This window comes from Petaurus breviceps, unplaced genomic scaffold (genome assembly GCF_028583685.1).
Source record: "Petaurus breviceps papuanus isolate PSGF00001 unplaced genomic scaffold, PetGlider_PUasm1.0 77, whole genome shotgun sequence".
In the NCBI taxonomy this organism is placed as follows: domain Eukaryota; kingdom Metazoa; phylum Chordata; class Mammalia; order Diprotodontia; family Petauridae; genus Petaurus; species Petaurus breviceps.
Window position 1 is genome coordinate 8447086 of NW_027186492.1, and position 144179 is coordinate 8591264.

Here is a 144179-nt window from a genome sequence, read left to right on the forward strand (position 1 = left end):
CCCAACATTCCTTTCTTACCTTCTTATATCTCACGACTCCTCCCCATACTGTGCTTTGTGATCCAGCAACAATGGTGTTCTTGCTGTTCCAACAAGACACTCATCTCCCAACAACAGGTATTTTCACTTACTGTCACTCATGCCTAGCATCCTCTCCTTCCTCATCCTCTATCTCCTGCCTTGTTTGGGTGCCTTCAAGTCCTAGCTGATATTTCACCTTCTTCCTAGTTCCTTCCCTCTTTAGGCAGATAGGTGGCTTAGAGCATAGAGTGTTAGATGAGGAGTCATGAAGACCTAAGTTCACATCTGGTCTCAGGCAGCTGTGTGACCCTTGGCAAGTCACTTAACCTCTGTTTGCCTCAGATTTCTAATTTGTAAAACAGGGACAATAATAGTACCTACCTCCCAGGCTTGTTGTGAAGATATGAGAAATTTGTAAAGCATTTTTCCAAGTCAAAATGCTATATAAATGCTAGCTCTCTAGTTCTGTGTGATTATCTCTAATTTATCCTGTATACATGTTTGTATATTGTACTTGGCATGTTATATCTCTAATTAGACTGGGAGTTTCTTGAGGGCAGGAACTGATTTTTTTTGCCTCTCTTTGGAACCCCAATGCTTAGCATACTACCTAGCACATAGTAGTTGCTTAATAAATGCTTGTTGATTTGACTTGATGAGTCAGTGACTGTAATTGGGGAAGAGTTTCTATCTACAAATAGGTTGTTCAACCCAATCTTTAGTCTCATATTTTTTTTAGCTTAAAAAAAATAACAAAGATGGAGAAAGAAAAAGAGAAAGAATCTATTTTGCTCTCCCCATGAGAGAGCTATACGGACAACCAGGGACCAAATATCATGTTAATTCTGTTTCTTCTTATATAAAAATATGTGTTGGCCTCAACATCATGTCTAAACCATTGCTCTTCTCTGTGACTTACATAAACTTTGTGCATATTTGTAGGGGGAAGAAGCAGACATTCTAGAGAAAACAAGGAATGAAGATAAAGGCATCAACATGGGGAATGGATCAGAGCTTTCCACTTTCCAAAGGTGCAGTATGCAGTTTCATGGGGATGAATGTAAAGTCCTACGAGAATTCATAAAAATCACTATGTGTGTAGTTTTCACTGGCTATTCCCTTCTCTCTCTTTATCCCCACCTTTCCTGGCTTCCTTCCCAGCTAAAGTCCAACCTTCTGCAAGAAGCCTTTCATGATCTGCCATAATTTTAGTGCTTTCCTTATGAGACTCTCCACCATCTATCCTGTATATAGTTTGTTCATACCAGTTGTGTCTTCATTATACTGTGAACTTCTTGAGAACAGAGACTGTCTTTTGACTTTCTTTGTATTCCTAGTACTCAACACAGTGCTTGACACATAGTAGGTGATACGAGACAGATTGACAAGTAAAGCATAGAGGGTAGTTTTGATGAGACAAGTTTGTGGGAAACTGGGGATTCTGGGAGGTTTTAGTGGCCCACATGTTCAATATGAGTCAATAGTATGATGCAGTAAACAATATAGAGTGTCCAAACCAAGGGAAATGGAGACCACATTTCACTCTGTCATGGTCAGAGCATGGTGAGGGCTATTGAGCTCAGTTCTGGTCACTGTATGTTAGAAAGAACATTGGCAATATGTAAAGAGTCTATAGAAAGCTGATGAGAGGATAGTAAGGGGGGAATGAGGTGAGCATCAATTTAGAGCTGGAAAGTACCTCAGATAAAGGATCAAAGACCAAATGTGAACAATGACCGTTTTCTATTACTCCCCCAAACAGGAATTACTGTGTGGGACGGCCCCTTTGTACTTTAAACACAAATGCTAAATTATCTTCTCTCTCTCTTTCTTCTCCTCTTGTTCCTCTTCCTCCTCTTCCTCTCTCTCTCTCTCTGTCTCCCCTCTGTACTTATGTTTATATCTGTTGCTCTTTTCTGTTTCTCTATCTCATATTTATCTCTCCTTTCTATTCCTTTTTCTTTCTCTGGCATTGCTTCTATTTCTGTCTCTTTCCTGTCTGTCCTTCTATTAGATTGTGGGTTCCTTGAGAATTAGGACTGTCTTTTCCTTCTTTTTGCATCCCTAGTGCTTAAAACAGTACCCGTCATGCAGTTGCGATTGATAAATATTTATTGACTCTCTGGAACCTTTGGTTTCACCCCTATTCAACGTCAGCTTGTTATAGTGGAATGAGCATCTAGGTTCAAATTCTACCTCGGATGCTTCTCTATATCACCTTACATATAGTCCAACTTCAGGTTAAGTAACTTAACTTCAGTTTATTCAATGTAACATGACGGAACTGTTGAGGTCCCTTTTTGTTCTTTTTCTGTGATTCTATGATTTCTCCCTTTTCCAATCGCCTAGGCACAGTGAGAAATTAAGTGACACCCTCTTTTTCTCCACAACAAAACTCTCCCTGGAAAAACTACCATCCTCAAAGAGCGAGCAATTGGGCTCAGAGAAACAGAGGTCTGCTTTTTGGGTTGCAGGTCTAAAGGGATCTCAAAGATATCAGAGATAGGTGAAGAGGGACAAATGAGGAGGTAGGATTGTTCTGAAGCTCTCATACTATTAGGTACCTTCTAACAGCCAATTAGGGAAGGCCCCCCCACTGGAGTTTTCTAGTTTGTAAATATATTCCTGATGAATTGTTCAAGGGTGTATCTCTTGGGGGGAAAAAGCCCAGAAGGGCTTCTTAGGAGACCATCACCTTCCTCCACTTCAGAATGTGATTACTGTACATTCAATGACCTTAAGGGAGAGCAATGAATGAAAACTTTCTTTGAAAAGGGCAGAAAAGGGGGAGGAGCCAAGATGACCATGTAGAAGCAGGAGAACTCCCTGTGCTCGCTCCATAACCACCTCAAATACCTATTTAAAAGACTCTAAACAAACTTTAGGACTACATAACCCACAAAGTGACAGAGAAACAACCCTCCCACTGAAAACAGTCTTGCAGGCTCCATTGCAGTGCACTAAGAGCAGAGTCCAGCCCCGAGTGAGTCCACAGTTTTAGCCCCAGAGAGGCCCGACCAGCCCTGGCTGGAGGGACTTGGGGAAAGTGGATCACCAGCCACTGTGGCAGTTTCCAGAATTATCAACCCATAGATGCTAAGGACAAAATGAGAGGTCAGTGGACTTTGGGAACAGGGGGTCCCGGAGTGTGGTCTGGCCTCTGCCCTCCAGAGGGAGAAGCAGCAGAGGGGCAGTGGCTGCCAGGGCATGGCTGCTTCAGAGCTCCTGGACTGCAGATTGTAGGGGGACCAAGCAACCGTTCTGAGGGGTAATCGCTCTTGCTTTAACCTGCTTGGATCTGGATTGCTGTCTAGGGTGGAGGTCCTGGGGTGGGTGACCAGGTGCCAGAGCCAGTGATGGCTTCAGAGAGGAGCCAACTAATAGCTCCAGCAGCTGTGAAAACCTCAGTGATTTTGGACAAAGCTCTCCTCTCTGGAAGGAGAGTTCTACTGTGGCAAAAGCTCAAAAGTCAAGTAATTGAGTGGCAACATGAGCAAGAAAAGGAAGCAAAGCAAGCACAGCAATCCAACTTTGGATTCCTTTTTTTGGGGGACAAAAAGGATCAAAACATGGAACAGAAGGAAGAAATTGAAGTCAGAACTCCTGCACCAAAAGCTTCCAAGAAAAATATGAATTGGTTACAGACCATAGAGGAGCTTAAGAAGGATTTTGAAAACCATTTAAGAGAAGTGGAGGAAAAATTGGGAAGAGAAATGAGAATGATGCAAGAAAATTATGAAATGAGAGTCAACAACCTGACTGAAGAAAATAATACCTTAAAAAATAGACTAACTCAAATGGCAAAAGAGGCTCAAAAAGCCAATGAGAAGAAGAATGACTTAAACAGTCAAATTTGCCAGATGGAAAACAATCTCAAAAGCTGATTCTCTGAAGAGAATTATTCTTTCAGAATTAGTTTGGAGCAAATGGAAGCTACTGATTTTATGAGAAATCAAGATACTATTAAACAGATCTAAACACATAAAAAAATAGAAGGCAAAGTGAAATTCTCATTGGAAAAACCACTGACCTGGAAAATAGATCCAGAAGAGATAATTTAAAAATTATTGGACTACCTGAAAGCCATGATCAAAAAAAGAACCTAGAAATAATTCTTCACGAAATTCTCAAGGAAAATTGCCCTGGGGGTGGCCAGGTAGCACAGCGAGTAAGAGCACTGCTCCAGTGTTGGGATGACCTGGAGATCGAATCCCAGGCCCAGACACTCAGCACCACACCCAGAAATAATTGGTCGTGTAACCTTGAGCGAGTTACTTAACCCCGATTGCTTAAAAAACAAAAAAATTGCCCTGATGTTTTAGAACCAGAGGGCAAAATAGAGGTTGAAAGGATCCACCAATAGCCTCCTGAAAAATATCCCAAAAAGAAAACTCCTAGGAATATTACAGCCAGGTTCCAGAGTTCCCAGATCAAGGAGAAAATATTACAAACAGCCAGGAAGAAACAATTTGAATATTGTGGAAACACAATCAGGATAACACAGAATGTGGCAGCTTCTACACTGAGGGCTTGGAATATGATATTCCAGAGGTCAAAGGAGCTGGGATTAAAACCAAGAATCACCTACCCAGCAAAACTGAGTATCATGTTTCAGGGGAAAATATGGGCACATGAATACTTTGTTAGTGTGTGTATATATATATATATATATATATATATGTACAGGTATACATAGACAGAGGGCACAGGACCAGTTGAATAGGAAGGGATGATACATAAAAGATGAAATTGAGTGGTGAGAGAGGAATATAATGAGAGGAGATGGGGAGAGACAGAATAAGGTAAATTATCCCATATAGAAGAGGCAAGGGAAACCTGTTACAATGGAGGGGAAGAACAGGAAGACACAGGGGAATGAGTCAACCTTACTCTCATTGAATTTGGCTTAGGGAGGGAATGACATACACACTAAATAGGGTATCTCACTGTACGGGAGAGTAGGGGGGAAAGGGATGAAAATGGGGATGATGGAAGGGAGGGCAGGTTGGGGGGGGAGGTTGGAAGCACACACTTTTGAAAAGACAGAATCAAAGAAGAGAATAGAAAAGTGGGGGGTGGGATAGGATGGAGGGAAATATAGTCAGTCTTTCACAATATATCCACTATGGAAATGTTTTGCGTAGCTACACATGTACAACCTAAATTGAATTGCTTATCTTCCTCGTAATTGTGGGTGACAAGGGAGGAAGGGAAAGAATCTGGAATTTGAAGTTTTAAAATCAAATGTTTAAAATATATATATATATATATATATATATATATATATATATATAAAATTATTATTTTACATGCAACTGGGAAATAAAATATACAGGCACTGGGGCATAGAGATCCAATGTGCCCTAATGGAAAGTAGGAGGGGAAATGGGGGAGGATATAGGACAAAGCAGATTGGGGTAGGGGGTATTCAGTGGTATCACTGTTTTGGGGTGGTGGGTAGGGGGAAAATGGGGAGAAAATTTGTAACTCTAATTCTTGTGGAAATGAATGATGTAAACTAAAAAATAAACATAAAATTTAACTTAAAAAAAGAATGTGAGCTGCTTGAGGGCAAGGGTCATGTTTTTGACTTTCTCCTGTGCATAGCACAGTGCCTGATACATTGTAGGTGTTTAATAAATGCTTGTTGACTGATTGACTTAAAAAAAAAGTAAAATTGGTGAACTAGGATGGGAGATCTAACTGGAGAATATACCTCCCCCAAAATGAAAAGTGAAATATGGAAAAAGAGCTTCAAAAACTAACCAAGGAAAATAATTCACTAAAAATTAGAATCAGTCAAATTGAAGCTAAGGACTTTATTATGCATCAAGAGTCAGTCAAACAAAACATAATGATTGAAAAATTAGAAGAAAGTGTAAAATATCTCACTGGAAAAGCAACTGACGTGGAGAAAAGATCCAGGAGAGGTCACCTAAGAATTATTGGTCTACTGGAAAGCCATGATGAAAAAAGCAGCCTGGACAACATCCTCCAAGAGACTGTCAAATAGAACTGTCCTGAGGTCCTAGAATCAGAGGGTAAAATAATTATTGAAAGAATTCACTGGACTCTTCCTGAAAGAGATCCCAAATTGAAAACTCCAAGAAATATAGTAGCCAAATTCCAGAATTGTAAGGTCAAGGAGAAAATACTGCAAGCAGCCAAAAAGAAACAATTTAAATATTGTGGAACTACAGTCAGGATTACACAGAACCTAGCAGCTTCTACATTAAAAGATCGTAGGAATCGGAATTTGATTTTTCGTAAGGTAAAAAGAGCTAGGACTGCAACCAAGGATCAACTACCCAGCAAAACAGCATAATCTTTCAGGTAAGGAGATGGTCATTTAATGAAATAAGGGACTTCCAGACTTTCCTGATGAAAAAGCCAGAGCTCAATGGAAAATTTGATCTCCAATTACTAGACTCAAGAAAGACATAAAAAAGTAAACAAGGAAAACACATACTCACGCACACATATATGCACACACACACATACACGCACATAAGTTGGGATTCAATTAGAGCAAAGTTTTTACATCCCTATATGAGAAGTGGATACCTGTCAATATTGAAATTTATATAATTATCGTGACATTTAAAAGGGATATACATAGAGGGTGTGGGTATAAATAAACTAATATGATGATAAAAAAACCTTATTAAGGGATACAAAGGGATTGTAATGGGAGAAAAGGAAAGGATGAGGCAGAAAAAGGTAAACTGTGCCACACTAAGAAGCATAAAAACATACTGTAGTAGAGGGGAAGGAGGGAGTGAGATGAACATCATATGAACTTCATTCTCATTTGGTTCTGGTTCAAAGAAGGATCACATAGTTAAGTTTAGGATTCTAATGTGAAAAGACACAAAAACTCGTTATAATAGAGGGAAACGAAGGAGGGAGAGGAGCGCTGTATGACATTTACCCTCCTTGGTTTGGGTTCAAGGAGGGAATAACATACTCCTTTAAGTATAATAATCCATTGTGCCCTACAGGCAGTAGGAGGGGTAAGAAAGGGAGGTATAAACGGGGGAGTGGTTAGAAGGGAGGGAAATAGTACTAAGAGGAAAGGGTAGGTAAAGAGGGGGAGGCACAGGGAGGGAATACTGAGGGAGGCAGTGGTCAAAAGGAAAACTATTAAGGAGGGTAAAGAAGAAGGAAGAAAGAGAAACATAAACAGGGGAGGGAATAGGATGGAGGGAAAGACAGATAGTGTTCATAACTGTGAATGTGAATGAGATGAGCTCTGTATAGAGGAGTGCCCTCATGGATGTCTTACCTTTCTCTTGTAATGAGATAAGATAATAAGTTGATACTTGACCTGATTATTGGCTCATCTGGACTGAAGAACTCTGGTCAACAGTCTCTGCTAACTCACCATACAGGTAGTGTGTGGAAAGCCTGCTGGATTAGGAGTCAGAATTCCCAGATTACACTCTCGCCTCTGTTTCTTACTATCTGTGTGACTCAGTTTTCTCATTTGTAAGATGAGCAGGTTAGATTCCCAGCTCTCAATCTATGATGTGTTGATACTGTGTCAGAGGAAAGCACTTGAAAGAGAAGCATTTATTCCCAAGTAGTTGTTTTTTTTTTTTTTGCTTTTTGGGGGGCAGTTGGGGTTGTGACTAAGTAAATAGATTTTGAAGCTGAGAAAGTAACCTTTGGACTTCTTCCCCCTGGAGTAGAGACAGAGGCAAGGAATAAAGTTTTAATTGGGGAGTGGGGATAGAGGAGGGAGAAGTGGAGTAAGGGGTTTTGGTATTTAGCCAGGGGTTGCAAGAGGTCTGAATAGCAGGCTAGGTACTGGCTACTTCTTCCTAAGGTGAGGAATGACCTGGGAGAGGAAATCCAAATTTGGAGTTAGGTTGTCCTCTTGTCCGATACCTAGGAGGGTGGAGCTGGTAATAAGAGAGCAGTCTCTCCTCCTCCTTAAAGACTCAATCTCTGCCAAAGCTGTGGGGAACCAATCCCACAGTTTCTTGTGGGACTTTTACAAGCCATCTGAGTGATGCAATTACTTCCTCTCTTTCTTAATTTTTGTGTGTTCAAGGAAAGTAAAGTTTCTTTCATAATAAACTTTTTAGGGGAAATTGGTGCAAGAAAAGGAGACTGCAAGGACAGAAATGGCACACCCATTCGTCATTATTCATCTTGTCTTGACATCAGGAGTTACACATTTTTTTTCAGTTCAGCTCTGGGTCAGGAACTGGAAGGTATGGCTTTATATAGATTTTTAAAGGAGAATGAGGAAGAGGAGAAAAGGGAGGGGTCATAATCAAAAGGAGAGAAAGAGGAAGGAGAGTGAGGTCAGGAGAGACCACAAGATCATTTTGAGGTGACACACAGTCATCCAGTGGAGATGCTTAGAAGCAGTTACTCGTATTCACATTCAAGAATCCTCTATCTGAACTCCTATAATTCTAATTTTTGCAACCTCATTGTCTCCCTGAGTCCTTTAGACATAATACTGTGCAGTATTGCTTTCTCTTTTAACTATCTCATAAAGAGTTTGTATTGTCTCTCCAAAGATATTATATGCTTCTTCTGAACAGAGACTATGTTTTATTTTATTTATTATCCCCCAGTACATCCCACAGTGCCAGATAAGGTACTCAACTAAACTGTTATCCTGGCTTGAAGACACCAGGCAAGAGAAAAAGAGGGGTCAACTATTTGGTTTGTCCATTCATAGTAGACAGGACCAACCTTGGACAAAGTTGTGAAGCTGTTAAAGTTTGTCATTAGTGTCTTCAGACTCAGTTGTTGTCTTGAATCTCAGCTGTTCTCCTGTTTTCCATTGTGAGCCCCTTGGGTGCAATACTCTCATGTTGATTGTAGTTTTCTTGGGGATTTTTTGATTTTGATTTTATATTTTGATACCTTTTTAATGTTTTATTTTTCTTTGACTTTTTTTTCATGAACAAACATTTATTTTATACCCTTCCCAACTCCCCATCCCAACAAAAGATAACAAAACAGAAGTCATATAAATAGGTAAAAAGAAAAATACCCACATTGGCTAAGTTTAAAAATGCATTTTTAATTCTGCATCTTGAATCCTTCATCGCTCTGACAGGAGGTGGGTGGTATGCTTCATCATTGGTCCTCTGGAATGATGCTGACCCCTTAATTTTACATACGAGGAAGCTGGTTAAGGTTATCACAGGAGGGACTCAATAGCAGAGGTAGAGTTACAAATTCCATTCCTTACTTTTCCTCCATACTCACTTCCCATGGATTCTCCTCCTCAGAGCCACATGACATTCTGATCCCATCCCTTTCCTCTACTGGGTCTTTAGACACAACTTCACTCTCAGTCCCTCAGAAGCATTCTCCCACTCCTTTCCCTAGGGTGTCCAGGACATCCAGCAGACACTCAGGGTAAGTAAGAGTCCTAATTGATGATTAAATTCAGTTGATTACTGTTCAAGTGAACCTCATTTTTTTGCAATGTGTTCCTGATTCCTATCCTTGCTTCTGCTGTCTCTTCATGTCTTTTAAAAATCTAAAGTGATTTCTAAGTTACCAACCTTGCTTTTGTTGTTGATTCATGGATTTTTTCAAATTTAGGGTGATTTATAGAGCTAAGGTAGACATTTACATGCATCTTTTTAGATAGTGTCCCACAGTGATTTACCACAAAGCTTTCTTTAGATATGGTAGGATGGCTTGGTTGCTTTTGAAAGGTAACTAGATTCCAAACCCTAAGACAGAGAGCTGCTTCATAGCTGTTGTATGAGAAAGGATCTCAAGCAGAAATGAACAATCAGCCAATATTGTACTGTCATCCTCAGGATATCTGCTTCAACCTTGGAAGTCTTCCCAAATTTGACTTTTACTCAACTTCATATCTTTCACACTAACATACTTGCACATACTCTTTAGTTCATACTGAAAGAGGGAAACCGTATAAAACAAGAATTCATACTCATTGCATAATTTGATTGATTCATCATGCATACCTGTTTCTGCTACTCTAAGTAGGCACATATGATAGATTTTAACATATGAATAGTAAACTGTTATGCCTTGTTGGCACTTTTGTTCCCTTATTCCCTTAACCATCTCAGTCCCTTGGTTTCCTTAATCCCTTGACTTCATTCACTCCGTTTTTTCAGTGACTGCCCCCTGGCTTCCTCTGCCTCTCCTATTTCCCCTAACATTCCTTTCTTGCCTTCTTACCCCCCATGTCTGCCTCCTCCCCTTCCTGTACTTTGTGATCCAGTGACACTGGTGTCCTTGCTCTTCCAACAAGATGCTCATCTCCCAACTGAAGGGATTTTCACTGGCTGTCTCCCATAACTGGGATCCACTTCCTCCTCATCCTCTGTCTCCTGCATTCCTCGCCTGACTTCAAGTCCTAGCTGATATTTCAGCTTCTTCCTAGCTCCTTCCCTCTTTAGGCAAATAGGTAGCTTAGAGCACAGAGTGTTATATGTGGAGTCATGAAGACCTAAATTCACATCTGGTCGCAGGTAGCTATGTGACCCTTAGCAAGTCACTAAACCCTCTTTGGCTCTGACTTCTCATTTGTAAACCTGAGATACTAATATTACCCACCTCCCAGGCTGCTCATGAGGATAATATGAGAAATTTGTAAAGCATTTTTCCAAGTTAAAATGCTATATAAATGCTAGTTCTCTAACTCTGTGTGATTATCTCCAATTTATTCTGCATACATGTTGTTCGTATGTTATACTTTGCATGTTATCTCTCCCATTAGACTGGGAATCTCATGAGGGCAGGAACTGATTTTTTTTTGCCTCTCTTTGGAACTCCAGTGCTTAGCACTGTGCCTGGCTCATAGTGGGTGCTTAATAAATGCTTCTTGACTTGACTTGATGGGTCTGTGGCCTTAATTCAGAGAAAGTTTCTATCTCCACATTATGTTGTTTAACTCAACCTTTAGTCTCATATATTTTTTTTAGCCTGAAAAAAAGTATCAAAGATGGAGAAAGAAAAAGAGAATCTATTTCGCTTTCTCCACAAGAGAGCTATATGGATAACCAGGGACTCGATATCGTGGTAATTATTTCTTCTTATATAGAAATATGTGCTGGCCTCAACATCGTATCTAAACCATAACTCTTCTCTGTGACTTACACGCACTTTGTGCATGTTTGAAGGGGGAAGAAGCAGACGTTCTAGAGAAAACAAGGAGTGAAGATACAGGCATCAGCTTGGGGAATGGAGCAGAGCTTTCCCCTTTCCAAAGGTGCAGTATGCAACTTCATGGGGATGAGTGTGAAGTCCTACAAGAATTCAGAAAAAACCACTATGTGTGTAGTTTTCACTGGCTACCTCCCATATCTGGAGCTCTCTCACTCCTTATCCCCACCTTCCCTGGCTTCCTTCCCAGCTAAAGTCCAACCTTCTGCAAGGAGCCTTTTCAGGTCTGCCTTAATTTTAGTGCTTTCCTTATGAGACTCTCCACCATTTATCCTGCATATAATTTGTTCATAATGGTTTTGTCTTGTCTCTATTCAACTGTGAGCTCCTTGAGAACAGAGACTGTTTTTTGACTTTCTTTGTATTCCTAGCACTCAGCAAAGTGCCTGGCAAATAGTAGGTGATAATAGATAGACTGTTGACAAGTGTGGTATAGAGGGTAGGTTTGGTGAGATAAGTTTGTGGGAAACTGGGGATTCTGGGGTTTTTAGTAGCCGACAGGTTCAAAATGAGTCAACAGTACAATACAGTAGAGTGTCCAGGCCAAGGGAAGTGGAGGCCACATTTTTCTCTGTCCTGGTCAGAGCACAACCAGGGCTATTGAGCTCAGTTCTAGTCATTGCCTTTTAGAAAGAACATTTATGCCATGTAATGAGTCCATAGAAAGCTGTTGAGAGGATAGTAAGGGGGGAATCAGGTAAGCATCAATTTAGAGCTGGAAGGTATCTCAGATAAAGTAAGAGAGCAAATGTGAACAATGACCATTCACCATTAAGGTGTTGGAGGGCAGATCTAGAATTCCACATGTGTCCTCTTAGCAGGTATCATTTTCCCCACCTATCCCAAGTATTTACTGTTTTCAAGAGTTATGCTCTTCAAGGCATACTTTTATTCTGCCCAGAGGCTCACTTCCCCTGTCTAGATTCTAGTATAACCCTCTGGGCTCCAATTTCCTGAATGTTCCTTTATACTTTCACCATAAATGCTAGATTATCTTCTCTCTCTCTCTCTCTTTCTCTCTCTCTCTCTTTCTTTCTCTCTTTATCTCTATCTCTGTGAGTTCTTTGAGAATAAGGACTGTCTTTTGCCTCTTTCTACATCACCAACAATTCACACAGTGCCTGTCAAGTAGTGGTGATTGATAAATATTGATTGACTGACTGAACGTCTCTTTCTCTCTCTGGAACCTTTGGTTTCACCCCTATTCAAAGGCAGTTTGTTATAGTGGAATGAGGATCTAGGTTCAAATTCCACTTCTGATGCTTCCCTGTATCACCTTACACATAGTCCAAGTTAAGGTATTAATGTCAGTTTATTCAATATAAGATGAGGGAAGTAATGTCCCTTCTAGTTCTATTTGTATGATATTATGATTCCTATCTCTTCGCATTCATCCCCTTTACCCTCAGCTCTTGCAGTCTTTGTTGCCCAGGTACACTGAGAAAGCAAATGACACCTTCCTATTCTGCACAACAAAAACTATTCCTGGAAAAACCATCATCCTCAAAGAGGGAGCAATTGAGCTCAGAGAAACAAGGAGGTCTGCTTTTTGTGTTGCAGGTCTAAAGGAAACTCAGAGGTATCAAAGATAAATGAGGCAGGATCATTCTAAAGCCTTCATGATCCTTACAACCCAACCAATTAGGTAAGGCTCCCCCACCGGACTTTTCTAGTCTGTAAACATATTTCTGATGGACTGTTCAGGGCCATGTCTCTGGGGGGAAGAGAGCCCAGAAGGGCTTTTTAGGAGAACATCACCTTCCTCCACTCCAGAATGTAATTAGTGTGCATTCAGTGACCTTAGGGGACAGCAATGAGTGAAAACCTTCTTTGAAAGAGGTAGGAAAGGGATGGCCAGGTAGCACAGTGAGTAAGAGCACTGACCCCAGTGTTGGGATGACCTGGGGATCAAATCAGGGCTCAGACACTTAGCACCCATCCAGAAACACCTGGCCGTGTAACCTTGAGCAAGTTACTTAACCCCAATTGCTTAGGGGTGGCCAGATGGCTCAGTGAGTAAGAGCACTGGCCCCAGTGTCGGGATGACCTTGGGGATTGAATCCGGGATCAGATACTTAGCACCACACCCAGAAATAATTGGCCGTGTAACCTTGAGCAAGTTACTTAACCCCAATTGCTTTAAAAAAAAAAAAGAGGTAGGAAAAAGCTATTCTTTTTTCTGAAGCATGTGGGATAATCAGGGATACCTCTGGTTCAAGAGTAGGATTGAGTTTGCTGTGATTTTGGGCCCAGAAAGGGTAGATTTGACATGACCAGAATTGGTTTTCTTCATACTGAAGACCATCACCTGCTGGGTGCTTCCATTGAGCAAAGACACGTTCTGCCTGGAACCAAGGTGTCCCTCTTTGGTTGAGATTGTAGGAGCTGGTGAGAAGGAGCTTAGGTGATTCTAACTTCTTGCTATTTGGTCTTCAGTAAGGCAGAGCTAGCACCCTTTCTCCAAGGCAAGACAGTTCTACACAGCTCACGCCCAGTTGTTCTGGCAAATCCTGTTGGGCCTCCTGTGTACAGGTGAGACATTCTGAGTGCAGTTTTTCTTCAGATCTTGAGAAGTGAGAGATTAAATCACAGTGGAATTGGTGCTGTATCACTATAAAATACCCTGCTAAGTGGTATAGTGGACAGAGTGCTGGGCCTGGAGTCAACAATACCTGATTTAAAATTCTCCTTGGAAACTTAGTAGCTGTGTGATCCTGGGCAAGTGACTTAACTGCTCAGTGTCTCTTTATGGGGATAATATCCCTACAACACACAGAGCTGTTGTGAGATTCAAATCAATTAAAATACATAAATTCTCTTAATTTTTTTTTTACCGTTTATTGGAATTTCTTTAGTCTCAGTTGAAAGTAGTAATGTTGGAAAACATTAGTTCTCCATAGGTATGTGGGCAAGTCACTTAACACTGTTACTCTTAATTCCTCATCTATAAAATTAGCTGGAGAAGGAAGGGATAAGTCAGTTCAGTATCCTTGCCAAGAAATCCGCAAATGGGATCAGAAACAGTCAGATTTGAAGATAACAATTCAACAATAACAAGAAGATGTATAGAAACCATTTCCAAAAGCAATTTTTTTCACATGAGAAAAATTATGCATTTTGTAATCACCAGCTGAGTGGTTGCCATCCCTTTTTACATAACTTTTCATCTCTCTACATATGCTTCTTACCTCCTACCTTTTCTCTGAACTTGATTCAATAAATCCTTACCGCTTTTATTTACAGTAGAAAATTGTGTTAAATTATAAATTTCATCCCCAAAGATTAACTATGTAAGTAAATATTTGTAAATGTGTAGTTTTAAATCAGGATCATAGAACTTGGTGAAGTATATGTTTCTGCTTCTAAAATAAATTAATATAAGTATATTTTGTTGATTGGGAGACTAATTAGAAACTTGTCTAGACTGATTCACAAATCCACTAATAATTCTTCTATATGTGTCTTTCTTTCCATAAGTCATTTTGGAATATTTCCATATTTTATCATTTTCCTCAATTTCCTGATACTTTCTGATTATAATATCTGATAACTAGATTATATTTGGTCTTTATCTTTGTAAGGACTGTTCAAATGCTTGATAATAGCCATACAGCTCTAAGATTCAATGTTTCCCAATTTTTTTCCTCTCCAAGTCCTTTTAAATATTCCATGTAGATGAGTTTAAAGGAGACAAAACAAAGAAGATAAACCCAGAGGGCAAAGTTATTATCATTATCATCCATAGGTATGGAGATATAGTAAGAAAAGCTTGAAAACCTGAGTTCACCCTTACAACTGCTTAACACTTGGTGGTTGAAGTCAATGAATTCATAGAGTTATCTCACCCAAAGTTGCATGAAAATCCAAATAGCAGGCTAAGTGCTCCCTACTAGTCATAATTTTCCATAAATGGAAAGAATACCCAAGAAAGGAAATCCAAATCTGGCTTCAGGATGTCCCACTTTATCCTATGCTGAGTATGGTGAGGAACCCAAGAGGAAATTCTGCTTTCAAGCCTTTACTTGGACTTGAAACCCCATTTAGACCTTCGGACTTTACTGACTTTTTTAACAACTGGCCCATTCTGCCCACTCGACATGGCAAGAAAACTTATTTCCTTTTCTTTTTTGTAGGACCACAGGTTTTGAGGTAGAAGGGAGCTCAGAGATCATCTAGTTTAACTGATAGAGTGTAGGGTCTGTGAATTCCCTTGAACTCGCCTTAAATCTTTGCCCCTGAACCTGAGGCTATAAGCTTTTCATTATAGTTAGGTCCACATCTCTGTTACCTCTGGATTCTTTCTCTCTACTTCCCACCCTTGATCCTATCAAAAAAAATCATTCTCTTGCTTCCTGTCCCCTGATCTCTTGTCACCCCAGCCTACTGGCCACTCCCATCAAGATCCTCCCTGGACCCTTCCTCCAGTCACCCCAGACTACTTGGTAATCTCTAGATGCCCCCCTCAGTCTTCATGTATGTAAGATCCATCTTGCCTCCATGAAGGTGCTCAGATTCAATCTGGCTTTCTGGCATCAGTGATAACAAATGCTCAAGAGTCTACCCAAATATGGCAGGTCTTTAATAAACTTTGTTTTACTTTAGCTGAAAGAAGGCTTGAGTCAAATTCATTCAGTCAGGATCTGGTGTGTTGCTATTTCAGGGTCCCAGAACCCCTAAACCTCCATATTTTGGTTTCCTGAAACCGAGAAAACTGCTCAACTCAAGTTCTTCTCCAATCAAGACTAGAAGGTATGTAAACCTCCCCCTCTCTCTGTGCCCTTCTTGTCCAGCAGTTGGGGTCACTCTCCAAGCACCTTGGAGGTAGTTTTTAGGTCTGACCTCTCAGGTCCCATTAGGTCAGACAGCAATGAGGTTGGCTTGAACTCAGCCTGACACTCTCAGGTTCTCAGTCTAGTGGTTATGTTTGAGGTCATTTACCTGGGCTCACATTCCAAAGCATGGAGGACAAGGACAGATGCCCTGTCTGGAAGCTTTTGCCCAATTCTCTCCATTCTCTCAGCAGTAGGGAATTGGGAAAACTTCAGGTACTTGTTTCTCCTTTGTTTGTTGATATCTGGAGGTTTACTCCCAGATCCTCCTTTAGGGAGGGAGAGATTTCCAGCCCCCAGGCATGTAATGGGTCAGTCCTTTTCAATTCCTCATAATTCGCCTTTGGGCTGTCTTTTACAAAATTGGCAAAAAAATTTACTTTCTCTAAAGAACTTAAAATGAAAACACTGGTATTCTTTTGCAGCACTGTTTGACTTCAGTATCAACTGGAGGACCAGGAAGCATGGCACATTTTTGAGACTTTACAATATGATACTCTCTTGCGTTTAGAATTATACTGTCACTGCAAAGGAAAATCAGTAGTAATACCATACATGATGGTCTTTATTGAGCTCTCTCAGAGCCCCATTCTCAGAAAAGATTGTAAGATGTTCATAGCTAGAGCTGCCCCACAAAGTGGCAGTGGGGGCCAATTAAGCCATCCCCTTCTTGTGGCTCCCAGGGCTTCTGCCCCTTCCTCTTCTTTGCCTCTGTTTCACCACCCTCCAAGCTCCTATCCCCAGCCCCTTCTGCTGCTCCCTAACCCCGTTAGCCCCCTTCTTCTTTCCCATGTCACCCCCTCCCTGGCCAGCCTTGGTTTTTTCTTTTCCCCTTTGTTTCCCTTCCCTTTTTCCTCTAGCCCAACCTCCCTTGTTTCAGACCTCATTCACCTTCCACATCTCCTGTCCTGCATGTCCGCAACTGTTTCCTCCTCCTGAGGAGACCTCTACTCATGTTCTCATCCTCCCCCACTGTCCCAGGCTGTCCCTGCAGCATCTCCCCCCCATGGACCCTCCCTCTGAGGTGACTCCCACTCAGACATCAGCCTCAGGCCTGTCCCCCAAGGCAGTCTCTGGGATATCTCCACCTCTGACTCCTCCCCAACCTCAGGTACCAGCTGACCTTTTCCTTTGCCAGCAGGATCCCCAGGACCTTGTAGTCTGGTGCAATTCAGTCAATACTCCCTGGACCCTCCCTCATAAGAAGTGGGACTTCCTATCTCTCTCCCCAAGTCCCTGTCCCCACAGGGCCTTCAGGCCTTTTTCCTCTGAGGGAAGTGCCTGCAGTCATCTAGTGAGACAGTTAGAGGGCATGTTCCATTCTCCATTTCTTATCTCATTCAAGTTAAAGAGAAAGAGGGCCAATACCCAGAAGACCCCACTAAGTTTACTGAGGGTTTTAGGGACATGGCCCTACACTTCCAGCTTTCGTGGGGGTGATTTGCATATCCTCTTCTCCAGCTGTTGTACCATTGAGGAAAAGAGGAGAATTTGGGAACAATTCCCAAAATTTGGGGATCATTTGGCTATTATGAGTCTACAAAATACCCCCCCCCCGGAATAGCTGCTATTCCCACTAGTGATCTGAAATGGGATTACGAGAAGAGTGAGGATAGGGGAAAGAGAGACCAGATGGTACTTTGCCTCTTAGAAAACCTAAGAACTACATTTTGAAAACAAATACATTTTCGAAGATTTAGAGAAATTGCTCAGAGAGAAGAGGAAAACCCTGCTCTTTTCCAAGACTTGCTGGTAGAAGCTATTAAGAAGTATATGAGTGGTGGTCAGGTAACACAGCCAGCAAGAGCACCAGCTCCAGTGTTGGGATGGCCTGGGGATTGAATCCAGGCTCAGACACTTAGCACCCACCCAGAAACACCTGGCCATGTAACTTTGAGCAAGTTATTTAACCCCAATTGCTTAGGGGTGGCCAGGTGGCTCAGTGTATAAGAGCACCAGCTCCAGTGTCGGGATGACCTGGGGATCAAATCTGGGCTAAGATACTTAGCACCACACCCAGAAATAACTGGTTGTGTAACCTTGAGCAAGTTACTTAACCCCAATTGCTTAAAAAAAAAAGAAGTATATGAATTTAGATTCTGATTCTATAGAAGGGCCAGCAATCCATGGCATATATTTCATTTATCAGTCTGTCCCAGATATTAGGAGGAAACTGCAGAAATTGACAATGGGACCCCAAAAACTTCAGGCACAATTACTGGAGATGGCCTTTGGAGTTTTCAACAACACAGACTTAGTCAATACAGGAGAGAGAACTTAGGGAAAGGGCTAGAGACAGAGAATATGCTCAATTTTTGGATGCTGCCATGGCCAGGAAAAGACCCAAGAAAAAGTGCCCCCCCAGGGCACCCCCTTGGAGGAAGCCCTGTGACTTGGGTAGTGAGGAAATTTGTTTCTGATGCCACAAGGAGGGTCACTGGTCCAAGAAGTGCCCTTCCAGGACTCCTCCCACCCAGTCCTGGGAGCCCTCAGCTTTTTCTTCAGTATGGTGCCCAACATGTGACCAGGAGGGACCTTGGAAGAAGGATTTTCCCCCAAAGTTGGAAAAGTGGTGAACCCTCCCCCCAGTAGCCTGTCTTCTAGTCTTCTCAAGACTGGGAATGACAGGGGATCCCCGGGGTTTGGCAGCATTCCCACTTTCCCCACCTCTCTTGTTGAGCCCTAGACAAAAATCAAGATTGAAAGTAAGGTTACCCACTTTGCCATGGCTATGTTCTCTGTTTTAACTAGTTACTCTGGTCTTATGCGTCTCTCCACACATCAGGTCCTGGGCATTGAAGGGAAAATTAATGAATGTCTTGAAACATACCCACTCCCCTGCCTACTTGAGGATCTGTTGTTTGAACACTCCTTCCTTATGCTTTCCTCTTGCCCTGCTTCCTTGTTGGGAAGGGGCCTGATAGCAAAATTAGGGAGCTAATTTTTTCTAGTTAAACTTCCCCTCTACTTTTTCCTTCTGTTCACCAGACCTCTCCATGCTGCCCTGGAAGTATGAGAGACAGTTGAGCCAGTTGTTTGGGATCAGGGAATTCCTGGGGGAGCTACTTCTGCCACCTCAGTCAAAGTTCTCCTCAGAGACCCTAAAGTGTTCCCCCTTCAGCATCAGTATCCAATTAAACTCGAGGTCTGGGAGGGACTGCAACCATTAATTACTATTCAGGACCCTGACTCACTTCCTCTAGAGTAGGTCCCTGAGCAGGCTAAGGCTTTTGAGCTTTGTAAACTAAATTGACCTCCTCTTCAGCATTAGCTCTACCTAATATAGGAAAACTTTTCACTCTGTATGTTGATGAAAGGAGAGCACAGGCTTTGGGAGTCCTAAACCAGTCCTTAGGACTTGACCCCAGGCCTGTTGCCTATTTTTCAAAACAATTAAACTCCCTGTCTGCTACAGGGAGTTATTATTATTTTATTTTATTTATTCATTTTTTGTTAGCATTATTATTAATTTTTGATTTTTTGTAGGGCAATTGGGGTTAAATGACTTGCCCAAAGTCACAGGGCTAATAAGTGTGTCAATTGGCTGAGGTCAAATTTGAACTCGGGTCCTTCTGACTCCAGGGCCGGTCCTGTACTCACTATACCACCTAGCTGTCCCTGAAATCTTTTTTAATAAACTAAGTTGATACTTGACCTGATTATATTCTCATCTGGACTGAAGCACTCTGGTCAACATTCTCTGCTAACTCACCATAGATGTAGGAACCAGAACTCCCAGATTATATTCTCGCCTCTGTTTCTTAATATCTGTGTGACTCAATTTTCTCATTATTAAAATGAGCAGGTTAGACTCCCAGCTCTCAATCTATGATGTGTTGATACAGAGGAAAGCACTTGAAAGAGAAGCATTTACTCCCAAGTAAATAGATTTTGAAGCTGAGAAAGTGACCTTTGGACTTCCCCTGTGGTGGGGACAGAGGCAAGGCATAAGGTTTTTATTGGGGAGTGGGGATGGAGGAGGGAGGAGTGGAGTGAGGGGTTTGAGTGTTTACCCAGGGGTTGCAAGAGTTCTGAATAGCAGGCTGGGTACTGGCTAGTTCTTCCTAAGGTGAGGAATGACCTGGGAGAGGAAATCCAAATTTGGATTTTGGATCCACCCCTAGGAGGGTGGAGCTGGTAATTTGAGAGCAGTCTCTCCTGCTTATAGACTCAACCTATGCAAAAACTGCCCACAGCGAGTTTTACTGAGAAGTGGTTGAAGTTACTTCCTTTCTTTCACAATTTTTGTGTGTTCAAGGAAAGTAAAGTTTATTTCATAATAAACTTTTTAGGGGAAATTGGTGCAAGAAATGAGACTGGCAAGGACAGGAATGGCACACCCATTTGACATTATTCATCTTGTCTGGACATCAGGAGTTGCCCATTTTTTCTCTACCCACTCCAGGCCAGGAACTACAAGGTATGGATGTATGTAGACTTCTAAAGGGGAATGAGGAAAGGGAGAAAAAGCAGGGATAATAATCAAAAAGAGAGAAAGGAGAGCAATGTCAGGAAGGACGCCAGGATCATTTTGAGGTGACACCCAGTCATCCAGTGGAGATACCTAAAGGCAGTTACTCTTACTCACATTCAAGTATCCTCCATCTGAACTTCTACAATTGTAATTTTTGTAACCCCATTGTTTCCCTGAGTCCTTTAGACATAGTACTGTGCAGTATTGCTTTCTCTTTTAACTATCTCATAAAGAGTTTGTATTTTTTTCTCCAAAGATATCACATGCCACTTCTGAACAATGACTTATGTTTTGTTTTATTTATTATACCCCAGTACATCCCACAGTGCCAGACAAGGTACCCAACTTAACTGTCATCCTGGCTTGAAGACACCAGGCAAGAGAAAAAGAGGGGTCAACTATTTGGTTTGTCCATTCATAGTAGACAGGACTAACCTTGGACAAAGTTGTGAAGCTGTTAAAGTTTGTCATTAGTGTCTCCAGACTCAGTTGTTGTCTTGAATCTCAGTTGTTCTCCTGTTTTTCATTGTGAGCCCCTTGGGTGCAATACTCTAATTTTGATTGTAGTTTTCTTGGGGATTTTTTGATTTTTCATTGTATCACTTTAGTGTTTTATTTTTTTTTTTACTTTCTTTTTTTTGAACAAATATTTATTCTATACCCTTCCCAACTCCCCATCCCAACAAAAGAAAACAAAACAGAAGTCATATGAATAGGTAATAAGAAAAATACCCACATTGGCCAAGTTCAAAAATGCATTTCTCATTCTGCATCTTGAATCCTTCATCGCTCTGACAGGAGGTGGGTGGTATGCTTCATTGTTGGTCCTCTGGAATGATGCCAACCCCTTAATTTTACATATGAGGAAGCTGATTTAGGTTATCACAGGAGTGACTCAATAGCAGAGGCAGAGTTACAAATCCATTCTTTACTTTTCCCCCATACTCACTTCCTATGGATTCTCCTCCCAAGAGCCACATGACATTCTGATCCCACCCCTTTTGTATGCTGAGTCCTCAGATGCAAGTTCATACTCACTTCCTCAGAAGCGTTTTCCCACTACTTTCCCTAGGGTGTCCAGGACATCCAGCAGAAACTCAGGGTAAGCAAGAGTCCTAATTGATGATTAAATTCAGTTAATTCTATTACTGTTCAGGTGAACCTCATTTTTTGCAATGTGTTCCTGATGCCTATCCTTGCTTCTGCTGTCTCTTCATGTCTTTTAAAAATCTAAAGTGATTTCTAAGTTACCAACCCTTGCTTTTGTTGTCGATTCATGGATTTTTTCAAATCTGAGGTGGTTTATAGAACTAAGGTGGACATTTACATGCATCTTTTTACATAGTGTCCCACAGTGATTTACCACAAAGCTTTCTTTAGATATGGTAGGATGGCTTGGTTGCTCTTGAAGGATAAATAGATTCCAAACCCTAAGACAAAGAGAGCTGCCTCATACCTGTTGTATGAGAAAGGATCTCAAGCAGAAATGAACAATCAGCCAATATTATACTGTCATCCTCAGGATATCTACTTCAACCTTGGAAGTCTTCCCAAATTTGACTTTTACTCAACTTCATATCTTTCACACTAACATACTTGCACATACCCTTTAGTTCACACTGAAAGAGGGAAACCGTATAAAACAAGAATTCATACTCATTGCATAATTTGATTGATTCATCATGCATGCTTGTTTGTGCTACTCTAAATAGGCACATATGATAGATTTTATCATATGAATAGCAAACTGTTATGCCTTCTTGGCATTTTTGTTCCCTCATTCCCTTAACCATTTCAGTCCCTTGATTTCCTTAATCCCTTGACTTCATTCACTCACTTTTCTCAGTTACTGTCCCCTGGCTTTCTGTGCCTCTCCTATTTCCCCTAACATTCCTTTCTTGCCTTCTTACCCCCCATTCCTGCGTCCTCGTCTTCCTGTACTTTGTGATCCAGTGACACTGGTGTCCTTACCATTCCAACAAGATTCTCATCTCCCAACTGGAGGCATTTTCACTGGCTGTCCCCCATACCTGGGATCCACTTCCTCCTCATCCTCTGTCTCCTGCATTCCTTGCCTGACTTCAAGTCCTAGCTGATATTTCAGCTTCTTCCTAGTTCCTTCCCTCTTTAGGCAAATAGGTAGCTTAGAGCACAGAGTGTTATATGTGGAGTCATGAAGAACTAAGTTCACATCTGGTCGCAGGTAGCTATGTGACCCTTAGCAAGTCACTTAACCTCTTTGGCTCTGACTTCTCATTTGTAAACCTGAGATACTAATATTACCCACCTCCCAGGCTGCTCGTGAGGATAATATGAGAAATGTGTAAAACATTTTTCCAAGTTAAAATGCTATATAAATGCTAGCCCTCTAGCTCTGTGTGATTATCTCCAATTTATCCTATATACATGTTGTTTGGATGTTGTATTTTGCATGTTTCTCTCCCACTAAACGGGGAGTTTCTTGACAGCCTGATTTTTTTGCCTCTCTTTGGAACTCCAGTGCTTAGCACTGTGCCTGGCTCATAGTGGGTGCTTAATAAATGCTTCTTGACTTGACTTGATGGGTGTGTGGCCCTAATTCAGAGAAAGTTTCCATCTCCACATTATGTTGTTCAACTCAATCTTTAGTGTTGTATTTTTATTTTTTAGACTGAAAAAAAAATAACAAAGATGGAGAAAGAAAAAGAGAAAGAATCTATTTCGCTGTCTCCACGAGAGAGCTATATGGATAACCAGGGACTCGATATCGTGGTAATTGTTTCTTCTTATATAGAAATATGTGCTGGCCTCAACATCGTATCTAAACCATAACTCTTCCTGTGACTTACACGCACTTTGTGCATGTTTGAAGGGGGAAGAAGCAGACGTTCTAGAGAAAACAAGGAGTGAAGATACAGGCATCAGCTTGGGGAATGGAGCAGAGCTTTCCCCTTTCCAAAGGTGCAGTATGCAACTTCATGGGGATGAGTGTGAAGTCCTACAAGAATTCAGAAAAAACCACTATGTGTGTAGTTTTCACTGGCTACCTCCCATATCTGGAGCTCTCTCACTCCTTATCCCCACCTTCCCTGGCTTCCTTCCCAGCTAAAGTCCATCCTTCTGCAAGGAGCCTTTTCAGGTCTGCCTTCATTTTAGTGCTATGAGACTTTCCTTATGAGACTCTCCACCATTTAACCTGCATATAGTTTGTTCATACTGGTTGTGACTTGTCTCTATTTAACTGTGAGCTCCTTGAGAACAGAGACTGTCTTTTGACTTTCTTTTGTATCCCTAGCACTCAGCAAAGTGCCTGGCAAATAGTAGGTGATAATTGATAGACTGTTGACAAGTAAAGCATAGAGGGTAGGTTTGGTGAGATAAGTTTGTGGAAAACTGGAGATTCTGGGAGTTGTAGTGGCCCACAGGTTCAGTATGAGTCAGCAGTGTGATGCAGGAAACAATAGAGAGTGTCCAGACCAAGGTAAATGGGAACCACATTTCACTCTGTCCTGGTCAGAGCACAGCGAGGGCTACTGAGCTCAGTTCTGCTCATTGCCTTTTAGAAAGAACATTGATAATGTGTAATGAGTCCATAGAAATCTGATGAGATGATAGTAAGGGGGGAATGAGCTGGAAGGTACCTCAGATAAAGGATGAGAGACCAAATGTGAACAATGACCATTCACCATTAATGTGTGGGAGGGCAGATCTAGAACCCCACATGTGTTCTCTTAGCAGGTACCATTTTTCCCAGCTATCCCAAGTATTTACTGTTTTCATCCATAACCCTTCAAGGCATACCTTTATTCTGCCCAGAGGCTCACTTCCCCTGTCTAGATTCTAGTATAATCCTCTGGACTCCAGTTTCCTGAATGGTCCTTTATTCATTCACCACAAATGCTAGATTATCTCTCTCTCTCTCTCTCTCTCTCTCTCTCTCTCTCTCTCTCTCTCTCTCTCTCTCTATCTCTCTCTCTCTCTCTCTCTCTCTCGGTTTCTCTGTCTCCCTCTCTCCTCTCCTCTCTGTTCTTCTTTCTGTTTCTCCATTACTCTCTTCTGTTTCTCTGTCTCCCATGTCTGTCTCTCCTTTCTATTGCTTTTTCTTTCTCTAGCATTGCCTCTCACTCTGTCTCTTGCCTGTCTGTCCATCCATTAGATTGTTTGTTTTTTGATAATAAGGACTCTCTTTTGCCTCTTTCTACATCTCCAGCACTTCACACAGTGCCTGTCATATAGGGGTGACTGATAAATATTTATTAACTGACTCACCCTCTCTTTTTCTCTCTGGAACCTTTGGTTTTACCCCCATTCAAAGGCAGTTTTTTATAGTGGAATGAGGATCTAGGTTCAAATTCCAGCTCTGATGCTTCCCTGTATCACCTTATACATAGTCCAAGTCCAAGTTAAGTCATTTAATGTGTTTATTCAATGTAAAATTAGGGAGCTTTTAATGTCCCTTTTAGTTCTATTTGTATGATCCTGTGATTCCTATCTCTTTGCATGCATCCCCTTCCCCCTCAGCTCCTGCAGTCTTATTTCCCCAGGTACACTGAGAAAGTAAATGATACCCTCCTATTCTCCACAACAAAAACTGTCCCTGGAAAAGCCATCATCCTCAAAGAGGGAGCAATTGAGCTCAGATAAACAAGGAGGTCTGCTTTTTGGGCTGCAGGTCTAAAGGAAACTCAGAGATATCAAAGACTAATGAGGAGGCAGGGTCTTGAAGCCCTCATGCTCCTTACAACCCAGCCAATTAGGGAAGCCCGCCCCCCCAACTGGACTTTATAGTCTGTAAACACATTTCTGATGGACTGTTCAGGGCCATATCTCTGAGGAGAAGAGAGTCCAGAAGGGATATTTAGGAGACCATCACCTTTCCCCACTCCAGAATATATTTACTTTGCATTCAGTGACCTTAGGGGACAGCAATGAGTGAAAACCTTCTTTGAAAGAGGCAGGAAAAAGCTATTCCTTTTTCTGAAGCATGTGAGATAATCAGGGATACTTCTGGTCGAGAGTGGGATTGGGTTTGCTGTGATTTGGGGCCCAGAAAGGGTAGATTTGACATGACCAGTGTTTGTTTACTTCATGCTGAATACCATCACCTTCTGGGTGCTTCCTTTGAACCAAGACAAGTTCTACTTGGAACCAAGGTGTCCCTCCTTGGTTGGGAGTGTAGGAGCTGGTGAGAAGGAGCTGAGGTGATTCTGACTTCTTGCTATTTGGTCTTCAATAAGGGAGAGCCAGCACCCTTTCTCCAAGGCAAGACAGTTCTACACAGCTCATGCCCAGTTGTTCCGGCAAATCCTGTTGGGCCTCCTGTGTACAGGTGAGACATTATGAGTGCAGTTTTTCTTCAGATCTGAGAAGTGAGAGATTAAATCACTGTGGAATTGGTGCTGTATCACTATAAAATACCCTGCTAAGTGGTATAGTGGACAGAGTGCTGGGCCTAGAGTCAAGAAGACCTGATTTAAAATTCTCCTTGGAAACTTAGTAGCTGTGTGATCCTGGGCCAGTGACTTTAACTGGTCAGTGTCTGCTTATGGGGATAATATCCCCTACAATTCTCAGGGCTGTTGTGAGACTCAAATCAATTAAAATGCATAAAGTACTCTGAAATTTTTTTTAAGGTTTATTGGAATTTTTTTAGTCACAGTTGAAAGTACTGATATTGGAAAACAGTTCACCATAAATACATGGGCAAAACACTTAGTTCTGTTTGCCGTAGTTCCTTATTTATAAATTGATCTGGAGAAGGAAGTAATATGCCCCACCAGTATCCTTGCCATGAAAACTCCAAAAGGGATCATGAAGACTCAGACATGACTGAAACACTTCAATGACAACAAGAAAATGTACGGAAACCATTTCCAAAAGCTAACTTTTTTTACATGAGGAAAATTATACATTTTGTAATCATAAACTGAATGGTTACCATCCTTTTTATATAACATTTCATGTCTTTATTTATGCTTCTCACCTCCCTCCCTGTTGCTGATGTTAATGCAATTAATCCTTATCTCTTTAGTTTAGAGTAGAAAATTTTGTTAAATTATAAATATCATCACCCAAGTTTAGCTATAGAGATAAATATTGTATTAGCAAATATCTAGCTTTAAATTAAGTTCCTAGAATTGGGAAAGTAGATGCTTCTGTTTTTCAAATAAACTAATAAAAGCATATTTTGTTGAATGAGAGGAGACCAATTAGAAACTTGTTAACACTCCAATATGAACTGGACACTTGCCTTTTTTTTACGTTTTTGAGTAAAAAGCTTTTGAAAATTGAATACATATTACATTAAATAATGGAGCAGTCTTTTTTTAAATTGTCCCAGAATTGTTTTATTGAAGGTATCTGGTCACCTAATCAAACCTGATATTTTAGGACAACAGTTAATGATAATCAGCAGCCAAAATTACATGTTAGCTAGAACCAAAATGGCCTTCATTTTGTATCCACACCACCACATTTGTCTTTAGAACTGTTTAGCTCTGTTACTAAAGACCATTGCATCATCTTTTAAGCTTTCTGATTATTCTTGTAGCTAGCTTATCCAATCTTTCTTTTCGATTACTTTTATAGTAGTTTTTTGCATGACACCAATTACTTCCACCTGATTTTATACATGCCTAATTTTGTTATTTTGAAGTCCAATCTTGGTCCAGATGGCCCCTTAGGAAAAGGAAAAAGTCCTTTTCTTCATCCTAATCTTCTTCCAAAGTATTTTTCATTTACTTTTCATGGAACTAGTGAAATTATCATAATTTAGGTGGTACTTGAATTTAGGAGGCATCTTTGTTATTCAAAAAGTTGCTTTCCCCCCCCAACTTTAACAGGGAGATATGAGCCACCTAGTAATCCCTGGCAAGCCTCTGGTTGTCCCTCAGAGTCATTGTGGGGTGGGTTGGCCTAGACAAGGGTAAGTTGGACTGGGTGAAGGGGAATTAAGGAAGAAGGAAGTAGAAGATGGGGAGGAGTTGGAGGAGAAAATGGCCATGGGCCTGGACCCAGCTTTGGCCACTCTGCTGCTCTTCCAGAGCAGTAACCATCCATCCCTTTGCAAATCTCTTTTTTCCCCAATAATATTTTTTTTTAAGCAATCGGGGTTAAGTAACTTGCTCAAGGTTACACGGCCAGTTATTTCTGGGTGTGGTGCTGAGTGTCTGAGCCCAGGATTCGATCTCCAGGTCGTCCCATCCCCAATAATATTTTACATGTCAAGACAATAAACATTCATTTTAAAAAATTTTGATTTCCACATTTTTCTCTCCCTCTCTTATATCATGCTTCCTTGAGACGGTAAGCAATTTGATACGGGTTATACATGTTCAGTTATGCAAAACAAGTGATCTTATTAGTCATGTTTAAGACACAGACCCAAGAAAAAAACCAGTTATGAAATAAAAATACAGAAAATGAAAAATAGTATGCTTCTCTCTGCATTCAGACTCCATCAGTTCTTTCTCTGGAGGTGAATAATGTATTGCTGAGAACAGCTAAGTCATTCACAGTTTATTCATCATGTAGCATTGCTGTCACTGTGTACAATGTTCTGCTCACTTCACTTTGCATCAGTTCATATGAGTCTTTCCCAATGTTTCTGAAATCAGCCTGCTCATCATTAGTTATAGCACAGTAATGTTCTATTACAGTCATATACGTAGCATATATAATCACAACTTGTTTAGCTATTCCCTAATTGATGGGCATCTTCTCAATTTCTCATTCTTTGCCACTACAAAAAGAACTGCTACAAATATTTTTGATACAAATAGGCCCTTTACCCTCTTTGTGGTTCTTGTCCAGTTGTTTTGGTCACATCTGACTCTTTGTGACCCCATTTGGGGTGTTTTTGGCAGAGATACTGAAGTGGTTTGCCATTTCCTTCTCCAGCCTATTATATATATGAGGAAACTGAGGTAAACAGGGTGAAATGAGTTGCTCAGGGTCATATAGCTAATAAGTATCTGAGGCCAGATTTGAACCTAGGTCTTCCTGACTCCAGGCTTAGCACTTTTATTTACTTCACAACTTAACTGTCCCTGCAAATCTCAAAATCCTATATAAACACTAGCTGTTATTATGGTTACATTGGTGGATGGTAGAATTTTAGTTTTTTTGTTTTTGTTTTTACTAAATAGACCTACTATGATATGTTGTAATCATGCCTCATTTGCTTAAGGGAGCAAAATTTGAAAGAAAGAAGAAAAAAGAGAAAGAAAAATCAAAGAATCATAGGCTTGATCAAGGAAGGGTGGGCTTAAAAGAAGAACTTGTTTGGGCCTCAGTTTTTCTTCTGTAAAATAGATAACCTTCAGTGTTGAGAGGCAGCATGTCATAGGGGACAGGCACTGGAGTTGAGGTCAAGGCCCATCTCAGTTACTTAGTAGTGATGTGACCCTGGGAAAGTCACTGAACTTTGTCCATCACTTAGGGAATAAATGATCCAGTGATGGGGATGGTTTCAGAGAAACACAAAGACTTGTGTGAAGTGATGCAGAGTGAAGTGAGCAGATCCAGGAGATCAGTTCATACAATGACAACAATAATACAGTAAAGCCCAACAACTTTGAAAGATTTAAGAATTCTGATCAGTGTAACGTTCAAACATGATTTCAGAGGATTTACAATGAAATATGTTACCGACCTCTTGCTAGAGGAAACTTAGAGTGCAGAATAAAACATATATGCATAAACATATGTATTTATATATTTTTTCTTTTAGACGTGATCAATGCAGAAGTTTGGTTGTTGATACTTGTTTGTAATGAGTTTTTTAAATTTCTCATTTGGGGCAAGGGATGAGGTAAGAGGGAGAAATGGCAGATTTTTGCTGATTGGAAATAAAACACTTTGAAAAAAAAGAAAATGACCGATCTGTGCGGAATTCAGTTTAGGTCAAATGCTTTCTGATGCCAAGGGCTAGGCAGGGCTTGGGAGATTCACTGCAAGTCTTTCTTGCTCAAATCCTTCAGATTCTTCACAGATGTTCTATATGCCCCCTTACAAGTCTTCTCCCTGACCTTTATCCTTTTTACCTTCTCTTTAGCTTATGCTGCCTACCTTCTGGCAGCTTGTATCCTGAATTTCCAGAGAGCCCTGGCTTTGTTTGTCCTCACCTGTTTGGGCCTCTTCATCTTGACTTACAGTCTCATTAAAAGGCATTTTGGGAAGAAACTGTTGATCTATGGAAAGCCCTTTGGAAATTCTCAAGTGTGGTTTTGGCTAAAATGGTGAGTGGGAAGAGAGCTTCAATGACCAATTGCCCCATAGTTTTATTATCTTTGAGATAGGTACCACCATTACTCCAAATTATCTCTGTCTCTTTCTCTCTCTCTCTGTCTCTCTGTCTCTTTTTCTCTGTTTCTGTTTCTCTCTGTCTCTCTCTCTGTCTTTCCCTCTGTCTGTCTCTCTGTCTGTCTCTCTGTCTCTGTCTCTCTTTCTGTCTCTCTCTCTCTCATTCTCTCTCTCTCTCTCTCTCTTGTTCTCTCTCCCTCTCCCCTATGAGAGTTTATTGCTGAAGTCACTAGGGCCATTCGGTTTAGCTCTGCCCCTTGCATCTATGCAGTATAACATGCCTGAAGGTTATGATGATATTTAAGGGAAGGGAATCAATTGACTCACCATTCAGATGTCCATGTCAGGAACAAGGGAAATGATAATCCAGTTCAATGAAATAATTGGATGACCAATAGAAAAGCTTTGGATGGGATATTATTCTGTCTTACTGTGTTGATTTCATCCTGTTCTAGAAATTACATACCTTCTCCAGCCACCCGGACACTCCCATATTCCTGCATCATATCCCCAGACTTCCTAGGACTATTGGTAGAGCTGACAGAGCTGCCCTTTACAATTCTAGGATTTCTAGCAGCAGACTTATTGCTTAGCCTGTGAGGAATGGGATATCATTTCCAACAATATATTTGTGGTCTTTTGCACAGGGTAACATGCAAAACTCTGAGACTCCTCCTGGTTTTGGATATTCCCTGTTCTCTTAGAGTTGTTCAATGGAAAGCCCAGGTATAAAGAGCCAGTGGGAATTTATATTAACCTGAATCTACATAAATCCATCATTGGGAGACAATGTGGTACGGTGGAAAGGGCAATGATTTGAAATCAGAATGTCTGGGTTTGAATCCTGGCCCTGGAAATTATAACCTGTGTGATCCTGGGCAAGGCACTTGCATTTCTCTTGACCTCATACTCCTCATCTGTAAAACGAATAGGTTAGACTAGATGATATCAAAGACCCTTCTACTTCTAAATCAATGATCCTTTCAACTCCACTCTGAGTCACTGAGACATGTGGCACTATAGCATATACAGGCAAAGAAAGTATTTTTCCATTAGGTTAAATAAGATAATGTGCATCAAGGGTTTTGTAAACCTGAAAGCATCATATATGTCAGCTAGTATTATTATTTTAAAAAATAGTAATAATAATGATATAACTTTCATTTATGTTTGTGTTTTAAAGTTTGTTGAGTGTTTTTTTTTACACGTGTTATCCCATTGGAATAAGAAGTATAGGAGGGGGATTGCCGTGGAATCAAGAAGACCTGAGTTCAAGTCTTGCCTGTGCAACATACTGATTTGTATGACCATGGGCAAATTATTCTCTCCATCTCCAAGGCAACTCTCTAAGACTCTAAATTACAGACATGTAACCAGGTTGCATTGATAGAGGGAGTTTGCACACTCAGATTTCCCTATACCAATGAAATCACAGACCCCTTCAAATTGTTATTCATAATTGTGAGGAAGTTTATAAACCTCTAAATTGTGTCAAACCAACAAGGATTCTGGAAAAGGTTTTTATTTGCTCATTGTAGTGAGTTTTTGTTGAGAGTAATTCTGTTTAAGACTTCACTGCTCTACCTGTAACACCTTTTAATCTCTGAGTTATTCCAGTGAATAATATCCTGTCTTTTCTTCTCTTTTTAGGGTTCTGATGGCAGTGGCCATGGTCAGCCTCATCCTGTGGCTGGTCCTCGACACTGCTCAAAGGCCAAAGCAGCTCATTTCTTTTGCTGGAATCTGTATGTTTGTTATCATCCTCTTTGCCTGTTCCAAACATCACTTTGCAGTAAGTCTTGGGTTTATACATAAGGCTAAGGAAGCTACCCCAATGGCCTCCTACTTAATCACTGAGAGACCCATCAGGTGACTACCATGGAAGTGATGTCAACTCTGACTTCTTGGTCATAGAACCAATGCTGAACCAAGAAATAAGTTGCTGTCAGGTGGGGAGTGGGGAGAATAACAAAGTCAGAAGGGAGATAAGAAATGCCAGGGATCCTTATGAAATCCAGTCTGGTTCCTCTTGATTAGGAGGAGCCAGGCAAGGCTAAAGTATTTGGAAATGGCTTAGCAATTTTGAAAACAAATCAGACAAGCCAGATGCATAGACCAGAAAATCTATGTTAAAAAAAAAGTATATGGCATAAGCAGAATCTTTCTGGCTAGATTCCTGAAGGACAGCAGATTTTCATAGTGATTATCTGAAAGTACAATTGGAGCGTACTTGTGAAATATCAGAAGTGTAATTTTATTATGCAAACTTTTCAAAGTTGTGCTATAGTCTCTTAGAAAGCCTGGTTCTGGTATGGCCCCAATTCAAGCTCAAATAATAGTTCCAAGGGGTCCAGAGGCTCTGGATGGGTGTCACCGAACCATTTACCATTATTTCCAAAATTATTCAGGTTAGTTACCCCAGTGCTTTTTCTACATGGCATTAGTCTGCTAGAGGTCCCTCAGGCCTGTACCTAAAATCTCAGGTTGCCTCCAGTAAATGGGTCAGCTATGACATTTGAAATGAGATACAGGTATGATGGGCTCCCTTAAACGGTAATGGGTTTCCCTTCTTTGGAAGTCCTCAGGTAGAGGCAGCATGACCACTGTTGGGTATGTTGTAGTGAAGATTCCTTTTGTGTATGAGTTAGACTAGATTCCTGTTGGAGTCCTCTCCAGCTCTCACATTCTGTGATTCTGGAAGAGGGACCTAGGTAATATGGGGAAAAAAATTTATATAGTGCTTTAAGGTTTGAAAAGAACTTTATATATGTTTTAAAAATAATTATACATTAACATTAATTTTTAAAAAATATTGAGCTTCCAATTATCTCCCTCCCTGCTGCCCTTTCCCCACCCATTGCCAAGGTAAGAAATATGGTATCAATTATACATATGAAGTCATGCAAAACATTTTCATATTAACCATGTTGGAAAAAAAAAGCAAGAAAAATAAAGTGAGTGAAAAAAATTATGCTTCAATCTGCAGTCAGAATTTTGGTTCTTCCTTTGGCTATAGATAGCATTTTTCTTTGGAATTGTCTTTGATAATTATACTGATTAAAGTAGCTAAGGCTCCCACATTCTCTTGATCCTGACAACCACTCTGTAAGGTAGGTGCTATTATTATCTCCATTTTATAGATGGGGAGACTGAGACAGGGAGGTATTGCCCAGGGTCATATAGCTAATAAGTATCTCAGAAAAGATTTATACTCTTCCTGACTCCAAGTCCCATCTCTACTCACTGTGACATCTAGCTACCTCTTCTTACACCCAGGTATCCTGGAGGGCTGTGTTTTGGGGTCTTATGCTGGAATTTGCTCTGGGCATCTTGGTCATCCGAACTGATCCTGGATTTGCTGCATTTCAGTGGCTTGGTGAGCAGATTCAGGTATGGGAAGCTGGGCTCTAGGTTCTATTCTGCTTCAGGATCCTGGAAAGAGAAGGTTTGGGAGAAGGGAGGAAGGGAAATTAAGATCCTTTCCTGAGTACTAGGGAAAGATCTCAGGGGAGGAGTTTATACATATAATACAAATACATAAGGAGATTGCAAATGAAGTATGAATAAGGCCATGAGACAGACAAGGAGGCAGGCAGAGTCAAGATGGTGGAGCAAGAGCCAACATTTTTGGTTAGATATCCCAACACACCCACTTCACAACAACCAAAAAACACACCAAACAATCCTGATCAGGAAAGTCAAGATAGGGAGTGTTTTTTCACTACTTCCCTATGCCAAGGATAGAGTTTATTGGCTCAGATCTAGAAATGGCAGGACCACTTAGCAGTCAATGGCATCTATTTTACTGTATCAGTGTGGATTGTTCTGCCAAGGAACCTTATGCTTCACCAAAGGCCCTGAAAATCTTCCCATATGCAGAGGCTAGAAAGGAAAGCCCACTGTACTTGGTAGATAGTCAGGTGACTTGCAACATCTGTATTCTGGCCAGAGAGCATGAGTCCACAACATCAGACTGATAAATCACTGGACATATCCTTGAAAGGCAGCTGACCATATACCAGACTCTTAACAGTCTCAGATGTGACCCCATCACAAGGAAGTCCAGCAGCGATGTTTTATATGGTGTGTGCATAATACGGAAAAATGTTAGCATTTTCACAGGCCTTGACTAGGTTCTGCTTTGAATCACCTCAATAGGACCTCCCAATTGTGTAGCCTGTGAGCATAAGCAGACTTGAATGATGAGTATAATTAATCTTTTGCCTCATCTTTGCCTTGTTTTTTTTCCCTTTAGATTTTCCTCAATTATACAGTGGCTGGTTCCAGTTTCGTCTTTGGGGATGCTCTCATCAATGATGTTTTTGCCTTTCAGGTCTTTGTGCCACCTGTCTTTGTGGGTGGATGTGGGGAGTAGGTGGATAGAGGCTGAGCCAGAATATGTGGCTCTTTATAAGGGCCAGGGTCTCCCATTGCATCCTGGGTCATCTCCAGTCATCATGATGAATATCTGGTCACTGGATCCAGATGGCTCTGGAAGAGAAAGTGAGACTGGTGACCTTGCATAACTTTCCCTCACTCATATCAAAGTCAATTGCTAGTCATGTCATCATTTCCCTCATACCATGGTCCTCTTTGAAAATGAAGGAGAAACATAACAACCTGTGAGGGAAACTAGGCATTCAAAGAGATGGGTCAACCTGTGCAAAGGCCAATAGAATGCTATGTAGTGGGAACAACAATTTGGCTAGTTTGACTGGACTGGATTGTAAAGTAAGTGAAGGGGAGGTATCAGTGTGAGAGTGTAGGAATGAGATCTAAACGCCACATCTCTTCTCCTAAATGCTTTTTGCCATTCTCCTTCTAGTCTTTACCAATCATCGTCTTCTTCAGTTGTGTGATGTCTATCCTCTATTACTTGGGACTCATGCAATGGGTGATTGTGAAGGTGGGTTCTGTTCCCAATCAGGTCATTCATTGTGAACTTTGGAATTCAAACAGATGGAGTCTCAGGGCTGAAATATAATATTAAGTACCCAAGTCTAGGGCACAGTATAGCTGACCTAGAATTCGGTGATGTATGCTTCCGAATTGCATTGGCACCAATTTGAGTAAATTAGGCCGTTCTTTTTAATTGATTTTTAAAAAGAAATAAGTTACTTTATTCAATTGACTTTTTCTGTTTGAAACATTTGATACTCCCAATAAAGAAAGTGACTGATTCATCTTAATTGAACAAATCTCTCCTCCCCACCCCATCACACACCCTCAATAATAGCTCACAATCATGGCACTTAAAAGTTTTAAAAGTAGTTTACATGGGTTATCTTTTTTAGTTTTCATTAACAACCTTTGACCTTTCTGGGCCCCAATTTCCTTATCTGTGAAATGAAGAGGTATGACTGATCTATTTATAATCTTTATATTATATTTATTTTACATATAATTTATAATCTTTCTAGATTGCCTGGCTTTTGCAAATTACCCTGGGCACCACAGCCACAGAGACCTTGAGTGTGGCAGGGAACATCTTTGTGGGTATGGTAAGCAACATACAGCCTCTTGGTCTCTTTATAGTCATAGTTTGGTTTGATGTGCTTCAGCCAGACCCTTTACTTCCTCAGGGATTATGGCTAGAGAATCCCTTGGCCACTGATAGAGCTCCATTTTATCCCAGGAATCTCAAACACTTCCTGGCTTGGGTATCATTTCTATATCTTTAGCCACAGGGGCAGAGGGATGGATAATGGGAAGAAAGAAAAGACTGGCCCCCATATTGATCTGCCATTAATAGAGTTAATCCTCAACTTTCATGGGGGTAACATTCCTAGAAAATGGTATGAAAGTTAAGAACGTGAATGATGATACATTGAACCTATGAGAAATAAGGCGTTAGGTTTTTGTAACCACCAAAAAGTGTGATCTTCTCTAGAGATAGCTGAAAATACACTTTTCTGCATTTAGTTAGTTCTTAATAACAAAACATTAATTCTGATAATATGCACTTTTCATGTATAAAATGTAATACACAAAATAAAATTGGTAACATGCAAAACAGGGACAGCTAGGTGGGATGGTAGATAGAGTGTTGGACCTGGAGTCAGAAGGACCTGAGTTCAAATCGACACTTACAAGCTGTGAGACCTTGGGCAACTCACTTAACTTTCTTTGCTTCAGTTTCCTTATCTGCAAAATGAACTGGAGAAGGATATGGCAAACCACTCTAGTATCTTTGCCAAGAAAACTCCAAAAGGGGTCACAAAGAGGTAATTATCCAAAAAACCCAACAAAAAAATGCAAACATTTTTCTTATAGTAATTCCTGTGACCTTTTATGCTAACATCTCAATAAAAAAAATGGTTCCAGACAATATTCACTTTTGTATAACGAATGGAAAATCGACAGTACCATAAATACTGTCCAGCCAATAAAATTCTTAAGACCAAAACCTGAATCTTACCTTCCACTGTGTCAGATGGTAGTATGAGGGCATTATATTGTATGCTATACCGGTATATCTATATCTAACTTGGACACCCTCTGAAAAAACAAGGGAGAGGTTGGTGGGAATTTAGTCACTGCTGTCAGAAGACACAGTTCTCGACATCACCTCTGACCTCCCATTTTTTATGGCTGGTAGATGGCACTGGAGATCGTGAAGGACTCACCAAGTTAAAATCATTCATTAGGTACGTCTGCTTCAGGGGCTCTTTGAGATCCTTAAGGATTTCAGAGTATGGCAGCAGAGCCGAGGTGAGTTCATGTTGAACCTTGAGGCTGCAGTCAGTGTTGGGATCAGCAGTCTCTATGTCTCTAGCCAGCTGGCCGATCATGCCAACCTGCCATTTAAGCTTGGAAACTGTGAGTGACACAGTCTTGGAAGCTAGTTCAGTTACTGATAAAAATCACCCAAATGCTTGAAGTAGCAAAAGTTAAATTGTAAATGTTTTTTTTTTAAAGCAATTGGGGTTAAGTAACTTGCTCAAGGTTACATGGCCAGTTATTTCTGGGTGTGGTGCTAAGTATCTGAGCCCAGATTTGATCCCCAGGTCATCCCGACACTGGAGCCGGTGCTCTTACTCACTGTGCTACCTGGCTGCCCCAGTAAATGTTTTTTTTTTTTATTTTTTGGAGGGGGGGGGAAGGCAAGGCAATAGTGTTAAGTGACTTGCCCAAGGTCACACAGCTAGTAGGGTGTATCAAGTGTCTTAGGCCAGATTTTAACTCAAGTCCTCCTGACTCCAGGATCCATTCTTTATTCTCCATGCCACCTACCTACCCCTTAAATTGTAAATATTGAGGATTAAGTGTACCAGATAGGGCTCGGAGTTCCTGTAGTTTATGGTTTGAGTACCCTTGAAAGTCCTTAGTAAAAAGTTAATGATAGCTACGCACTATTATTCCAGTTTTTCTGTAGCACAGGCATAAGAATATACAAGGGTTCAAGTCTCTCTCAGATAGGCAGTTATAGATTCAAAGAATGGGTGTAGAAATTCAGTCTTAAGAGATTCCCTTGGCTCTGGATACTACTGTCTTCCTGACTGGTTTTGTAAGAAGTTCTGCCTTGAACAGAAAGGCACTCTGTGCCTAACTCTCATAGACTTTGAAGGAAGTAGTAGAAATCATTGGATTAACCAGTTTTTTATCTTGGCTTTGAAACAGTTCAGACCTGAGTGAGTTACTCTGGTTTTTCAAATAAAAGATCACTCCTAGTCCCAACACCTACAGAAAAGTAGATCTTACTAATCTTGACTAATTCATTCTTTTTTTTTTTTAAGCAATCCGGGTTAAGTAACTTGCTCAAGGTTACACGGCCAGTTATTTCTGGGTGTGCTGCTGAGTATCTGAGCCCGGATTTGATCCCCAGGTCATCCCGACACTGGAGCCGGTGCTCTTACTCACTGAGCCACCTGGCTGCCCCAACTAATTCATTCTCATTGACAGGCTAGGTGGGGACAGTAGATAGAATGCTGGACCTGAAGTCAAGAAGACACCTTCTAGCTATGTGACCCTGGGCAAGTCACTTAACTGCTCTTTGTCTTAGTTTGTTCATCTGTATTATGGGGATAATAAGTATCTACCTCCCAGGGTTGATGTGAGTATCAAATGAGACAGTATTTGCAAACCTTAAAGCAGTATATAAAGTATATAAATAATAATAATATATTATTGCTATTATTTTCAATAAGATATCATTCTCCTTTTTTGTTTAACTCTTAAGAAATCAGCTTAACCTTCCAAGTATTGAATAAATACTGCAAGTACAAAGGCTGAGAGTGGACGGACATTCTGTTCTTAATGGAAAATGCCTATAATGCAATTCTTAGTTTCAAATAAATATTTTTAAATTATGTTAAGGGAAAAATATCACTCCATTCTCATGCTTTTAAGAATTTTTAATAAAGGGGTGGCTAGGTGGCGCAGTGAATAGAGTAGCAGCCCTGGAGTCAGGAGGACCTAAGTTCAAATTTGACCTCAGTCACTTAACACAAAAACTAGCCGTGTGACCTTAGACAAGTCGCTTAACCCCAATTGCCCTCTAAAAAGCAAAAAAAAAAAAAATTTAATTTTTTTTATTATAAATGGATATTGTTTTAAAATTAAAGTCATTTTCTACATCTTATTTTAAAATAAAATTATAAAATTTCTCCATCACTGTTATAAAATAACATGACTTTAGTGTCTTTTCTTATCAATATGTTCTGTTATACTAATATAGCCTTATAAGCTTTTTGCTATGCTGCCTAAGCTCTCTGACCATTGTTTTCATCTCCTTCCATAACAACCTTGGATTTTGCCCTTGGGTTTCCTGGCTCAGATAGGTAAGCATTTGCTTTATATTATGGGGAAACAAGCCTCTAAGCTACTTCCTGGCTTTTAAAAAAAATCTGTTTTTAAAAATCTTTTTATGATAGGTGTCCTAAGATAACAACTAATCCTTCTTAACAGATAAAAGCACTTAGATTGATGATCTGTTTATTGCCCAGGTCCTGCCCTTTGTTGTAAAATTCATTTCAGGATTTGGATGCTCTTTCTAATTTCGGATCAATAATTTCTTTGAGGTTGGATTTTTCTCAATGAATTGTTCAAAATAGGCCTTGATTTTTATTTGTACATCTTTCAATTTTTAAAAAGAATGCTTAGCTTTGCTGGGAAATTGATTTTAGTATGAATTCTAATGCTTTCTAGCTTTCTACATAGTACAGGTTAGTTTCTTCTGTTATTTGCTAATTTTATAGAAAAACCTTTTGAAATTTAAAATGGTATTTTTTTATATGTGATGACATTTTTCTTGATTGCTTGCAGGATTATTCCTTTATTGTAGTAGTTTTGAAGCTTGGCAATGATATGCCAGAGTGCATTTAATTATGGGTTTTTCCTTACTAATATCTTATGAATTTTATTTATTTTCAATCTTGACCTAGGTTTCTACATTTTTTGAACATTTTCTTATATAACTTCCTGAAATATAATGGTCAGATTCATTTCTTCTTCATATTTTCCATGGAGTTCAGTGATTCTTGTTGTTGTTGTTGTTGTTTGCTTTTTTGGAGAGGGGAAAGCAGGGCAATTGGGGTTAAGTGACTTGCCCAAGGTCACATGGCTAGTAAGTATTAAGTGTCTGAGGCTGAATTTGAACTCAGGTCCTCCTGGCTCCAGGGCTGGTGCTCTATTCATTGTGCCATCTAGCTGCCCCGAGTTAAGTGATTCTTAAATTTTCTCTACTTGATCCGTTTTCCAGATCCATCACCTTCTCCAGCAGTGCTTTCAAATCTTTTTTCCAGCTTGGGGATTTTCAGGGTTTGCTTTTTCTATTTTCTGTTCCTCCTATTAGTCTGTCTTTTAGTAAAAATAATGCAATTTTTCAGCAATTTTATTTTCACATACATAATCTCTAGGCATGCTTCTAAACTATCCAGTCTTGTCCTGACATTCCTTGGCTACATCTAGTCCTATCTTTATTTCTTTTCATAATTTTTTCTTTTACTAATTCTATTTCTTCCCTAATTCCTTCAGTGTGTCTTTTACCTACTTATTGTAGTCCAGTTTTGTTTCTGATCATCCTGTCAATGGTATTTCAATATATTTTTCTTTTGATCTTTTTGCCTGTTTCTTTTAATTAATAATACAGGACATCCCAAAAGTCTTAGAGAAGTTTTAAGCCTGCTTTAATTTTAAGAGAACTTAACTTATAGGACACCCTGTATTTTGTCATTGTGTTAGAGTTTTTCTTTGGTTCATCAATTTTTTGGTGGAGTTTTACATTTTATTTTGAAGATTCTGGTTGTTTTCTTTTTCTTGTGTTTCTATTGCTGTTTTTACAGGGGATATTGATGAAGCAGGCTTCTTTGTGACCTCAATCATGTTTTTCTGTCAGTCTTCATGTCCCTATATTCATGAATATCTCTGTTTAATTTTAGTTTCCACCCACCCTCAGTCCAGTTCTCTCATGTACAACAAAAAGGATATGTGGATTTTCATCAGTTTTTTTTTCCATGTTCATTTATTAATTTACAAACATTTATATTTGTCCAAACTTTCTAATTCATGACTAGGTCTTCCCTCTTTCTGTTTGTCCTTCCTTTTCTTTCACAAGGATTTAATGATCATCTTTGATGTGCTTCATTCATCATAGGAACTGTGTTTTCTTTCCCACATGCCAGGATATGTCAGTATACAGTTGGTGTTCAACACATGCTTCTGACAATAACTAGATAGTAGGAGTAGTGTCTCATCAAATGACATTGAGTTAATCATAAGATAGACCTTGAGTATAGGTTCTATATTACATCCATTCCTTCAACATCCAGTGAACATTTATTAAGTGCCTAGTATGTCTTTAGATGTGGTATGCTTAGAAGGCACAAAAGAAATATGAAAAATAGTCTCTTCATCTAGCAGCTTATAACTTAGCAGTATAGAAATAAATGTTTGTTGACTGATTGATTGGTCCTGTAGCAGTTATTTCTGATACTTGTTTAGAGTCAGCTTCACTGAGAAGGGCTCTGAGTGTCCCCTGGCAATCTAAGGCAGCATAAGATCATGGTTTCATAGAATCATAGATTTAGAGGTAGAAAGTACCTTAGGGGCTATCTGGTGCCACTCCCTTATTTTACAGATTGAAGTCTGAGGAGGTTAAATGCCTTGTCTCAGGTCACACAGGTAGTAAATGGTGAAAGGGGGATTTGAAACAAGGTTCAAACTCTTAGTCCAATTATTTGCTCTTTTTACTAAATCATGCTGATTAAATGCTACAATGAATGAGATAGACACAGAGAGCTAGGAGACTGCTCAGAGAAGGGTAAAGGGATTCCTAGATTTGCATGTGTCTCCATATTCCCTTACTCTCCTGTGTTGTTTATCTTCTCAGTATAGTAAGCCAATGAAGGAGAACCTAATAAATAAACCTATTAAAAATAAATAAATAAATAGGAGATTTTCCTCCTTTCATCCCAAATATTACCCTCTCAATATACCATTGTTTCTGTTTCTAAGTCAGTGGGTATAGTAATACTTGGAATACCTACCTCATAGGGAAGTTGGGAGGAAAGTGCTTTATAAACCTTAAAGACATTCCTCCTTGGGAGAATATGCACTCCTGAATCTTGGGCTGTGCCTTGGGCACAGTAATGAAGATGATGGTGTTTGAAGCCACTTGTCTCTCCAAGCCCAAATGACTTTTTCTTCTTTCCAGACGGAAGCACCTCTGCTGATTCGGCCATACCTGCCAGACATGACATCCTCAGAAGTCCATGCTGTTATGACTGGAGGTTTTGCTACCATTTCAGGCACTGTGTTGGGAGCCTACATCTCTTTTGGGGTAGGCATTGATCTCTTAGCCCCTATGTAAATCAGAGTGTCATACTGTTTTCACAGAGGCAGTAGCCATTCTCTAGAGAAAGTCTTCAAGGATCTTTTCTGGTTTGGGGGCTCCTCCTGCTCTTTTCATTTATAATGTAGGCCTGGGACCTAGGGAGCTTCAGCTAAAGTGCTTCAAGGTCCTAAGATATTCCTGTGTGAGAGTAATCAGCTAGCAGGAAGTCAGGAATGAACACGTGTTACAAAACTAGGAATTCAGATTTGAGTCTTAATGTGCTGGGAGAACTTCGACTTTCTCCTGAGTATAATAACCCAACAAACATCTAATCATGAACAAGAGATTATCCTCTTGTCATCCCAGATACTCCCCTCTCAATATACCACTGTTTCTATTTCTAGGACAGTGGGTATAATAATACCTTCAATACCTACCTCATAAGGTTTGGGGAGGCAAGTGCTTTCCAAACCTTAAAAAGTTTTATAAATGTGAGCTCTTATTATTATTGCTTTGTTAGTATTATTGTCATTATTATTGTGCTGTGTTCCCTTCTGCCATGTTTCTTGGTTGTGTCCAGTTTATTTGTAGATAACAGAATGCTCTGGCACTCAGGGCAGTCCTTGGCACCAGTTGGCAGGCAATCTTGGGTTCTGATCAGGCACTCACCTTGAGATCTGACCTTCTAGATTGATCCTGCATCCCTGGTTTCTGCTTCTGTGATGGCTGCTCCTTGTGCTCTTGCCCTGTCCAAGCTGGTCTACCCAGAAGTGGAAGAATCCAAGTTCAAGAATAAGGAAGGGGTAAAACTGCCCCGTGGGTGAGTCCAGTGAAACATATCACTCAGGAGATTGTGGGGAGGCAGGAGACAGCGGTAGAATGAGGTTTCATGTTTTATCTAGCTGAGGGGCCATGGTAAGAAGAGTCTGCCCTCTCCATCCTCATCATTGTATCCAAATAATCCTTTGTTTCCTTCCCTAACCTGGGCATGTTCTCCGGCCTGTTTTCTCTGTAGCTCAGCATCACAGAGAAGGTGCTTCATAAATATTTGTTGATTGATTGATTGGTTCTGTAACACTTTTTTCTGATACTAGTTCCGAGTCAGTTTCACTGAGGAGGGCTCTGAGTGCCCCCATCCTCCATGGAGCAAATTAGAGACCTGAGTGTTAACCCAACCCCCACCCCCCCCAGACACATATGTACACACACAGAGTTGCCAATACTGGAACAACTACAGCTCCTCTTTCTTTTTTACCTGTTATCTTTGATGGCAATCACAGTGATCAGAAGAATATTCTAGAAGCTGCCAGCAGTGGCGCTGCAGATTCTATAGGACTCATTGCTAACATTGCTGCCAACCTCATTGCCTTCTTGGCTGTGTTAGCCTTTATCAATGCTGCACTTTCCTGGCTGGGGGAGATGGTGAACATAGAGGGACTCAGCTTCCAGGTAATGTATGTCACATGACCCATCATTTCCCTGGGATGTGGTCAGCCTGGTACCAATATTGTGCCTGTTCCCTTTATCCTATATAACCTAAAGGGAACATTGGAAGGATGGGAGAGATTGAGTCCTGGCTACAGGGGATAGATGTTCTTTCTTTCTTTTGAAGGCAGTTGGGGTTAAGTGACTCACCCAGGGTCACATAGCTAGTAAGTGTCTGAGATCAGGTTTGAACTTAGGCTCTCTTGACTCAAGGGGCCAGTGCTCTATCCACTGTGCCACCTACTTGTCACTTGGATAGATATTCTTACCTGGCCTTTGCCATTTATTTTTCCTTATCCTGGATAGACTCAAATTCTCATTCTTTCTCTCTCTCAGGTCATCTGTTCCTACATTCTACGTCCCATCGTTTTCATGATGGGTGTGGACTGGGAAGACTGTCCAATGGTAGCTGAGATGCTGGGGATCAAGTTCTTCCTGAATGAGTTTGTGGCCTATGAACGGTTGTCTCAGTACCAGAACAAGCGTCTCTCTGGAATTGAGGAGTGGGTCGGGGGTGAGAAGCAGTGGATGTCTGTAAGTGGTACACCCAGAGAAATATGGAACACTATACGGTCTCAACCAAAGCTACCCATGTACAGAACAAAACTGCTGTGGAAAATTCTGGAGCAGGGTCCAGGTCCCCCTTCCAGGCTCTTAGGATGAGCCCTGAAATAAACCATAAGATTATGCTTGGCCAGCAAGGCAGACCCAGTAGTAGCCTTCTGTTTTAGGCTCTTTAACTTCCTTGAGCCTTGTATTGTTTCTCCTTCATCTTTTATCATTTTTTCCTCTCCAGTCTAGCACTGGATCTTGATAGAGTGGTTGACTGCTCAGAGGAGTAATTCTTCACTTAGAGTCTTAAATTAACTCTTTTGGGTTTCCTTGATTTGTAATTTAATGATCTCTGTCTTTCTCTCTCCCTTCTCTCACTCTTTTTCTCCTTCCTTCCTCTCCCTTTCATTCTCTCTCTCTCTATCCCTGTCTCTGCTTCTCTCTCCTCTTTTTCCCTCCCTTCTTTCTTTCTCTCTCTCTCCCCCTTCCTTCTCTCTTTTCCCCTTCCTTATTTCTTTCTTCTCTATCTCTGTCTCTGTCTCTCTCTGTCTCTATCTCTCTGTGTCTCTCTCTATCTGTCTCTCTCTCTCTCCCTCTCCCCAAACATCTCTAGTATCAGTGTATATGTATATGTGTGTTGCTAACATTTATATAGCACCTACTATGTGCCAGACACTGTGCTTTACAAACATTATCTCATTTGATCCTCACCACAAGTTAGGTGCTATTAAATATCCTTATTTTACAGATGAAGAAACAAAGGCAAACAGAGGTTAAGTGACTTGCCCAGGGTCACACAACTAATAAGTGTCTGACACTGGATTTGAACTCAAGTCTTCCTGACTCCAGACCTAGTACTCTATCCATTAGGCCATAAAGACACACATGTGTCTATGTATATATGTATATAGGCAGTTTGTATATGCCACATATACAGACTATATGTATGTATATACATATATACATGCACCATTAGATGACCTGTGTATGTTTACCTAATACATACACAAATTGTATATACATACACACGTTCTTAAACATGTATCTAAAGTCCTTTTTTCTTCCAGGTGAGAGCAGAAATCATCACAACTTTTTCACTATGTGGATTTGCTAATCTCAGTTCGATGGGGATCACTTTAGGAGGCTTAAGTGAGTTATAGAAAATCTCTGTGTGTCTTGAAGGCAGGACACTGAAAGTATTGTCATTTACAACCCTGATACTAGAGAGCCAGTTACACCTAGGCAGAGAAATTGGAGCTAGGATAGACCCACCCAGTTGGAAATACCAGAGCAGTAGTTAATTAAGGGGAGAGAAAAATGGGCAGGGGAGATTTCTGTTTATCTTCAGAGATGTCAACATGGAGTCAAAAGTCACATGAATTCTGGACCAGATTAAAATGTAACTGGGAAATAGTTAACAAAATAAATAAAAATATCATAAAATATAGATGATAATATATTTTTAAAACTAAGTCAATATGCTGCTTGCAGGAACCATGGTGTAAGGATTAATAGCCCCCACTTCTATTTGAGTTTGACTCCTTTGGTCTAGATTCACCATCATGTTGTGGATGAGATGCTTTTAAATTAAAAGGGATTCACCCCTCCTGAATTCCCCCTTCCCCCATTCTTGAGTAACCATTTTCCTTTAGATAGATTGGTTCTAAGATAGATCTGCCTTATAATAAATTCTGATCTATAATGAAAAGTATTATAGTGACATTAATATCTTTGACACTTAATAAGTAAAATGCTAATTGCATGCAAATTTGCCTGCTTTATTTGTGATCTGACAGCTAAAGTGCTTTCTGTGTTTAGAGTGCAGCCATGGCTATTCCTATCTGAGCACAAGTTCACTGAGAATCTGTGTCAAAGGCACATGGAAGGAAAACTACCTATCCATTTTTACCTCGTTTATTTTCAGGGACAGAATCATTAGCTTTATTGATCTGGCTGCTTATTGAGTTGTGTTCATTAGAGATTGCATCATTTCTTTTCAATGCATCTTTTCCTCCCAGTCCCCTCCTGGTCAGTACTCCTTTGCCTTGCACTAATTCTGAAAGCTAGTTATTGATTAAATGTGAGACAGCCTCTGAGAGGAAGACAAATACATTACGATCAGGACTGAATGAATGGGGCCTTATTCCTCTCTCTCCAGAGGTTAATCTGACTCTGGCCAAACCTTGGAAATTCTGACTGGGAAAGGTCCAGGGGGTTTGTTCCAATCTGGAGCAACCCCAAATCATGCTTGATCCATAGGACTCTTGGGATGTTGGAACAATTAAGGTACCATTGCTAAGGCTTGGTCTTTGTATAGGCTGACCCTGGAATTAACTAGATCAGCCAGTCCTGCCTGAAAACTTTTGCATCTTGATACATTTCACATCTGGAGGTTTCCAGACCAGTAATCACTTAGAGCAGATACATAGCCACTCATGGAACCACTCTGGGTCACTTTTATATCTGGCCTCTTAATGGTGAGGGTGGTAGGAGATAAAGATGGTTTTGATGCATATATTTTATTCTTTTGAATTATTGTCAGTGGGGGCTCATAGTTGATTGATTTTCTGGAATACTAAATTCCTTTCCTCTCCCATTCCCTGAAGCTTCAATGGCACCCGAACGGAAGAGTGACTTTGCCAAACTGGTAACAAGGGCCCTCTTGACAGGGGCCTGTGTATCCCTGGTCAACGCCTGTGTGGCAGGTAGGTGTCTCTGTCAACTTTTCTCATAGCTACTTTTTGGTTTGGAGTGGGACATATCCAAGAATGATTGATTCTGTCTAATTATCCAAGCATCTTGGTAGAGAGAATGCATCCCAATCCTGTAGGATAAAGGATATTTTCCAGGGTTCTGAGTTCATATTCCAAAGGAAGGAGAAGCCTCAGGACCATGTTTAGGGCCTGCTTCATCTCTGATATTTTTATCTCCTTTATCCAGGAATCCTCTATGTCCCCAGGGGGGCTGAGGCCAATTGTGCCACTTTCCTGGACTCAGCAAATTTCACCAGCCCTAGCTATGAGATCTATGTGTGCTGCAGAGAACTCTTCCAGAGGTGAGGACCCTGTGATTCCTGGCTCCTTCTGCATCTCCTTCAAAGGAGCCTCTTTGTGGCAGGGGTCAGGTACTAACCATGGAAGCAGTGTATATAATCTGAGTACCATGTGGAATGGAAAGAGTATTGTTCTTATGTAGCAAGGAAGTAGGAAGGAATTGATTGTAATTGTGGATAGGTAGGTAAAAGGAAAAGGATGTTAGAGCTTGACTTTTTGGTCATGAGTGGTAAAGGTGAGGGGAAGGGGGACATCATGGTTGAAGATTATATAGTCAAGTTCACCCACCTCTCTTCCCATAAGAAAGGGATATTCCATGAAGCTTGAAAAAGGTTGTTTTAGGATGCAGAGAAGTATTATATTACATTTATGTAATCCATTAATCTCAAGGAGTAGTAAGACTGGAAATACATGAACATAGGTTAGGTTTAAGAAGCAAGATCTAGGGGCAGCTAGGTGGCGCAGTGAATAGAGCAACGGCCCTGGAGTAAGGAGGACCTGGGTTCAGATTCAGCCTTAGACACTTAACACAACAAATAGCTGTGTGACCTTGATCAAGTCACTTAACCCCAATTGCCCTCCAAAAGAGAAAAAAGAAGCAAGATCTATACCAAGATATTAATGGAAGTTGGTCCTTGAGTCCCATGATGGGTTTTCACCAAAATACCTTCTACAGTTGTCAAAGGCAGACTTCTAAGCTGCATAGACTGCTAATCTTACATGTTGTCATAGTTTGTTATGGTAATCTAGTAAAAACAGCATTTCTTTCTTTTTTTAAAAAAAGCAGAATTTCTTAACCTGGGCTCTATGAATTTTTATTTTTATAGTAATTTTGATGTAATTGGTTTTCTTTGTATTCCTATGTATTGAAATTTATGTATTTAAAAACATTATTCCAAGAAAGGAGATAGATTTCCAAGGCTCCTACAGTGTTACAATGTCCATGATACAACTAAGATTAAAAATCCCCAAGTCATAAAGATCACTCCAAAAGTAAAATAGGCAGGCAGATGACTTTGTTTTGAGTTAAATTCTCACTGATGAACAACATCCAAATGAAGTATTTTTCCCCTGTTCTTTTTTGCTCACCCAAGGCTCTATTGACATTGTACCTAGAGCCTGTATCCTGGGAGTGATTTGGAAGTAGAACAAAACACAGATCCCTGCCTCGCTGATTTACACTACTCCTTGAGCCTGATTCTCCTTCCTTTGTCACCCAAGGGGAAAGAAGGTTGTGTGTCCAATGAGTAATGCCAAAATCAAGCAGAGCTATTAGATACAGGAGGCCAGAGAAAACAGGACAAATAACTGATGGACCCAGAATCCCTGTTTTCAAAGATTTATTAGCTAGCTAAGAACTTTTAACTAGGAAGCTTCATCATCTCTGTCAAAGATATATGCAAAACACAAATGTATACCCAGGAATACTCATAGACCCTCATCCATCTCTGAATGCATTCTCTTTCAGTGCAGACTAAGCACTTGGAAACATCATGGAGAAAGGTTGCATTTCCAATGGAACAACTTTGTAAAGGTTCCCTTCCCTTGTGTCTTTATGAAGTTAAAAAGGGTTTGCAAAACCTCTGCAAGTCACAGTTCTTTTTGCATTTGTTTATTTTTTTGTTTTTCCCAATGAATGTGGCTAATATTTTTGGCCTCTGCTTTGCTCCATATATCTTCTTTGCTTATTGTCCCAGTTTCCAGAACGTGTGTTCTGGTTCTGGGTCTGTCATTTACTACTTGCGTGAACAAAAAAGGGGTGTATGGGTATTCAAGAAGATTAGTACTTCTGGTATGAGGGCTGCTTAGTATTTTCAGAGTTGTTTTCCACCTTTGGTGCCTACCTGTCACCCAGCTCTCACCTGTAGCTCTAAGAAGCTGTAGCATGTACAGCAGTTACAAAAACGATCTAGGCAGAGGGGCTAAACCAGGTTGAGGGAATCTGATGGGCCTTAAATCTATCAATGAGTTAGAAGGGTGTCTAACCCCAAGCATGTGAAGACTTCCCTGGAAAATGAGTGGATAAGAAAAATTTGTTCCAAAGGGCCATGAAGCAGGAGAAGCAGGCACTTGTGGAGTGCTTAGACCTTGGTTGGACATAGAAGATGCCAAGATCATCCACTGTATCCTGAACCATCACCAGTCATCTTGACTTTTTTGCCACTAAACTTTGATGACTCTGGAAGAAAGTGAGACTGACAATTTTATGCAACTCTGCCTCACTTAAATCCAATTTATGCACGAGTCAAAAGGCATAACCCATACTATTTTACCATTTTTACCTACTTTGAAGTCTTATGGCAATGGGCAAGTAATGAAGTAGCAGGTACAGATACACTGGGAGCTATTGTCACAGCCATGCACAAAGGTGACTCAGGCCATAGGGTCATCTTCACACTGGACTGAAGCTGCAGTGAGATTTGGCAGCCCCCTGAGTTTCTAATCATCTTTTTTTTTTAGCACTGCACTACTCACCTTCTATTATGAGGAAGGGGCTAGAAAAGATGCCTTAAAGGCTAACTAAATGAATCCTGGCCTGCTTACTTCAGTAGGTGAGGATCCTATCCTGGACTGTAGAAACACAAAAAAGTAAAGAAAATTTGGCAGAGATTATTCCACTCACCATCAGTAGGTGGAACATGCACATGCTTATGGACAACAAGAAATCCAGTAGATCTGAAAGATGAATAGCTTTTATTATGAGAAAACTCAGCTGGTATCACATCCAAATAGCAGCCCTGAGTGAGACAAGCCTGGAAAACGAAGGCCAGGTTACTGAAGTCAGAGCTAAACAAACATTTTTCTGGAGTGACTGAAGTGATGGGGAACACCATGAGGCTGGTGTAGGTTTTGAAATCAAAAATAATCAAGTCAACAAGCTTGTATTCCTCTCAAAAGTGTGAATGACAGACTCACGACACCTGTGATTGCTACTTTCAGGAAAGCACTCCATCTCCATCATCAGTGCATATGCATACCATGATGAATCCTGATGAGGTCAAAGAAAGATTTGATGAAGAACTGGAGACCATCATCATCAATGTGCCAAAAGAAGAAAAGTTTATAATTCTGGGTGACTTTTACACCAGAATAGGAACAGATTATCAGACACAGCAGTGAGTCCTTGGGAAGGATGGAGTCAGAAACAGCAACAGTAATGGTCAGTTACTACTGAAGACTTGTGTGTCTCATGACCTTCTCAACACCAACGTTGTCTTCTGTTTACTAAACACAATAAAACTTCCTAGGTGCACCCTCACAGCATTGGCATGGCATTTAATTGACAATATAATTGTAAGGAGAAGGAACAAGATGTGAGAGTAATGAAGATGGTGTGTGGTGCACAGTACTGGACTGATCACAGACATCCATTCCAAGCTAAACATTCTCATTCAACAAAAGCAAGACCTCAAGAAAACTTAATGTCAACATATTAGAGCACTTCTCCAAGTGTGAACAGTTTGTTCCTAACTTGGAGGGAGCTGAACCAACACATAGTTGGTAACTGGAGCAGAAAAAGGAGCAGGCAGCTTTTAGAGATGTGATATACAGCACTGCATTTGCTCACCTGTACCAAAACACTCACAAACATCAAGATTCATTTGACAAAAATGATGGGGGAAATTCAGAAGTTGCTAAATGAAAAATGTGAACTCCACAGGATTTACTAGCAGGATAGTTCATCTGTCTCTAAGAAGGCAGCATTTAACTCCATCAAAAGTAAAGTGCAAGCAAAGCTTAGAGAATTGCAGGATTCTTGGTTCAGTAAGAAGGCAGGTGAAATTCAGTTTAAAATTGATAGTAACAATCCAAAGTACTTTTATGGTGCCCTGAAGGCTACTTATGGGTCAAAGACCTGTGGTGTATCTCAGTTACTCAGAGCTGATGGAGTCACACTGTTAAGGACACTTCCATGGCATTCTCAACAGACATCATCAACCACTGATATAGCCATTGACCATTTACCTCGTGTTGAAATCAATCCCTCTCTAACTGAACTTCCAACTGAAGAAGAGGTTTTGAATGCCATTAGGCTCCTCTGATGTAGCAAAGCTCCTGGTGCTGATTCTATTGCAGCTGAGATTTACATAGCAGGGAGTCTACTGCTACTATAAAAGCTGACTGAAATCTTCTGGGTTATATGGCAAGACAAGGTTATTGCCCAGGAGTTCAAGGATAATTCTATTGTTCATCTATATAAAGGAAAAGGAAACAGGTTGTCCTGTGACAATTACAGGTGAGTCTCTCTCTTAGCTATTTTAGCTAAATTCTTGCCAGAGTCCTCCTTAATAAGATGATACTTCACCTGGAGAATGGTGATCTACCTGAGAGTCAGTGTGACTGCAGAAAAGGCTGAGGAATGGTTGATTTGGTGCTTGCTGCCTAACAACTTCAGGAGAAATGCCAGGAATAGAACAGAGGTCTGTGCACAATGTTGTTCTGACCAAAGCTTTTGATTCTGTCAGATGTGAGAGCTTGTGGAAGATCAGGGAAGAAATGGCTGAGTGGACAAGTTCTTCAGTATTGTACATCAGTTTCATGACAGCATGCTCGCCCAGGTTCTGGATTATAGACAATGCTCTTGTGCTTTCTTAGTCACCAGTAGAATGAAACAGGGCTGTGTGCTTGTTGCCATGATCAGATTTGCCATTTGATGTTTTCGGTGATGTTGTCTGACACCTTCAACAAGGACAAAAACAGCATCAAGGTCAACTACTGCATTGATGGTAAATTATTTAACTTGAAAAGGCTACAAGCCAAAACTAAAGTGGAGGGAGAGTTGGTGTGTGACTTTTTGTTCACAGATGATTGTGCACTCAATGCAGCCTCTGAGGCTGAGATGCAACAGAATGTGGATTGATTGCTTCTTGTGTTAGTTGGGGCCTTACAACACCAAGAAAACAGAGGTTGTCCACCAGTCAACACTACACCATTCATTCATGGAACCATCGGTTACAGTAAATGGATAAATTTTGAATGCTATGGATAAGTTCATTATCTTGGCAGTATGCTTTCTAGGTATGTCCACACAGATGATGAAGTTGATGCACATATTGCCAGTAACAGTGTTTGGGAGACTCAGAAGGAAAGTGTGGGAGAGAAGAGATATTAGGATGCCTACCAAAATGAAGATTCACAGAGCCTTTGTGGTGATCTTGTTGTTTTATACCTGCGAAACCTGGACAGTCAGTCTATCAGTGCCATGCGAGGAGACTGAATTACTTCCATATTAATTTTCTTAGGAAGATTCTGAAGATCACCTAGTAAGATAAGGTCCTAAACCTTGAGGTCCTTTCTTAAGCTGAGCTGCCAGTTATTTGAACTCTACTGCAGAAAGTGCAATTCTGATGGGCTGGTTATATCACCTGAATGTATTTGCCTAAAAGACTATTTTATGAGGAACTCACACAAGGCAATGAAGGTCTAACATGAAGGTCAGAAGAACTGATACGTTCAAGGTCTCTCTTGAGAACTTTGGAATCAGAGAGGATTCTGGGAAGATGGTGGAGTAGGTCAGAAAATTCCAAGGTCTCCAGATTTCCTCCACAAATAAGACTAAATAGTGCCTCAGGGTAAACATAGAGAGGTAAAAATAAAGAAGAGTAGGGCAGAACAGTGATCCTCCTGAGACTATGGGAGAAGATCCGAGGTTTGGTCCCTGTGAAGTTTACATACATCCAGGATAGTTCCACTGAAACAGTAAGCAGTAAACCCCAAGGCTAGCTGGGTTAGAAGGTAATTGGCCAAAGAAATTTTTACCTCCTGGACATTGTGGGGAGGTGGGCATCTGTGCAGGGGAAGATTGAGGGAACCTCTGTTGATAAGGAATGCCAGACCCAGCTGTGCTGCCTAAAAGTTGGCATGGGTGAAAAATAATCAGCACACACCCAGTGAGTGCGGAAGCAGTGGGGTGGAACACCACTGGCTGTGGGCACTTACAAGAGGGCAGAGTTCTTGGTTTTGGGTCCAGGTCAGAAGGGAGGACTGAAGGAGGATCTGAGACCAAAGACACCATTCCCATACCCCAGGACTAAAGATGATTACAATAACAAGATGCTATAATTTTTTTAAATGATCAGCAAAGGAGAAAGAACCCAATCATAGAAAGTTATTAAGGGAATAGAGAAGACTGAGGGTTCATCTTCAGAGGAGGATATTGAAGCAAAAAATGTCTCTCCTACTCCAAAGAGAAATGTCAGTTGGTCACCTTCTCAAAAAGAATTTATAGAAGAACTTAAACAAGACCTCAAAAACCAAATGAGAGAGATTGAGGCAATTTTTTTTTTTTGCTTTTTGGAGGGCAATGGGGTTAAGTGACTTGCCCAAGGTCACATGGCTAGTTATTTTTGTGTTAAGTGTCTGAGGCTGGATTTGAACTCAGGTCCTCCTGACTCCAGGGTCAGAACTCTATTCACTGCACCACCTAGCCACCCCGAGGTATTTTTTTTAAAGAGAAACAATTTTTAAAAACCTGCGAAGATTATGAAAAGAAAGTCAACCACCTAGAAAAGGAGATCCAGGGGCAGAGTCAAGATGGCAGAGTAGAAACAGGACTTCCATGGTTTCGGCTTCCACCTCCCCCAATTCATATAAAATTCATGTAAAAAGGGGACTCTGAACAAACTTTGGAGATATAGAACCTACAAAATGACACAGAGAAATGAACCTCCTGCTGAGGACAGTCCAGCAGGCCAGCAGGAATTGGCCAGTGCAGCGCTCTGGGAGCTGAACCCAGCCCCACACGAGCCAGAGGTTTTAGCACCAGGGTGAGCCTGACCAACCACTGGCTGGAGGGACTTCAGATCACCAGCAGCAATAGCGGTTTCCAGAATTATCAACACATAGATGCTAAGGACAAAGTGAGAGGTCAGTGCAGTGTGGACTTTGGGATCCAGTAGTTGGGAGTGTGTAGGCTTTTGCCCCCAGGGCAAGAAGCTGCTGAGGAGCCCTGGCTGCACAGCCACCTCCACATGGCAGCTTCAGCTCCTGGCCTACAGAGTGTAGGCAGACCAAGCGACCAGTTTGAGGGGTAATCGCTCTTGCTTTAACCTTCTTTGATCTGGATTGAGGTCTAGGGTGGAGGTCCTGGGGTGTGTGACCAGCTTGCCAGAGCATGTGGAGGCTTCAGAGAGGGCACCCAACTAATACCTTCAGCAGCTGAGAAAACCCCAGCATTTTGTACGAAGCTCCCCTGTCTGGTGGCAGAATCCTACTGTGGCAAAAAGCCCAAGGGTCAAGTTACTTAGTAGTGACATAAGCAGGCAAAGGAAACAAAATAAACAGGGCACCCAATTTACACTCCTATTTTGGTGACAAAAAGGATCAAAGCATGGAACAGGAGGAAGACAGTGAAGTCAGAACTCCTGCACCAAAAGCTTCAAAGAAAAATGCGAGCTGGTTACAGGCCATAGAGGACCTTAATAAGCATATAAGAGAAGTGGAGGAAAAATTGGGAAAAGAAATGAGAACAATGCAAGAAAATTATGAAATGAGAGTCAACAGCCTGACTGAGGAAAATCACACCTTAAAAAATAGACTAACTCAAATGGCAAAAAAGGCTCAAAAAGGCAATGAGGAGAAGAATGCTTTAAAAAGCCAAATTTGCCAGATGGAAAAAGAATCTCAAAAGCTCACTGAGGAGAATCATTCTTCAAGAATTAGATTGGAGCAAATGGAAGCTAGTGACTTTATGAAAAATCAAGATGGTGTTAAACAGATCCAAACAAATGAAAGAATAGAAGGCAATGTGAAATATCTCATGGGAAAAACCATTGACCTCGAAAATAGATCCAGGAGAGATAATTTAAAAAATTATTGGACTACCTGAAAGCCATGATCAAAGAAAGAACCTAGAAATCATCCTCCAAGAAATTCTCAAGGAAAACTGCCCTGATGTTTTAGAACCAGAAGGCAAAATAGATGTTGAAAGAATCCATTGATCACCTCCTGAAAAAGATCCCCAAAAGAAAACTTCTAGGAACATTATAGCCCTGTTCCAAAATTCCCAGATCAAGAAGAGAATATTACAAGCAGCCAGGAAGAAACAATTTGAATACTGTGGAAACACAATCAGGATAACACAGGAGCTGGCAGCTTCTACATTGAGGGATCAAAGGGCTTGGAATATGATATTCCAGAGGTCAAAGGAGCTGGGATTAAAACCAAGAATCACCTACCCAGAAAAACTGAGTATCATGTTTCAGGGGAAAATGTGGTCATTCATAGAGGACTTTCAAGTATTCTTGATGAAAAAACCAGAGTTGAATAGGAAATTTGACATTCAGATACAAGAAGCAAGAGAAGCATGAGAAGATAAACAGGGAAAAGAAATCATAAGGAACTTATCAAAGTTAAACTATTTACATTCCTACATGGAAAAATGATAATTGTAACTGATGAAACTTTTCTCAGTATGAAAATAGTTGAAGGGAATAGAAAAAAATATATATGTCTATATAGGAGGGATATGGGCATATAAATACATATGTGAATATGTATATATATGTTTACAGGTATACATCGATAGAGGGCACAGGACCAATTTGACCAATTGAATAGGAAGGGATGATACTTAAAAGGTGAAATTAAGAGGTGAGAGAGGAATATAATGAGAGGAGATGGGGAGAGACAGAATGGGGTAAACTATCTCATATAGAAGAGGCAAGGGAAAATAGTTATAACGGAGGGGAAGAACAGGAAGGCAAAAAGGCAAAACCTTATTCTCATTGAATTTGGCTCAGGGAAGGAATGACATACATGCTAAATAGGGTAGCTCACCCTACAGGAGAGTAGGGGGGAAGGGGATGAGAGGGGGGATGATGGAAGGGAGGGCAGGCTGGGGGCAGGGAGGAAAGTTGGAAGCACCCACTTTTGAAAAGGGACAGGATTAAAGTAGAGAATAGAACAAGTGGGAGGTGGGATAGGAGGGAGGGAAATATAGTCAGTCTTTTACAATATATCTACTATGGTAATGTTTTGCATAGCTACACATGTACAACCTATTTTGAATTGCTTATCTTCCCAGTAAGGGCGGGTGACAAGGGAGGAAGGGAACGAATCTGGAATTCAAAGTTTTAAAATCAAATGTTTAAAACATATACATATATACACTATTATTAATACTATTTTACATGTAATTGGGAAATAAGATATACAGGCACTGGGGCATAGAGATCCACCATGCCCTACTGGAAAAGTCAAAGGGGGTATCGGAGAAGACATGGGAGAGAGCAGATTGGAGGAGGGGATATCCAGTGGGACCACTATTTTGGGGAGGTGGGTAGGGGAAAAATTTATAACTCAAAATCTGGCAGAAATTAATGATGTAAACCAGAAGTTAATAAAGCATTTGAAAAAAAGAAAGAAAGAAAAGGAGATCGAGAATCTTAAAGAAGAAAACGACTCCTTGAAAATTAGAATTGGGCAAGGGGAAGCCAGTGAAGTTATGAGAGATTAAGAAATAACAAAATAAAAGAATGAAAAAAGAGAAAAGAAAGTGAAACATCTCACAAGAAAAACAACTTATCTGGAGAACAGATCAAAAAGAGAAAACATAAGGATGATCAGACTACCTGAAAGCTATGATCAAAAAAAGAATCTTGATACAATAATACAAGATATAATTAGAGAAAATTATCCTGGAATGTTAGAACTAGAGTGGAAAGTAGAAATAGAAAAAAATCAATCGATTACCACCCAAAAGACATCTTATGAGGGAATCCTAGAGGAAAATCATAGCTAGATTCTGAAACCCCAGCTCAAGGAGAAATTAGTATTAACAACAAGAAAAAAACAATTCAATTCAAATATGGCAGAGCCACAATTAGAATCACCTAACACCTAACAGCAGCTACATTAAAAGACCACAGGTCTTGGAACAGTATTTATAGAAGAGCAATAGAACTGAAATTGTGGCCAAAAAATACCATACCCAACAAAGTTAAGCATACTACTGAATGGGGAAAAAAAGAATATTCAAAGACTTTCAGGATTTTGTTGCAAAAAGACCTGAAATAAATAGAAAATATGACATACAAGATCCAAGAGAAATATGAAGTAAACATCAAAGACTAATTACAAGGGACTCAGTAAGGACAGACTTTTTTTATATGAGGAAATGTAAATCATATGTCTAAGATTGTTATAAGTGATTGGGTAGGTTGAAAGAAAGATGGGGGTAAAGTTGAGTATGATGTGATGCTAAAAAGTAAACCATCTAGGAAAATGTAAAAAGTAATTATAATATACAAATGGGGTGTGAGAGGAAGAATTTATATAGAGGAATTAGATGGGGGATGAGGGCTGGTAGTTTTGGAACCCTGCTCACTTTGGGAGTGGGTTAAAGAGAGAACAATACATATAAATCTAGAAGGATATAAAATTCTTCTAAATTCAGAAAGAAATAAAAGGCTAAGGGGATAGGGAGGGGGGAGAGGAGAAGGGAGAGATCTTTGGTGGGGGGGGTAGGTTAAGTAATAGGAGGGCAAGGTAGCAGGTAGAAGTAAAGTAGAGGAGTCAGGAGGGATGGGGAATGAGAGATACACACAAACATAAAATAAAAATCAGGAGTAGACTTTATCAGGGAAAAAAAGGCAGGGGTAGTAATCACGATCTCAGACAAAGTTAAAGCTAAAATAGATCTAATTAAAAGAGAAAAATAGGGAAACTACGCCATATGTCAGCCATATCAATCAGTATTATTTTAGACTTTTAAAATAACTAGACAGTATAAGGTTGGAATATTGCTATGGTATAGGAAACAACGAATTGTTAGACATAGGAAAATATGGAGGGTGGCTAGGTGGTGCAGTGAATAGAGCACCAGCCCTGGAGTCAGGAGGACCTGGGTTTGGATCCAGCCTTGTGACCTTGGGCAAGTCACTTAACCCCAATTACCCTCCAAAAAAAAAAAGGAAAAATATGGAAAGACTTGGACTTATGAAGGAAGATATCATCCAGAGAAAAAGAGGACAGGCATATATACTATGGTCTTACATAGATGTGTATGAATGTATATGTCTATATATAAATATGATTATAGATATCTAAGTATATATATGTATAAGTGTAGGTATGTATTTCATATATACATATGTTTTTATATATGTATATATGTGTGTGTCCACACATGTGCGTGTCAATGCAATTTGTAGCCTTCTTGGGGGAGAGGGGAGGAAGGGGGAAGAAAAGAACAAAGTAAACAGTGCACAGCAAAAAATAAATGAAAATTTACAAGGAAGCAAAGAAAAAATGGACAGTTCTGAACACAATGTGTAGTATTTATTATATAGGCTTTCTTGAAATGAAAATATATAGCTATATATTTTGAATCCTCTCTTACATTCTGATGTGCACATGGCAATGTTTTTTTTTTGTCTTTTCTTATTTTATAATTAAAATTTAGTATTTAAGTTTAAAATTAATAAAAATTTTGAATAAAAAAAGAACATTGGAATAGATTGTGGGACATGGGAGACACTGGCACAGTACTGTCCATCATGGTTGCCCGAATCAAAGAATGCACTATGCTCTGTGATCAAAGCAGAATTGCAGTAGCTCAAAAGAAACATGAGATGCACAAATTTAGAGATATCTCCACTTCAAATGTTTGTATGGACTATTTGTGCTTGATCTGTGGTAGTAGTGTCTTCTGAATTCTGATCAAGCACCGTCAGACACACTGTGCCTTGACTCAACATAATGATGTCATTTTGGTCCTCTTTAAGCATGAAGGACAACAACCACCTGTGTGAAATTAGGCAAGTCACTTAAATTTCCCATGGGCTCACTTTCATCATCTGTAAAATGAGGGGGGTGGACTGGGTGACCCCTGAGAGCTCTTCAGTGTTAAATCTATGTTGCTAGGATAATACTTCAGCCTTCATATAGTTGTTGCTGTTAAGCTGTTTTTCAGTCACATCTGGCACTCCGTAACCCCATTGAGGTTTTCTTGGTAAAGATACTGCAGTGGTTTGACATTTCCTTCTCCAGCTCATTTTACACATGAGGAACTGAGGCAAACAGGGTTAAGTGACCTGCCCAGGGTCACACAACAAGTAAATGTCTGAGGCTGGATTTGATGAACTCAGGAAGATGAGTCTTCCTGACTCCAGGTTCTGCAGACTCACTTATTATTATGAGGGCAGGTGAATGGTGCAGTGGATAGAGTCTGCTGATCTGAGCCTGGAGTCAGGAAGACTCATCTTCACGAATTCAAATCTAGCATCAGACACTTAGTGATCATGTGGCCCTAGGTAAGTCACTTAACTCTGTTTACCTCAGTTTCCTCATCTGTAAAATGAGTTGGAGAAGGAAATGGCAAATCACTCCAATATCTTTGCCAAGAAAACTCAAAAGGGGTCACAAAAAGTCAACCATGACTGAATGACTGAACAACACAATTATTATTATAGGACTTTTAAAATTTAGATAGATTTCTGCCCTCATGGAGTTTAGAGTCTATCAGGGGAAATAAAACATCAACACAGATATTGTAATGCATAAAAGGACATGATAAGTCATCAGAGTTGTAAAAAAATATTCTGTGAGTCCAAAGGGGATTTGGGAAGACTTCATGGAGAAAATCATATTTGTATTACATTTTAAAAGAGAATTAAAATGTCATTCATTTGAAATTTGCTCTTAAATTATTAACTTATTAATAGGAAATCCCATTTACTTCACTGTTAAAATTACAGTTAATTATCTCATGTAGCTGTGATTTCACTAGTGTGACTGTTCCCTTCACTTAGACAAATTATAATACCTTCCCAACCCTCCATGCCTTAAGAGGTAGTTGTGGGGCAGCTAGGTGGGGCAGTGAATAGAGGAGCGGCCCTGGAGTCAGGAGGACCTGAGTTCAGATGTGACCTCAGACACTTGACATACTTACTAGCTGTGTGACTTTGGGCAAGTCACTTAACCCCAATTGCCCTCCAAAAAGCAAAACAACAACAACAACAACAAAAGAGGTAGTTGCATGTGTTCTGTGACCAAAAATACTTACAGCCTGATGGTCATCTTCTGGTGATGAACCTCTCTAAATCCAGCTGGGCTAGTACTTGACCATAAGATGTATGTAATCTGTCCTCAGGTCATACTGTAAGCCTCTCCAACTTAGTAGGACCTGTCAGACTCTACTATATCTTCCAGATCTACCAGCCTAGCCTTGATTTATACAGGGTCATCTCAGTGCCATCATGAAGCACCGGAGAAGGCCTTTTGTGGAAAAAAATCTTCCTAACATGATAATGATTTATATATCTGTATTTAGCTCATAGCATCCTAAAGCTGTAAAGGTGCATTAGGATACCTAAACCATCTTTTCAGGAAAGGAAGACTCCTGCTTTCAGGAATCTGGACCTCTAGGTTATGGTTTTAAAGTTGATTTTCACTCAGTTGTTGTAGAACTGAATTCTCAAAGAAAGCACAGCTTGATCATGGTGTGTGTATGCATGGTGAGTCTCACCTACCTGTTCTCTGGGGATGAATGCGTGCTCTGTGACATAGCCAAAAACTTTCCTGTGGGCAGTGGCCCAAATTAGCAGCAGGTAGAGCTCTATTTTCTCTACTTCACATGTAATTCTGGAGGGAGGGGGAGAAGACAGGAAAAGACGATAAATCTTGAGCTGGAAGTGATGCTAGAGTTCATCTAGTCTAACACTATCATTTTACAGATGAGGAAACTGAGGCCCAGGTAACACAAGTGACTTGTCTAAAGTTATACATGGAGTATCAGAGGTGAGATTTGAACTCAGGTCCGCTAATTCCAAATTCAGGAAACTCTTCTTGAAAAAGGAGATCATAAATTTCACTAAGCAACTTGATTACTTCTGATTGCTCAATGTTTCCTTCCTTTTTCAGCTACTTGTCTTATTTTTCCCCAATAGAAATTCAATTCTGATCAATTGACACAGTTCTCTGGCTTTCCATTTCAGCATCACACTCAACAACACTGGCCAGCTCCCTTTTTCACAACTGTGGACAAGCCCAAAATTCGGTGCTGAGACCCTTGCCAACTGCTGTGGACTCTACAACCATACCAACTGTATCAAAAACAGCTTCTTTGTGTAACAATATTTGATCATAGATCATAGAATCTAGTTCAGTGGTAATCCCTGCAATTCTATATGAATTTAGAAAACCACAAATTAACATTATCTATGTTGTTTTATATTTTTAATTCTTTCGTTAAATATTTTGCAATTAATTTTGACAGGATTACTTTGAGAGTTCCCAGGGACCAGAGCTATAAGTTTGGTACTTCTGACATAGTCATGCCTCTCATTTTACAATGAAAATAAAATGGTTTCAAATTCCTTATTAATGTCCAGACTGATTTAATACGTTAATTGTCCGACCTACAATAAAAGAAACTGAGGCAGAGCTCTGAGCCATTGGTATTTTATTAAAGGTTCTACAGTCCCCTCTAATGAAGTGGACCTCAGCTCTTCCTCAAAATGTGAGATGCTCTCTGCCTCAGGGCCTTATTTTTATAAGGTTTGATACCAGGTTTAATTTTTGAACACTCTAGAGAAACTACACAAAATACAGAATCCCATTGATTGATAGCTCTTGCTTTGAGGGCCCAAAATGGTTTCTCAACCACAAAATGGTAAAGCAGTGGGGTTGAGGGGGAGGGAGTGTCTTGGGTTGGGTGAAGCATGAGGTATCTCCACTGACTAAGTGGTCATCTTATGATGGTCACCTGATCATGTTGGACAAGAAAGACTGGTTTGGAGGTACACAAATACGTTGGGGGGCTTTCCATGTAATTGAGTCACCTCTGCCATGCTGGATTTGGTCACCATAACAAGGAACAACAGGGGTATAGGGTCTCTAGTTAGCTTCCCATCATTAAGCAAGTGAACTTACAATCTTCAGTTTACAGCTCTGTGGCCTAATATACAGAACTTATAATCACTACCACTATCAGATTAATACTAATTGGCATAGAGTAGGGGTCCACATGAATCATTTCTCACAGTTCCTACCATACAGTTAACCCACTAACATGTTTAAACAATCATGTAAAATTCAAAAATTTCATTTTGGTTCACAGTTCCCTGAAGAAAGTGAATACCCATGTGAGACCAGACAGATTTCCCCCCTGTGCCAAATTAAAGCTTGTCCTAAGAATGAGCTTGGGTTTGAAGGAATGGAAGCATTTCCCACAGAACATTATGATCTTAATACCAGAAGCTACCGTGGAAATTGTTTGGCAGGGTACAAAGTGGGAATATGATTTATCTGTGAGATTTGGTGCAAGTGAAAGAAAGAAATGCTTCTCTGAGTTTTGTGGTCAAGGTGGGGCTTGTGAATTTCTGTAGTTACCTTTGAAAGGTACATGCATATTTATTGAGAGGGCTAAAGTTTCCTTTAAAACATTCTCCAGGCCACAGTGTTCCCCATTTCACCAAGTAGATAACAGTTAAAGCCCTTTACAATCTTGGCCCAACCCTCTTTCCTTTTTTTCCATTATTTTTCATTTTTCCTATTATATCCTTATCCTCTCCTTCATGAAATCCCTGTTCCAAACTAACTGAACCTATGTTCCAGTCATTCCCCAAACTGGAACTCCATCTCCTACCACTCTGGCTCCCATACTCTACCTTCCAGAATCTTTGCCTTCCCTTCCACTCTCACTCGGCTCAGGGCACACTTCTTTCTTGAAGCATTATGTGAACTCCCCCTTCCACAGGTTATCAGTGCCATCTCCTTCCTAAAATCGCTTTATAACGTGTTTATCTGTGCTTATGTTGTATTGTATCCCCAGTAGAAGAAAAGTTCAGTGGGGAGAAGACTATTTCTTTTGTTTGTTCGTTTTTGGAGACACCTGGCAAAATATCTTGAACATAGGCGGACCTTAATAAATGTTTGTTCGACAGAATTCAGTTGCTACACATCCAGCAAGGAGAGATGTGTGAAGTCCAGGATTTAAGGTCTAGACCACCGACCCTGGTCTGGGTGCGTGAGGGGGAATGGCCACAGCATCCGCCCAGCTGAGATTGAGGAACTTTGCTCTGGTGAAGTAAGAAGGGCCTGATGGCCAGCGGATGGACCGATTCTACAAGGAAGAGGTACCTTGTAGGGCTGAAGAAGAGGTGGAAGGAGAGAGGGAAGAGAGGGACTAGATGGAGGGTGGGGCGTAAAGGGGGAGGGGAGGAGTCGTGAATCCCTAGCGAAGCTCTGGGGTCTCCGCCCATGGCCACCTCCTCCTCCCCCAGTGAGCTGCTGTACTGGCTGGTGAGAGGAGGGGGTATTGGGGCGGGGGTGGAGGGAATGGATGATACCTAAAGGGAGGTCGAGGAAGAAAGAGAAAGAATGAGAACAATAAGGGACGGAAAGAAGGAATCAGGTCGGGTGAAGGAGGTAGAGGGGTCGAGGAGCTCTGGGAGCCCTGACTTGAACACCCCAAACACCTGACAGCAACACGTCCTCCAGGCCAGGTGATGTCCTGTCTGCGGGGACTCCACTCACTCAGATCGCACCTCCTCCATAGGCTCACGGGGCTTAGAGCTAGAAGGGACTGGACCAGTCCCTTCAGGGGTGGGGAACCTGCCCCCCCCCCGAGGCTACGTGTGGCCCTCTAGATCCTCAGGTGCGGCCCTTTGACTGAATCCAAACTTTACAGAACGAATCTCCTCAGTAAAAGGATTTGTTCTGTAAAACTTGGACTCAGTCAAAAGGCCGCACCGGAGGACCTAGAGGACCACAAGCTCCCCACCCCGAGTCGATTTATATTTATTAAGCCTGTACTAAGCACCAGACACTGAGCAAAGCAATGGGGATATAAAAAGAGGAAAGTGACAGCTCCTGGCCTCAAGGAGCTTACAGAATGATGGGGGAAGATGACATGCAAACAAATGTAGACAAAGCATAGGGGATAAATAGGAAATAATTAAATGAGGGAAGCACAGATTGTAAGCACTTCCATTAGATTATAAACCCCTTGAGGACTGGCTGTCTTTTGCCTCTTTTTGTAATCCCTAGCACTAGCACAGGGCCTGGCACTTACTAAATGGTGATTGATTGATGTGGATGATGGCAGCCAGGTTAGTGCATAAAATCGGGAACAGCCATAAAATCTGAGCCAAGTTTGAATGCTGGCTCAGACATTTAGTGTGACCCTGGGCAAGTCACTTGTGTCACAGTTTTCTCATATGTAAGATAAAGAGTTTCTAAAGGCTCTTCTAGCTCTAAATCTATGATCCTTTGAAACTAAGGCTGTAGAGAAATTAAGTATCTTATTTAAAGTCATAACAGTAAGGGAATCAGAGTTCAAAACCAGTTATTTCAACTCCAGATCCTCGCCTTTGTTGCCAGGGTTGGAAAGAAAAAAAAAATCACTTCATAGATAAACCTCTCCAATTTTTTGTTGTCATTTCAGTCATGTGTAATTATTCGTGCCCCCATGGACCATAGCATGCCAGGCCCTTCTATACTCCACCATCTCTCAGAGTCTGTTCATCGTTGTTTCCATGAAATTATCTATCTCATCCTCTGTCATCCTTTTTTCCTTTTGCCTTCAGTCGTTCCCAAAATCAAGGTCTTTTCCAATGAGTGCTATTTTCTCGTGTGGCCAATGTATTTGATCTTCAGCTTCAATATTTGACCTTCCAGTGAATACCCTTAATTAATTTCTTTAAGTACTGACTAATTTAATTCCCTTGCTATCCAAAGGACTCTCAAAAGTCTTCTTTAAGCACACAATTCAAAAATGTCCATTCTGTGGCACTCAGCTTTCCTTATTGTCCAGTTCTCACAGCCTTACATTGCTACTAGAAAAACCATAGCTTGGACCATATGGACCTTTGTCAGCAAGGTGATTTCTCTGCTTCTTGGTATTCTGTCCAGATATGGCATAGCTTGCTTTCCAAGGAAAAGATTAGTCACTTTCTGGAGTGATCTTTGAGCCCAAGAAGATAAAATCTGACACTGCTTCTCCCTCTATTTGTTAGGAAGTGATGGGACCAGTTGCCAACAACTTAGTGTTTTGGATGTTAAGCTTCAAGTCAGCTTTTACACTCTCCTTTTTCACCCTCAACAAGAAGCTTCTTAATTCTTCACTTTCTGCTATCAGAGTGGTGTCATTGAGGTTGTTGATATCTGAGGTTGTTGATATTTCTTAATTCCGGCTTTTGATTCATTTAACCTGGCATTTCACATGATGTACTCTGCAATTCAACTCAAAGGAAAGACTAATAATCCACTGTCTGACCACACTTGAAATCTTTCAGTTTGGTAAGACCTATCAGAGCTTATACTCTATTGGCATGGCCTCCAAGAACCCAGGAGCCTCCCCCTCCATATCACAATGTGGCACATAAATAGGGGTTTGTGGGAAAATAGTTACATTAATAGAGAACTCTGGGGAGTAGGGAAAAGTGAATGCCTCAAGTCAGCATTGAAAAGATAGGGATAGGAAAGGGAGGAAAAGGAAGGGAGGCTGATAAGGGAATACTGAGGGAGGTGGTGGTCAAAAGAAAAACTATTAAGGAGGGGAAGGGAGAAGGGGAGAAAAAAATATATAAGTATTAACAGGGAAGGGAATAGGATGGAGGGAAAGAAACAGATAATAATCATAACCGTGAATGTGAATGGAATGAACTCTCCCATAAAACGGAAGCAGATAGCAGAATGGATTAAAAATCATAATCCTACAATATGCTGTTTACAAGAAACACATCCAAAACAGAGGGATACACACAGCATAAAGGTAAAAGGCTGGAGTAAAATATATCATGCCTCAGCTAAAGTAAAAAAAGCAGGGGTAGCAATCCTTATCTCAGATAAAGTATAAACAAAAATTGATCTAATTAAAAGAGATAAGGGAGGAAACTATATCCTGCTAAAAGGCACCATTGAGAATGAAGCAATATCATTACTTAACATATATGCACCAAGTGGTATAGCATCCAAATTCCTAGAGGAGAAGGTAAGGGAATTAGAGGAAGAAATAGATAGCAAAACTATACTAATGGGAGACCTTAATCTCCCCCTCTCTGAACTCGATAAATCCAACCTCAAAATAAACAAAAAAGAAGTTAAGGAGGTGAATAGAATCTTAGGGTAGGTATGACAGATCTCTGGAGAAAACTAAATGGGGATAAAAAGGAATATACCTTCTTCTCAGTGGTACATGGCACATACACAAAAATTGACCATGTACTAAGACATAAAAACCTCACAATTCAGTGCAGAAAGGCAGAAATAATAAAGGCATCATTCTCAGATCATGATGCAATAAAAATCATATGCAATAAAGAGCCATGGAAAGACAGACTAAAAACTAATTGGAAACTAAACAATACTAAAGAATGAGTGGATCAAACAAGAAATCATAGAAACAATCAGTAACTTTATTCAAGAGAATGACAATAATGAGACAACATACCAAAATTTGTGGGATGCAGCAAAGGCAGTTCTTAGGGGAAGTTTTATATCCCTGAGTGCATACATGAATAAATTAGAGAAAAGAGAGGTAAATGAATTGGGCATGCAATTGAAAAAGCTAGAAAAAAAACACATTGAAAATCCCCAATTAAACACTAAATTAGAAATACTGAAAACCAAAGGAGAGATTAATAAAATTGAAATTAAGAAAACTATTGAATTAATAAATAAAACTAAGAGCTGGTTTTATGAAAAAAAAAACCCAACAATAAAATTGATAGACCCTTAGTCAATATGATAAAAAAAAAGAAAGAAGAAAACCAAATTATGAGTATCAAAAATGAAAAGGGTGAACCTACTACCAATGAAGAGGAAATTAAAACAATAATTGGGAATTATTTTGCCCAGTTGTATGCACATAAATTTGACAATCTTAGTGAAATGGATGAATATTTACAAAAATATAGGTTTCCCAAATTAACTGAAGAGGAAGTAAATTACTTAACCCCATCTTAGAAAAAGAAATCAAACAAGTCATCAGGGAACTCCCTAGGAAAAAATCTCCAGGGCCAGACAGATTTACTAGTGAATTCTATCAAACATTTAAAGAACAATTGATTCCAAAACTCTGCAAACTATTCAGGAAAATTAGTGAAGAAGGAGTCCTACCAAATTCTTTTTTTGACATAAATATGGTACTGATACCTAAATCAGGAAGAGATAAAACAGAGAAAGAAAATTATAGACCAATCTCCCTCATGAATATAGATGCAAAAAACTTAAATAAAATATTAGCAAAAAGACTACAGCAACTTATCACAAGAATAATACACTTTGATGAGGTAGGATTTGTTCCAGGAATGCAAGCATGGTTTAATATTAGGAAAACCATCAATATAATTGATCATATCAACAATAAAACTAGCAAAAACCACATGATTATCTCAATAGATGCAGAAAAGGCTTTTGACAAAATACAACCTCTATTCCTATTAAAAACACTAGAAAGTATAGGAATAAATGGAACCTTGCTTAAAATAATAGGTAGCATCTATTTAAAGCTATCAGCAAGTATTTTATGTAATGGGGAGAAGCTAGAAGCATTTCCAATAAGATTAGGGGTGAAACAAGGATGTTCACTATCACCCCTCTTATTCAATCTGGTACTAGAAATGTTAGCAGTAGCAATTAGAGAAGAAAAATAAATCAAAGGAATCAAATTAGGCAAAGAAGAGACCAAGCTATCACTCTTTGCAGATGATACACTTAGAGAATCCTAGAGAATCAAGTAAAAAACTACTTGAGACAAATAAATTTGGTAAAGTTTCAGGATATAAAATAAATCCACATAAATCCTTGGCATTCCTGTATATTTCTAATGAAATTCAACAGCAAAAGATAGAAAGAGAAAACCCATTTAAAGTTACTGCAGACATTATAAAATACTTGGGAATCTACCTGCCAAAACAAACCCAAGACCTATATGTACACAACTACAAAACACTTTTCACACAAATAAAGTCATATCTAACTAATTGGAAAAATATCAATTGCTCATTGCTGGGTTGAGCTAATATAATAAAAATGACAATTTTACCTAAATTAAATTATATATTTAGTGCCATGCCAATCAGTTTACCAAAAAGCTACCTTATAGAGCTAGAAAAAATAGTAACAAAATTCATTTGGAAGAACAAAAGGTCCAGAATACAAGGGAATTAATGAAAAGAAATGCTAGGGATGGTGGACTGGCTATACCAGATTTTAATCTGTAGTATAAAGCAGCAGTTCTCAAAACTACTTGGTACTGACTGAGGAATAGAATAGTGGATCAATGGAATAGATTGGGTACATGAGACTCAGCAGTCAATGACTATAGTAATCTACTGTTTGATAAACCCAAAGACCCCAGTTTTGGGGATAAGAACTCACTGTTTGACAAAAACTGCTAGGAAAACTGGAATATAATATGGCAGAAACTGGGCATAGACCAATATCTAACACCATATACCAAAATCAAGTCTAAATGGGTGCATGATCTAGGTATAAAGGTTGATACTCTAAGCAATCTGGGAAAGCAAGGAATAGTTTACCTGTCAGATTTGTGGAGAGGGGAAGACTTTATGACCAAACAAGAATTAGAGGGCATTATAAAATGCAAAATGGATAATTTTGATTACATTAAATTGAAAAGCTTCACAAACAAAGCCAATGTCACCAGGATTAAGAGGGAAGTAGAAAATTGGGAAAGAATTTTTACAACCTATGTCACTGATAAAGGACTCATTTCTAAAATATACAGAGAATTGAGTCAAATCTATAAGAAAACAAGTCATTCCCCAATTGATAAATGGCCAAAGGATATGAACAGGCAGTTTACAGAGGAAGAAATTAAAGATATTTATAAGCATATTAAAAAATGCTCTAAATCACTATTGATTAGAGAAATGCAAATCAAAACAACTCTAAGGTACCACATCTCACCAGTCAGATTGGCTAAGATGACAAAACAGGAAAATGACAAATGCTGGAGAGGATGTGGGCAAATTGGAACACTAATGCATTGCTGGTGGAGTTGTGAACTGATCCAACCTTTCTGGAAAGCAATCTGGAATTATGCCCAAAGGGCTATAAATAATTTCATACCCTTTGACCCAGCAATACTACTTCTAGGGTTGTATCCCAAAGAGATCATAGAAGTGGGAAAAAGACCCATATGTACAAAAATATTTATAGCAGCTCTTTTTGTGGTAGCAAAGAATTGGAAATTAAGGGAGTGCCCATCAATTGGGGAATGGCTGAACAAGTTGTGGTATATGCATGTTATGGAATACTATTGTGCTATAAGAAACAAGGAGCAGACGGTCTTCATATTTACCTGGAGAGGCTTATATGAACTGATGCTGAGTGAGAACAGTAGAGTCAGGAGGAATTTGTACACAATTACAGACACAACATATGTGTGATGACCAACTTTGATAAATTGGACTCTTTTCAGCAATCCAGAGACATAGGTCAATCCCAAAAGACTCATGATGGAGAGAGATGTTTACATCCAGAGAAGGAACTGAGATTGAACCCAGATTGAAGCAAACTACCTGCCCTTTTTCATTTTCTTGTTTGGTTTTGTTTCCTCTTTCCCATTCTTCATTCCATCTGTTACAATCCTTCTTTATAACCTGACTAATGTGAAAGTATTTTCAGATACTATACTTGATTGTATGCCACCATGGGGGGGGGGGGGGGAGAAAAGGGAAGGGAGAGAAAATTTGAAACTCAAGGAATTGTGGTAATGAATCTTGTAAACTGAAAGTAAACAAATTAATAAAGACCAAAAAGAAAGAAAGAAAGAAAAGATAGGGATAGGAATTTGTTGTGTGATGTTGATTGGGATTTATACTACCTGCTTTATAGGGCTGTTGAGGGGAAAGCATTTTAGCATTATATAAATGTGACTTTTGACAGGCAACACTGAAGGTTTGGATTCCAGTGACTACTGATGTAAGGATTAATTTCCATATTTGTGAAATTGGGCATAATACTGGTAGTACCACCTCACAGAATTGTGAGAAAGGCAATTTGTAAATCTTAAAGTACTATATAAACTTGAGGTCTTTTACTGAGTAGGGCATGGGAATAGGACTAAACCTTAAGAACAGGGCAGAATGATTAGATCATAACTCTGTAATCTTACTCTGCCAGATAATCAGTGACTTTGAGTGTATCTCTTTTCCTTGACTCTCACTTGTAAAATTTATCCATGAGAATGATACTGATGTTATAGGGTTTCCCTAGGTCTCCCATCTTAAAAAAGAAATAGTTTTATTCCCATCTTTCCCTTCATAGGATGCTTAAGAGCTTCATGTTTAAGCCCCTTTCAGTACCCTCTCCAACATGGGACTCCAGAATACAATCCCCATCTAATTTACCTACCGCTGTTCTAGACTATCTTTTTGGTGTTTACTTCAGTAACTGTTAGATTCTCTCCTATGGTAGAACAACCTGTCACTCCTACCTCAGTACTCCAGCCTTCATCCTTCAGTTCACTTTTTTTGCTACATCTAGGCCCTAGGCATTGTCACCTGCTTCCACTGATTCAATCATCTCTCCCCCGTCTCTAGCTCTTTTATGTGTGTATCATATCTTATGTTGTGGTTATTGTTCAGTTATTTTTCAGTCACGTCCAACTTTTCATGAGCCCATTCAGGATTTTCTTGGCAGAAATACTGGAGTAGTTTGCCATTTCCTTCTCCAGCTAATTTTACAGATGAGGAAACTGAGGCACACAGGATTACATGACTTGCTCAGGGTCACACAGCTACTAAGTGTCTGAAGTCTCATTTGAACTCAGGGAAATGAGTCTTCCTGACTCCAGGCCCAGTGCTCCATGCACCATGGCGCCACCTAGCGGCCTCCATTTTGCAAGTTACCAATTTTATTTTGTATACTGTATTTTATGGGTAATTTCATGGTTACTGTGTTAGGAAAAGTGCATATTATCAGAATGAATGTTTTATTGTAAAGAATTGTATGCCCAAAAGTGCATATGGACAGGAAGAGTATGCAGTAAGACTAGAAAGGGAGGATGGCACCGAGCTCTGGAGAGTTTTATATGGAGTTAGAACTTGACATGATAGTCAAAAGAGAAACATTAAAAAATTTTGAGCAGAGTAGTAATGTGATTATATGTATTTGGGAGAGTAATCTGGCAGTACTATATAGGATAGTTTGGAGGAGGGAGACATTAGTGACCCAAAGACCTGTTATGAGACTGTTACAATAATAAGGGTGGTGATGAGCTCTAGTCTCTCTCCTAAACTCCAGTTCTGCATTAACAGTGGAGTATTGGGCATTTTAAAGTGAATGTCACATAGGCATCGCAATTTCAACATGTCCCAAACTGAACTCATTATCTTCTCACTCCCAAAACCTTTGTCTCTTGAATGAATGAATGAACTGAAAAAAAAAAAAAAAGCCAAACATTTTTAAGCTCTTTTTTATGAAAGCACTGTGCTAAGTGCTGGGGAAAAATAGAAAATGAGATCATCTTTGCTCTCAAGGAGCTTATAATCTAATAGTGGGAGAAATGTATAGGAGAGTTCAGCTGCAGGGTAAATAGAAAGGGTAAATTCAGCTGCAGGGTAAATTGATGATCCTTAGCCTCTGGACAGAGAGTAAATTCCTGGTGGTCTACATGACAAGTAATCCAGTTCGACAGGATTATGGAAGAGAGATAAGGCTAATGAACAAACATCTTTAATGTCATTTGGATAGTCCAAGCCATATTTGTTTCTGATATTGAGCTATTTAATAGCACCAAGTACTTTGATATTGATAATCTTTCCCCCCCCCGAGTCTTCAGTAGTTGTAGTTAGGACAGGGTAGCTGTACTTCCTTAGGAAAATCACTTTGGTAGCTGTGTGGAAGTTGGATTATAGAAGAGAGAGACTTGTTGCAAAGGAGACCAATTAGAAGGCTTTTTTCCCCCCAAAAAACTAGAGTCATAGGGGCGGCCAGGTGGCTCAGCGAGTAAGAGTACTGGCTCCAGTGTTGGGACGACCTGGAGATCGAATCCCGGGGTCAGACACTCAGCACCACACCCAGAAATAACTGGCCGTGTAACCTTGAGCAAGTTACTTAACCCCGATTGCTTAAAAATAAAAATAAAAAAAATTAAAATAAAAAAATTAAAACTAGAGTCATTCCCAAGGGACTGGGCTTTTGAACTTTCCCCCTTTCTACTGAGACTCCCTCTGCTCTGGACAGGTGAACTTGGTAGATCAATCAGGTTTGGTCCTGCAGGATCCTGACCCCACCAAAGAAGGGTCAGACTCCTTTCCTTGCATTCTGCCTTATTATTCCCTCATCCAAGTACCCCACAGAAAAATTACTTATATTTTAGGTTGGACTTATGTCCAGATTCTCCCCAAGTGGGTAATAGAAAGGTACTCTATACACAATTATAAATTAGGTATGAGATAAGTATTTCCTAAACACTAAAGAAATGCTTGACAAACTCCGCCCCCCAAACTTAAAACAGGATAATGACTTAGAACTACTATTATACTCAGCTAGGAAGTTGAGACTTAAACATTGGAATAAAAAGCTTTCATGATTATACAATGCTGAATAGGCATCTTTGTATTTCATCTGGTCTCTGCATTGTCAGTCTCAAAGTATGAGTATCTATGTCTTACAGCAAGCCAGGGGCTAAATCCGTCCTCTAGCTAGTAGTCATCTTCAAGAGTTCTGGAGGAGTTGTTGGGGACACCTCCTGAAATGTAGCAGCCCTGGCGGAGGGACTCAGGATCACACACAAGGCTGCATCCAAACTGGACACCTCAGGATTGCTTTTCAGTCATCTATATTTAGGAAAGGGCAAACAAAAAGCCCAGTCATAGCTTGCCTAGTCAGGAAGCCGCTCTAGCTCCCCAATAGAAGCAGCCACCATTTTTGACAGGTTAGAAGGAAAGCTGACCCCCCTTCCCTGCCCCTCCAGGATAGACTTTAATAGACCTGACATGATCTGCAGCTTGGAAGAGAAGAGAAAAGATGATTGACTCTTGGAAGGTCACTCATTTTAGAGAATCCATGAAATCATTGCCTCTACCTGCTCAGTGACAGGTAAACAGATTTGTAACCCTCAGAGCAACCTTCAGTGCTGAATCCCACATGGCCTGCTAGAAATATCCAGAGACTGTTATCCCCAAAATTCTCAGACTCTGAACTAACATGCATGGTCATCCAGAAGCAGATGGAGTAGTTTTGCATATGGCTTGATACAAGAACCTAAAATAGAATGGTAGCCCTAGTAGAAAGAAGGCCACAGATATGAGAGAGGTTGTGGGGTAGAATCAATGTCTTAGCAAGTGATTAGATATGTGGGGTGAATAAGGATAAATAATGGAAGATGAATCAAAAGTTGTGACCTTGGGTGACTGGAAAAATAGTGATGCCCTCAATAGAAATAAAAAAGTTCTAAAGAAGAATGGGTTTGGATGTAAATAATGAATTTCATTCTGGACATGTTGAATTTGAGGTATACACTGGGCATTTTAGAATCCTTAGCTTCCCTCAAAGGTCAGTTCAAGTGCTACTTTCTACACAAGGCATTTACTGCTCCCCCTTAGCTATGAGTACTGACCCCGCTTCCTCAAATTGCCTTGTATTTAGTTTCTTTTTGGTGTGTGTTTATATGTATATGCATATATTCATATATATGTATATTTATACATGTATGTGTGTATATATGCATATACACATGCACATACATATACATATTTCACTTGTATGGACATATTTAATTTTTTTTCAGTAGAATGTAAGCTCATTTAGGAGGATTGTTTGGTTTTTGTCTTCATATACTTTCTATGTGCCTGGGTCATAGAAGGTGCTTGATAAATACTTGTTTACTGACCTTAAACTGTAGTTTCTTTGAGGATAGAAGCATTTTTTTAGAGTTACTTGTATAATATACTTGATTTGCTGCTTAATAACTTTTTTTGATTATCATTCAACCTTGGATTTTTAAAAATTTTATTTTTAGCTGGAAGAGGTAGAAGATGGAAGAGAAGAAGAGAGAAAGAGAGCCTATTTCTTTCATTTTCATGGAGAATGGTGTAGAGAATCTACACTTGGAGCTTATGGTAACTTTGCATTTATTGCTCATGTGGCTCTATGTACTGGTCCCAATGCTGTCCAGAAGCATCATTTTCCTTCTAGATTTTCAGTCCTGTTATTATTACATTATCTTTCATTTAAAGCTATATAGAAAAAATTCAGAAATAACCCAATGGGCACATAAAATAACAGAGGGGCAGAAATAAAGGGGGAGGAGGCAGGAAGTTCCATTTGGGGACAAAGCATCCCCAAATAGAATAATGGTATTCTCTCCTCAAATCTCTCAGTAATCTCTTTCAAATTACTATACTAATTTAGCATCTTTTTCTTGGAAAGCCTAACAACAGTAATTTTGCCTGTCATTATAGGAAGAAAAACAAAATACAGAGGGAACTACATTGACTAACGTACAAGGGAATCATCTGAAAGATGAGGAGATTTGGCCTCTTCTTTCTTTGATGTGTAAGATTTCTTTAAGATTTCATTTCTTCTCTTTGATAAAAGGGAAAATAAAGGAAGAAGAGTCATTAGAGAAAAGTTCTGGTTTCTGGCAGGCTTAGAATCAGGGAGATTATTTCCACCAGATGGCGGCAAAGCTTCAGAGGCTCTGTTTGAAAGAGATTGCCTCCAAAATCCCGCATTGAAATATTTTTCCATTAAAAAAATTATGCATTTCCCCCAGAAAAGCTTTAGGTGAGAATTAAGATCAGTTTGGACTACATTCTCTACACTCAGGTATCTTAGCTTTGAGCTCTGCCTCTGTCTTCCTCCAATAAAGCTCAATCTTAAGCTTTTCTCACACAAGTAACAATCTGGAAAAGAAAGTAAGAAATGTGAGCAATATACCTATTGAAGGTTATGAGGTGGCTCGGAAAAAAGAGACTATACTAGCCCTTCATGGCAACCCACATGTGTAATTCCAGTAGCTCCTGAGGAGGCTGAGTTTAGCAAATCTGTTGATCAAGGCAGTTCTGAGCTGCAATGGGCTGTGCCAATCCAGAGTCCACATTAAATTCAGAAACAATGGTAACCACATTGTCTAAGGAGGGGCAAACTAGCCCAGATCAGAAACAGAAAAGGTCAAGTTCCCATAGTGGGACTGGCTTGTGAGCACCCCCTATACTTCCAGCTTGGGCAAGATGGAGACACTCAATCTTAAAAAAAAAAAAAAAGAATAAAATGATACCTTTCAGAAAGTGGGAGTTGTCTATTTGGTACCTTTAACTGACAGAAGGATAAACAAAAACAGTTGTTTTTCCAAAACAATCAACCCTTAATTGTACCTTTTAATGTACCTGGATTAGCTGGGATTCTATTGGGTCCAGGCTCAGATGGAGAATCCTCTGATGGGGTGCTTAATGAGTATGGTCTTTTTGGCTTACTCAGGGCCAGGGTTGTTTTTATGTTATGCATTTTACATTTGTCTTAGGAGAAGCCTGAAGTCTCTCTCCAAGGTAAAACATTTCTGCAGAGTTTGTGTCTAGTTTTGATGGATTCTGCTGGGATTGATGTGTATAGGTGAGACACTGAATGTAGTACTTCCAAAATGCAGAAAAATTAGAGATTGAAAACACCGGCAGTTTTAGCTTTCCTCAGTGGCAAGGGTCATTTCTCACAGATTACTCCTTCCAGCTTTGTTCTGCCTTGAGATCCCTTTGCTGAAGTTTCCATGACCTTCTCCTACAGGCCTACCTTGATGGATTCATGATTGATGAGGGAAAAAAACGCTACTGAGGTCTCCCAATTCTAACCTGTCTTTCTGAAAAGCCACTGAAATTTTATATTCTCTGCTCTTAGACTCACTCTAAGGCATTCTTCTGGCCTTTTCTGGAGATCTCTATTATTTTTGGCCCTAACCACTCACAAAGAAGGCTTAAACAAACAAAAGAACCAAACAACCAACATTTATTGAATACCTGCTATAAGCAAAGCAGTACCAGTGAAGTGTGTCATGTACTGGCAGAATTAGCTCTCCAAAGCACCTCTTACTGCCACCACTGTCTTTTGATTCTGAGTGTTTTGTCCAGGATTTTGGAAGGCAAAGCCATAGTTAGCTGTTTTTAAACTATCTGTTCAAACAAGGGATTGTGACAATGACCAGAAATCATGGGTTTTGTCTTACTCAGGATTGGCACCTCCTGTACATTTGGGATTCCCCTATGATTTTCCTTTCTTATTGCCATTGTTGTTTAACTTGAAAAATCTCTGCATTAGCTCTCTTCCTCCACTGTCCTCAGAAAGAAGTCAGTTAGCATCTTGCATATAACCCTGATGTGATAGGGGTTCAAGAACTGACTGGCATTCTGGAAATTGTACTTCAGAGGAGACCTTTTATTCAAATTCCCTTAAAGAAGTACATGGCTATCTCTCCCATTGTTTTGTTGAAGCATATGCATTTGGTAATAAATTAACTACTCCAAACCTTCAGGTAAGTTCTCTTGAAGTCCTCTTCAAGAGGCATTAGCTTCTGTTCCCTAAAAGTTAAGGTCCCTTGATATATTACTGTCACACATCATCTTCTAAACTGTTGCTTCAAATAAAATAACCGAAGAGAAGTAAATTAATTGACTCTTTACAAACATTTCGTGTTTCTTCTAATGTAAGAATTACTTTTTTAATGTATTCCCTGTTTTTATTCTGTTTAATTCTTGCGTAAATCTGCAGAAGGTTTCTTTGTGCTTGTCTCCTTGTTGAACCGGAGGAGTCTCCTGGGAGGGTAATGGCTATTCTGGCATCCGCCTGGGCAGTTGCGTCTTTCAGAGACTAGTTATACCAGACAGTGAATTAGTCTTTTTCTCCACACATATTCATTGTCTTCCAGCAAGTAGGTGGCCTCTGTAGCATAAAAGAAGACCAATCAGGGCAGAGGTTATAGCTGCCTTCTTTGAGTTGCCTTCCCTAACTCTTCCATTTCCTCTCTTATTGGCTCATGCTGCCTTCTTGTTGGCTGCTTGTGTCCTGGATTTCCAGAGGGCCCTGGCCTTGTTCATCTTTACCTGTGTGATGTTCTTCTTCCTGTCTCACAGCCTGTTATTTAATAGGTTCTTTGGAAAGAAGCCAATAAGTATCTCAAGTTCTCTGGAAAATCTTGCCTGAAGTCCTGCCTGTCTGAAATGGTGAGTTAAAAAGTTGGGCTTCTTCTCTCAACATTATGTTCTACCCTGGTAGTGGAATAAATGGAGAGCATTTGAGCAAATTCCGTTTGTGTGTATGTGAAAATTCTCTGGCCAGTCCTTTTTTGGAGAGAAGTTGGAAAATATTTGTTGGGTTTTGTTACAACCTCCAACCAACAAAAATGCTTAAAACAATGGGTTTACAATTAGCTTAGCTGGAGGATTAAGCTGGGGGAGTCTAATGTCATTTTCAACTATTAACATAACATTGTCATTTCAATGTATATAGACAAATATAAATAATAATCTATTCTACCACCTACCTTGTAGCTGAAATCCTTAGTTCTAGGCTGATTTTCTTCCTGCTACTCAGCATGTCTTTGAGCCATCAAAACATTTGATATCTACTCAACAAACCTATTGCAGTGATGGTGACTGAACTAATTTCTAATTTAAGTCTAAGCGTGACTATTTAGGAAGGTAATTCTGCTATTAAAACCATATCATTAACTTCAAAGCTAAATAAAAATTGTTTTTGGACTATTTGTTGTTTTTTATAACAAGAACTCACTACATAACTTTTATTCCTGGTTAAATTTTAGATCGTATGAAAGGATGATTTGTGAACATTTAGAAATGAAAGTAGTGATTTCTAAAAGCTCATAAGAAAATAGGTCAAGACAGACCAACCTAATTTCTTTTTATGACAGGGTCGCTGGATTAGGGACTGCTATAGAGAGCGTTTACCTAGATTTTAGCAAAGCATTTGACATCGTTTTTTGTGCTATGGATAAGATGGAATGATATGGTCTAGACAAGAGTATGTTTAGATGGCTACAAAACTGGTTAAATATCTGAAGAGGATTCATTAGTAGCTAAATGTCAACCTGGAAGGAGATCTCTATTAAAGTGCCCAGGGATTTTTGTCCTAGGCCTCCTGCTATTTAAAATTTTTATCAGTGACTTGCAAAAGCACATGTTTGGATACCAGGTTTTACTTTTGTATAGAATCAATAAAACAATAAATAATAACCATAAATATCATAAATGAATATATACACATATAGATGTATATGTATGTATACAGGTACATGTGTGTGTAGATAGACAAATACAGACAGACAGACAGAGACACAGACACACATATATGTATGTCATGAAATGAAGACCCTCAGATGGTGTATTGGCTGCTTTGAACTGAGGCCTTCCAGGTCAGTTTGCTTATCTGCTGCTGCTTCTACTGCAAATAGGCAAAGAAATGTAGACAGTACAAGCCAGCCCATTCTTAACTCAACTTCCAGTAGGGCTAGTCATTAGGTGAAAACTTGGAAACTCTGGGCCCAAGACTTGGGTCTTCCTTCACAGCTAGCTAGGGACAGGGACTTGGAATCTGGTGGGAACTAAAGCTTTTGTAGTTTAGTGTCTTGTCATTGGCAGGGACCTCACCCTGCTTGTCATTTCTTATAGCACAATAATATTCCATTATAATCACATACCACAGCTTGTTAATCATTCCCCAATTGATGGGCATATCTTTGGTTTCCAATTCTTAGCCACCACAAAAAGAGCTGCTATAAATATTTTTGTACAAATAGGTCCTTTCCCCTTTTTTTGTTTATTTTTAGAATATAGACCTACCAGTGTTATTGCTGGATCAAAGGATATGCATTGTTTTATAGTTCTAAATTGCTCTCCAGAAGGGCTGAATCATTTCACAACTCCACCAACAATGCATTAGTGTTGCCATTTTCCCCCATACTCTCCAACATCCAACATTTTCCTTTTTTGTTATATTAGCTACTCTGATAGGTGTGAGATGGTACCACAGAGTTGTTTTAATTTGTATTTCTCTGATCAATAGAGATTTAGAACATTTTTTCATATGACTATAGATTCTTTGACTATTTATCAATAAATAAATTTGACTCAGTTCTCTATATATTTGAGAAATGAGGCCTGATAATTTATCAGAAATACTTGTTGCAAAAAATTTTCCCCTAATTTTGTTTTCCTTATAATTTTGTTTGCGTAAAAACTTTAAAATGGAGAGGGTGAGGAGAGGGAGGGGGAGAAAATTTGAAACTCAAGGAATTGTGGAAACTGAATCTTGTAAACTAAAACTAAACAAAAAAATTAATAAAGACCAAAAAGTAAAAAAAAAACTTTAAAATTTTATATAATTAAAATGATTTATTTTACATTTTGTAATGCTCTCTTTATCTTCTTTGGTTCAAAATTCTTCCCTTATCCATAAGCCTGACAGATAAACTATTCCATGCTTTCTTAATTTGATTATGGTGTCACTCTTACCCATTTTGACCTAATCTTGGTATACAGTGTGAGATGTTGGTCTATATCTGGTTTCTGCCATGCTGTTTTCAGTTTTCCCAGCAGTTTTTGTCAAATAATGAGTTTTGTTCCCAAATCTTGGATCTTTAGGCTTATCATATGCTAGATTATTATGTTTATTTACTATAATATAATTTGTACCTAATCTATTCCAGTGATCTACCACTCTATTTCTTAGCCAGTAACAATTGTTTTTGATAATTACCACTTTTTAATACTGTTTGAGATTTTGTATGGCTAGACCACCTTCTTTTGCATATTTTTTTCACCAATTCCCTTGATATCCTTGAGCTTTTGCTCTTCTAGATGAATTTAATTATTTTTTCTAGCTCTATAAAATAATTTTTGATAGTTTGATTGGTACCGCACTGAATAAGTAGATTAATTTCTGTAGAACTGTAACTTTTATTATATCAGCTTGACCTACCCATGAGCAATGAACATTTTCTAATTGTTTGGATCTGACTTTATTTGTGTGAAAAGTGTTTTATACTTGTGTTCATATAGTTCCTGGGTTTGTCTGGGGAGGTAGACTCCCAAGTATTTTATATTGTCTACAATTAACTGGAATTTCTCTTTCTATCTTTCGCTGATGTACTTTGTTGATAATATACACATGCTGATGATTTATATAGATTTATTTTTCATCCAGCAACTTTGCTAAAGTTAATAATTTCAAGTAGTTTTTTTAGTTGATTCTCTAGGATTTTCTAAGTATAAGATCATAAAATTTGCAAAGAGTGATCATTATGTTTCCTCATTGCCTATTCTAATTTCTTTAATTTCTTCTTGTCTTATTGCTCTAGCTAACATATCTAGTACAATATTAAACAATAGAGGTGATAATGGGCATCCTTGCTTCATCCTTGATTGTATTGGGAAGGCTTCTAGTTTATCCCTATTACAGATAATACTTGCTGATGGTTTTAGATAAATATTACGTATTTAAGTATTTCAATGGCAGAGCTAGAAATAAAAGTCAGAAATTTTGACTCCTGAAGAATACTTTGTTATCATTTATAGTTGACATTTCTATAAAATAGCTGATTTTTTTTTTTAGCATTAACTGATGGCTCATTGGCAGGCCTCCTTATTTTTGGAACAAAAGATGTTTTTAAAAAATCTTCTTGGTGATTAGTGTCATGAAACGTTTGTATCCATTGCCAAAAAAGAGGCTATAGAATTATAGAAACTCTCTTGAAATTCTATGAAACCATCAGACTATTAAACTACACTGTAACATTTTAGCTGTCTCCCATGTAATTCAAGGTTAAGGGAGATATTAAAGGTTTTTTTATTTGTCGTTTAAAAAATAAAAATAGGTTAAAGGTTCCTACTATGGACATCAAAATTATTTTAAGATCAGCTGATGAAAAGTAATGTTCTACATCATTCTATCTGGATGTTTTACTAAAGCCAAAGTTAGAACAATAAAATGCCATATAAATTGTGTATAATTTTCTATGCTGCATGCAGTTTTAAATTTACATTTTGAAGTTTAAACGGTTTTCTGAGAACATGATCTGTTTGGTAATGATAGTTTTTTTTTTATTAGCCTCAAACTTATTTTTAAACTTCAAGAAATTCTCACTGCCTAACTTTTAATGGTGAGCAAAGAAATCATTTTAATTGAAAGCACAGGCAGGGATTAGTTACTTGTAACAGCAAGGTGATTCAAGAGCCCAGACAGTTTATAATCCTATCTAGAGTCAGGGGGATTGATTAGGTGATTATTGAATTATTTGAAAGCCTGTTCTTTCTTTAACTAGTCTTTAACTAGTTGGGCACCTATGGGTTCAGTTATATAAGTGAATAATAAGTTCCTTCTACAGAGGCATGGGGGCAGACATTCTGATCAGCTTGGTTTCATGACTAATTCTGGACACTTCACGAAGTCCAAAGCAACTGATTTCTTTTGCTGGTTTCTGTCCATTCATCACCATCCTTTTTGTATGCTCCAAACATCATCATGCAGTAAGTTTCTAGCTGGAGGTACACTCCCTCTGGCTGGTAGAAGGCAGTTGATAGGTTCTCAAAGATTAGTAAAGTTCCTGTCATTTTAGGTACATGTGACTATGAAAGTATTCTAGAGGGCTAGTGGGATAAAGGCATTTCCCAACTAGGGCAGGAATCCTTTAAGTGGAAGGTAGGTATCTGTACTACTTAGGCTGGTCATATGTGGGCAAGGGCTGGAAAGTATGGCCATAACAGTAACTTTCTTGGGTTACTTCCAACCAAATCTTGAGCCTTGAATTAGCACAGAGTGATACAAACATTTGTTAAGTGCAGAGAAAGAGAAAAGTAGTCCCAATGCTTATGAGTTTACACAGAGGTATTAGAAAGAAAGTACTGAATGTTTTGGGGTGTTTTTTTTGGAGGGGGGAAGGTGGAGCAATTGGGGTTAAGTGACTTGCCCAAAGTCACATGGCTAGTTTTTTGTGTTAAGTGTCTGAGGCCAGATTTGAATTCAAGTCCTCCTGACTCCAGGACCGGTGCTCTATTCACTGCACCACCCAGCCACCCCCGAAAGAACTGAATATTATGAGACTGTAAACCATTTGAATGACTTTATTTTAGGTAACATCTTCACTAGTCTCTCTGACTTCTTTTCTGTTTCCTCTCTTCTCTTCTGTTTCCTAAAAGTTATAGAAAATGATTTCTTAGAGTTGATGAAATAATTGGTGAAATAAGTTGGTAATAAGACTTGATTCATTTAGGAGAAGTTCAGGGAAGGTAATTGTTGGAAAATATTCCTCCCCCAAAGGCTAGTAAATGACTATTTAGTGCCATGATAACAAAATTTGCTTGTCATAGTAGAATCCAAGTTGAATATAATAGCAACATATTGCTTTTGAAAAAATTAGTGCTTTTCAGTGACCTTAAAAGTATTATACACAAGAATTATGGAGGAATACTCAGCCTTGATAAATAAAAAAATGTATTAGAATATACTAAAGTGGTATATATGTGACATCCCAGGTATCCTCTAGGACAGCACTATGGAGCCTTGGACTCCAGTTTTCTCTTGGAATCTTTGTAATCAGAACTAATCCTGAATTTGCTGCATTTCAGTGGCTGGATATTCAGATTAAGGTACCAAGAGCCTGTACTTTTGGGTCCCTAAGGATTGAGGTTTGGGAGGAAGCTCAGATTTTTGTCCTCTCAATATATAAGGGAATTGATTGGATAGTTATGTGTTCTTTTAAAGTTCATTTAGTTCTCTTAATAGTATAGTATGGAGAGACTGGGGAGACCTGGTAGTAGAACATATGGAAGAGAGAGAGCCAAAGATAGAAGATGAGACCCAACACAAAAAGAGATTATTTTTTGCTATTTCAATACAAAGAACTAGTTCCCTGTGATGATCCATGTGGATTAAACTGTTCTACCACCATAATGAACATGTATAGACAGGCATAATCTAAGAAAATGCAATGTGAAAAGGGGCTGTTAACCAGGGACCAGAGTTTCCCTTCTTGGTCTTCTGTTTTCAAATGTCAGAAGAGAAGAATTCCACTTCCTAGGGGAAAAAAAGAAGGTTTGGAAGCAGAGATATGTGCAAGATCCAAGAGTGGATGGTGTCGTTGTAGATACTAGCAACTGGCCAGTCCTGATGTTTCCAGGTCTCAGTTATAATGTCCTTTAATTCAAAGAGCTATGTTATCAAATACTGATTGGGACTTGGACCCAGGAACCCTTCTCTATCTGTTAGGCTCCCAGAGTTTTTGCAATATCACAAGCAAAGGAACAGGAAACTTGTAAAAAAAAATATTTTCTCAGGAGAGTGGAAAGGGAAAAGACTTAGATGTTTCCTCAGAAAGTGGCACCTTAATTTGGGTGGTGATAGTTGACTAATATTGCTTTTTAAAATAAATTTTTCTGGAGTAGAAACAGGATTTCCAAGGGGCTCCTGCTCCGACTTCCTCCAATTCATGTAAAAAATGACTCTAAACAAATTTTGGAGCTACAGAACCCACAAAATGACACAGAAGCTAACTGAAGATTGAGTCTAGCAGGCTGCAGGAAGGAACCAGCACAGCTCTCTGGGAGCCTAGCCCATCCCTGCCCAAGCCCAAGGTTTTAACCTCAGGGGGGCCACAACCAGCAGCCAGCTGGAGGGATTTCAGATCACCAGCAGCTGTGGTGGTTTCCAGAATTATCAACCCATAGATGCTAAGGACAAAGTGAGAGGTGAGTGCAGTGTGGACTTTGGGACCTGGGAATGTGGTCTGCCCTTTGCCCCTGGAGGGAGAAGTGGCTGAGGTGTGGTGGCTGTCCAGCCACTGCCATGTGGCTGCTTCAGAACTCCGCCTGCAGATTGTAATGGGATCAAGTGTCCAGTCTGAGGGGTAATCATTCTTGCTTTAACCTTCTTGGATCTGGATCACTGTCTGGGGTGGAGGTCCTGGGGTGCGTGACCAGTGTGCCAGAGCATGTGGAGGATTCAGAGAGGACAGCCAACTAATAGCTCCAGCAGCTGAGAAAACCCCAGCAATTTGGGATGAAGCTCCCCCCTCTGGTAGCAGAGTTCTACTGTGGCAAAAAGCTCAAAAGTCAAGTAATTGAGTAGCAACATGAGCAGGCAAAGGAAGCACAGTGGTCTGACTTTGGATTCCTTTTTTGGGGACAAAAAGGATCAAAGCATGGAACAGGAGGAAGACAGCAAAGTCAGAACTCCTGCACTAAAAGCTTCCATCAAAAGAATAAGCTGCTTACAGGCCATAGAGGCACTTGAGAAGGATATAAGATTAGTGAAGGAAAAATTGGGAAGAGAAACGAGAATGATGCAAGAAAATTATAAAATGAGAGTCACAACCTGACTGAAGAAAATAACACTTTAAAAAATAGACTAACTCAAATGGCAAAAGAGGTCCAAAAAGCCAATGAGGAGAAGAATGCCTTAAAAATGGATGGAAAGATGGAAAAAGATGGAAAAAGAATCTCAAAAGTTTACTGAAGATAATCATTCCTTCAGAATTAGATTGGAGCAAATGGAAGCTAGTGACTTCATGAGAAATCAAGATACTATTAAACAGATCCAAACAAATGAAAAAATAGAAGGCAATGTGAAATATATCATTGGAAAAGCCACTGACATTGAAAATAGATCCAGGAGAGATAATTTAAAAATTGCTGGACTACCTGAAAGCCATGATAAAAAAAAAGAACCTAGAAATCATCCTTCAAGAAATTCTCAAGGAAAATTGCCCTGATGTTTTAGAACCACAGGGCAAAATAGAGGTTGAAAGAATCCACCAATCACCTCCGGAGAAAGATCCCAAAAAGAAAACTCCTAGGAATATTATATCCAGGTTCCAGAATTCCCAGATCAAGGAGAAAATATTATAAGCAGCCAGGAAGAAACTATTTGAATACTGTGGAAACACAATCAGGATAACACAGGATCTGGCAGCTTCTACATTTAGGGATCAAAGAGCTTGGAATATGATATTCCAGAGGTCAAAGGAGCTGGGATTAAAACCAAAGATCACCTACCCAGAAAAACTGAGTATCATGTTTCAGGGGGAAATATGGTAATTCAATGGAATAGAGGACTTTCAAGCATTCTTGATGAAAAAACCAGAGTTGAATAGAAAATTTGACATTCAGATACAAGAAGCAAGAAAAGCATGAGAAGATAAACAGGGGGAAAAATCATAAGGAACTTATCAAAGTTTAACTACTTACATTCCTACATGAAAAAAAGATAATTGTAACTTATGAAACTTTTCTCAGTATGATGATAGTTGAAGGGAATAGAAATGTGTGTGTATATATATCTATATAGGAGGGTATATGGGTATCTGAATACATATGTGAGTGTGTATATGTGTACAAGTATACATAGACAGAGGGCACAGGACCAATGGGATAGTAAGGGATGATACTTAAAAGGTGAAATTAAGAGATGAGAGAGGAATATAATGAGAAAAACTGGGGAGAGATAGAATGGGGTAAATTATCACATATAGAAGAGTCAAGGGAAAACTGTTACAATGGAGGGGAAGAACAGGAAAGTAAAAGGGAATGAGTCAACCTTATTCTTATTGAATTTGACTTAGGGAGAGAATGACATACACACTAAATAGGGTATCTCACTCTACAGGAGTGTAGGGGGTAAGGGGATGAGATGGGGGATGATGGAAGGGAGGACAGGCTGGGGGGGAGGGAAGTTGGAAGCACCCACTTTTGAAATGGGACAGGGTCAAAGTAGAGAATAGAACTAGTGGGGGGTGGGATAGGAGGGAGAGAAATATAGTCAGTCTTTCACAATATTACAATACAATATTACAGTCTTTTACACCATAGAAATGTTTTGCATAGCTACGCATGTACAACCTATATTGAATTGCTTATCTTCCCAGCAAGGGTGGGTGTTGAGGGAGGTAGGGAAGTAATCTGGAATTCAAAGGTTTAAAATCAAATGTTTAAAACATATGTATATTATTATTATTTTACATGTAACTGGGAAATAAGATATAGAGGCACTGAGGCATAGAGATCCACCGTGCCCTACTGGAAAGTCAGAGGGGGCATGGGGGAAGACATGGGAGAGAGCAGATTGGGGGAGGGGATATTCAGTTCGATCAATGTTTTGTAGTGGTGGGTAGGAGAAAAATGGGGAGAAAATTTGTAACTCAATCTTGTGAAAATGAATGATGTAAACTAAAAAATAATTTTAAAATCTATTTTAAAAATAAAATAAAATAAATTTTTCTTTATGCTGTTCATTTGTTTGACTTGGGGACTTATCCCACTAGACAGGGCTGTGTGTGCCTAGCTTTACCTATAATCTTCCAGACATAGGTTTCAATATCTAGTTTACTTATCTTTGTAGAATAATGATAGCCCCCACTAAATTAAGTCTTATGCTGTTACAAGGTAAAACAACTCTAGGTTATAGGGATATTGTCTAGAAAATTGAAAAGATTGTGTTTAACATGCATGTCCTTACTTCCACGTTTTCCTGAATTATACCAAAGTTGGTTCCAGGTTTGTCTTTGGAGACAATCTGATTCAAGAAGTCTTTGCTTTTCGGATCTGGTCATTTGTGAGGCAGAAAACTCTCATTTAAGTATCCATTAAATCTTTATATCAACTTTGCAAATAGTTTTCAAAAGTTGAATGGTAAAAATTCTATTTACTCTATAAAATTTGCACTGGTTCCACTAAATTATGATGTCCTCTTGCACATGAAGCTGATGAACTAAGAGGCCCAAGAATTTGAGATAACATCACTGTGAATATTGAAGTCCTCAAGTATGAGGAAAGGGGTTGGGGTGTAGAGTGAAACTGAGCTGAATACTGAATTCCTTGAGAAAGGAGGAGGGGTGATAAAGAGGCAACTAGATTACAGGAACTAGGATTTGGACTGCAAAATAAAAAATGGAGTAAATCTCAAAGAAAGAAAGGTTTCAGAGTGATGACAATAGAAGAAGGCCCTGGAAGTGATAATGGAGAGTAAGGAATATGCCAACTCCCTCTTCCTCCCCTTCACCCAGTTTGTCAGAGGTACGTAAGAGAAGCAATCTTCCAGGTAGCCAGGTTTGAGGGGTCTTCCAGAGAAACCAGGGTTTCTCTGAGTGTTAGAATAAGGAAAGAATGAGATGAAGAGATTTAGGATGAATGAGAGAATTTGTTAACAATAGAGCAACAGCTCCAGAGGGCACAAATAGAATGGGAGGGCAAAGCAAGAGAGGGCCAGAGGAGGGGTACAATTGAGTTTGATAGGGCAAAGAGAGGGAGCAGTTCTGAATCGCTGTGATTAGGGGAAGAATTGGGTGTTTCTTGGCAATAGGATAGGAACCAGTGTGGAGATTAGGATGGGCATCTTGAATGATTTATACATGATGATTAGATCCCTAGGACTATACTAAACTCACAATTGGAATTGATTCCTTAGTCTTACTCCAAATTGGCAGAGATTGAGGCATGACCAGGAAACACATTTCACATAGAATATTCATTTGACTCTTGGTTTCATCAGGAGGATCCAGACTGACATGAGGTCTCTGGTGGTCCTGGATCCCAGTGGTTAAAGGACTTTAAACCTTATTTTAAAATGCTCTCAGTGGGGCGGCTAGGTGGTGCAGTGAATAGAGTACCAGTCCTGGAGTCAGGAGGACCCGAGTTCAAATCCAGGCTCGGACACTTAACACTTACTAGCCATGTGACCTTGGGCAAGTCACTTAACCCCAATTGCCTTGCAAAAAATAAAATAAAATGCTCTCAAGATTTTCTGGATTACCCAACATAAGCTTTCTATAGTCTCGTTTTCTCCTCTGCTGCTTTTTATTGTTTGTGAGAAGATACTGCTTATAATGAATGGTCTGTCTTCCTTCTTAGTGTTTTTTCAAATAAGTTTATATCAGTGTCGCCTTTGGCTGCCATCTATCTGCCTTTGGTAAGTCACATTTCTGTAGGCTGAGGCAGTTTCTGAGGCTTCTGGTCTCTCTGTAGTGATGACTGTTTTTTTTGCATGGGTTAAACTTTTCTAAGAAATGTTGATAAAGTCTTTACCTTTATCCACTTCCCACTTTTTGTAATCAATAGTTTATTTAAACACGTTGGGCTAGAATTGCTGTATTTATAGCAGCCTCTTCTAATCTTTATCCTTTCTAGTTTGGTATTTACCCTTACATTTGCTCTAATCAGTCAATAACCTAGTTACACACAGACAGTAGATTATGAAATTACTACTACTTTTGTAACCAATTCTTGTTTATTAATCTATTATCAATATCATATTTTGTGACATCATTAGGTGCTTTAATGCCTTTTATTTCTATTTTTAAAAAAAATATAAAGTAATATACAGAGATTTCATATAGATATCACAGTTTAGAGTGAAGATGGCATCCTAGAAGTATCATGAGGCTTCAGAGTACTTTATAGAACTTTAATTTTTTTCTTGTTCTGTTTTAAATAAAAAAAAAACCCAACCACATTTATTATGTGCTTATTAATGTGCTAGGCACTGTTCTAAGAGCTGAGGATATAAAATATAAGCAAGAACAATGGTCTTTGCCCTCAAGATTACATTTTTAAATCTTATTTTTAAAATCTGAATTTATTGAACAAGAAAAAATATTTCAAATGTGAAATAGAACAGAAAGAGGGAAATATATGTGAAACCCTGAATCTCTGTTGTGTATACAGCTTGCTTTAAAAAAAAATAGTATATATAGTACCTCTTCTAGAACTATCTCTTAGCTCCCACTTTTACTAGCCTGTATTGTCCCCAGATGGTAGCTGACTACTTCTCAGGGGTCAAGAGGTAACTGTTAGATTCTTGGAGGTTTCTAATATTATCATTCATGAATCCCCATCCAGTATGGTCTCAAATATCTCTTTAACATCTGTCAGTCAATTCACATCAATTTAGGTTTTACAAAGCAAAAGGATATTTGCTGAGAAAGTATAGCAAGGTTCAAAGTACAAAACACATTCTCCTAAACTGGAAGATGCCTTTATCCCTTTTGCATCAGCTTGGTCATATAATAAAAGTGCTTGATGCAAAACAGTCTTCTTTAACACAGGGTGTACTTTTTCTTCTGCACATATACAAGGTCCCTATGGAGAATGGGCTAAAATCTGAAGCACAAAAGTACTAAAACAAACATGTAGGGAACATGTGTGACCAAGGAGTACTTCCTGGCCCAGAAGTCCTTTTCTCCCTTCATAGAGTCTTTATCAAGTTCAGAAGAAATGTGGCATGGCTAATTGAGTCACTCCCTGGTTTGTAAAACATGGTATCTTGGACATCATGTTGACTGATTTCTGTAATGGGTTAAGCAGTTCATTTCCCAGGGCTGTATCCTCACTGGATTTAGCTGCCATCATTGGCAGAAGACCTGTTATAAGCTGCAATTGCTAGGCCTCTTAAGGGTTCTTTTGACCTTTCAAAGATTACAAGATCACAATCTAGTGACTAGATTCTAGTCTAGGAGTGAAGAATCTGTGACCTTGAGGCTACATGGGGCCTTCTAGATCCTTAAGATTCATTCAAAAGGCCACACTTAAGGATCTAGAAGGCCCCATGTGACCTTAAGGCCACAGGTTCCCCACCCCTGTGTCTAACCCATTCTGTTATATCTCTGTTTATTCATTGAAGATCAGAAAATAATAAACATAAGAAACAAAAGAAATAGAAACATTATGCATTCACAACTGTATAGTGACCAGGTAGGAATTATAGCCCAATACTCTTCCCTGACCCTACTGTCCATAGCAAATAATACTCCTCCCTCAAAAGCTGCCAGAGAAATGAATTAGAGATAATCTACCTGAACCTTTCATATGCACCCTCAGTTCTGGCTCAGTAGTCTTTTAGAAGGTCTTTTTTTCCTTACCAAGAAGTAAACCAATACAAAGAGTCAGAGGATATCAGCTTGTGCTCCAAAGTGGGAGATGGAGGAGGATCCCTTCATTATCCATATCCAGAATCATGTTCACCAAGCCTCCAAATGCTTTGGAACCAGGCAGGGTATATTGCTCATGCTCTAAGGGCTATATATATTACATATATAATAACTTCAGTGTGTTACTTTTAAATTTGCCCTCCTTGTCTGTGTTTCTTTGAGAACTTCTTTTTATTCTCTTCTATGCATTTAAAAATTGCTTCAGGGGGGTGGCTAGGTGGAGCAGTGAGTAAAGCGCCCACCCTGGAGTCAGAAGAACCTGAGTTCAGTTCCAGCCTCAGACACTTAACACCCACCCACCCACATACACACACAAACTAGCCGTGTAACCTTGGGCAAGTTACTTAACCCCAATTGCCCTCCAAAAAGGCAAAAAAAAAAAAATTGCTTTAATGATTCTTTTCTTTCTTTTCTCCTTTTTTTGGGCAACACTATCACTAGTTGTCCTGTCACCTCCAAATGCCATCACCCAATAATGAAATTAAAACATAATCCTTTTAGAAAATATAGTTAAGCAAAATAAATCCATACATTTGTCGCATCCTAAAATGTACATTTAATTCTTAACTGGTGTCATTATCCCTCTGTCAGGAGTCATGATTGGTCATTGCATTTATTAGAGCTCATAAGTCTTTCAAAGTTGTTTTTCTTTACAATGCTGTTGTTACTATACAAATTGATCTAGTTCTGCCTACCTTTCTTTTCATAAAAGTCTTCACAGGTTTCTCTGAAACTGTTTCTTTCAACATTTCTTACAGTGCAATAATATTACATTATATTTACATACCATAATTTGTTCAGCCATTTCCTAATGATCCTTTGTTTCCAGTTCTTTGCCTCAACAACAACAACAAAAGTCCTATGAATATTTCTATACATATGCATCTTTTTGCAGTTTAATCTCTTTGTGGTATAGGTTTAGTAATGGTATTACTAGGTCAAAGTATATTCATAGTTTAATGACTTTTTGGTCATAGTTCCAAATTGCTTTCCATGATGACTGGACCAATTCACAGTGCTTGCTTCTCTTCCCACAGCTTCTTCTACAATTGTAATTTTCTTTTTCTTTTTCTTTTTCTTTTTTTGGTCATCTTTGCCAATCTGATAGATTTGAGATGGAACCTCAGAATTATTTTAATTTGCATTTCTTTATAATGAGAAGAATTTTTTTCATATGGATATTGATAGCTTGGATTTTTCTTTTGAGAACTTCCTGTTTGTATTCTTGATCATCCTTCTCTATTGGGGAATTGCTTTCATTCTCATATAGCCAAATTAGGTCCTTATAATCTTTGGATATCATTACTTTATTGGAAAAACTTATTGCAAAGATTTTTTTTCCAGTTAACTTTTCTCTTAAATAGTCTGCATAAAACCTTGTAAATTTTATGTAATCAGAATTGTCGATATTATCTTCTTTGGTCTTTCTCCCTTATCTCATCATGAATTTTCCCTCACATCCACAGTTCCAAAAGGTATTTTCTTCCTTGCTTCTCAAAGTTATTTATGATGTGACCATTTATATCTAGGACATGTATCTATTTGGAACTTATCTTGGTATATAGTGTAAGATACTATTCTGTACCTAATTTCTGACAAATTACTTTCCAGTTTTCTCAGAGATTTTTATGGAATAATAGTGAGTCCTTAACCCGTAGTTGTGATTTAGATTTATCATACACTATGTTCCTATGTTTGTTTCCTTCTGTATATTGTGTACTTAATACTGTTTAAATAATTAATTTTTCTATTTTTTGCTAATACCAAATTATTTTGATGATTACTGCTTTATAGTATAGTTTGAGATCTGATTCTGCAAGGCTCCCTTTTTTCGCAGTTTTTTTCATCAATTTCCTTGAGAATTTCGACCTTTTATTTAATAAGATAGATTTTGTTACTAATTTTTTTTTAGCATTATAAAGTAATGCTTTGGTAGTTTAATTGCTGTGGTAATAAATAAATTATTAAATTATCCATTTTTATTATATTGGTATGGACCTGTCATGAGCAATTAATATCTTTCCACTTGTTTAGATTAGTCTTTCTGTAAAGAGTAGTTCCTCTGTGTATCTCGGTAGGTGGACTTCTAAATCTTTTATACATTTTCTAGTTATTTTGAGTGGAATTCTATTTTATATCTCTTCTTGGTGAGTTTTGTTGGTAATATGCAAAAAGGCTAGTGATTTATGTGGGCTTATTTCATATGCTATTGCTTTGCTGAAGATATTGTTTCAATTAACTTTTAGTCAACTCTTTAAATAAACATAGATTACCCTATCATCTGCCAAAAATGTAGTAATTTTGTTTCCACTTTGCCTATGCCTATTCTCCCTATTTCTCTTTCTTGTCTTATTGATATAGCTAGCATTTCTAGCATGGTGTTACTTAATAGTGGTGATATTGAATATTCTTGCTTTACCCCTGATCTTATTGGAAGAACCTCTAGTTTATCTATATTACATATAATACTGACTCATTTGTACCATTTTTTAAAAAAAAGGTTCATTAATTCTATGTTCTCTAGTTAAAAAAACAATAATTTTACTTTGTCAAAAGCTTTTTTTGTAATTTTTTTATATAATCACTAGATTTTGATTATTTTTTGTTAATATGGTCTGTTATATTTGTGTTTTCTTAACAATGAACTAAACTTATATTCTTGGTATAAATCCTGTTGTTGAGTCATTTTTCAGTAGTGTCTGACTCTTCATGACCCCATCTTGGCAAACTGAAGTACTTTGCCATTTTATTCTCCAACTTATTTTACAGAGGAGGAACCTGAGGCAAATAGGGTTGAGTGACTTTCCTAGGATCACACAGCTAGGAAGTATCTGATACTGTATTTGAACCCAGGTCTTCCTGACTCCAGGCTCTGGCACTCTATCCACTGTGCCACCTAGCTGTGGTATACATCCTACATGGTTATCCTGTATAATCTTTTTGATGTGTTGCTATGGCATCTTTGGTAATATTAAATTTTTTGTATTGATATTCTTTAGGGACACTGGTTTATAGGGTTTTTTTTCCTCTGATTTTTCTCTTCCTGATTTAGGTGTTAGTGCCATATTTGCACCATAGATGGAATTTAGTAGGATCCACTCTTCTGTTTTTGTTAACAGAAAGTTGTTATTGTAAAAAAAATTATTTGAATACTTCATGTATATTTTATATCCATTTCTTTCTGCATTTTTTTCCATTGGGAGTTCACTTATAAGCCCATTCAATATCTTTTTCTGAGATTGTGTTATTTAAATTCTCCATTTCTGTTTTATTTATCAGGGCATTTTATAGTTTTATAGGTTTTTTTTGTTTAATGATCAGTTGGCATATAATTGGGTAATAGTTGAAGTAGTCCATTTATTGTGATTTACATTTTTTTATTTTTTTTACTGACAATTTGGTTTTCCTCTCTTAATACACATTTTATTATTTTTTCCAAATAACTTATGGTTTTGTTTATCAATTCATTGTGGAACTTTTTTTAACCTTCAGTTTTCTTAATATTGTCTTTGATTTTCAAAATTTTTATTTTGGTGTTTAGTTGGTTTTTATAAATGTGTTGGCTTTCTAAATTCTTTTTTAGTTGCTTATCCAATTCATTCATTGATCTAGCCTTTCTCTTTTTTGTTGATGAAAGTGTTTATAAGTATAAAATTTCCCTTTAGAACAACTTTGGCTGCTTCCCAAAAGTTTTGATGTATTGTCTCATAATTTGTTTTGATGAAGTTTTCTATAGTTTCTATAATTTGTTATTTGACATGAATTCTTTTGAATTATTATTTAGTTTCCAATTAAATTTCAATCCTTTCTTCAAAAACTATTGAATATAATTCATTGTGCATTGTGATCAGCACATTTTCTGCTTTTATGTATTTGTTTCTTAGGGTTTTTTTATGCCTTAGTTTAGAGCCAGTTTTTGTAGAGATGTTATACACAGCTGAGAAAAACTGTGCTCCTTTCTTTTCTCATTTAGTAATCATCAGAGATCTATCATATTAAACTTTTCTAAAATACTATTCAGGTCCTTAATTTTTTCTTATTTACTTTTTTTTAGATTTATATAGATCTGAGGTTACCTTGAGATTTCCAATTTACTAGAGTTTTACTATTTCTGCAAATTGATTAACTTTTGTTTTAGCTATTTAGATGCTATGCCATTTGGTATGTCTATGATAAGTATTGACATTCATTGTCTTAGTGCCTTTAAGCATAATATGGCTTTTCTGTTTCTTTTTTTTATAGTGTCTTTTTTTTATTATTGTCTGAAATTATAATTCTTACTGTTGCTTTTTTGAATTTCCCTGAAGCATAATAGATTTTGCTCTATCCTCTTATTTTAACTTGTAAACTTTTCTCTTTTAAGTGTGTTTCTTTAAAATAATATGTTATTGGATTCTATTTTCTAATTCATTCTTCTAATTCTCCTCCATTTTATGGGTGAATTCATCTCATTCATATCCATGGTTAAGATTAATTACGTATTTCCCTCTAGTCTCTCCTTTTACATTTTCCCTTTCTTTGCTTCCCCTTCTTTTTACAAAGAAGAGGATATTGAGAAAGAAGGAATGTGCTCCATATTAATGATCTGTTTTTGATGAAATCTGTTTCTCTTCCACTTCTCTTCTTTTTCTCTCACCCAGTCTCCAATCACAGATTCTTTTCTTCACTTTTTTTCTTTATTCTGTGCTTCACAATCTATTCTTGAAAGACTGAGTTTGTTCTAATCTCTTCCCAAAACTGTTCTCCTTCTTAGTCTTTCTTTCCCCTCTCCCTTTCTTTGTCAGATTCCATGTCAAATTTAATGTATTTCTGTAGCAAATCCTTTGTGTTCTTTGCTAGATAGTTTTTTCCTCTTTTTGTAATCCTTTATCTTTTGCCTTCTGGAATACATTATTAAAAGCTCTCCTTTCCTTTATCTTGGTAGTTGCCAAGTCCTGTATGATCTTGAATATGGATATACTTTTTTATACTTATATAATTTTAAACTTTTTATGCTTAAAAATTTTTTTATATTTTTATATTTAAATTCTTTCTTTCTGGCTGCTTGTAGTATTTTTTCTTTCTTCTGGAGCTCTGGATTTTAGCTTTGATGTTCCTCAGTGTTTTCATTTTGGAGTTTCTTTTAGGAAGTGATTGGTAGAGTCTTTATGTTTTCTTCTCCTTTCTAATAGGTCTGGTCATTAAATTAATAATTTCTTGAAATATGATATCTAGGCCTTAAAAATTATTAATTTTAGATAGTTCAATGATTTTTAGATTCTCTCTCCTTGATCTATTTTCTAGGTCAGTTGTTTTTAATAAGAGTCCCTTACATTTTCTGATATTTTTTGTTTTAAAAAATTTTGTTCTAGTATTCCTCTCATCTCATGGAGTCACTGATTTCTGTATGATCCAATCTGATTTTCCAAGAGTTTGTTAAATGAGTAAAGTCTATTTCTGTCCTAATCTATTCTAATTCTTTCTTCTAGAGCTCTCATTTTCTTTCTCTTTCTTTCCTCTAGAGCTTGTATTTCATCCATATGATCATTTTAAGATTCCTCATTTCTTCCAAGAATTCCAGTAGAGCTTCTGGCATATCTGTGAATTTCTTTAAGTTTTTGCTTGTGGATAATATGGAGTTATTCTCATTTTCTGGATTTGTTTTTTGAGAGACCATGGCCTCCATGATATTTCTTTATCATTGATATTTTTTCTGTTTACTCTCTCTCCAGTCTTCATGAATTGGTATTGTGAGAGGTCAGACTCTGTGCATTTCTAGAAGGAATAATGAATCTTGCTTTGATGCTGATCTCTATGTAATCTGGGATCTTGTTAATGTTCTTCAAGGACTTTAGGAATTGATGACTAGCCTGATGCTCTGGGAATAATCTGTGTGGGCCACTGGATCAGTCTTAGTGGGGCCATGGCCATATTAAGGATAGGCTCATTTTTATTTCTTAATCCTGAATATTTTCTAACTTAATTTTTGTAGTCCTTATGTGCTTTGTATTGAAGTCTCCAAGTACCAAGCAAATGCTCATTTATTTTGAGGGATCTCACAAAGTTTTTCCATTATTTTTACTTTTTCATCTTCTGAAATGGATGTTGATGCATAAGTTGCAATTATATTTGGAGTGCTCTGTTTGCTTATGTTCATGGTGAGGACTGCAAAGCTAGATGACCAAGTATCCCATGAAATTATGTTTCTTATTGACTTTGGAGGCTTTGTAAAATCAACTCTGCCAACTCAACATGTCCCAAATAGGGTTAAGTGACTTGTCCAGGGTCACTCAGCTACTAAGTGTCTGAGGCCACATTTGAACTCAGGAAGAGGAGTTGTTCTGACTGAAGGCCCAGCACTCTATCCATTGCGCCACCTGACTGCCCAGTTTTATCAATTACTAGAGCTATAATCTTGAACAAGTCACCTAACACCATTGGGTTTCCTAAAACCATAGCTGTAGAGCTAGAACCTTAGAGATCATCTAGGCCCTTCATTTTATAGAAAGGGAAGTGAGGTCCAGAGAAGTTGAATGAATTGCATAGGTCTCATAGGGAGTAGACAGAGGAGCCAGGCTTCAAATCCAAGTCCTCTGACTCTAAATCCAATGATCCTTCCATTGTACTACACAGCAGCTCTAAAACAAGGTGATTTCATAAAATCTATCCCAATTCTATAACTATGTGATTTTTTAGGGCATATGGAAATTCTTCCCATATTTTTGTGTACAATTAAACTTCCTAGTAATTCTACTAAGAATTTTCTTTGGGGAAAACACATCAATTTTCAACTGAGAGCCAATAGAGCTTGAAGCCTGCAAACTTATGGTCACTTGGACCAATTGATTCAGCAAAAACCTGAAGTTAAAGACTTTAAATTGCATATAGCTCTTGGTTTGATGAACCTTCTCAGGCATTGCACAAGATACATTTGTCTTTGACCAAACTCCAGATCTATGGTGCCTTGTTCTGTCCACAGGTTTTACCAATAATTGTTTTCTTCAGTTATTTAATGTCTATTCTCTACCATGTAGGCCTTATATAGTGGGTAATACAGAGGATGAATTATTACTCCTCTCCCCACAACCACACCCAGTTGGATCTCATTTAAAGTTGTACAAATGGCAAGTCCTAACTTTGTTCTATCCAGAGGTGGGGAACCTGCAGCCTCAAGGCCACATGTGGCCTTGTAGGTCTTTGGTGTGGCCTTTTGACTGAATTCAAGTTTTACAGAACAAATCCTTTGATTGAGGGGATTTGTTCTGTGAAGTTTGGATTCAGTCAAAGGGTCGCACTTGAGGACCTTGAGGCCTTGAGGCCCCAGGTTCCCCACCCCTATAATCTATCCTGAATAATTTGTGTGTATGTTTTTCTAGCTCTCTCTTTAATTACTACCACCACTACCACCACCAATCTAAATAATCTTTGGTTTATTGCCGGGACATGAAAGTTCACGGTTCAGTTTAGAAATTGAGAAGGTAGTTGTTAGGATATGCTTGAAGTTTCACTCAATTCTCAGAAGCTCTATGAGATACATTATTGGTGTGTTTTTAAAAAATTATATTTAATAGGCATTAATGCAGTTAACACATTTGTTTTTCAAACGCAAAAAGACAATACTAAAAACAATACAAAATAATGAATTGTCCATCTGTAATCATGGATGCATCTGAGTCTTAAGCTTAGAAAGCAAATAACTAGAGTTGAGCAGCTGAGAGGTAGCCAGAGGGAAGAATTAAAGGAAAGCTGATGAATTCAGAGCTTCCCACCATCATTTTACATATCTGACCTCTAAGCATTCCTTTCCTTATCCTTATCCAGAAGGTAATAATATTAGTGGTAAAGGAAATACTACTGTTTGCTGAACAAAAATCAACTCTGAAATAAAAGGAAAAGAAGTAGATTGAGCCTCTTAAAGTCAGGAGCATGAGACCATTGTGTCAGGAGTTTAGAGGGATTGTTACCATCACACCTCCTCTTTCCATCTTTACCCATCTCTTGTCCTTCTTGATGATAGAATGCAGACTGCCACGTTAGGTTGAGACAGGGGTGGGGAACCTGCAATCTCAAGGCCATTTGACCTTCTAGGTCCTCTAGTGTGGCCCTCTGACTGAATCCAAACTTCACAGAACAAATCTGCTTAAAAGGATTTGATTCTGTAAAACTTGTACTCAGTCAAAAGGCTGCACCCGAAGACCTAGAAGGTCACATGTGGCTTGGAGGCTGCAGGTTCCCCACTCCTGGTTGATGCAATGGAAAAGGGGAAGAAACCTAAAAATATAAGCCTCCATGAGATTACAGTATGTAAATAAGAAAAGTTAATTCAGTGAATATACGTATGTTATTGTTTGCATTAGCCACACATGTACAACCTATACTGAACTGCTTATCTTCCCAGTAAGGGTGGGTGACAAGGGAGGAAGGGAATGAATCTGGAATTCAGTTTTAAAATCAAATGTTTAAATATGTGTGTATATATATATATATATTATTAATACTATTTTACATGTAATTGGGAAATAAGATATACAGGCACCGGGGCATAAAGATCCACCATGCCCTACTGGAAAAGTCGAAAGGGATATGGGAGAAAATATGGGAGAGAGCAGATTGGAGGAGGGGATATCCTGTGAGACTGCTATTTTGGGGCGGTGGGTAGAGGAAAAACGGGGAGAAAATTTGTAACTCAAAATCTGGCGGAAATGAATGATGTAAATCAGAAGTTAATAAAACATTTGAAAAATGAAAAAAAAAAAAAGAAGTAACGTGGCTACCCAAGGTCCCATAGCACAGAATGAAGATATGAACCTATATCTTAGGACTCTATCACTCCCTATTCCATATTGTACTAATGATGAACTCTGCTGGACAGGGATAGCATAAAGTTAGATCTCTCTATCTACCCTGAAATGTCAGTTTTTAACTAATACTTTTATCACACTTGTCACTTATTTTTTTTTTTTTGAAGAGGGGAAGGCAGGGCAATTGGGGTTAAATGACTTGCCCAAGGTCACACGTAAGTGTTAGGTATCTAAGGTGGGGTTTGAACTCAGATCCTCCTGACTCCAGGGCTGGTGTTCTATTCACCGCACCACCTAGCCTCCCTATCACACTATTTAAAAGGAACCTGATACAAGGAAAAAAGTTGACTAATTTTAGTTTTAGCTCTTTCCCTTGTTCTGTCACCTGGTGAAGGTGCTGTCAGCAGTCACATAACTTAAAAAGTAAGTTGAAGGGAAAGGTCAGTAGAAGAAAAAGTCAGGATCATCCACAGACTTGATTGTGTACTCTTTAGTTGACAATATTTAATTCTGAGTTTTCCAGAGAATTAGAATGCTTAATATTCTGCTGACATTTATAATCTCCATTGCTATTTTTCTTTGACTTTTTCTCTAAATGCCAAAAAATCAGTCTGAAATATTCACAGAGACCTGAACAGAGAAACAAAAGAAACCTAAGGGCTCCTGCTCTCTTATGCCACTGAAGAGAAGAGCACTTACTCCTGTGTTTTCCCACACAGCTTGTGTCTGTCCAAGGTTGCTTATCCATATTTACAATGGAAAGACCAGGAACTCTAGGTTCTATACAGGTGTGGACACCAGTGTTATTCAGTGCTTCTCCTACATTTTTTTTTTTCATGTGAGAGCAGAAATCATCACAACTTTTGCTCCTTGTGGATTTGCCAACCTGGGCTCTACTGTGATCATATTAGGAGGCCTGAGTAAGTGAAATAAATATATTCTTTATTTCCCAATCCTCTACTATAACTCCTCCTAAACATTTATAGGATCTTGAAAGAGAGGGATGAAAGAGCTAACTGGCAATTTTACTGTGGCATCTATCTACAGAATTAAGATCATGCATGTCATATTGAAATATAGTGGAGAACAATGGAATGATAAAGTTGGAAGTATTGAAAACATCCTTTAGATATAAAAAATTTAGCTCAACAAACATTAAGTGTCTGCTATATGCAAGGTGCTATGCTAAGTTCTGGGGATTCAAAGACAAGATGAAAAAATGCCTTTTCTCAAGAGACCTGAATATTACTGAGGAGGTAACAACATATGACAGAGATAAGTAAATAAAAGATAATTTGAGAAAGGGGCACTAACAACAGATGGAAACGTGGAAAGGCTTTCTTGAGGAGGTGGTGCCTGAATGAAGGCTTGAGGGAAGATAGGAGAGGGAGCATGTTCCAGGCACAAGGGGGTACCTATGTGAAGACACAGAGATGGATGACAGAGGATCAAGTTAAACAGACAACCAATAGATCATTTTGCCTGAAACATAGTAGGTAGAGGGCAAAAACATAGTAGGGAGAGACTAGAAAGAAAGAATGCAGCCAGATGGTAGAGAGTTTTAAATGCCAAGCTGATGAGGGTGTATCTTGTCCCAGAAACCACAGGGAGTCGTTGTATATTCCCGAGCCAAGAAGATACCTGTGTTGTACAAATATTAATTTGGTATTTGTGTGGAGGAAGAATTGGAGATGGGAGAGATGGGAAAGAGGGAGAACAGTTAGGAAGCTATTGCAGTAGTTTAGAGTGGTAGCCATGTGAGTGAATAAAAGGGAAAGAATTTACAGGATACTATGGAGGTGGAATTCATAAGTCCTGATGATTGCTTGAGTATGGGGTGAGGAAGAGGGAAGAAAGAGGCCAGGACAACTCTGAGATTGTGAACCTAGGTGAGCAGAAGGATGGTGGTGTCTTTAAAAGAAGCAGGAAGTTTAGACAAGGGATGGATTTGGAGAGAAGCAGAACAAGCTTGGTTTGGGACAGGTGGAATTTAAGATGCCTGTGGGACCTCCAGGCAGAGCTGTCCAACATGTAGTTGATAATGCAGAACTAGAGTTCAGAGTTTAAATAGATTTAGAGAAACATATAGTATACAAGTGGAATTATATCTTCTAGAGGGAGCCATATTTTCATGATAATCAGAGGGTTGAGATAAAGCTTCTTTATGGAGTGGAGATTCCAGAGGGAATAGAGAGGCAAATATGAACTGTAGGAAGATAGGGTTGAGGGGAACAGGAATGAAAGTACAGGGAAGGTACCAAGGGAAAGGATTTTAACCCTATTCAATACTGATTCTGAATCCCAGGGATAAGAGAAGCCGGTTATACCGTGTTTCCCCGATAATAAGACACTGCCTTATTAATTTTTTTGGACAGAAAAACACCAGAGGGCTTATTTTCAGGGGAGGGCTTATTTTAATGAACATTGACAGCAATTTTAATAAACAGGTAAATGTGAACAAAAAAATGGACCTTTATTCAATAAGCAAATCACTGGGGAGGAACAGGATGACATGCTCACTGCTGCAGCTCTGATTGGATGCAGCTCGGAGCGCGGCGTGCGTTTCACCCGGGGGGAGGGGAGGGACGGTGCATACAGAGGGTACCGTAATGTAGCGTGTAGCGCAGGAGATCACCTTCACTACAGTAGCAATCTCAATAGGGCTTATTTTCTGGGGAGGGCTTATTTTAGAGGAATCTTACACAGTAAGGGGAGGGCTTATTTTCGGGATAGGTCTTATTATCAGGGAAACACGGTAGTCTGCCTCTCACACCTAAGAAATTGGGGGAAACCAGATGATTAGGAACTCTGGGATTCTGATAACTAAGCAGATGTCATTATGGAGAGAGAAGTGTCAGTTTCCAAAGCTGGTTGCTGAGAATATACCCCAGTAGTTGGAGGCAGCAGGAAATTCTTTCTGAACATGTCAGACTGAACTCACATTTAGCACCAGTCCCAAAGAATGCTTAATATGCGCATCGTCCCAAGATGGCCTAGACACAAGGCACATCCAGAAGACCTGTGTATAGAACAGACCCTCAGCTCCCAATCTTTAAGTTCTAGAAAAGGGAAAAGGGGAGAGGAAATGTGCTTATAAGTAAGCATTTATGTGGAGCCTACTATGTGCCAAGCAATGTTCTAAGTGCTTTACAAATCTCATTTGATCCTAACAACCCCAAAAGTAGGTGCAATTATTTCCCCCATTTTGTAGTTAAGGAAACGGAAGGAAATAGAGGTCAAGTGACTTGCCCAGGATCACACAGCTATTGAGTGTTTGAGGATGAATTTGAACTCTCCTCTGATGCCAGGCAAAGCATTCTGTACACTGTGCCGCCTAGCTGCCTCAAGAAGCACAGAACCTCTGCATCTCAAGATGGCAGGAGATGGAAATGTGCCCAGCTACAACATTACATGCGGAGTAAGCATTTGCCTTCTGATGGCGGGTACCTGGAAGTATAGACCTTTGCATCTCTGACATTCAGGAGGCCCATGACCTCTAGTAGATTTGACTGGGACCTTGGAAAGATGTGGGTCTCTTGGTGTAAGGCTGCAAGTGCTTCTGTCTCCCTGAAGTGCAGTGTCTTTGGTGATTTGGAGAGGATCTCTGATTTTTTTAAAAAAAAAAGCTTTCTAAAATCCTAGAAATTTTCTCAGATGAAGAAAAGAACATTTATGAGATTTATTGCTAAAAGTGAGGAAATGACTGAGAAGAAAGGAATTAGCTATGGGAGGCAATCTGGTGTCCTAGACAGAAAACTGGCCTTGGAGGCCTGGACTCAAGTCCTGCCTCTGCCACACACTGAGACCCCTCTGCCCCACCCACTTCCTCCACAACTCTCCAAGTCGAAGACAGAGGAAAGTCCTCCCCAGGAACTCCCTGCTCCAAGTGATCATAGGTCATTCCCTATCCCTGCAACTACACTGGAGGTTTCAGTCAGCACCAATGACTTTCTAGAATCCTTTGATTTTCTAGGAAAGCAGCTACAGTGGAGACACCAGCTGATTGGAGCCATTAGGCCCAGGTCCCAATCTTAGTCTGCCATTAGTGACTCTGGGTAAGTCCCCTAATGTTCTGGAACATCAATCTGTGAAATGGGGATTGAAATGCTTACCTTGCCTACCTTGCAGGAATATGATGAGGTTCGAGTGATTTAACTAGATAAAGCATTTTGCAAATTATGTCATGCTATATGAAGATTATTATTAATACAATCTGTATAAGCTATCAACAGATGGAGAGTGGTATATAGTGTCTTATCGCAGTCTAAATATCCAGGCTTAATTGAGGCAGAGATTAATTAGCATGCTTTTCCATTCAGGGATAATTTTCTCAGTTAAAACATAGCTATTAAAAACTAAATAAAAAATGAAGCATAATGAAACTAGCATATTTACAAAGACAACATAGAATAAGTTTAAAAGAACAACTTACACAATAGGTACCTTTACTCAGCAGTCTTCAACTATTATAACTGAAAATCTCTTCAGTAGGGGCGGCCAGGTAGCACAATGAGTAAGAACACCAGCTCCAGTGTTGGAATGACTTGAAGATCGAATACCGGGCTCAGACACTTAGCACCCACCCAGAAACACCTGGCAGTGTAACCTTGAGCAAGTTACTTAACCCCAATTGCTTTAAAAAGAAAATCTCTTCAGTGTAGGTTCTCCAAAAGCCCATTAACAAAAATCTCTAAGCTTTCTTCTCCTATAGCTTTAATTACTCCAGTGAAAGAATCCCATCCACATTTTCCTTTTCTTTTCCCAAGAACAGCTTTAGGTCATATGTTCTCTAAAGGTCTCTGAGGACTAAGGGTTCCTGAATCATTACTTTTCCGTAGTTAGAAAAATATAAGAACAGCCTGAGTTTGCTAGTATCAACTCTCCCATGAGTGTCATTTGCTCAGGCAAGGTTTTCCTTCATTGGACGACCTTTTCATTCTTTTGAAGCAAAAGCTTGTTTCTCTTTTACACTGAAAAACTAACTCATTAAACACATTCATTGATTCTCTTGGTGGATTTAATAGACTTCTAGTTCACAAACATGTTGATTTTTAAAAGCAGCTAGACCCCTGTCCTTAACATACTTTAAAAGCACATTTTAGGAGAAAATGTGAGTGAGGCAGTATGGCACGCAGGGGATGGAGAAATGGCCTATGATCAAGTCCCATGTCTTGACACATATGCCAACCTTGGGCAATTCCCTTAACCTCACAGTGCCCACCTGCATTGCTAGAGGACATTTCCTCACCCGCAGAAGATCACATATTGTAGTTGCCTTTACCAGTTAAATCACTGATCAAGGGAAACGTCTGCCTGACAAGCAGATAAAATTTTCTCCCCTTCCAAGGATTTTGAGTCTAAGAAAGCACATCCCAGATGTCATTTCTTTTCAGAACAATTAAACCTTGAAAGTGGATAAGGAAATAAGAGGTTTACTTTAGTATATATACGAATTGTATATGATTTGACTATGGACAGAATTAAAATGCCATTTTGCATTTTAAGTTATGTTTCTTCTGGGAGAAGTCTGAACATCTATTGTATTTATTTAATCACATTAAAATCCTTTCTTCCGTCTCTTCCTGCTCCTGCAGCTTCGATGGTGCCCCACCGGAAAAGTGATTTTCCCAAACACTGTGATAAGTGCTCTCCTCACAGGATCCTGTGTATCTCTTGTCAATACTTGTATAGAAGGTATGTACCTCTCCTCCATCTTTCCACAAGAAATGGGATCATTTATCAAAGCTGCTTTTGATCCATGGCAAGAGATACTATTTTGATCCATCTAACCCATATGCCATAAAGAGAAGTCAATTGGTTACTGAGAAGAAAGGGGTCAACCAGTACCCAAGGAGAAGCAATCAGTAACATTTCTGGAGAACCAGTTTGTGTAAACTGTACTAGGCTTTATAGAGGAAATGCTTATAGCCTCTGTCTTTGAGGAGTTTACAAAAGGGGTAAAAAAACATAGTAAAATTCAAGCATCACTCTCTATCATTATTTTTCTATTGCCTTTCCTCAGGAATACTCTGTATCCCCAAAGGGGCTGAGGCCAATTGTGTTTTCTTTTTCAACAAAACAAATTTTACCCACCACAAACTAGGAGAACTATGTTTGCTGCAGGGAACTTTTCAAAAGGCGAGAACCTTCAAGACTATAGCACTCCTTTGAATACAAGTGTCTTGGGGAAGGAGAACCACAGGAGAAGAAGAATTAAGTTACCAGAGGGTAGCAGGGAGCAGCATTTAAGCCATAAAGAGAACAGGTGAGATCCTTTCTGGCCCATGTTGTTCCTTTCTTCCTGTTTATTGGTGGAAGCCTGAATGAATTAAGAGGTTGTGTCAGGTATGGGCTGGACAGGATAAGTAGGCTACTGGCATGATAGGGAACAGGGTTTAATGTCTATCACTTCTTTATATGTTGATTCTGTTTTCTTGTTTCTAAGTACTAGCCCAAGCAGATTCTGACTTTTTCTTTCAGCATCATCCTCAACATCAATAACCCCTCTTCCTTCTCTGGTCTCTGGGAAGGTGTGGAGTACAGTATGGAAACTTTGACCAATTGCTGCCAGCTCTTTAATCATACTTCCTGCCAACCTGGAAGGTGCCCCTCCTGAGCTCCAGCTACAGTCTGTAGGAAGCTGTGCTTCCTGTTTGCAGGGCACTATTCTGACCCCCATTATGCTGTGGGCACCACTGAAGAGCCTCCTTCCATAATGGAAAAGAATTGAGAAGTCAGAACCCTCTGGTTGGTAGGCTTTCATGGCTTATTCATCATAAAAAATATACCAGTAGTAATGTGAGTTTAGTATTTCCTAAGCAGATAAAATTTCTGATTAGGCTTATTCTATTCTAATTACTCTGTCAATATTATACCTTTAGAACCTAATATTCAGTTTTGAATCAGAAGTCCAGTCTCTATATATCCTTCTGTATTTTAAACGTTTCAGCCAATGCCAAGTTAAGCACAACATTTGTTTTGAACACAAAAATTTTTATTAGGATAAAAAATACATGTCTAGTGTCCAACATTAAAACCAGGTCATACTATATATGTAGGTTTTTTCCATTAATTACTGAATGCTCTTACTTCTCAGCTCTGCTTTAAAGAATCTGCACTCACGTAAACAAATCTTAACTTACCAAAGAAAGGAAATTTGCAGATGTAGTAGTGTATAGCTACTGAACACACCAAAAAATTAGAGATGGGAAATTACAATTATATCTCGCTGCATTGAATATTTCTGTAAGAACCTTAGAAATAACAGGAAATGTGGACAAAATATTTCATTTGAAATGAGGTGAGTCATATAAAAATGTTATTAGAAGCAAATAACACTAATGATGAATGTTGAGATGAGAATATTAGCAAAATTCCTGGGAAATTCCCTTTGATGTTTGCATAGTTTAGCTTATCTTAAAAAATTAATCAAAATACTGTTAGAAAAAGAGGCAGTTATCTGGTACCACTTAAAATGCGAGTACTTAAGTACTTTTCTTATTTTGAAAAAAAAAGTGGCATTACAACATTACAACACTACTTAACAGAGAGGAAAAAAAAAGAATGTTAAATTCAGGGCTATCACTTCAAGCTGCCTTTTGGATAGAAAAATAAACAGAGGTAGATGGTTAAACATTAGTGGCCAAGTTATTCTAGCAGCTAACCTTTGTCTTGAAACACATTTTGTCACATTTTCACACTTGAAGCCAAGATAAATAGGACTTCAGGAGAAGAAATAAAGTGTTTCCAAAAGTCAGCCCAAAGACTTAGCAATTAAGTTTTTTCCCTTAATGGAAGAGAGTGAGAATAAACTAGGTTCAAGACTCCAGTTAAGGACATGACTGCTTAAAGCACTATATAGCTAGCTCATGCATTTGTTTTAGCAGTAAAATGAAGCTTACACCTAAGCTTCCTAGGCTTATTTCAAGCTAAGAAGCCACCACCACTCATCTGGCCAGTTCTAGTCAAAGTAGGATTGCAGGGTGCCACGGCGACGGACATCACAGGTCCAGCAATGGAAACCTCCTCCCAATGAATTGGCATTACGAATATTAACTTTAATTGTTGAAATACCTGCATGAAAACAGAGACAAGATTTAAACAAGATATTGTATGTTACTAGATAGAGAATTACAAATGAAGGCTGCAAATTGTAGAAATCCTGTTTTTTTAAGTCTACCATTAAAATATACGTTGGCAGCTAAGAGACAGTGGGTATAGTGCTAGGCCTGGAATCATGAAGACTCAAATTCAAATCCAACCTCAAAACATTTACTAGCTATGTGACCCTGGGCAATTTATTCTCTTTGTCTCAGTTTCCTCAATTGTAAAATAGAGAGAATTAATAGTACCTACCTCACTGGGCTGTTAGTATCGAATGAGACATATTTGTAAAAAGTGCTTAATAGTACAGTGCCTGGCATGTAGTAGGAACTTTATCCTCCTAAATGCTTATCTTCCCCCTCCTCACTCCTCCTTCCCTATCCCACTCCCCAGGCAAATCACTTGCCCTTCACAACAGATAGAATAAAGAAACCACACCTGCCTTTCTTATTTACATATCAGAAAAATTCAGAAGAGAATATACATACCAATATGGAAGGAGATTAATCTTTTATTTTTTTTGCTTTTTGGAGGGGGGAAGGCAATTGGAGTTAAGTGACTTGCCCAAAGTCACATGGCTAATAAGTGTTAAGTGTCTGAGGTCCAATTTGAACTCAGGTGCTCCTGACTCTAGGGTCAGTGCTCTATTCACTGCACCACCTAGCTGCCCCAGGAGATTAATCTTGACTGATTTAATTTTTTTCTAGTCACTTGCCCTTACCTTATATTGCAAAAGATACATAAAACTGTAAAAGCTATAGTTTTGTTCAATTTTATATTCACAATTCAAAATAGTGTGTGAGGAATGCCATGGTATAAATATGATTTCTAAGTTCATTAAACATCTTATTAGCCAACTAACTACCAAATATCCAACATGTCCCTTGAGCATTTAGATAAACTTACTGGAGAAACAAGATCTACATAAAAAATAGAGAATAAGACAACATACAACAAGGTGATAAAATCGTGTGGCAATAAGTACAGCAAGTAGAGAGAAATTGAGGTGAGACTTGGATTGCATCTTGATGGATGGGAATAGGCTTTGAAAATGGAAAAGGGAAATTAGCTTTTAAAATATATATATATATCTTCTTCCTGATTCAGTCCGAAACAGACTAATATTACAAGTGATAGGAAAATAGTGATATCTCCTTTAAAAGACAGAAACGACAAAAACAACCTTTGACTGGTAGACTTTGGACTGGTTTATAAGTTACTTGTTAAGCTTCCCATTTAAAAGGCTTAAATTATTAGAAATAAAATTAGGAATAAATATTCAACAAGCATTTGTTAAATATTCACTATGTGCTAGGGAAATTATTTCCTAATTTATAATTTTATATGTTATAAATTTATAAATTAAATAAAAAATGTAGGGAAATTCAGTTCCCTAAAACCCTTAATCCTTGCCCCCAAGAAGCCTTTATTATATCAAGAGAAATAACAGATAAAAACAGGAATCACATACACACATATATACACAGAGTAAATACAAGGTGATTTTTTTTTTGAGGCAAACAGGGTTAAGTCATTTGCCCAGGGTCTCACTGCTAGTAAGTGTCTGAGGCTGGATTTGCCCTACCTGCCCCTATAAGATAATTTTGGAGAGGAGTTACCAGCAGGTTATTCGTAAAAGCTTCTTAGAGGAGGAGGCTCTTGAACTGAGCTTGAAGAAGGCTAAGTATTTTAAGATGTAGGGGTGATGAGGGAATGTATCCCCAGCAACAGCCTCTGAAAAGGCACCAGGATGGGAGATGGGATGCTGTATGTAAGAGCTAGTAAAGATGTCATTTTAGGTAGACTGTGGAGCCCATGAAGGGAATAATGGAAGAAAGGTACTAAAGGCCTGACCCAGGGCAGTGCCTCTGAATGAAGAGGAGGAGATGAGTGTGAGAAATGATGCCAGGGATAAAAGTGACAAGATGTGGCAGCTGGGTGGCAGTGGTTCCCTTGATTGAAGCAGGGAAGTTAGGAAGACGGATTAACTTTTTTGTGGAAAGATAACGAATTCTGTTCTGAACACACTGAGGTGGAGGTGCTTACATGAAATGTCTAATAGGTGGGTTGTGATTTGGAACTCAAGCCCAGGACAGAAAGCATAGCTGGATATATAAACCTGGAAGTAACCTTCACAGAGGTAACTGAATTCATGGAAGCCAATTAAAATTACCAAGAGAAAAGTGCAGAGATGGGACAAGAAACAGAACATGGCAGAGCCTTGGGCAGACCCACAGACAAGGAATGGGACAGAGATGAATGATATAGCAATGCCTGAGAAGGTATGGTCAGACAGGTAGGAGAACTGAGAGAGCAGCATCATTAAAACCCAGAAAGAAAGAAGAATCCACGAGGGCAGGGATTTGGCATCTTATAACATTTTGGGGTTCCAAAATAAGCTTTTGTATCCTTGAGAATCAATGAAGATCTCTGCACAAAGAATCAAATATTTGATTAAGACAGAAACAAGGGGATCAAGCAATATGTTTGAAGAACTCCTAGACTTGGACTCAATCTAAAATTAAAAGACAACATATTTTAAACTGTGAGACATAAGAAACGTGTGCACATATAGTTTTATAAGATTCAAGTCCTCAAGCTTTGAAATTCAATACTCCCACAGGAAAATACATATATATATATTTAAGAACCATATGAAGGCCTGTGCCCTTCAAAAATCCCTTTCAAAACTATAAAAACAGCTGGCATAAGCTTCAAAAATCAAGATAAACCCTGACCCAAATCAAAATGTCTGATTTTTTTTCTTTTCAGCTTAAATATGTTATGTGTCCTCAGATAAATCTCAATACTTTATTTCACACACTGAACATTAAGAAAACTGCTTCCTATCAAGATTTATTAAAAGCTTAATAAAAGCTCATTAAAGTGCCATTCCATTTAGTTTTAAGTAGCTCTTAATGTTTTCCCCATTTAAACATAGCTGATCAATCCACATGGCTACCTACAAAACAGCTGTTTCCACATATAAGCTATAAAGTTTTCATCAGTCCCTGAAGAGTTTAGAGAACTATTATCTATGAACTTAAATAACTGGTTACTAAAGGAAAGTGAGATGTATTTGAAGACATGTAATTTTTTAAAAATTGAGATCATGAAGAGTAAAATACAGTGTTCTTCCACAATTTGTCCCTTGGTACCACTGTTAGAAATAAAATACTGCTCTGACCCAGAACAATCCTTAAAATCTCATTTTAAGTTAACTCTTTCATATGTAATTTTTAAAAAGATTTTGACATATTGAACATACCCAGTTTTTCAAACATTTTTTGAATTGGAACTTCATTGGCATCTACCATAACACGTTTTTCATCCAGCATTAAAACATTCATGGAGAGCCATTTGGATGACATCCAGAGTGGGTGGTCTAAAAAGAATGAAATAATTATGTCTGCGTACCCATTCTTATTTCCACTTAAATCAGAGGTTCTCAAGAAAAGAGCACAAGAAGGTGACAGTACTTCCATGCTAGTCAGCAATTTCCTTTCCCTAGGAGGCCTTTGAACTTTCTTCACAATCTTTACAAAAATATAAATATGTATCAGTCTCTAATAATTACACATTTGGATTTCAAAATACTGTATCTTAAATGTTCTTTTAAACATTTTCCTCTACTTGTTGGCCAGTTTTTTTCCCTTCTCACTTTCATGCCCTAAAAAGAATAAAGTGAGTCCTAAGAACGACCTATTGGGGGAAAATATTTTCCTAAATTGCTCAACTTTGTACTTCACATAAATAAGTTCAAAATCCAGCGTTAATCTCAAAATAGAAAGGAATTCTTACCATCTGGGATGACTGGAGTTGGAGGAGTAACTATAGTCCATCCTGCTTTCTTGAAAAGTTCAATCTAAAAGAAAAATCCAAAAAGATTTTGACTTCTTTCCCTCTGTCAGCCCTTATCAATAATTTCATCTGAAATGGCATCTCAATATTTCCAGTCTTTAACAGTTATTTTTCAAACATTCAGATTACGAGTAATGATAATGCTGGGTATGATACAAACTGTATAAATTACAAAGCAAGAAAAATTTGACCTAATATGGTTTGAAAGTGTTAAGGTGCTTTATAATGCTAATTAACATTTTAGGTAAACTTGTACTTTTTATTTCTTGTGCTTTGAAACACTCAAGTTATATGCATTTGAAAAAAATGTTTCTGAATAAGATTCCCTTCTATCAACCAATGCCTATTCATAAAATCATAAGAATACCTTCTATTTACGTAGCACTTCATAGTTTACACGATGATTTTTAAATATATTATGTCACCTATACCCTTACAACAATCTCTGAGATCGACAGTATAGGCAATCCTTCTTGCCATTTTACAAATGGGGAAGCCAAGAGTCTCGAGACTTGTTCAGGGCTACACAGACAAAAGTGGCAGAACCAAGACTAAAGCCCAGATGGTTCTGACTCCCCAGGCCATGCCTTTTGCATCATGCCACACTCAAACATCCTAGGCCAAGTCCAAAGTCCACCCTACTTTAGGAATCCATCTTAAACATTGATGCTATGAGATATGTTGTACAAGGGGTTGGTTATCAAGACTTCATACTCAAAAGGATTTAGAGTTGTACCCCTGAACAGGAAACCAAGATGGATAGAGAGCAGGGTTTGTTAAAGTGGTGTTCTATATTAAAAAGATAGACTCATATGAGGATATTTAAGAACCAAAGTGGGAAAACATGGTAAGAGAAATTGGGTGGGGGAAAAAAATCAATGGAAACAGAAACAGAAGCAATATTGCCACCAGAGTAAATTACAGACTAGATGGACAGAAAGAGAAAATACGGGAAGAACTCAGAAAACAGATTATAAGCCTGGCCTAGAGTCATGATATCATATGATAAAGGGCTTCAATTAGGGAGGCATCTGCTAGAACCCTCTGTCTGCCAAGAACAGAACAGCTTTTCAGTAATTTTTTTCATTTAATTTCATTATTTAAAAGGTTGTGAAATCCACAAGGGGCAATTCTGTTCTGGATCTGGGTTACCAACAAGGAGAAGCTGTTTCCTACGGTGGAGAGAATAGGAACTTCTGAAGAGAAGTGGTCACTCTAGTTTAGATAAAGGAGAGGAAAAGCTAGGAGTAGTTTGAAAGATATCACAGATTTAGTGAAGAGAGATTTCAAAGTGTTTAGAAAAGGAGCATATAGGATTTCATGGCCTAATAAACATTTTGAGGAAAACAAACCTAAAAGGGATGAGAAGGTCTCAAAAATGAAATTCTAAAGATATAAAAGGAACTCATTAACCTACTTGGATTTCAAAAGACACTGACAGACAAGAAGAAACACAGGGAGAATACAAAAACATAGCGAAGGATAGTGAGAATTGTGTCAGGAGTGCATTAGTTCAGAAAGGACTGAGGCTGACCAGGAAAGTTAAAAAAAGGTTGTGTCTCCCCTTACCCCAAATCATACACTAGAGAAAGGAGGAACATCAAAGAAAAGATAGTAGTCTTGTGAGAGTGGGATAGAATGATTATAACTGAACAGAGGACAGAACTGAATACCTGATAATCTCTGGACTAGAAAGTTCAAAACAAAGATAGCTAATGAGGAGTTGATAACCAAGGTAAGCAGAGAGATAGGAAGAGAACACACACAGCTGTCCTTGATGAGCTTAAGCTCCATCAATACAACATTTGGGACAAAGCAAATAAAAAATGAACTCTATTGGGGTAAATATAATCTTATACTTGGTTTCAAAAAATCAACTTCATAAGTAAAAAATGGAGGTAGTAGAGTTGACAGACCCAGAGTTTTAGGGTGCTGCAAGCTCAGTGGGCTGGAACCTTATGTTAGAAAAGCCAAGAATGCAAGTGAAGTCTTAGACCACATTAAGGCATGTCCATGACTAGGCAGGTGATGCTCCCCTGCGCAGTCCCCTGGTCAGCCTGCATCTGGAGTGCTGTGCTTAATTCCAGGCACTACATTTTAGGAAGAACATTGAGCTGTAGAGTCTCCAGAGAAGAAGAACCAAGAATAGTGAAGCAGCTTGAGTTCATGCTATGTTAAGATCAGATGAAGAAACAGGTGATTTAGCCTGGAAAAAGATGACTTGGGAAGGGCATAATAACTCTCTTCAAATCTCTGACAGGCCTTGCTCTCCTGGTCCCAGAGAGGAAGCATCTCTGTCTGATACTCCCAGAGGGTCCATGGGAAGTCACTTAACCTTTATGAGCCTGTCTCCTCACATGTAAAATGAGGAAAACAGTCAGTAGCACCTCCCTCATAGAGCTGTTATAAGGCTCTAATGACAATATATAAAAAATAATTTGCAAACTATAAAGTGCTATATATGTCCGTTATTATCATCATGATAATTATTAACTAGAAGCAACCTGCAGAACCTGCAAAAAGACTCAAGTCAAGGAAAAACTTCCTACTGATTAATACTATCCAGAAGTTGAACTGACTGTTTCGGGGGCAGCAAGCCTCCCCCACCACTAGAGGCCTTCAAACAAAGGTTAGCCGACAAATTGTTGAATGGCTTATGGAAGGAATTCTTGTTTAGACGTATATCCAACTAGATGGCTTCTGGGGTCCCTTCTCATGTCCAGTATTCTTGTGACATATATCCCTTCATGATCTGCTATGAATTTATGCATAATTCTAGCAAATAAATATAAATATAAAAATATAAATATAATAAATATAAATAAATATAAAACCTTGTCATTTATTTTCCCAATGGTGCAGAAATAAGCAGTGATGTGGCATAAAATTATTGGAAAACTGTTGTACTGCTGCCTATAAATGTATCTGCCCAACTGGAAGTAGGGGGCAGTGAGCAGAAGTAGGAGGCCACAGGAGATCAGAGAAAGGACCCTCCCCCCTCCCCCCACCCAGGTTGGCTGCACCCACCACAGCAGCTCCATTCTTCCCCTGCAGGGGAGGGTTGGCTATGGCGGGTCACAATCAGGTGGAGAGGGAAAACATCCATTATTCAATGGGATTTGCCCTGGACATGTAGGCATCATCTTGTCTGTGATTCAGCTGCCAAATATTATTAAATAGCACTTCCTTTGTTAAAAACATGAGTAAAGAACTGGAAACAAAATGGAGGCACGCTGACTAGGGAATATTAATTTAATAGCATGTTATTTTACCATCTGAAATTATAACTATGAGGAATTCAAATTACAAGGGAAGTTTTATGAACCAATGCAGAGTGAAGTAAGTAGAACCAGGAGAACAGTATGTACAATGAAATAAATGAAAACATGGAAAATGGAAGCTAAACTATGAGTAACTGAAATCATTAATATTGGGCCTGGAGAAGAAATAATCAAACATTTCTCCCCTACTCCGGGAAGACACTGGGGACTGTAAGAGAAGAATGGTGAATACATTGTCCGATTTGGTTACTGTATGTACTGACTGCTTTGATTTAACTATTATTCTTTGTTATAAAGCAGGGCATAGTTGGAGGGAGAGCAGGGTAGATTGCTTTATGCAGCAATGACTATGATGTGGGAAAAAGAAATTCTCAAAGCATACAAGTACATGTGTGCACACATACAGATGAACCTAAAAGCTTTGACAAAAGCAAATGGCCAATGTTAACATCCAATGGAATCCCACTATCACCAACACCACTGTGCCATGGTAATAGACATTAATCTAATGTTTGAACACAATCAAGAGAAATCTTAACTAATTCAACAACCGCATTAAATTAGAAATGCACAATTCTCACAGAAATGCTATTTGAATTACTATTATGTCAGCTGCTAGTCATATTTGCTATTCCCAGGGTCATTAATTCTTTCTTACCTGATGACAGGGCCGGTCAGGGTTGGAAAGCACAAGACCAGGCCCAATGATATTGAAGGTGGCATCAATATGCATCGGATTGGGATCTTTAAAGGAGATGATGTGCACCCTATAGTCTGGAGCAAGATGCCTACGCATCCACTCAATGCCCAGGTAATTAGTTACCTGAAAATAAGAGGAAAGAAAATTACCAAGATTTGCCATTAGAAGGTGACTAACAATTTATGCTAAAACACAAAATATACAAGAAAGCATGGCATTTTAGATATGGCTTTTCTCCACCTGGCTTCTCTGTGCAAAAATATCTCTTCCAGCTCGAATGAAGTCAGCAGCATCAAAACATGGCTCATATTCAGTCGTCACAAATTTTCCCTGAGCAGCCAATTTGTGTCTGTCTTCTACAGAATGGATTGGATAATCCTAAACCGGAAAAACCAATATAACACCTAAATCAATACACTAGTTTTAAGGAAGAAAATTAAGGCAACTAATGCAACTGAGAATACAGTTTAAATTTGGACTCAACTGAGAATCTATTAGCATGATGCATGCTATTTAAGAAATATACTGTGCTACTCATTTCTGAAACTAAGTGAAAAAACGTGAATGGAAAACTTGTGTCTGTGTGAACAAGGAAAAAGAATTAGGGTAGTCAGCAATTTTCTGATATTCAGAGACAGGTGGTGTGAAGCCAAGGTCAGCAACTGATTCCTTTACAGCACATTCCATAAGCCATACATTGATTTATAAATAGTTAGCTACAACCCTGGAAATTACCAGAATGAAGTAATTTTATACTTTTACAAAAGGAATTCGCTATTCATCCATGGACTAAAAACCAACATTGTATAGAATGAGTTTTCTGGGTCCCCTATACTTCAAAGGTCTGAAATTTTGTTATTTCTGGGTAATCTCTCCAACAATACAAATCATAACTTTCTTTCTTCTCCTTAGCAGAAGGTCTCTGAAAGTTGCTGTGAGGTCAGCAGCCATCTAGTCTAACCCATATCTGAAAAGGAATCCCTACTATAACATACTTGACAAGTGGTCATCTAGTCTCTGCTTTAAGACTTCCCCTCAGAGGGGAGCTACCATCTTACAAAATAGTCCATTCTACTTTTGGATAACTCTAATTGTTAGGGAATAAAATTTCTCACATTAAGCTTAAATTTGCCCTTTTTCCAGCTTCCAGCTAGTGCTCATTGTTTTACTCTCTGAAGCCAAACAGAATAAGACTAGTCAATGCTTTTCCACGTGACAAATCTTTCAAATACTTGAAGAGAGCTATCACGCTGTAGTACCAATGCAATATTTACAGCACTCATGGTCACTGTGACTACAAGTATTGCATGACGTTTGATTGCAAAATATGCCAAACTCTCCACATAGAGGATAGCATTGAAGGATTTATTTAGACACCAGAAAACCAAATCCCAAAACCAGTAAGCTGATTCCATCACAGTACCAAAGATATTCAGAAGCCATAATAATGCTGAGAGCCATGCCATCCTTCAGCCTTCCCACAAACCAAAACAAGATCAATATTTACTCACAAAGCTCTCTATCTCCTTGCCTGAGCTCCTCTGTCCCCCACCATCTGGTTAGCTCTGACCAGCTTCCTGTGGGCTTCCCTTCAGCAAAATTCCCACACACCAAAACCTTTTGTAACTAATCATTTGAAGGAAGAACTTTTCAGTGATTTTTAACTATCAACTTGGATCTAACTAGAACCCTCAGTCATCAGAATGAGTTCAATTGTGCATAAATCTATTGTTTTGGATTTCATACTAGAAAAATCACTTCAACAACAGCAAATAAGTAATAATCTTAGAGCCTGCAATTTAGAACCTACTCACAAATGCAGAATATACATCTCTGATGGGCTATGTAGAAAAAGGTCCATTAATAAAGTCAGGAAAGTACCTGGTCATAAAGCTCTTCAGCCATTGTGGGCTTAGGAGCAGTTGTCCACTTAGCCCCACGATGGAAGTAATCTTTGATAATTGATCTGTATGCTCGATACTCAAAGAAGCGTGCACGCCATGCCATGGGAGCCTCAATGATTTCATTTCCAACTACAATCAGAATGTCTCTGGGCATTGCACCATACAAACCTGAAAAGGTCAAAAAGTCTTAAAATAATCATAACAGCAAATTTCCAGAAACAGATGATTCTAAAAAATAATTTCCAAGCAAGAAACTTGATTTTGGAGTACCAAATTATCTCACTACATTTTTTCCTGTACTGAATGAAATTTGCTGTTTCTGTATTATCAAAATCCCAATTTTTTATGGTTCAGCAATGAATAGATCAAAAAGCATTAAATATCTACTATGTGCCAGGCACTGTGCTAGAAGCCTCTGGATTACGAATACAAAGTATGAAGTAATCTTTACCCCCAAAGGTGCTTATATTCTAAATTGGAGCCTCCAAATCAACAATCAGCTCCAGAAGTCCTCCAGACATTTGGGACTAGTTCAGATATCTCCTGCACCAGCCACAACTAGTGCCTTCACCACACCTTACATAGTTTGTATATCCTTATATAAGTACAGATTGTCTCCTTCTATAGAAAATGAGGTCCCTGAGGGCAGGGATTGTTTGATTTCTGTCTTTGTACTTCCCAATATCCAGCACAATCCTTGACACAACTAGAGAAATTCTTATTATCTGATCCCCCAAATTGTCCCACAATCACACAAAAGCATGTTCATCAATCCAAAGAAATACCCAACAATCATAGAGTACTTCCAGTGATACTATCACGTCCAAATAAGTGACAGAGAAGGTAAAATAGGTATAACACACAACACAAAGGTATTATTATTCCTTCTTGAAGATGAGTACTACAGGGGCAGCTAGGTGGCGCAGCGAATAGAGTGTCAGCCCTGGAGTCAAGAGGACCTGAGTTCAAATGTGACCTCAGACACTTGACACACTTACTAGCCATATGACTTTGGGTAAGTCACTTAACCCCAATTGCCCTCCAAAAAAAAAAAAAAGAGTACTACTGGTTTTCCTGGCTTTGCTTACAAATAGATTTCAAAGTTTTAGCCAGGGTAGGCTCAGAGGTATAATGATGACAACAATGAAGATATTTCACATTTAAATAGTACTTTAATATTTATGGTGTTTTAAATGCATTCTTACAATAACCTGATGTAGGTGCTTTTATCTTTTCTCAATTAATAAAAATTTATGGGGTGGGTAGGTGGCGCAGTGAATAGAGCGCCAGCCCTGGAGTCAGGAGGACCTGAGTTCCAATTTGGCCTCAGACACTTAATACTTACTAGCTGTGCTGACATCCCCACTCCAAAAAGCAAAAAACCAAAAACAAAAAAAGAATTTACTTTTTCTTTCTTTCCTTCTTCTCTCCCTATCCCCACTGGAAAAAGAAAAACAAAACCTTTGCAACAAATAGACACAGATCCAAGCAAAGCAAATTCCCACATTGGTCACATCTAAAAATGTGTGTATGATTTTGCACATTTAATCTATCATTCCTCTAACAGGAGATGGGTAAATTATATTATTATATTCACTTTTCAGAGGACACTGAGACTAAGAAGTGTCTGAGGCAGCATTTGAACACAGGTCTTTTTGACTCCGAGTCTAGCACTCTATCTAAACCAAGCTGCCTAGTCCCTGCACTACATATTATTATGTAATAGAAGGAGCACTGAAACTACTGTCAGGAGTTTTGGGTCAAGTGTGGACTCTGCTATTTATTAACTGTGTTATAACCATGTCAGGGCAAGTCACTGTAGATAAAACCTACATTACCTATTTCAAGGACTGTTGAAAGGAAAACATTTTGGTAATGTTAAAGCCCTATAATATAAACATGAGCTACTAGAAAATGAAGGGAAATGTACTTGATCAATAGTTTAGTCACTAACAAGCATTAAATATTAATAAAAAACAACATGGACCTGTATTATCTTGGGCAATCACCTCCCCTCTCTGGCTTCAGTTACTTCATTTCTAACAAGAGGGGATTGGACTGGATGATCCCTAAGGTTCATTTCAGTCTTAAATCCTATGTTACTACAAAGAGACATCCTATAAGACTAACGCTACCTCCAGGTCTTACTAGACATAGCTTTTTATATTTTATAGCTTTCTATTTCTTTACATCATGTCTTTTGTGATACAGAAAGGTAAGTTTCTTCAGGTAAGTGTGTAAAAAAATTACAAATTAGCCTGATCTCATTTCCAGAATTATAAATGAAAATATTTAACTCAAGCACAAGAGTAATATAGCAGTGATGTTAGCCAAGGAGGAAACTAATTTCCTAAAGAAGCATTCCTGAATAAGCTCTTTATCTAGGGGTGTCCTGGATGTCTAGAAACACAGTATTTCTAAATTTTTTTTCTTAAAAAATCATTAACTAGATAAAACAGAAGACTAGCTCAGCAAACATCTTTGCTTCTGTGATTTCCTTGTTAATTGTTAGACAAGTCATTCCTAATAAATAATTTAAGGGCCACTGTTCCAAGGGAAACAAGAAACCTGAATAAATTCCATTAAATGCAACGGAAGAATAATAGTGATTAATGGGATTTGCTTGTTCACACATGAGCTAAAGAAACATATGAAATTAAATATTTGCAGGAACAGCTTGTCAATGATTAAAAATATTAACTCTGATCTTCAGGTTCAATGGAAATATAATCATACATCTTCAGAATACCTACATCTGTTTCCAAGTTCCTAAACAAAATGGAGATAGCTCCTCGTGCCTCGCTTTCTACAGGTGAAACTGATTAAAATGAGAGCTGTAGTTCTTAAGAGTGTACATTTCTACTGCACTTTACAGTTTAAAGGGATTTTCCTCATAACAATTCTTTGAAGTACATGGTGCTGATGATATTATTATTTCCATTTTATAGATGAAGAAACTGAGTCAGAGAAGTGAAAGGGCCTTAACTAGGGTCATACAGTAAGGAAGTGGTTGAAGCAGGACTTAAACTCAATCATTCATTCTCTAAAATCAAGTTCCATCACACCATAATTGCAGAATTTAGGAAAGATTTTGCTTCTCTGCATGAAACATCTTTGAATTAGAATGGTCTTAAAAATATGGTACAAATCTATCACTTACTAGTTCCCAGCATTTTTCATGGCTGCAAATGATTTTAAAATTAGTCTTCAATTTGTAAAGATCGCTAGAGTAGGAAGGAATTTCTATAAGGTTATCCATCCCTGCCTTCTCTCTGGCCAGAACTTCATGAACTAAGCCAAGTATAGGATACCACTCACCTGTAGACTCAAAATCTGGTGTTTTGTACTTGAAAGACCAATCAATGGGATCGGGCCTCTTAACAGTCACTCCTTCCATTTTCAAAATATTGCACATTTCTTCAATTTCAGCAACAGCCTTTTTCAAATGCTCCTTGGGAAAATACTGACCTCCATGTTGCTGATAAAATGGCCAATACCTTTCATATGTGTTGGCCTAGAAGCAAAAGAAAACAGATTAATTCCTAAGGAAAAAAACATAACTCATGATAGAATAGATCATTCACTGAGGGCAACGTGCAACTATATATAACAGAATTTAACTGTGACAGCTTTCCTGGTCTAATGTTTGGGACTATCTTCTTCCTGCTAGAGATTATTTATACCCTATCATCCATAGCATGGTTTTAAGTATACCCCAGAATACTCTTGGCCAGCTTCCACAATGTTTCATAGGTATAAGCATAAGTGTTTACGAGTTTTGGAGAAATAGAAAGACCGTGAATAGATAAGAACATAAATATCGCTATACTAAGCCAGACTCCACCATCTAGGCTCAATGTTCTACTATGAAAGGATGTTTGGTGAGATTGTAAGAATTTCTAAAGGTAAAGCTGTTTTCCTCAGTAACAGGTCAGTGGACAATCTACTGGAGAGTTAGGGAAGATGGGAGGGGATGAATATTCCTAGTGTCCCTTTGTGTGTTGCCGAATAAAGACTTCGATTTGGAGCAAGAGGATCTGGAATCAATGACTACTTCAGACATGTGACTTCACCACTTTGATGGGTCTCAGTTTCTTCATTTGTAAAAATAAGAAAGCGGAACTAGATAACCTCCAAGGTTCTTTCTGGCTCTAAAAAGTGACTGTATGAAATTATTCTACATACTTGCATATGTAATTCAGCTCATGTAGCCAGTAAGGTCCTTACTACCAATTAGGAAAAGTAAAGCATTTTGGTATTTGTACTTACCTTATCCTTTCCCAAGCTTCAACAAGAATCTTCTAGTTCTAATGTTTCATTATTTTTATGAACATTCATACCCTTCATGTACATCTGGTCTATTATTTCATATTGTATCTACCTAGATATCATACCCTTAACAGCCTCACAAAGGCTGTGGAAGACTGTGTCTTATCCACACTTTCCATCTTCCCAGTACGGTGCTCTGCACAAAGGAACAGGTGCTTAATAAATGCCTGCTCAACTCAATTCATGATTCAGCAGACATACCCTTCCAAACTGAAGGCTGCAGTTTTTTTCTATTATCATATGGTAACTGCACAACATATCTAGTTACCTCTTTCTGGACATCTTCCAGCTCTATTACTTAAGGTTCACTGCCAGAAATGCACAGTATTTCAGGTGTAGGCAAATTCTGGTTCTCTATCAGGACATATCTTGTGGCTCCCTATTGAGGTTGGCATAAAATTCAAACCCTTTAACCTGGCATTTAAAACCCTCCACTGTCTGCCTCTAACCTACCTTTCTTGCCTTATTTCATTTTACTCCCCCCCTCACACATGTTCCATTCCAGGCGAATTACTCATGTGTTCCCCAGAGTATTCTATTTTCCACCCCCCATCTCTCTCCACAGGCTGTGCCCCATTGCTGAAACTGTACTGTATTCCTTACTTACCTCTCTCTGCCTTTTGGAACCTCCATTTTCCTTCAAAGCACAGGTCAGGAATCCCTTTTTATATGAGGCCTTTCCTGATACCCCACAGTTGTTAAGGCTCTCCTCCTCTAGAAATTACTTCCAAATTCTTTGTGTATACTCATCTGTTTATATGATCTATCTATCTTCCTAACAGAATCTAAGCTCCTTGAGGGCAGGGATTATTTAATTGTTTACAATGTCTTGTAGATAGGAAGTGCAAAAAAGAAAAAATGCTTGTTGAAAGGAACTGACTTTGAAGACTCCTGCCAATTCCTTCTCCTTGCCTTTCCTCCTCCACTCAAAGCATGCTGCTTCCTTAGCTTATATTTCCCATCTCACTGAGTAATTTTACAAACTATAAAAAAACCCACAAATTCAAACAGTTCATTGCTTAAATCAATACTTCTGCAACTACTTGAAAATTGTCAATAATTCTAAACTGAAATTGGGATTAAATTGAGAGTAACTTCTAGACCAGGCCTTAAAATCTTTCACTAATGAAATCCCAATCAATCTCAAAATTTAAGAACATCTATTTTAATCAAGAGTGCTCAAGTCAGAGGACTTGAGTTCAAATTCTGCCTGTCACTCCTTGTATGACCTGGGGCAAGTCACCTAAGTCCTTTAGGTCTTAGTTTACTCACCTGTAAAATAAGGGAGTTAAACTAGCTGGCCTGTAAGGCTCTTTCTAGTTCGCTATGATCCTAACTTCTGCAGCCAAGCATCAAGGAATTAAGTGAATTGAACCACTTGAACCCGGCAGTTATGAGCAGATTGGACTAGAGCCTGGCTGGCCCAACTGTTGGGCTCCAGCTATGACAGGGGATCTGGATGAGATGTCAGATGGGAAGGAGAGGATGGAAAAAGGTCTTCAGCATGCAGGATGGCCCAGCACTATCCTCTCCACCACTTATGCCCTAACAGTGGTTATTTGCCTTCATCTTGATGATTGAGCAAACCACAGAGACCATTACAGACACAAACAATCTCTATGAAGGCAAAACAATAAGAACAGAAGTGATTAGGCTCCCAGTGACTCCATCCAAAACCTGACCATGTCTGCTGGGGTGTAAGTAGTGAGCTTATTCCAGCTTCTCCCACCAAGGAGGAAACTCATGTCGTGGCAGCTAACAAAAAGGGATAATAAATTACTCTTTATAGTCCTTTCAGACATGCTGGTGCTACAGCACCCATTCACTTTTTCCTTCTTTTCATGCCAAGCACATCTCTTGCAGGCCACAGCCAAAGGACAAGCAGGCTTTTAGACGTCAGCCAGGCCTACAGCAGAATGGGCTGCTGACTGCCATGCTTAACTACAAGTTACCATCCCAAGAAGCATTTTGCATGGTTTTTTGGGAAGGGTGGAATTTTCCTACGATATGAAGCAAACAGCTGAGTGAGAGAAGTGTTTGAACAAGTATGAGGGTTACTTGGGAGAGCTGTAGCTGAAAATCAGTTGGACAAGGTCCAGGTGCTCATGATATAATAATTTTTCCAAGAGTGAGATATAAGCTATTTGCACTCCCTCAATTACTTAACAATCATTTACTCAGTGTCTGCAGGATAAAGAACATCATTTTACGTGCTCAGCACACAGTACTTTTAAGAGGACAGTGAGAACAGAGGAGCTGTCCGTGTTACTGAGCTCTCAGTCTGGTGTTTTTGGTGTACTAGGTTCTGCATTGATAGCCAAGTAAAAGTTAAAGAACTATTTGCTGTCCCTGGAAATGTAAGGAACTTTAGCAGATGTTCTGTTCCTTATTTACCCAGCTGGAAAACGAGCTAATTTTAACCTTGTGACTTTAAATACCTTTTGTATTTATACTGAACCTTTTACACTCTATCTCTCTTTCCCCTTCCTTCATCCAGTGGTGTGGTGGCAGTGGAGAGAGTGTTGGTTCTAAAATCAAGAGGACCTGGATTCAAATTCTTCATGAACATTGATTGAGCTAGGCATTTAACTTCACTGGCCTCAGTTTCCATCTGGGGAATGAACTGGAGATGGTCTCTGAGGCCCTTCTAGCTTGATCTATGATCCTATTAGTAAGTAGTTATCTTTTACAGAAAAATATCTTATTGAGAATAATAATAGTGTGCATATTATGTATGTGTGTATATGTATGTATATCTCCTGCCATCCTCTTGTGTCCGATTCCCTTGGCACTTACAATCTATACCAATATTGTTTCCTAAATATTTCATCTGCACGTGATATGACCTCTCCAACTGGGCAGCAAAGTCCTTGGAGGAGAAGGAATTAGGTATCTTATGAACCCTATAGTACCATACAGTGTTAGGCTCAAAACAAGAGCTGAATAAATAGCTGCTTATGGATTAATTTTTGTCCTTTGAACAAAATGATGATGCAACTGACCCGCCACCTATAAGGTAGGCAATTTATTTTTATAATAATAAGGATATGGCTGGTGTTACTAAGCAGTTTACATTCTCCAGACCAATTCTTTCTTCCTTATCTACTCTGCTAATGAGCCACCACTCTCATTTGCAAGATAGGTCCTGGAAGTTAGGAATCAAGCACCCCATTTTTAAACCCCTAGCCTTAGTCTCATTAGCACTATGCTCTAGCTAATGGAGTTACTGACAAAAAAAAAGCTATTAATAATAACAGTCCCAGCAATGTAACTCTGTAATGTGTTAGCCAACAGCTCTGTACTGGTAAAAGTTAAAAACAATATTTGAGTTATAAAAATGCATTTAGTGCTTCAAGTCTTTAAAAATTACTTTGACTTGTTAACTCCTTTTGCTCTCAGTCGCTTAAGGTAGGCAGGGAGAAGGATTTGTCTTCAATTTACAGGTGTAGAAAGTAAGACCAGGAACTAAGAAGTAACTTGCCCAAGGACACAAAACTCATTAGTTAAAGAACTAAGACTAGACATCCAATAAATACTTGATAATTGGCCAACTCAAGTCTCCTGACCTCCAGCAGCGTATGCTTTCCACTGGACTGTGAAACTTCAAAGTGAATTGTCTAAGGTTGTGGAGAAAATCAGAACAGAGATTGTAATAATAGTCTGATTCCAAATGAGATCATGTGGCATGTGACTAAGGTCAGCATTTCAAAGATGATAAAACACAAAATATGTCTGAGTTTGATTTTTTCTGCGTTTTATCTAACAGAAATGATCCAGGCGATAAAGTAGCTTCCCTATGTAGGAGTGATATAAAGGACTATTCACAAATAAAAGGTTAAGGGTGATGGAGGAAACAATTAAGGTCTCTAAAATCGAATAAGGGCACTAGAAAGTTCATTTACAGATTTTATTCATCTAGAATGTCAGGATCAGCAAGGGTACTGGTGGAAACCTAAGAGTTTTAGAATGAAAAGAAATATTACTTCTGACATCAAGTTGTTACAAAGTCCTGTCCTTCATGACTTGTTTAGAAGGAATAGGAAGCTTTCTCTGACCACTTCACCTAACAGAGATCATTTAATAACTTGAATTCCAAAGTGCCTACGATCTGGCAGAGTGATAAATACAATAGACCAGGTTCTTTATGCATCTGTCCTGTCTTCCCATACGGACCACAAAAGTTACAAGGACACAGCAGGCACTGTGCTGGTTGATAACCGGGCCCTGGCTCCTTCTCACAAAAATAACAAAAAAGAACTGAGAAAGTGTCACACACTTTGACCTAGGGATCCCAGTCATTCAATATTTATTAAGAACCTCACACACAGTGCTTATGCTCTGGGAATACACACACAAAAAAAGAGGTAAAAAAAGACAATCCCCTCCCTCAACGAGTTTACAATCTAATGCTCCTGGACATATTCCCCAAGGAGGTAAAAGACAAGAAAGAAGGGTCCAAAGCATTTCAAAATAGTTAATAGGAGTATTTTTTGCAGTAGCAAGGAAAGAAATAAAGTGAGTATTCATGGCTTGGGGAATGACTGCACCAGCCATGTTATATGAATGTAATGGAGGATTTTTAGAGAAAGCAATAATTAATCTGATTAATTCAGAGACACAAGTCCAATGCAATAAGCAGGTGCAGAAGAACAATATTCTTGGTGATTGCAAAAACGTGAATGAAAAAATCATTTAAAAAGTTTTAGGACCATAGAGCTAAGGCCAAAAGGGACCTCAAAGGCCATTTAGTCCAGCTCCTCATTTACAGATTAGAGGAAAAGTAAGGACCAAAGGAGCCAAGTGACTGATGTACGGCCACCTAAGTAATAAACAGCCCCCCTGGGATACAAACCCAGAGCTTCTGCCTCCACATCAGGGGCTTTTCCCAGCACAGAGGTCCCTTATCACCCCTCAGGTGTTCAGCCCTGCCACATATGGGCAGCCTCTGAACCTGGGGCAATGCAAGGCTAAGCTGATGTCAGGTCTGAGTGTGCAGAGGGAAGGAATAGAGCCTACCTACTTCATGCCCTGGCTCACATTTCCTCTAAGGTAATAGGAAAATCAGTAATGATCCCAGAGAATAGATAAATAAATACCCTTCTTGGCAGAGAGGCAGGAAACTATGATGGCAGAACACTGCATTGCCTGTCATATATGGCCTCTCTATGGGTTGTTTTCTGCTTAACTGTTCTGACTTGGAGAAAGGAAGAACTGAATTTCAAGAAGGATACAAATATCCATACATTTTTTTACATAAAAACAAAAGACATCAAGACAACTTTTTTTTTTTTTAAAGAACCAAGAGACAGTAAGGTTCTGGACTTAGCAGGCAGGAGATATGGGTTCAAATCCCAGCTCTGATACACTGGCTTTCTTATCATGACCAAGTCACTTAATCTCTTAAGTTTCAATTTCTGTATGTGTAAAAATAAGGGGATTGGATTGAAAAATCTCAAGATTTCTTTTCACTCTAAATCCTCTGCTGTTATAATACTATGACCTACTTAAAAATAGAAAAATCTTCCCCTTGTTCTGATATGGACACACGCTCTCTCTGAGATTTATGTACAGGTCATTTCCCATGACAAAATATAAGCTCCTGAAGGGCAGGGATTGTTTCACTTTTGCAGCTGTATCCCTAGCACCCAGTATAGTATCTAGGCCAGAGTCAGTGCTTAATAAATGCATGTTAATTGAATAAGAGACCTATGCTAGACTAACAGCCCCAATAATAGTTGTACTTTCTATTTACAGAAAAACAAGAAATACTCATACGGTTTGGAAATTGCAATTAAGGAAACAAAAATTCACACAATTATTTAAAAAAAACCAACTTACTAACAATTAGAACTTGTCAAAAAGTAGAATGGCCTGCCTCAGAAGATGATAAATAGGGTTACCTCTCACTGGGAACCTTCAAGCAAAAGTTGGCTGGCCATCTGTTGGGTAGGGGTTGGAGAAGAGGGCCTCTGAGGTCCCTTTCCATTCTGAGATTCTGTGGATTTGTCTTCAGAACAGAAGTACAGTGTGGCTGGGAGAACTCTGTTTACTTTCTCATCCTACATCATGAGTCCACGGAAGGACCCACATGTTCACTTATTTCTCCATTTCAATTCCCTATCTGGCACCTCTCTTCTCAAACATCTAGATTTAACTGTCACATGTAAACATAAATTGTAATTTGTAAAGCATAGGTAAAATTCCACAAAGCACTATTACTACAAAAATCTAAATTTTCTTTATAGGTACTCTCTTCACCAATGCAACTGCAGACTGCAATCCTGCTTTATCCAAGCAGATGTTCTTTGAGAATTACCAAGGTAAAAGAAAAAAAATCATCCCCAAATCAATGTAGTGATAAGACTCTCCACACTTTGCTAGGTTGTTCCTCAGATGACAGACCTACAGAGTCTATGGCTAGACCCACACTCAAGGTCTTTCTAGCTTGGTAGGACCTGAGAGAACTCCACTGCTCCACTGGGCAGCCTCTAGGAACCCATGATCACCTCCCACACCAAGATGAAGCAGTAAGAGTAAGACTATGGTGGGAAAATGTAATAATCCTAAAAATTAAGGGTATTTTCTCCTAGCAATCTGGAACTTTACAATATTGTCAAAAGTTTAGTGATGAGTTCGAGAGGGGAGTAGGAGTTAGATGTGGTGAAGGAAGGAAAAGAGGAAGGGAAGGAAGGAGGAGGAGAAAAGGAAGAAAGACAGACAAAGAGTACAGCTGGGAAAATTGAATGGATGGACTGAGATTCAGGAAGACACGGATTCAAATCCTGCCTGAGACGTGTTAGCTGTGTGACCCTGAGTCACTTAACCTCTCTGTATCTGCTTCCTTTTATGTAAAATGAAAGAATTGGACTATGTGGTTTTAAAGATCTTTTCCAGCTCTTCGTTTAATGATTCTCATAGTGCCTTAGCTCTAAGAAGGTGATTTAGTAGAGAAGCATTTCTCTGTCTTTTAACTACCCATTTGAAGGAGATGTTTAGAGTCTGAAGGGCCATTAGATGACCTCTAATTTAACATCTTCATGTTGTAGATTCAAGAGCTGAAAAGTTTAAGCAGCTTGCCTAAGGCCACTTAAGCAGAGAGGAGCAGATCCAGGCCTAAAACCCAAGATTGTGACCTGGGCAGTCCACAAGCCTAAGAGCTTTAAGACAAACAAAATGATAGCTTTAGAAATAATTACTGCCCTCTATCTTCACTTCAATATGGTAACTGAGTTGATTTAATGGGTTTCAGCAGCTTGAAGTTATATAGACTGAAAAAGCAGCATAACTTTTGCTATACTGATGTTAAGAGCTCTAGATTTCCTCCCAAGAAAAATCTGTTTACCTGATTTTGTAATTTTATACTTAGGCAGCATCTACACCCCAAAATGTACAAATTTAATTGCATACAGGAAACAAGGGGACAAGACACCTAAAATGTGTCATAAATAGACACGCCAATATTTGGCGCGCACACATACACACACAAACAGGTGGAGAGCACACAAATCCTACCTTAACTTCCACAGTGAATGGTGGAACACAGGCATTTTCAGCTCTGCCTACAATCACCTCCTCAAGTGGGTCCCATTCATTATAGGAGGAGACGGGGCAGTCCTTAGGAACAGGATCTGTGGCCTTGTCATCAGCAGCAAAGGAGTTTCTGGAGGCTGCTGCAGCCTGGGTGCTCTGGAAAGTTCGCTGCACCCATCCTGTAAAAACTCTTCCAAGCTTCAAAGAGAAAAGAACATTATTCCGGGTTCACCTCTGCTCTATTCTGGTGATAAGCATAAAGTCACTGCACATTTATTATTCCTCTGAAGGACCTGTTTACACAGGCAAACTCCTTACCTAGGCCTTCTCTTCCCCACACCTGGAACAGTCTCCCCCCATATTTTCCCTTGAAATCGTCCTCTTAATTTCCCCCCTGGATCTCCTTTCTCCCCCCTTTCATTCCATAAGGGATTCCTAGTCAGCTCTCCCAAGTCACCATCTAACCTTTCCTGTCCACTTCATCATGTCCTAATTTATATTGCATACAGCTCTTTCCAAACAGAAGGCTCTTTGAAGGCAGGGCCTTGGTACAGCACTATACCCTTCCTGAATGCAGAATTTTTGCTGCTGCCTTGAATGTGAGTGGGAAAACCTATCCATCCCATGCTCTCCTCAGCTGGCCCTGCAGTCTGGGTTTCTGCCCTTCTTGGCTTCTCTACTATGAAAGGTTATCAATAATGGGTTTCTTATGCAAAGGAAACTGTGGTGACAGCATTTCACAAAGGACAGGGAGGAGCAGCGCCAAACCCCCTACCTACTCCTGCTCTCGGAAATACTTCACCGTCCCTGCCACATCATCTCTGGGCACTAACGAGCTGCTTTGTTTTGGGACAGCCCAGAGTTTAGAAGCTATGTCAGGACACAAATTCACATATTGAGGAGAATAAGGTGGGGTGAGAGGGAGGGTGGAGGGTTCAATGAGAATTTAAATAACGAGCCTCAAAGTGGTCACGAGAAGGTGCCACTCCTCAGGGTCGGACGCCGGCAGCCAACACCTGCCCAGCCTGCGGGGCTCTGTAAGCAGAAGGTGGGGGACTCCCGACAGCGCGGGGGGAGGAGGGGCAGCTGTTCCTCCGCCAGCTGCGGGGCGCGGTCCGAGCTATTCCTGGAGGTACCAACTATTAGCCCGCGCCCTCCCCACATTTTCCATGGCTCTCCGAGCTCCATTTTGCATTAGGGATACTGAGTCTCCAGACGCTCCGCTAGCTTCCCGGACTCCCCCCCCCGCAGCCGCCCCCATGTCCTGGGCCAGCCGCGGTCAGAGCCCTTGGAGACTGCCGGAGGCCGTGGCAGGAGGACGCGGAGCGCATCCCGCCGTCCCCCGGCCTGTCCCATCCCATCCTGGTCCTCCCGGGCGCGCGGATGTGACCCCGTCCTGCCGGGGCAGTCGAGGCAACGTCACCGAGCTTCCGAAGGGGCTCCGCAGGGCTCGGGGCGGAGGGTGGAGGAGGGAAGTACGCACCCGAGACCCGATATAGTGCACCGCCTCGGCTCCCCGGCTCCCACCGCGCAGGCACCGAACCCGCAGCATCTTCCCGAGGGCAGCTGGTCCGCGATCGCTATGGTCTCCCGCTGGGGCGGAGCGCAAGCGGCTAGCTCCCGGCCGGACGGCACACAGGCGACAAGCCTCGAACCCGCGCCTGCTCCCGGGGAGCTTTATATACACGTTCCCCACCTCGCGTCCTTCCCCCCGGCGCCGTCCATTGGCTGCCCGGAACAGGTGGTGGGGCCCCACGCGGGGCCGAAAGGTCAGGGGGCGGGCCCCGGCCCCGAATTAGGCGGCTGCGCTGGGGTCCCGGGGCCAGAGGAGCTGCGCTTTCCCTTTTTTAGCTTTTCCCAACCCCTCTGTGAGTGTCCAGTCACCGGCTGCTCTCTGCTGGACCCGGGAAAGAAAGCTTATCTGTATTTGGGGAGGAGGAGCAGCGGGAAGGATGGGATTGAGGGGCTTTGAGATGTGCCCCATGCCATCGCATTACGTTATGTCATGTTGCATTTCATGTTGTTCTGTATGCTTTATTAAAATATATTGGATAGAAACATTAGTTATACACTCTATGACATAACATTTAATTATAAAAATGTGCACAGTCCCCACTCTCTAAAACAAGTATAGACTTCCCTTTATTTTCGGGACTCTGCAAATTCTTTGGTTCTCCCAATTATAAAATCAATGCAAGCTGCCTCTGGGTACTAAACAGTATGTTATAGCCCAAGAGAGGCGAGCAGACCCTCTCAAAACCGTGTTCGCCCAGTGGCATGAGAGTAACAGAAACAGAATCCAAGAATAAGGTATGAATTATTTGGCCTTTATGTTAAACTGTGCATTTGTGTGTGTGTGTGTGTGTGTGTGTGTGTGTGTGTGATGTCTGAAAGCCTAGGCCTTTAAGTGTTGGATTTAAAGCCAGACATAACGGGTTCTTATCCACTTAATACACATGTGACTGGGAGCAAATTACAACTTCAGTTGGCATCTTTTCCCTTATCTATAAAATGAGGTGGATGGCTTCTAAGGGTCCCTTCTAGACCTCATACCACGCATGCCTAAAAGATATTTTAATTTTGCAGATGGGGGAATGAGATACAGAGAAACTGTTGGTGGACGAATGCTGATAATAAGGCCAGTGTCAGGGACAAAAGTGTTGTATAGACCTCATGATCATTTAGCTTCTTGCAGGAAATAATAATAGCTCACACTTGTTAGCACTTTCAGAAGAACTCTGTGAAGTAGTTAGTATTATTTCCATTTTTCAGGACAGGAAACTGAAGCTCAAAGAAATTAGTTAACTTACTCAAGCAAGATCAAGTATCTAAGTCTAATACCATAATGGCAGTTACGAATTTGTAATCCTGGTAATAGAAAGGTAACTAGGTGAGAAAAAATGGACAGTGCAGTTCATAACTCACTAGTATATGAAAACTAATTCAAATAGAGTTGACCTGCTGGGGGTTTTTTTTTGGGGGGGGGATTTGTTTTGTTTTGTTTTTACTAGAGTGAGGGGTGGGGAAGAAGAGTGAGGGGTGGTTTTTACTAGAGTGAGGGGAGGGACATCATTAGCCACAATTCAGATTTGTTTATAGAGTTTGTCCTTTGTCCTTATCTCATTCTACTTTGCATCAAGCTTATTTGTATATTTAGCTTATTCTTCCATTAGACTATAAACTCCTGGGCCTGTTTTGTTTTTCAATTTTTTATCCTCAGTGTCTGCACTGATAGTGCAGTATTTGCACATGAAGGGTGTTTGATGCATGTTTGTTGAATTTGAGCTTTCTGACTGCCCCACAGTATCTTGTTTGTACTTCTCTCATGACCCTTATATTCTGCCTTGTGTTAGGCATTTGTCTTATCTACATTATTAGATTGTAAGCTCCAGTCACTTTCCCTGTCCGAACCTAAAAAATGCTGTTTGCCCTTTCCATCTGCGAATGCCTGAATGTCTATATGAATTCTCCTTTAGATGTTGTTAACCCCTTGTTTAGAATGTGGGCTCCCTAGAGAGCAGGGTCTCTCTTACTTTCCTGTTTTCTTCCCCCATACTTAATGGAACAGTGCTTGACACATGGAAAACACTTAATAAATGATTTGCCATTCTCTTCATTTCAAAACTGATGGATGGTAAAATGGGGGAAATGTCAAGGGGTCAAGGGATTCTAGAATGGTAGTGAGGACTGACCTCTGATTGGTTGACCCGGGGTATCGACCTCAATGGAGAGACCCAAGTAGAGACTAATAGACTAAATAATACAGAAGTGGTGAGAGGTCATGATGATGACCAGGAGCAAATTCAGTAGGACTCTATGGGAGAGGTAGATAAGCTTAGTAGGCCATTATCAGAAAAGGAGATGATTATGAGCTCTATGGTCGGGCCATACTGATGGGTTGCTGAGACAGAGTGGAGATGAGGGTCACTATAGTTCAAGAAATTATGTACTCAGGGTGTTAGAAGGGTCATCAAATATTGACCATGCAATAACTACGGAGGATGGTGGGTCACAGATTAAAAAAGAAATTGGTGCTTGGAGGAAGAAGGAATTGAAGAAACTATCCTGGAAGTCAGTAGCCAATGTCGACCAAGATGGGGAGACAATAGAATAAAGTGATGCTGGCAGAACGATGGTTAGGGCATAGCAATGAGGGCAAGTAAAATGTCACATCCCCCTTCTTTCCCAGAGAAGGAGTGTTGTTAGGAAAAAGACAGGGTTCATTTTAGGTGAAATGGTTAAAGGAATGGTGGAGGATGTGTGGGAATTGGTTTGCAATGGAATTGGTTCCCAAGGGTGTAGTGGAAAGGGAGATAGAGGAACTCGGGTAGGGGAGTATTAGACTGGATAGGGATGGTACTCCTGGAAGAGATAGCAGCGGGGAGGGATAACAGTGTGTGATTGTTGATTAGGAAAGTGGGAGGTAGACTGGAGACACATGTTGGCAATAGGGAAGGGGGAGAGCTAAGTAAGTAGAATTCTGATCTAGGAGTGGATAGAACTAGCCAGCCCCAAGGTTGCAAAAGGAATGCTCATTTGACAGTTTGTGCCTCTGCAAAATTTGTTCCCAGGGAAGTCGGACTGGCCTGGTGGTTTTGTTCCCAGCCTCTGGTGGGTGGGCGGAGTAAGGATTGATGGCTTGTGCCCTGCCTCCACAAAAATGAACAAACAATGGAACCTTATTATAACACTATTTACTACTTTACAGATTGGGATGTACAACAGAGCACACCATGTCCCCTGAAATGTGTAGGCTCCCAGAAAGACAAGCACAAGCTTAAGACTCATGAAGGGGGAGTGAGGGAAAAGGAGAATAGTCCTAGCTTTGTACATAACAAGCTGTATGCCATTAAACAAACAAGTCACTTAACTTCCCTGAGACTCCGTTTCCTATTAGGTCAAATGGGGCTGATGACAACTTCCCTGCTGTGACGGAGTCCTTTAAGTACACAATCAGGAAGTAGAATCACAGTGTTATTAATGGAAGAGACCTCAGAAATCACTGAGTCTGATCAGGGAAGGAGCATTTATTAAGTGCTTACTATATGCCAGGCACTGTGGTAAGCCCTGGAGAGACAAAGAAAAGCAACCCCCCCCCCCAAAACCCAAAACAATGCTTTACATTCTAAAGGGGGAGATGGGAAAAAGCTGTCTAAAGCATAAAGCTCCCGAGAGGTGTCACATAGGACCTAGCTGAGTAGAGAATAGAGAGAATAGAGCTGGAAGGCACTTCAGTCCAACCTCATTTTATAGAAGAGGAAGGTTAAATGACTTGACCAAGGTCACAGAGCAATTGTGAGATATAGGACTCAAACTTGGGTTCTGACTAGACCCAGTGATTGCTCCACTGTACCAAAGAGAAAGTATTTAATAAAAACCTAATGTTGTCCATACCCCTTGACTCCTAACCAGCTAGACTTATACTTCAAGGAAGCCAATGATAAGAAGAAAATCCAAATGTACACCAAAATATCTATAGCCACACTTATTGGAATAGTAAAGAATTAGAAACAAAGTAGATGCCCATCAATTGTGAAACAGCAAAACAAACTGGTACTTGAATATAATACAGTATTACTGTGTTATGAAAAATGAATACAATGACCACAAAGAAAGATCTACATGAACTGATGCAGAGTGAAGTAAGCAGAACCAAGACAACAACGCACACAGTGACTACCAACAATGTAAACACATATACACATACAACCCCCCAAAAAAAGAATGTTGCAAAATTAGAAAGGACACGCATGGCTCCAAAGAAGGGATAGGAGTAGCTACCCCTTTGCAGAGGTGAGAGATCTACAAGTTTGGTACACTACATATATTTTCCAACTTCTTCAATATATTGACCAGTTTTGCTGATTTTTTTTCTTCTTTTTCATCTTTAAAAATATGATTTGTTACATGGGATGACTCTCTGGGAGGAAGAGGAGGAATATTTGATGATGGAAAAAAAAAGACATCAATAATAATTTTAAAGTCTAATATAATGGGGTTAGAAGATCAATCCAGGGGAGGCCAGGTGGCGCAGTGAGTAAGAGCACCAGCCCTGGAGTTGGGAGACCTGGGATCCACCTCAGATACTTAACACCCACACAAAATAACTAGCCATGTAACTTTGAGAAAGTTACTTAACCCCAATTGCTTAAAAAAAAAAAAAAGATCAATCCAATACCCCAGAGGCTTTCCTCCTATTTTTTTATTTTGCCTGGATACCTGTGAATACTTGGGCTATCCATCTGTTCCCCCGTGTATAATGCCCATCTCCCCCATGGCTAGAATGCCTTTCTTCCTCAGTGTCTTGGAACCTTTGGCTTACTTCAAGGCTCAGTTCAAAAGCTACCCTCCTTCTCCTACCCCTAGCCCCCTATCTCTTACCTAAATCACTGTGTACTCATTTTTTGTGGATTCCACATGAACATATCTGTACACATGGTGTATCACCCTCTTTGAAGGCAGGGACCATCTCACTTTTTCATTTGTATGCTCTGCAACTAGGACGTTGGCTGGCCCATAGAAAGCACTTAGTAACTGCTTGATCTATTAACCTTCAATTTCTTATCATGCCTGCCCTTGCTTGTGAACTTTATGCCCCATACTTGTCTTTACACTTTACAACAGCTTCTTCACAATGATAAGATGCATATCAATGAAATACATCATATTTATGATGAGAAAGAAGTAGACTGGTCCCATTGAAAATGAGAGACAGTAAGAGAGCCACTCAAATGCTACTGTGATGTTCTCTTTTTTTTTCTTTTTTGGAGGGGGGAAGGGAGGGCAATTGGGGTTAAGTGACTTGCCCAAGGTCACATGGCTAGTTTTTGTGTTAAGTGTCTGAGGCTGGATTTGAACTCAGGTCCTCCTGACTCCAGGGCTGGTGCTCTATTTACTGCTCTACCTAGCCACCCCTACCCTGGCATTCTCAAGATACAAAGAGGATGAGAGGAAGGCACCCAACTCTTCAATGGATAAGTCAGGATAAAATCCAGGAATAAGTGGCATGCAGGATGAGAAGACATGGAGACATTGCAATCTGCTCAAAGTAAAGTATTTAATTTTAACAGTAATAACAAAGTTCATTGCAAGCAGTAAAAAAAAAAAAAGATGAATTCTGCAAGCTATTTATATATCTGCTTGTCTTTTTTTTTAATCTCCTGCAATTTTGATTCTTCTGAGACCTCAGTTTTCCATGATTCATAGTCAAATACTAGTGTTAAAATAATAGCTTCTTAACAAATGTTTGCTTAGTTGAATGGGATCGACAATGTATTATCAGGTTTTCCTAAAATGTTACAAATCTGTTGTGATAAAAATGATTATTATTAAAAAGTCACATTCACATAGGGTCTAATGCAGGGGTGGGGAACCCCACCCTTGGTATAATGTATTCTAAAAAAAAATAATAAAAACTAGTCTAGTAGGATTTAAATAAGCCTTTTAGTTGTATCATTGATCCTTAGCATTCTCCTTTGAGGCAGAGAGGTTGTTCTCTCTGAATACATTCAGAACCACTATTCAGCGAAATATCAATTCAAATATAAGATTTTTGTTCTTTCTAAGCACAGTCATAACTAGCAATTTGGGTGCTGAGGCAAACTTCACAAAACATGACCAAGACATGCAGCATAAAATGTGCTCTCAAATCAACCTTTAAAGAAAATTTTTAAAAATCAAAATTTTAAAAAATTAAATTGAAAAATTAAAAATAATTCAATTGGAGCAGGAGGGTAACAGAGGTCCAAGGAAGCTGCCAGGATGCTGTTGCTAGCAAGTAAACCAGTTCTGAATCTTAGACTTAGAAAAATCCCATTTCAAAAAGTTTAAAGAAATAAAAGAAATTAGCTCATGAGCAAAGATTCAAAGAGGGAAGGTGGCTCAAGGGGAAATGATGGATATCAAAATAAAATTCTTATGGTGCAATTATAAATTATCTCAATGAGGAAGCAAATATTAAGATGAGGGAGCAATGGGCTTTTAAAGAGAGTGATGTGGCTCTTACCGGGAGTTTTCCCACAGGCTGAATGTCCCACAGGACATTTATATTCATAGTACCCCAGAAATAGTTACAGGCAGAAAAATGCTGGAGGAAAGCACTGCTCCCTCTTTTCCATCATCTTCATCAGCCAGCCAAGTTATCAGTTAATCAACAAATATTTATTATCTACCTACTGTGTGCCAGGCACTGGGAACTAGGAATACAGATAGAAAAAATTAAACAAGACTCTTCCCTTAAGGATCTTATGGTTACAACTGACTATCAAGCTATTACTGACAGGCCACATTCTAATTTTATCGCTCAGCCAGTAATAGGGTATGCAAGAACACTGAAATACCCTGAATTTTTATTACATGGGAGAGAAATTTAATTCAATAAATATTAAGTGTATGCTACATATATAGCACTGATGATACAAAAAAAGTAATAAGATCCCTGCCTGTATTACATTCTACTGAGGAGATAAAATGAGGAGGCAGATAAGTATAACATAAGGTAATTTGAGAAGGGAGAAAATATTAGCAAGTAGGAGTGGGAGGTAGGTCGGAGGAAGTCAGGAAAGGCTTCTAGGAGAAGGAGCCTTGAAGGAGAGTAAGAATTCTGAGAGAGGTAGATGAGAGAGTGAGTGTGTTCCAGACAAGGAGGACAGCATATGGCAGGTAGAATAGGGCACAGCTAGTAGTCCAGCCAGCAGGTCCTGGCCAGTAGTCTAAAGATGGGGAATGTCTACTGTTATTGTGAAAATGGGTTGTAGCAACAGCAGATGCTCCTAGATCCTCTTTCTTGTCTCTCCCTCCACCCTCCTCATTTCCACCTTGGGACTTCCCTGGCTTCCTTCAAGTAAATCCCACCTTTTGCAGGAAGTCTTTCCCAGTCCCCTTTATGGCTAGTGCCTTCTCTCTGAGACTACTCCCAAGCTCTCCTCTGTATATGGCGCTTGTACATAGCACTTTGTAGGTTGTCTTCCACGTCAGATTGTGAGTCCTTGAGGGCACGAATTACTTTCACTTTTCTTGTATCCCCAGGACTTAGCACAGCGTCTAGTATATGGCAAGTACTTAATAAAATACTTCTTGACTTGGCCAGATCCTCAGACTGCTTCTTCTATGTAAGGAGGGAGGTTGTGAATGAAGGAGAACTATCAGATGGGGCCCAAGAGAACCCAATTAGGAAACTGATCTCAAATGTTTTAGTGTACTTACGGTCCTGCTCTCTAGACAATCAAGGGCAAATTTTCAAAATAGTGCAGCCTGATGAAAATAGTGCCAGGAAAGATAAAGCTCAGGATTAGCTGGTGTTTGCTAAAGTGATAACAACAATGAAAATAAGGTTTGGTTTTTTTTTTGTTCGGAAGAACAAGAATGGAGTGCGATGTTAATGACACAAAGAAGGCAGGACTCAGATTAATGAAAGGATGTTTAAAATAGTAAATTTTATAGGATCATTGATTTGGAGCTGGGAGGGACCTTAGAGGTCATCTAGTGCAATCCCTTCATATTACACATGAGGAAACTGAAGCCCAGAGACATGAAGTGAGTTGCCAAAGGTGAGTGGCAGAGCCAAGATTTGAACCCAGGCTCAGAATTCAAATTTTTCCCTCTTTCCTCTACATCTTTTGAATCCTCACTCAATTCCTTTATCAACAAGTACCATCCTCAGTCTGAAAAGTGTCAAACAGACACAATTACCAAGAAACTAGAGTTCAAAATAGGTAAGGTGATAGGAAAGAAAGATTGCATATAGACAAATATCACAATTTTCAAAAATACCAACTGTGTGACTCTGGACAAATCACTTTAACTTCTCAGGGCCCTAGAGAGTTCTCTAAGACTTTTTTTTTTACTTTGAAATAGTTTTTATTTTTTCCAATTATATGTAAAGACAATTTTTAACGTTTGTTTAAAAAAATTTTTAGTTCCAAATTTCTCTCCCTCCCATCTTTCCTCCCTAAGATGGTAAGCAATTAGCTATAGGTTATATAAGTGCAATCATGTAAAACATATTTCCATATCAGTCATGCTGTGAAAGAAGAAATAGACCAAAAAAAAGAAAAAATAAAGTAAAAATAGTTATGCTTCGATATGTATTCAGATTCATTCCATCAGTCCTTTCCCTCTCATCTAGGAATTCCTTGTATCAGTGAAAACTCAGGCCTAGAAATCACATTACTGACTTCTAGAGCTTATAGTTAGTTACCTTTGGATCTTTGGATCTTTGCACAGCTAATACATTAGGGGATACTAAGGGCAGCATTGGAACAATGGACTGAATCTAAGAAGTTCATATTTTTAGACCTGGAAGATACCTTAAGAGGCCATCTAGTTCAACTCACTCTTCTTAATGTCCAGGAAACTAGGGCACAAGGTCACACAGGTGAAGAGTTAAGATACGGACTTGGGTCCTATGACAGCACATGCAACAGAACCAGGACCACTGCTCCAAGATGACGAAATGAAACAGGGCTAAATGTCCCTTACTCATGTTAAAAAACAAACAAACCCCAAACTCTAAGTACAAGACCTGGATTAATAGCAGTTCTTGTGAAAACATCCTGAGAATTATTATTTTCTGCAAGTTCAGTGATTCCAGGGTATGTTATGGCTACCAAGAAACCTCATGCTACATTACCATAATTATAGTCCAAAGGCAGAATGCCTGGAAGAATGAATGGAGTTAATAATATCACTGCATTTGTCACCAGACAGGTCTACAAAACCACCCGGCTCTGGGTGGCACGCTTAAGGGAGGGTATTGACAAGCTGGAGTGTGTCCAGAGGATGGCTGCCAGGCTTAAAAGTCCTGATGTAGTAAGGGAAGTTAAGGCTGGAGAAGACTGGGGGGAGACATAATCACTCTCTTCAAATATTTGAACTGCTATCATCTGGAAGCGGGAATTGGAAGAGGGATTTGATTTAGCCTGCATAACCAGCTCCAGGAGGGAACTAGATCCAATGAACAAATGCTGGACAAAGACTGATTTCTATTAAATATAAGGAACTTAGATAGCACAGACCTAGAACTGCAAGAGCCCTCACAGGTCATCTGGGCCCAATACGGAAGCTTAGGGCCAGGATTGTTCGGTGACTTGCCAGAGGCGTCCCAACTGACACGTATCAGTGGTGATATTTGAAACAAGGTCCTACAGGTAGGGGGAGGGATGACAAGAGAAGAGCCCTAAACTGCTCACGATGTCTGAAGAAAGCAAGAATGGCTCTTAACACACCAGGTGACTCGAGAGGCGGTGCTCTTTCTACTGTATTATGGAAGAACTACCTAATGACTGGTGATGTCCAACAATGGAACAGTCTGCCATTTTAATGAGTCCCTCCTCACTGGAAATATCAAAGCGGAGTCTAGACCCTCATATGTCAGAGATATTAGAAAAGTCCATGTGCAATGGGCAAGAATGCCCAGTGTTAGGGGTGGCTAGGTGGCACAGTGAATAGAGCACCAGCCCTGGAGACAGGAGGATCTGAATTCAAATCCGGCCTCAGACACTTAACACAAAAACTAGCTGTGTGACCTTGGGCAAGTCACTTAACCCCAATTGCCCTCCAAAAAGCAAAAAAAAAAAAGAATGCCCAGTATAACTCCAAGATATTGCTGTTGTTTTTAGTTGTGTCTGACTCTTTGTGACCTTATTTGGGGTTTTCTTGGCTGTGATCTGGAGTGGTTTGCCATCTCCTTCTCCAGCTCATTTTACAGATAAGGAAACTGAGGCAAACAGAGTTAGGTGACTAGCTCAGAGTTTTGCTCAGAGTAAGTGTGTGAGGCCGGATTTGAACTCAGGAAGATGAGTCTTCCTGACTCCAGGCCCCGCACTCTATCTACTGTGCTACCTAGCTGCTCCAACCTCTAAGATACTATGAAATTAAGAAAGTAAATCTGAGCCAGAGAGTTTTTGTTGTTTTCTCATTTCTTAGTTTTCATTTTTTTAGACTTGAATCTAGCTCATGTGGGGATTTGTCTAGAAGCAACAGATACTGTCTTCCTCCTTAAAGACTTAACTAAGTCTTAAACTTTAACTTAAGTTTAAGACTTAACTAAGTCTTAAACTTTAACTAAAGGTAGGGCCTTCTAAGCTAAGAATACCTCAGACTCTGAGATGACAGTACTGTGACCCATTATTTTTCCCACAATTCATTAATAAATTGTGAATGGATATGAATATATAATAAATCTGCGATCTCATCAGTTTGGGTATTCCCCTCCAATGATGCAAATCATAACTTGCCCCTGGGTGACTGGTATCCAGGTCCTCCATAAATTCTTGACATGGGAGTCACATACTAATGGGCAGTGCTGCTCACCACCTGTTTTTTGGGTTTTTTTTTTTACCTTTTAGAGGGCAATTGGGGTTAAGCAACTTGCCCAAGGTTACACGGCTAGTATTTTTGTGTGGGTGTTAAGTGTCTCAGGCCGAACCAAACTTGGGTCCTCCCGACTCCAGGGCTGGCGCTTTACTCACTGTGCCACCTAGCCACCCCTCACCACCTGTTTTTTTTGGCTCTTGCCAGGGGATCTGCCCTTCTTGTTGAATTTTATGTTTCTCTGATGATATATTTTATTCTGGTCCCTCTCCCAAATTCCTAATTTCTTGTCTCCAGAACCTCATTATCCTGCAAGATTCTATTAACCCTGAAATACTCTTCCTCAGTACCCTGGTCCCACCTGGTGTTCCTGTCTCCTGACTGAAGAGGATGGATTTGGTAGGGCTCTTCTCAGACCCTCCATTTAAGGAGGGTACCAGGCAGCCATCTCCTCATTTCCTAACCCCGTCATCCTCCCCCACCCATATTCCTAGACTTCATCATGGCCCCAGCCAGAGTCCCCTTTCCTTTTCAGCTTCTTTTTATGTTCTGTCTCCTCTATCACACTGTGAACTCCTGGGAGGCTTTTGCTTTTTTTTACATGCCTAGCCCTTAGCACAAGGGGCCTAGCCCATAGTGGGCATATAATGAATGTTTATTGACTAACTATATGCTGCAGCTTGCTTACACCCACTTTGTGCTTCTCCATGTGTAACATCACTGGGAAGGAGACTCCATGACCCACAAACCATAAGAAGGACATTCATGTTTTAACCTTTAAGCTTAGGGGTATTTAAAGGAGCTCTGCAGTTTCCTGAAGGCAATCCTTTTCAACCTCATCTCCTGCTCCAACTTAATTCTAGACCCAATGAGTGTGTCCTTTTCTGTCCTTATATACACATACGTGTATACATATACATACTCATGTGTATACATGCATACATGTACATATATAATAGTTCAGTTATAGACTAATATATTATACTAATGGACAAGTTCTATGAGTTGTCCATCTAACTACATGTCATAATCTGGGATTGGTACATAGAAATACTAAATATTTGTTGACTGACTAGACAATACATATTCTTCATCCACTTGGTTTATCTACATGAATGGTTAGGCCAAACTCTTTTGGGTGTTTACAGATCTCCGTGCAATGTCTCTGGGACTGATACAATTAGCACAATGTCATCTTCAAAGAGAAGTATCTGGAGGACCTCATAACCCATAGGGAATCCCTCTTAAATTTGGCTTCTGCACTGGATCTTTTTCATCACGATGGTTAAAACTTTGGCAAGCATGTCTCCCTGTTTTGTGCCTTACCTTATATTTGACTGGAAGTCATTTAACAAGGTTTTCTCTGTTGTTACATCTTTCAAGGAATCAAATAATTCTGAACATATGGATACAAAACATCTTGTTGGAAGAAAGCCTTTAAGGCAGTATCTTCATCTACCAAATCAAATGCTTTTAAAGTAAATCAACAAACAATAAGTACTATGCCCAGAACACAGTAAGCACTTAATAAAAATATTTGTTGATCAATTGTTCTCTCTGCCTCTTTGAGTCAGCCAAAAGGAATGCAGAATAATGTCAGATAAGATTTTCATGACATTTACTGAAATCAGTTACATGACCCAGTCAAAGGGTGACCTTGGACCAAGATGGAAGCACCTGGGAATCAGAAGAGAAGGAGAATTAAGAACCAGGATGAGCAGAAGGAAGAGGAGGAGAAAGAGAAGGAGATGTAGGAGAAGAGGGGAAGAGAAGGAAAAGGAGGAGGAGGAGGAGGAGGAAGCAAAGGGGGGGAGGAAAAGGATGACGGTATGATGTAATCCTTGTGGGTACCACATCAAGGCAGATTTCAGCCCCAGTATGCCTTAGTGAATGATTGCCTTGCTCAACAGATTTAACAGCTGGTGACTAATCTTTTGGCTATTAGCTTCTCTTAGATTTCCTCAACTGATCCTTAGAACAGTCTGTTGTTGGGTCTCTCCTCAATGCCTTTGCAGTTTGGTAGGATGTCCCAGAGCTGAGGAACTAGGGGCATAACCTTTAGGAGCCCAGGGTCACCGCCCTGACAGAACAAGGCATTTGATCAGAACTCTGAAAACCCCACCCCACTCTTCTCATTGAAACTTTAAAAATTTCTCAGATAAAGAAAAATAATGTTGTTAAAACTCAAAGAGAGAAAAATATCACCATATGCAGTTCACAAGATAATAAAATTAAAAGTCTTTATTTCCCCTTTCTTTAAAAAAAAAAAATACCTCCAAAACAAACAAACAAAAAAAACCCACCACCCCAGAAAGCGACCTCAGGAATGAATGATCAAGAATAAAAATGTTCCTTTAACCTAGATAAGCAGGACACAAAGGCTGTTCACACTTAAATGAAACAATAGCCTTTTCAGGGACTTTATCATTAACCTTGCTCTCAGTAACTTTTTAGGAGTTACCATTCAGACTTAAACAGATTTGTGGACAGTGTAACAGTTTCAGATCTTTTTGGTTAATGCTGTAATTTGGTACAAATGGATCCAGAATTCACCCATGAAAACCTCAATATGTAAGTGTGCATCTATATGTATGTACACAGATACATATAGATTCATGCATATATAAAATAAATTGAAGGACCATTAATTCAATTCAACAAGCAATTCATAAAGTACCTATGATAGCTGCTAGGGAATGGACCTCAAGGCCAGGAAAACTGGAGTTCTTGTTCTGCCAGTGACACATACTGTCTGTGTGACCTTGAGCAAGTTTATCTAGGACTTCGAATTGGGAAGAAGGTGCAGACCTGCCTTGGTAGAGGGACTTTCCTCACCTGGGAGTTCCCAATACTAATGAATTCACAGGTACAGTCCCTATCCCTATATACCAAGCATGATGCTAGGCCCTATGGTTATAAAAAAAAAAAATTAAACAGTCCCTGCCCTGGCAGAAATATTTCCCCTAGGCCTCAAAGAGACATAGTAAGACACCTCTAATGCCCAGAGCAACCATGGTCAGAGTGGGGAAGGCAACCAGTAAGGACTCATTAGCTCACATATCTCATAGTTTTATGTACTTTGGTCCACTGTCATATTTGTAATTTCATTGGCACAGGAACTCCCTTTACTGATGCAGATTTCAACCTCCCCACAACTTCTCATTCTGTGTGATTCCTTTAGGCGTTTTTCTACAGATTTTTCAAAGAGGATCCACCCTTCAATATCGGGAATATTGGCATTTTGGTGTCCTCCCGTGGACATTTCCTAGGTAGTTTTCTAGGTGGTATACATTGGGCATTGTGGAGGGACAGGGTGACTGTCCTCTGAATGCCCCAAGTGGATTTTGGAGTCATAGAGGCCAAACTTCGCATCTTACAGTTATCCCCCAATTCTAGAACACACTCTCTCCTCGTCATTGCTTCCTAAAATCAATCCCTAGTTTCCTTCAAAGTTCAGCTCAAATGCTGATTCAGTAACTACCTCCTATAAGAAGTCTATCTTGATTTCCTCTTCCTCTTCCCACCCCAGTGATTAGTATCCTACCCTTCTGAAAATGACTTTGTATACTTGTCAAGTTGGCTTTTCTGTATTCAGGTTACTTACTTCCATTAAAATGTAAACTCTTCAGGGTCAGGGACTTTTTCAGTCTTTGTAACCCTTGCACCTAACGTAATATCTGATATACCCTGGAAAAAGACTAATAATAGCTAGCATTTATATAGCACTCACTGTGTTCCAGGCAATGTGCTAAATGCTTTATAATTATTATCTTAGTTAAGCCTCACAACAGCCCTGGGAAGTCAGTGCTATATTATCCCCATTTTATAGACGAGGTA

The 144179-nt window shown here is 39.3% G+C and overlaps 2 protein-coding genes across 3 annotated transcripts in view; one reads left to right on the top strand and one right to left on the bottom strand.

The window, feature by feature from the left end:
• The first annotated feature begins 986 nt into the window (after positions 1-986).
• SLC28A2 (solute carrier family 28 member 2) lies at positions 987-60966 on the top strand. Of its 2 annotated transcripts, XM_069105947.1 has the most exons (21): positions 987-1052; positions 12757-12841; positions 15857-15945; positions 20318-20445; positions 23149-23250; positions 23351-23439; positions 25716-25807; positions 29534-29717; positions 31432-31573; positions 33058-33171; positions 34037-34114; positions 34607-34687; positions 35202-35282; positions 41435-41560; positions 42244-42374; positions 42835-43003; positions 43376-43573; positions 44659-44740; positions 46198-46296; positions 46532-46646; positions 60582-60966. In XM_069105947.1, the coding sequence occupies exons 5-21, from the start codon at positions 23170-23172 to the stop codon at positions 60715-60717; spliced, it is 1998 nt and encodes a 665-aa protein (XP_068962048.1). In that variant the 5' UTR covers positions 987-1052; positions 12757-12841; positions 15857-15945; positions 20318-20445; positions 23149-23169; the 3' UTR covers positions 60718-60966. The 2 variants fall into 2 exon arrangements, with proteins under 2 accessions (XP_068962048.1, XP_068962049.1); XM_069105948.1 differs by lacking the exons at positions 987-1052; positions 12757-12841; positions 15857-15945; positions 20318-20445 and adding an exon at positions 21460-21601.
• Positions 60967-105294: 44328 nt separating this feature from the next.
• GATM (glycine amidinotransferase) overlaps positions 105295-144179 on the bottom strand; it is a 501978-nt gene continuing 463093 nt past the window's right edge. Inside the window, exons 2-10 of the mRNA XM_069105966.1 lie at positions 129514-129680; positions 128013-128228; positions 119490-119685; positions 116149-116339; positions 114508-114645; positions 114226-114390; positions 110227-110290; positions 109694-109810; positions 105295-106395 (exon numbers count right to left, since the gene is read on the bottom strand). Of these exons, the coding sequence (XP_068962067.1) occupies positions 106283-106395; positions 109694-109810; positions 110227-110290; positions 114226-114390; positions 114508-114645; positions 116149-116339; positions 119490-119685; positions 128013-128228; positions 129514-129582 (1269 nt within the window). The 5' untranslated portion in view covers positions 129583-129680 and the 3' untranslated portion in view covers positions 105295-106282. The remainder of the gene's footprint in view (positions 106396-109693; positions 109811-110226; positions 110291-114225; positions 114391-114507; positions 114646-116148; positions 116340-119489; positions 119686-128012; positions 128229-129513; positions 129681-144179) is intronic.

Coding starts and splice junctions, on each gene's coding strand:
- SLC28A2 (XM_069105947.1), top strand. CDS start 23,170: ATGGAGAAAGAAAAAGAGAAAGAATCTATTTCGCTGTCTCCACGAGAG. Junction 23,440..25,715: donor GAGCTTTCCCCTTTCCAAAG/GTGCAGTATGCA, acceptor GTCTTCAATAAG/GGAGAGCCAGCACCCTTTCT. Junction 31,574..33,057: donor GTTCCAAACATCACTTTGCA/GTAAGTCTTGGG, acceptor TCTTACACCCAG/GTATCCTGGAGGGCTGTGTT.